The 142421-nt window shown below is 43.8% G+C and overlaps 7 protein-coding genes and 1 non-coding gene across 19 annotated transcripts in view; 1 reads left to right on the top strand and 7 right to left on the bottom strand.

Annotated features, from left to right (window-relative positions):
* Positions 1-10932: 10932 nt before the first annotated feature.
* irf2bp2a (interferon regulatory factor 2 binding protein 2a) lies at positions 10933-13540 on the bottom strand. The gene is made up of 2 exons (XM_069145034.1): positions 12385-13540; positions 10933-12052 (listed from the first exon to the last, which is right to left on the bottom strand). Exons 1-2 carry the CDS (start codon positions 13217-13219, stop codon positions 11334-11336), a joined length of 1554 nt encoding a protein of 517 aa, XP_069001135.1. The 5' UTR covers positions 13220-13540; the 3' UTR covers positions 10933-11333.
* A 26254-nt stretch (positions 13541-39794) lies between these two features.
* Positions 39795-41794, bottom strand: tomm20a (translocase of outer mitochondrial membrane 20). The gene is made up of 5 exons (XM_069145035.1): positions 41610-41794; positions 41225-41271; positions 41045-41126; positions 40687-40829; positions 39795-40367 (listed from the first exon to the last, which is right to left on the bottom strand). The coding sequence occupies exons 1-5, from the start codon at positions 41731-41733 to the stop codon at positions 40323-40325; spliced, it is 441 nt and encodes a 146-aa protein (XP_069001136.1). The 5' UTR covers positions 41734-41794; the 3' UTR covers positions 39795-40322.
* LOC138195654 (small nucleolar RNA SNORA14) lies at positions 40509-40643 on the bottom strand. The gene has a single exon (XR_011178025.1). It is a non-coding gene; the product is annotated as a small nucleolar RNA SNORA14 (small nucleolar RNA).
* A 1052-nt stretch (positions 41795-42846) lies between the features above and the next one.
* Positions 42847-83430, bottom strand: arid4b (AT-rich interaction domain 4B). Of its 4 annotated transcripts, none has more exons than XM_069145037.1 (24): positions 83234-83430; positions 80870-80918; positions 70994-71104; positions 67284-67349; positions 66796-66886; positions 65165-65244; positions 64751-64842; positions 61922-62063; positions 60618-60697; positions 56282-56358; positions 55341-55489; positions 55180-55252; positions 53736-53830; positions 53537-53634; positions 53118-53274; positions 52760-52962; positions 49750-49932; positions 48652-48736; positions 48356-48563; positions 46991-48223; positions 46727-46837; positions 46362-46586; positions 45987-46133; positions 42847-45096 (listed from the first exon to the last, which is right to left on the bottom strand). In XM_069145037.1, exons 2-24 carry the CDS (start codon positions 80873-80875, stop codon positions 44942-44944), a joined length of 3867 nt encoding a protein of 1288 aa, XP_069001138.1. In that variant the 5' UTR covers positions 80876-80918; positions 83234-83430; the 3' UTR covers positions 42847-44941. The 4 variants fall into 4 exon arrangements, with proteins under 4 accessions (XP_069001138.1, XP_069001139.1, XP_069001137.1 ...); XM_069145038.1 differs by having other exon boundaries at positions 48428-48563; positions 53076-53274; XM_069145036.1 differs by having other exon boundaries at positions 53076-53274.
* Positions 83431-83654: 224 nt separating this feature from the next.
* Positions 83655-97074, top strand: ggps1 (geranylgeranyl diphosphate synthase 1). Of its 2 annotated transcripts, XM_069145040.1 has the most exons (4): positions 83655-84246; positions 85629-85721; positions 88628-88698; positions 95497-97074. In XM_069145040.1, exons 2-4 carry the CDS (start codon positions 85649-85651, stop codon positions 96298-96300), a joined length of 948 nt encoding a protein of 315 aa, XP_069001141.1. In that variant the 5' UTR covers positions 83655-84246; positions 85629-85648; the 3' UTR covers positions 96301-97074. The 2 variants fall into 2 exon arrangements, with proteins under 2 accessions (XP_069001141.1, XP_069001142.1); XM_069145041.1 differs by lacking the exons at positions 83655-84246; positions 85629-85721 and adding an exon at positions 88471-88554.
* Positions 97075-103856: 6782 nt separating this feature from the next.
* On the bottom strand, positions 103857-112543 carry b3galnt2 (beta-1,3-N-acetylgalactosaminyltransferase 2). Of its 2 annotated transcripts, none has more exons than XM_069145043.1 (12): positions 112307-112543; positions 111422-111548; positions 110971-111071; positions 108782-108981; positions 108447-108542; positions 107370-107480; positions 107180-107258; positions 106490-106673; positions 106013-106138; positions 105670-105829; positions 105531-105587; positions 103857-104790 (listed from the first exon to the last, which is right to left on the bottom strand). In XM_069145043.1, exons 1-12 carry the CDS (start codon positions 112413-112415, stop codon positions 104653-104655), a joined length of 1488 nt encoding a protein of 495 aa, XP_069001144.1. In that variant the 5' UTR covers positions 112416-112543; the 3' UTR covers positions 103857-104652. The 2 variants fall into 2 exon arrangements, with proteins under 2 accessions (XP_069001144.1, XP_069001145.1); XM_069145044.1 differs by lacking the exon at positions 112307-112543 and adding an exon at positions 111836-112232.
* Positions 112544-115510: 2967 nt separating this feature from the next.
* LOC138195540 (guanine nucleotide-binding protein G(I)/G(S)/G(O) subunit gamma-4) lies at positions 115511-131444 on the bottom strand. The gene is made up of 3 exons (XM_069145045.1): positions 131019-131444; positions 129605-129710; positions 115511-117669 (listed from the first exon to the last, which is right to left on the bottom strand). The coding sequence occupies exons 2-3, from the start codon at positions 129701-129703 to the stop codon at positions 117541-117543; spliced, it is 228 nt and encodes a 75-aa protein (XP_069001146.1). The 5' UTR covers positions 129704-129710; positions 131019-131444; the 3' UTR covers positions 115511-117540.
* Positions 131445-131810: 366 nt separating this feature from the next.
* Positions 131811-142421, bottom strand: part of lyst (lysosomal trafficking regulator) — a 66042-nt gene continuing 55431 nt past the window's right edge. For all 7 annotated transcript variants that reach the window (XM_069145046.1, XM_069145051.1, XM_069145050.1 and 4 more), the window contains 19 exons: positions 140488-140633; positions 140309-140405; positions 140065-140126; positions 139801-139856; positions 139561-139713; positions 138038-138282; positions 137634-137700; positions 137389-137545; positions 136763-136903; positions 136457-136674; positions 136146-136376; positions 135832-136021; positions 135590-135726; positions 135319-135417; positions 134759-134898; positions 134580-134677; positions 134333-134489; positions 134170-134241; positions 131811-134059 (listed from right to left, as the gene is read on the bottom strand). In XM_069145046.1, the coding sequence (XP_069001147.1) occupies positions 133921-134059; positions 134170-134241; positions 134333-134489; positions 134580-134677; positions 134759-134898; positions 135319-135417; positions 135590-135726; positions 135832-136021; positions 136146-136376; positions 136457-136674; positions 136763-136903; positions 137389-137545; positions 137634-137700; positions 138038-138282; positions 139561-139713; positions 139801-139856; positions 140065-140126; positions 140309-140405; positions 140488-140633 (2605 nt within the window). In that variant the 3' untranslated portion in view covers positions 131811-133920. The remainder of the gene's footprint in view (positions 134060-134169; positions 134242-134332; positions 134490-134579; positions 134678-134758; positions 134899-135318; positions 135418-135589; positions 135727-135831; positions 136022-136145; positions 136377-136456; positions 136675-136762; positions 136904-137388; positions 137546-137633; positions 137701-138037; positions 138283-139560; positions 139714-139800; positions 139857-140064; positions 140127-140308; positions 140406-140487; positions 140634-142421) is intronic.

The following is a 142421-nucleotide window of genomic DNA, read 5'->3' on the forward strand; positions in this document are numbered from 1 at the left end:
CGTTATTGTTCTTTTTATTGTGTATTTTTTTGCACCTGAATATTATTATGAATGACTCCGCACCTGATTCAAAATGGAACTGCAGTTTAATTATCAGGTGTTATAGAGTAAATAAATATAGAGTATTTTAGCATAATTAGATGACTAATATGAGTTTCAAAGATAAACTGTAGTTGACGAAACAATCTCATCTCTATGTCCACTTTGTAGCTGTCTAGGAGCGATCTGGAGCTTTCAACAAACTCGGTTTCAAAGTTCAAACTCGATCTGCCGATGAAGATAATGTGTTAAATGGACAACCAGACGGGTTTTTAGGTCAGAAAGATTTGTTTTCAGAGTCAGGCGTGAGCTTTGAAACTCCAGATAAGTGGAGAGAGTGGAGTTTCGATCAAACATTGTAAAACTTGGAGCGTGACAGGCCATCAACGGCCCCTCCCTTCGCATACAAAAGGCAGCCAGAAATACCGCCAATCATCAGAGACAGAGAGCACGTCCAGCCTTTGTGCTCCTGTCTGTGCCCATCGTTCAGCCCGGTACTGTCAGCAGTTCCACTCCCCCTCAGGATTCCCGCAGCGCCATGTGGCAATGAGGGTCACATTGCATTCTGGGAGAAACTCTGCTAAAATCCCCCTCTGGGCACACAATCCCCCCCCCCCACCCCCCACACCACCACCACCACCACCACCACCACTCTACCCCCACCCGCCATTCCACCCTCCAACAATCTTGCCTGGTCTCCTCCAAACATTTCTTGGCCCCCAGGGCACCGCACAACCCAAAATAACAGGACACATCAGCACTTTCATCTGCATCCCCAAGCAAGCTCAGACACTGCAGCAGCAGCAGCAGCTGTTAGACCACTCGCAAGCACAGATAGAGTTCGGAAAAGTGCTCAGGCACTATAGTTGGCACACCCCCTTTTTCCCCCTCCAGTGATACGAGCGCAGACGGAGCCAGACTTGGATAAGAGTGCCAAGCTAGGTGTGGCTGACAGAGTTGCCCTTTAGCTGTCCTTCAGTGCCACAGAAAAATCCCCGCCAATGAAAAAGACACTGTAATATATACGCATGAAAACAATTTGCCATCGTTGTAGCATCAGACTGTTAGCGTGTGAGTTAATCTGTCACATTTAAGGGCTTACGGTCAAACATAGTCTCATTTTTACAATGTACGCCTACGACGTACACAGTTAAACTCATTGTACATTCCTTTGTAAATCATAGCATTATCATATGATAATAAAAAAGCGACAAAACAGACAGAGCTGAGAACAAGCACAGAGATAAAGAGGAGGCGATTTCTTGCTGTGGTCACTTTAGACAGCTTGTGTTACAAAGTATATGAGTTAAGCAGAGGACAATACAGGCTGTTCCAGAGCAGCGTGTTGAAAGCACACCAAAAAAAAACAAAAAACAAAAAAACAACACAAAGAGAAAAATAGATTTTTACTTCATCACTTGTAGATGAAAAAAAAAAAAAGGCGTTCTGGCGTCTGCGAAGAGACAGAGAAGGGAGCTTTGATCAAGGTCACAGCTTGAGACGGGCTGATTAGGTTGCTGTGGCACTTCGTGGCTCAACAACACAAGACTTATGTTGCAAGTTGTGACTTTGCAACAGAACCACTGCGCTGCCTGATATATTTGAGGTCATTCTTTCACAATGCCTGATGGAGGAGTATAGGACTGCCAGCAATAACTCACAGCCGCGCTGCTCGCTGCAGGGTACAATCACCCACCTCATGGCATGTGCAAGGAGGACACGGAGAATCGCACCCTACCAAGTCTGCTTGTTTTGAATCATAAAAAGACTACGTTTAAATTTGAAAATGACATTTACTTAATGTATATAATTTTCTATGAATATATGAACTTATCACCGTGCCAACACTTCTCGTATTTCCTCCTGTAAGCCGTATTTATTTCTTTTTAAGTATTTCTCATGCAGGTGGCTAAAAATACCGCGTGTACCAAGCAGCGACCAACAGTGACGTCATCCACTCGTTTGTGAACTGCCAGTTATGAGTTCGGATTTTGGCCGTTGCTATCTTGCTATTTTGAAACCAGAAGTGACCATATTTGGCCATAATAACCCGAGGACACTATGCCCCGCCCACCAACAGCAGAAACTTGACTACACTACAGGCCTGTCAATCAAAACAGATACACCCCCCAAAGAGATGGCTTTTCGACCTAATATCTAATTAATAACGAGATTATTTTCAGATGGACCGCCAGAAAACGAATAAGGAGGGACTTTAGCTGGCAAAACCCAAATAACAAGAGGAAATCAATTATTGGTTTCGTATTTGGTGAGTGACGTTGAATGGCAGTCTACGGACTCGTTTTTGGAGACAACCCCTGGCGCCGCGCTCTGGTATTGCAGTTCCATATCGGCCTCCTTTTTCCGACCCTGAAGCTGCCTGCAGAGGACGGTTGTTTCATCACGCCCTCCTGGCGACGCCCTTCGCTGGACAGAGAAGGAGAGTAGTTCAGTTTTATTGAGCATTTTAAATTTAAAAAAAAAAAAAAAAAAAGGGAGGGGGAAGCGTAGCTGTGTTGCTGTGTGTGCTCTCCCTGTTTCCCTGGCAACGGACATATTGACATGCTGCAGTGCTGCTGCTGCTGCTGGATGTTGGCAGGCAGCCAGGAAGCACCCTGCCTTCTCACAATCTCACATTTTTGCCAGCACCATCACTCCAGCTTCTGCAATTCCCCATCTCACTTTTTTGTCCCCCCCCCCTCCTCCAATTTTGGTTGGTTTCTGAGACCAGCTGAACGCCAGACTAATGACCAGGGTGGGTGGACGGTGTCAGTGTGTGTGTTCATTGGGCAGAGGGAGGAAAAGAAAGACAGTGCGATGGGGAGGGACAGCGAGTAAGAGCCAGAGGAAAACATGGAGGAGGGAGGGGTGAAGTCTGTGCCATGCAGTGCTTGCATGTTAAGATGAATAGAGGGAAAGGCGAGCCTCGTGTTATATTACAAGAACATAGTAGTGGCTTGGGGGGGGGGTGTTGGGCTCTACATCAACAGATGGATAAACCCGGGAGAAGAATGCGTGCCAAGTGCCAAATGTATCACCGGCTTGCTGGGGCATGAAAATGTCAGGTGTCAGCGGCGAGCCACGAGGTCGCTGCTATTTATACAATCCACCATGTGCTGAATGTACACATAAGGCCTTGTGAGCGAGGATGACGGGGGTTAAGGGTAGGAGTAGTGCCAGGCAGAGGAGGAGGAGAGCGGATAGATGAGTGGCTGACTCACCTCTTTATCAGCCATGGATACAGACAGCCTCGGAGGAGCCTCCGTGGCCTACGTGTTCACATGGGCTGGGCAGGGAAATGTCAGCACCTGACAGGGTTGTGCATGGCTTGAGTCTGCAGAGCAGCACTCACACACACCGGTGGTGATGAGGCCGCCCCGCTTAAATCTGGGACAAGTGTCGACTGGCCCTGTTAGAAAAATGGCTACCGGCTCCTACGCGCCTCTTTCGGGTGCCGGCTTTGTTTTGCTGCTACCATCTTCAAACTGCATAAATGACACAAGCAGGCTGGAGAGTAAATTTGCAAAAAAAAAAAACTCCATGCTGACTCTGAGCAATATAGTGGGTTCCTACTCTCCAATTAGTGACTGGCTGGTGAACAAGTAACCCCATCAAAACACATCAGTTGGCATTTTGTTGCACGGCCTTTTGCAAAGCCCTCAGGGTCTGTGTCAACTGCGTCCTTGTCCAGACAAAGCCTTCTAAACCCGGGATTTCATTTCCACATTGTGCCCCGGTGTCCCCTTCATTGTTGATTTTTCCACTATGTGCAAGGCCAGGGCATTTGTACCAGTCTGTTAGGCCCACGTCAAAAGAAAAAGTATCCGCTGTTGATGGCCAGGCCATTCTTGTTATTCATGTCATGCCTGGTGGTTTAGTAGGTTCAGGGTGCAGAATTTTCCAGAAGCAGCTGTGTGCTAGTGGAGCTGACAGTGCGCCAGCCCAAAAGGGTTTCTATCTCTCTCCTTTCTTTTTTCCAAAACCCTCCCGCCCCTCCCTTCCCCTCCCTCGGCATGCTTGGCTCCGTGCCCGGACTTACTCAAACTCACACTCAACCAGAAATATCCGATCCCCCCCCCCTCTCTCTCCTGAACATATCCCTCTGGCTCAACAGAGAAGCTTCCATCACTCCGGATGACATTGGATCATTTCCCCCCCCCCTGCACATTCCAGCCAAAGAGGAGGACAAGGGAGGGGCTGTTTCTACTCTGTGATTATATCATTACAGAGCAGCAGACATGTATACAGTATATCAAGCACAACCTGTCATTAGCATACTTTATTTCATGATGGCTATATACAAGTGCACTTTTGTTGGATCCAAATAGCTGGATTGCCTTTGTGCCAGTACCGCAGAATTAAAATCGGGAATGCTTTCTGCAAGCGCTCCGAATTTCGATCTATCAACCTTGAGCTATAAAAACCCTCCTCTTATTTACTGTACCATTATCCCCCCCCCCTCCCGACACCTGTTGTGACATACTCTGCCCAAGTTATCAGATACTCCGAGGGCTCTGCCAGCGGTCTAAATAAACCTGTCCGAGCGACACAGTTGTGTAACACACTCGAAGTCACCGGCTCCAATAATAGAAAACACCTGTCAAACACAGGCCCTGCTTGTTCTCTCAGCTGACCTGACCTCCTCTCCAGCTCCTTAACTCCAACTCAAATGTTCCATGGCTGCGAGACAACATAAACAATTCTGCAGCAAATTATTTCCAACAAACACAGAAAACAAAGAGAGGTGGAGGTGAAAGCGAGAGAATAGAATATGTTTGAGTGGCAAGGGAGACTGAACAAAGGCCATAAAAGCTTTATTCTGCCGCTGTAGAGATTGTACAGTGGCTGCCACTATAAGCCTTGATTGACAACAACATTAGCACTCAGAGGAGAAATAGCTCCCACTCACAGTTATGTAACATATAAAGAAACTACATTGAGTTTGTGGACGGGTATTAGTGTGCGTATGTGTGTGTGTGGGGGAGGGAGGGGGGGCGCCTCGTGACGTATTCCCAGATAAAAACAAAACTGACAGGATATCTAAGTGTGTTGCTCTTATCTTCTGACAACTGTATGCCTAAAGGAAATGAAAGGTGATGTACGAAGCACTGAGGATCTCAGGGATCCTGGATTTTATGCAGCGCATAAAAAGTCGTGTCTGACATTTTTTGTGGCGCTTTGTTGTTTGGCAACGCGATGGTGAAAGTTTAATTGTGCGGTTGTGGTGGAGGCAGCTGATGTTATTGCGTGCAGACACTGAGCTCTGTGTCCCAGCTTGAACTGGCGATAATTGTCCACGGCCATAGCCCTAGAGAGAGAGGAACAGAAAGGGACAGCAGGAAATGAGCACCCCGTAATACATCACGGCAGATCTGCTGACACCCCAGAAACCGAGTAATTCATCAGACCACCAGCCCGTCCTCTCGTCAGGATGTTCGGCTGCAGACCAGCAAAGCAAAGACAGTTTACATTCAGATGGTCAGCCGAAACATTTCTACTGTATCATATCATATCATATCATATCATATCATATCATATCATATCATATCATATCATATCATATCATATCATATAACTGTAGCTGTTGTGTTTCCTTTATATCTACACCAGTCTGTTTAACCTCTTCACCGTGACCGCAGGCCCAATCTACCTCGTTATTCAGCTCTGCACAGATGGCCCTCACAAGCCATTACATCCATTCAAATCCAGGCTCTCAGCTGACTAAACAAGCATCTCTGTGGTGCAGAGACACAGACAGTCACATGCTACCCCTCCCCATGCCTTTACACAAACACACACACTATAACCACCCCGAAGCTGACAGCACCACCGAATACTCAGTCACCAGCCGCACAGCAGAAGACAGCACACTTTTGAGCAACACACCTACAGACAGTCAATCACTGTGATTGCATCAGTGTTTTTGAAAAGGTCTGGTTGCTTGTCTTTCAGAGTACGCTCCGCATGTTGATGAACTCCGAAGCACTTCAAGTCTGCAGCAGGGCAGCTGGTTGAGGGTCCTTTGAGACCAAAGCTGTGCTATAGCTGCTCACATGTTTACTTTTAGCACTGATATTGACAGCTACATCTAACTTTAGCTCGGCATGTCAAAGGTGGCAACAAGCATCTTACTACTGTGACTGGCATGAGCCTCTGAGAGGCCCAAAATATATGCCTGGAAGGTAGAGTTCAGCTAGCTGGAGAAAAATGGAAGTTATGGCTTCATCAGGTTATTTTTACATAACAAATTCTACAAATGGAGCAGATTTACAGACCGTGTGGGCTCTACTCTACAGCCATATTGTCAGGGACCGAATATTCTCGATTGCAGAAGATAACACCCCTCACTCGCCTCCTATTTTTCATTTGGCATAGTAGCAGCACGCCATGTTATCAGCTGATCCGGAGCCAGAAGCTAGGAGTAGTTGCTCAGCAGAAAAAGGAGGAATTGTGCTGGGCTCGGCTATAATACGAGAAAAAGCCCAAATGCTCTTGGATCAGTCCCATGCTTTGTCCTCATCTCTCACGTTGCCTCTTTCCCTTTTTTCATCCTCTCTCCTCTCATCTTTTTGTCCTACGCCTCCTCTCCTTCCTCTGCATTCTGCTCACTCTCTTCCTCCACCTCTCTCCCTCTCTCTCTGCTCCACTTATAAGATTTGGCAGCACTCCAAGATCTGAGAAAAACATTGGAGGCATAGCCTCGTTCTGATGTCTGGAAAGAGGGGGAGACTGAGAGTGAGAGGGAGAGAGTCCTCATTTCCATTTCACAGACTTGATTCACAGCAGAAAGGAAGAATACAGGAATATGGAGAGGTTGAGTATAAGCACCAGTCAAAGAGAAAAGGAAGGAAGGAAAGATAAGGCAGGCACAGATCTCAGCTTGCAAGAAAAAAAATTGAAAATTAGGTTCACAAAATGCTATGATGGTGTATATAAGAAATGCAGAGACAAACATAAAAGACAGGGAGGGGAAAAGGACAAAAATTGTTCCCAAAATATATTGAAAACAATATAAATGGAAATAAAACATTGTGTTTGTGAGACTGTTTTTGTTTCTATTCAGACTTCTACATAGAAAATAGTTGAACTGTAAAACAGAACGAAAACATCCAAACTGGAAAACACTGAATAGTTCATCTGCCATTTACAGAAACTGGGTCTCATACCAGTCTGAGCAGTAACACATTTGGCCCTCAGCATTGTAATCATCCTAACTTCACAGGCCTTCATGGTAAACAGGCCAGTGAGATGTAAACCCCCCTCTATGGACCGAGCCAAGAATCAGAAGGGAAATTTTACACATCCTGCGGATTCAGCCATGCTCCTCCTAATTGCTGGTTGGAGCTCCAGCTTCTCCCCCGGTGCTGAGAAGAAAAACCGTCATTACTAGTCTCAGTGGAGCCCGAGCCCAGCTCCAAAGGGAAACTTTGATTGATGAAAAGAAAAAGAGGCAGATCTGAGCGTGTCCTCGATACAACATTTGCTGTGACCTTGTTTTCCCTGACAGGTCTAAAATTAACTGAGCGGATCAGTTATACTGGGACTGGAGAAATGTAGACCAGATTCTCCTTTTGGCTCGTCCCTGTCTCTGCTCGCTTTCAGGGGGATTACAGCAGCACGAGCATGCCTTTTGATTTATTGTGCTAAACATAGATTCATTAGTGAAACAGCTGGCTACACTGAGCGCTTTGCTGTCTCCCACAAAGGCCTTCCCTCCCCTCCACCCACCCACTGGACCAAATTCAACTTCTGAATGTAAAGGAAGTGCCCAAGGACTAGAATTTATAGTGTTTTTCATCGAACAGGCTGTCAGCATTCGTGTTATGGTTGGCTTCTCTCTGTGGCAAAAAAATTAATGTGATTATTGTCTACACGTGTTTTGGTGTTCTTTTGGAGTATTTCTTTAAATATTAAGATGGTGCGATTGAAGGAGAAACACACATACACATCTATTTGAGAAAAAAACAACACCCTTCGTGCTCTAAAGACAACAAATATGAAGTTATGGCTTTACCACGTCAACATATTTGCGTAACGCTGCATACCAGCCTACTGTTGAGTTAACCATTACAAGGGGAGGCAGCGAGGCAGCAGACTTTCCCTATTTGTTATTGCCTTTCACTTAGCTTGATTACCACAACCGTGTCAAGCAAATCAATCAAACAGTCAATGAAGGATTTTATGACCATTGATTAGGCTATGTTTTGCAGCAGCCTGATAAAGAAAAAAAAAAAAAAAAAGGTTGCGGGGCTATTTCAGACGACTTTAATCCTGCAAACTACACGACTGGCGGTTTAGCTGCACTTTAGACAAAAGCTACTATCATCAAGCAGCGGAAGGAGTCGAAATTAATCTTTGCCCAATGTTTCACCTGGCACAGCCTCAAACAAAATGTCTTACCAGGTTTTCTATGAAATAGTTTGAGGCTGGGACGACATCAAAGTCAAACAATGTTTGTCTCATAAGCGGGAGCTTAAACACTGAAAATCCCTGAAGGCTCTTGTAAGTAAACAAAATGAAAACCTGTGAGTCATTAACCACAAATGGCTCCGGCATGATTATACTGAAAACAGAGGAGATGATTCACTTCAGTAGTAGTATAAACAAAAAAATATATTATCATAAAAATGCTAGCTGGATTTCGTTGCCATTAACTCTGCGTGACCTTGTCCTCAACACGCAGGTTGTTTACTGAAATCTCCCCACAATGTTCCCTCCTGCATATGAATCGACAGGCTGCACCGGAGCATTTGCTGTGCACTGGCTCCACCGGTAGCTACGCAACGCCAGAGCACTGTTATGACAGCCCCACTTCCAGGGACACATTATCACTGTATTAAGATACGGTACAGGCTATTTTAGTCACCACTGAACAAACAGGTATCGGCTCTGCTGCCATAACTCTTTACTGGAAGAGAGAGGGTAAAAGGAAAAAAAGTTATTTTATGTCTCATTGCGTCATACTGCAAGGCAGATTATGGAAACCTGGCTCTGGTATTTGATATTCCCAGAAGGGTCTATTTGAATTTGGCTGCCAGTCCACTGTGATAAGGAACAAGTGGGTCAAAGCGACTACCAATAATTAAAAAAAAAAAAAAAAAAAATTATCTCAGGGAACAGTAGCCTATGTGAGATGGAGTGGGTGTGTTGTTGATGAGCACAGTAAAGTGTGAGCCTTTATCAAAGTGGGTTGCCGCTCTGGCTTTAAAGTCCAACTGATAACTTTCCAAAGAACGGAAAAGGACACATAAACAAACAGAAATGCACACTCAGGAAAAACAGGTTTCTGCCGGGCGAAAGATATCCTGCTTCAGATCGCATTATAAACGCTGCTGTTTGCTTTAAATGTTTTGTTAGGAGTTATTTATGTCCATGGCCCTCCCTTTAAGTCGTCTCAGTTCGGGGACAATAATTATCCCTGCCCTTCTTAGTTGGCGAAATAGTCGAGTGCAAAAGCTGTGTTTTCATTCAACATCATGAATCAATCAGTTAAGTAGGACATCATGCACCTTAATAAGGAGAGGTGAGTCACTGCTGAAGTTACCAAGGTGCCTTAGATAATACATTTAAAGCACGTCTGAGGTCACAAAACCGATTCAGAGGCACCAAGTGAACTAAACCAGCAAAGCAACAATGGAGGAGCTGTTTATGGGCCTTTAATTAAAAAACAAAAAACAATCTGCTTTTGGACGCGTGCTCTTGCTGAAGCTCAGGGGCTGCTCGATAAAACATTAGCTAGAAGCAGATTATGTCTCAAATAATTACGCAACTGCCTACTACAGCACGTCCTCCTCCTGCTCGGCATTATCCTCCATGTCAGGGTCCGTTTGGTGCAGTGTCAGCTACACGCACGGAGACTTCTTTGTCTGAGAGCCCAACAAAAAAAAAAAAATAAGTCTCAAGATTGTGTCTCTTGTGCAGACAGTCGGTGCAGCTCGTCACCAAACGGCTCCATAAGCCACTCATTGCAAGTGGAGATGACTCTGGGTGCTTTACTCTCCATTACGGAGACAGGATTGCTGTTTTTTTTTTTTTTTTTTATGGCTGCCACGAACTTGCAACAGTTAAATTTGCATTTGAAGACATAGAGAGCGAAGTTGTGCGGCAACGTTTCCTCTGAAAGGACTGAGGCATGTGGAAGAATGTTGGAGGATCAGCGATAGAGAGGCACAACGTAGCACACCATGTGCTCTGATTGAAAGTAAATGGGTCGTTGCTGATGTGCTAATGTACCTCATCCACGCTTGGGAGATAGTTTGGATGCTAATTTTATTCATAATCTGTGATTTGTCAGCTGCTGATTGAATCCAGCGATTTGCTGATTTGACAGGTTTGCCTAAAATAATGAAAACCAAACACCATCTTTTAACGTCAGACACAATGTGCATACAAGCTTGAAAATATCCGGCGCCACTATAAAACCCAACAACGTTATTCAGAGTGGGTCATTTCAGCAAAACGTCAAAATTTGTGGTTCCACAACGCGGCTGCACTCTGGTATCCTGTTGACATTCATGCACTTTCTCATTACTGACTCAACAGATTCCAGCTGACTGAACATGACTTGGCACCTATTTCCGTACGCTGCAATCAGTTACAGTGATGCACAAACTGGAGCAAAATTGGGACAATATGTCTTGTTGTTTTTTTTTGTTGTTGTTTTTTTTACCCCTCCCCTCAGCCCCTCAAGTCTTTTCCGTGAATCACAGAAAAGGCATGTGTGCAGAGACGCTGCTGCCGTCGTCCTGAAGCTTGAAACAGTAGCCTACTTGTGTTGTGCAGCGTAAATCAAGTCTCCTGAGCCGTCACAACAAGCCTGCGTATCAGAGCCCTGCATCTGTCCACAGCCCTGTGCAGCTTATTCACTCAAATGAAGCAAGCTCAGACAATCAGTTCATACAAGATCAGAAATTGTATTTGGCAATTTTTAAACAAGTGCATACAAGTACAGCTAAAAGCATTTTAGTTTTGCCAAGTGCTCGTAGAGTAGCATTAGTCACATTCTACGTTAAACAGGAACTGCCACCAGACCTAGAAGTACATCAAGAATTTTGTTAAACATCAACAAAGAGGAACGTAGTTCATTATAATGAGTACATACCTTTATCTTCAAAAATATAGAAACACAATGTATTCAAAAATCAAAAATTATACAACCATGTTTACGAAGTATACTCTTCCCTTGGGTCCAATATGTACAAGTCCGTTAGTTTGTTTGAATGGTATGTATGTGATATTTATATATTTATACTCATATTTTTGCTTCCCCTCCCCAAAGAAGTGTTCAAACAAAATCAAGGGTCCCTCTCCTTTTTTACTTTGACATCTCCTGCAAGGATGGTGGCGATTTCTCCTTGCATGAAAGCCCACGGTACGTTCGAGCCAACCAGGGGACATTTCTCTCCGCTCGGACAGTACACTTCACCCGTGGCACCTTGCTGCTTTATGCTTTCCCTCGAGCACGGGAAGCAGAACTTGTGAGAGGGCACGGACGGGCACTGAACAAAGTGCGTGTCCTCCAAACGCTCGTGGCACAGCGTGCAGCACAGGGGTATGCTGCCGGGTACCGAGGAGTCCGGAATGCTCTGGGGGTGCACTTGGTCCATGCCTGGCACGTGGGGGGTGCCCGCACCAGACGCCTCTCTCTGCGCCAGCCGCCTCTGGTTCATGGAGGACGGCGACAGGGGGCTGCTGCTGTTCCTCCGGGTGGTGGAGTGGACCTGGTTGGCGTCCTTGGGGGAGCTGTTCCCACCTGCATTGTCTGCCGCCATGATGAGCGCCGCCATGGGGGACTGGCCGTTCTGGGCCGCCTCAGGTGGGGTGGTGCGGGAGTGGGGGGATATTGTGGAGGGGGGAGAGGCGAAGCTTGGCGGGGGAACTGGAGGCATTTTCAGTCCGTCAGTAGGCGGTGGTAACCACTGCTGTCCTTCTCCATTGAGCTTGGCTGCTGTCCCCTCTCCCTCTGGTTCAGGTGACGCTTTTCTCTTCATGCTGCGGGGATGTTTTCCTCTGTCTGGAGGTGGGAAAGGGTTAAACAGAAGAGTTGAGTTTCACAGCTCATATGAGGCTCAACAATTACACTGGAAGGGAAACGTGCATTTTTTTTTTTTTTTTCCCCTGCTCCCTGCTGCACCACAGGCTACAAAACAATAACAAACACGAGAAACGCGCAAAATATGCATTTACACAACTTTATATTTTTAAACATTGTGCTTTATTTATCTCTTGGTCATTATTAACCCGTTCCTTCCTAAGCTCGAATGTGTTGGTGAAAGGAAGTATAAAAATGAAAAATGCACAATATAGACATAATATGCTCGGTTTTAAACGCTGCCTGGTGCTTACCTGACTTTGAAGCCGTGGCGCTGGCCTCGTAGCCCATAACCCTTTGTTGCATGGCCGCATGGTCCTTCTTGAACCTGTTGTCGAAAGTGTGCAGAGCCATCAGGTCCCTCACCGTTTTGCCCTTTCCCATCCACTCCGGGTCTGCCCTGTTTTTGTGGCTGTCCGAGATCTCCGGCGTGAGGCTGTCCGGTCTGTGTTTCTCCTTCACCTCTCTGTCGTGCTCGGTGCTGGAGACCGAGGCGGGTCTCTTGCCCAGGTCGGCGGGACTACCGGCCGCCAGCGCGGAGGGAAGCCCCATCTGGCCCGGTCTGCCGTTGACGGCGTGCACCGAGGGCATGTTCCCGTTAACCAAAGGCACTAGATTCGGGGGCACCGTGCTATTCCTGCGCGGGTTGGGGCTCTGGCGGTTCAACTCAGGCGGCTCGTCGGGTTTAGGAAATCCATTAGGGACCGGAATGCCGTTCGCCTGCCGGCCGGGCTGGTACTCTGGACCCAGCCGGGGCGGGCGGTCGGAGGAGAGCGGGTAGCGGTCCAGAGGCTGCGGCGGCCGGGAGCCGGGGTCTCCCGGCGCAGCGTGGTTGATCGCCTGGATCTCCTTACCGGAGAGCTGCGACTTCCCCGGCCCGGGAGACCTGCCCTCCTGAAACCCGTGAGCCCTCTTGAGCTGCCGGGCCGTCTCGATGACAAACTCAATGCGGTCTGCTCCTTCGTAGTTGACACATCCCCTGCAGACGGGCTCGGTAAAATCCCAGATCATGGCCCAGGGCATGCGGGGCAAGTCGCATAAATAACACGACTGCCTCCTGGAAGAAGCAGCTACCGCCGCGGACGACATAGCGCTCGTCGTCGACCCCCCGAAAAGAAAACCCAAAATGCGTCTTCTTCTCCCGCTTTTCCTCCGAGCTCCGTTCAAAAGCGAATAAAGAGCAAGTTCCGTTCGTCGAAAAAAAAAAGCTGGAAACTCGTCCTCTCCCGACTTTTAGAGCAACAAGGTTGAAGTTTTAGAGGGAGAAGTTCATGTCGGTGTGTACTTTACTACGGCGCTCCTCTATCTATCTCCACTGACTCTCTACTACTGGCTCAATGTGGAGCAGTGACGTCACCACGGAGCTCTAAACGCCTGCTTCCACTTCAGTTTCTATTGACTTGATTTCTTCGACAGACCCCCCACCACCACCACCACCACCACCTCCTCCTCCTCCTCCCCACCTCTCCCCCACTTTACTGCAGCCTCTGTCGCTCACCGTTTTTTTTTTTTTTTTTTTTTTGGTGTTGTTTTTTTTAAAATTTTAATTTAATCACTTGCCAAAAAAAACACTGCACCCAGTCCAGCCTCGCCGCCGCGTCCGAGCGAAGGGAATAACCCGCTTTATCATCATAAAAAAAAAATAATAATAATAATACGACTGCGAGTCCGCCTGGGTGCGACGAGAATAGATTTTGATATTTTTAAAATAAAAATAAAAAAAATAAAAAAAAATGTGGCTGTAGGTTAGCCGTAGACCTCCAGTGGGAGAGGGAGGAGGGGGGGGGGGGGGGGCAATAAAAAGCGACTTTCAAGCTCCTCCGGTTGTCCTAAATTCCGAGCATGATCCGGTGGAGGATGAAAAACGCTCCCTTTCTGCAGCTTGTTTTTCTCAATGCACAGCGCCGCGACGCAACGATCTGCTACTACTACTGCTGTGCAATGAATGAGGTGGGTCGACCCGAAGAAAAACAACTACTGCAATCCAATGGCAATTCTAAGAAATAGATTTATAGAATAAAATAAAATGTGCAGCAACATCATTTTTTGTTGTTGTTTGTTTTGTTTTGTTTTCTTGTTGCAGCACAGGGGCAAAATGTGTAGGTCCTATTTTAGGATTATGAGAGGGATTTATTTTGTTTTTTTTTACTCTATGTGCTCATTTTTATGTCAGATCACTTGAATTTAGGCATTTTGTCATGGTTAGAGAATATTTTCCTGGCTTGTTAACACACAAAGAACCTTAAAAAAAAAAAAAAAAAGAAAGAAAAGGCGCCTCCATTAGCCAGTAACCAGGAAGCTCTGTCATGAGGTGGGGATTTCCAGCCTGTTGTAAACTTGAATGGATTGGGGTTAGAGCCTAATGTACTGTAGCTCAGCCCACATTTTCTTCTCGTGCAACTGAGCGGTCCAAAAACTGCCACCACTAAGTGAAATGACACTGGAGTGAATCAGCTATCCAAGGTAACAATCAAACAGCTCAGTCTGACAGGTTTTATGAGATTGATGACTGTTGTGTTGTACACGAAGGGGGAGGGAAAAAAAAGGGGAAAAAAAGCATGTTACTAGTAACAGGTCATATACCAGAAACCCAGCCAAAATCCCCTGAAGTAAAAGTGTAGGTTTGAACTACTGGAGGAGTGTCCCAGTAGTTCAGATTCCTCCCTCTCATCTGGGCTCATTCCAACTCACTGCAGCTTAGCCTTGGGCTGTGGGTGAGGCAATGCGTCTGAAACCTGCAGACACAAAGCAGGATATGTTTGTGCAAGTCCATGTGACGTTGGAAAGAGGAAGCAAGATGTTTAGTCACTTACCCTCATCCGCCTCACCCATGGACTGAATATCAGGCCATTTTGGCTCCCTGCCTTGAGGCCATGATCATGCACTGTGGTATGAAGCTTTTTTTTTTTTTTTTTTTTTTTTTTTTTTTTTTCTTCAGACGCTCCCCATAAACAAAACAAGGCACTTGTGCTGCTGATCTGTTATGCACGTACAGTATAATTACAGAGCAGTTTCCTTATGATTTATTTTTTTTATTTTTTATGATGGTTCTTGGTGTAAAGCTGCCAGCAGATGAATGAGCACACTTAGCAGAGCTACACAATATTTCCTTCAGAACATGGTCAAGGCTTTAGTGCTACTCTGACTGTAAACTACTGTATTACCAGGCCGTTTCCCATCACTGCTTTCTCTCAAATCTCTCTCCTTGTTAGGTGAACAACACTAGGAAGTGTTTTTGGGCTTTAGGACACGGTGAGGAAATGACTGTTGTGAGTGGAAAAGTTTTTTTTTCCCTGAGATTGGTGGGAAATCGTTGCCTAATGCTTTGATCCTTTGGTTTCCACTCAGTCCATGTTTGTGTAACGCAAGTAGCCACACGGCCAAATAGCTATTATGCAAGACGGAGGCATGCTGAGATTCAATTGAATACTAAATGACTTGATTCTATAATAAGAAAATGCACTGATTTAAAAAAAAGGGTAAAAAAAAAAAAATAAATAAAAAAAATCTGTAGTGGCCACAAAGCAAAAAGGCAGAGTTGTTCTGAACAGAGGCAACAAAGTTCTGAGAGGAAGCCAGACATGCACAGATGGCTCTGATTGGCAATATTAACCATGTATACAGTAAAATCACTACACTGTGACCTGAATGGGGGCCTTCTCATTTAAGACAGGACACTAAACCAGATGGAGTTGCAGTTTCGAACTTCTTTTTTTTTTAGCAGTATGTAAATTGAGTCATGAGGTAGCTAAATAAAGAGTGAGAGGTAGGTGATGGCCAGGGGAATACCCAACATGTGGCAGCCTCGCAGGCCCGATGAGATGACGTTATTTTTGTTTTATGGCTTTCTGAGCCCGTTACATTTTATATCAGGCATCTTTTATTCATGGAGGCGAATCATTACAAATTCTCTCTGAAGTTTTCTGCCTAAGCGGAGCACTGCGCTGGATGTTTCCTTTTCTTTTTTTTTTTCCTGTTTCTCCCCACCAATATTTAGGTTGTATAACCTTTTTAGAACAACTGCTGAGGCGACATAAGGTGTTGCACAGACTCAAAAGGAGGTTACAACAGGACAGTGGGAGGACTTAAGCTAAGCAGCTGGTGACTTTATCTTGGAAATGAATAGCTACCAGAGTGGCTGGAAAATATAAGGAGAGTAAATGTAATTACCAGTGTGCAGGCTTTACAGAGTTCCTGTATGGGTAACCATGAGTGGAAACCATGGAGAATATCACAGTACCCTGACCAGCATAAATATCCTGTTTACGGTGCTATTTTTAGCCACGGTGTAGCAGCAAGGATTAGAGTGCTGATAAAAATTTGGGTAATGAGCATCCATCTGCCACATTAGCTACTTCCTATTTTCAACAGTGTTAGTTTGATTTGGTTTAATTGATTTTTATGAAAAGATTCATCTTTAAACCTGGCTGCATGTGCAAATTCACAATAATAATAATGTATTTTTATTTTTTTTATTTTTTTAAATAAAATTAGGCCCTTAAAGGAGCCGTCTTTGATATAGGTATAAAATGGTGGAGTTCAAATAAAATGGAGGGTCGACGGCGAAAGGGAAAAATGTGCTGGGCGGCTGGAATCTGGGGGCTGGAGGCTGCAGAGGTGATGTCATTGGGCCAGAGCAAGAGGCGAGTGAAAAACAAGTCTCTCTCTTTATTCTGATCCTCTTTGCAGTCCCAGCAGGGGAAGGGGGGGGAGGTGGGGGAGGAGAGGGGAGGAAGGGGGAGGGGGGCTGGCAGTCGGCCAAGGCAAGGGCTGCTGGGAAATGGCAAAGGATGCCAAGCAGGCCCCACCGCCAACATTAGAAGCTCACATCTTTGTTCTCAGAAACCTGGTGTGCTGCCAAAGGCCTCATTTCAGCTCCATGGCATGATTACACTGGATGTAGGCCAACTACTGAGAGCTCACCCTCCCTCCCTCCCTCGCTCTCCCTTTAGGCTCCCTCCCTGGGCTCTCTCTCTCTTTTTCCACTGCCTTCAAAAGCTTTCTGCCAAACATGCAGCAGTTGCCATGGCTGCAGAGAATGGAACATAAAAAAGTGAGTAATGAGTCAGGCTTGAACCCAGATGTGCCACATGTGTATCCATTTAGAAAAAAAACAAGATGGTAACATATCCCCTTAATCTGCCGGGCTTTTCAGGGGACAGACGACTTAGTAACTATTGAAGGCCGAAGGGGGAAAGTAGAAGGAAAAAAAAACTTAAAATCCCCGGAGCAAAATGTAAATGAACATCATTGTTTTCACATCCATTTTTAAACCAGAGGGTAGTTTCAGTGGCTCGTGGTGCAGATTCAATTTTGGCAACCAGGAACAGCAAGGCCTGAACTTTGCTTCTGTAAGCTTGCATGCATCTTTAGCTGACGACATCATTTCCTGTCCAGTGGAAACCCCCGTGTATTTTCAGCCCCAACCAGAAGTTGATGTAAACAACCTCTCCCTGGCCTTTGATTGAGCAAGATCCACACATACTTTGAACTCATTAAACCGTTATTCATCTCTAGCACTTGTATATTTGAGGATAGATGATCCAACTGAGAGTAGTTTCCTATTGATTGCCCTTAAAAGGAAGTTTCAAGCCTGACTCACGTTGTTTAATAACTATGACAGTACAGTCATCAGTGTTATGACTTACTCTGACAAAATGTTCGTACAATATCTCAGACACTCAACACACACACACACACACACACACACACACACACACACACACACACACACACATTTATAATTTCCAGAAGAACAACATCAGTCACGGTCAGTCCAACAGCAGCACGGCAGTAGTTTCTGTGCACCTGGTTTGTTCGTACACCTTCGTGGATGATCATGCAAACTCCAGAGGGACTTGACACATCATAAGGATCTTTGTAGTACATTGTGTGCGTGTACAGCAAGCGTCTGTGTGTATCTACGTTAGATGGGTGTTTATATTTGGACTTTTTTGTTTTTACTCGACAAAGGTGCTATTTCTTTCCTTTTCTCCAGTTGAACCGAGAAGAATGAAGAGTATTTCACGTGTTATGTAACCTCGCCCTCTGAGCCAAAATAAAACTTTCCCAAAGTAGGCTTATTAATCACAGTAGCTCCTGTCTATTTTTGAACTGCCTTGAGAGAAAATGGACTCTGACAATCCCAGTGCAGCAGTTAAGGCATTGCTCAGGCTCAGCTGGCACATGGCAGAGGATGTCATATAGTGGAGTCGAGTGCGGGCATCATTTCCACATTTCTGCCATCCTTTTTGTTGTTGTTGTTGTTGTTGTTGTTATTAGGTAGGGCACACAACTGATCTGCATGTGCTTCTTTGCATATATTCAGTCTTTCAGCTAAAGTTGCATAAAACATTAGTGAATAATCCTTAAAAGAATGTGTGCACATGCATATTTATAACCCCTTTATTTAGAAGATATTTCGGTGTTGCTGTTGGAAAGAGATCAAAGCTGTTCCTCTTCTAGTAACATTTGCCTTGAAAGCAAAAGGATATACGCAGTCATTTCTGTGATGTATAGAATACAAATAACTGTGAGAATAAGGCAAACCAAGAATAGTAAAGGCTGACCCATTTGGAAACCCTCAAGTCTCTTAATTTTGGAGGAAATAGATAGCACGTGGGGAAGATCAGGGACAATGCAAATGCAACGCACCGTTTACAGATGTTGTGGTTAAAATTTTGAAAGCAACATTTCTTCAGCTTTTTTCTGCAATTTATCTCGAAACACGTCCACTTGGAAAGAGGCCTTCTTTTTCAGTTTTGGTCGTAAATCAGCCGAGTTTCCCGCTACAGATTCCTCCGATGCCTCGCTGCCCTCTCTTTGATTGTCTGGTTTATGGAGGATGCTTCGCCGTACACAGCGAGAGTCCGTGCCAGAAGTGTCCTTCCTCCCCTTTCCATAAAAGTGCAAGTTGTCATGATGGTGTGGCATTCATTATCCGCCTGTGGTTTTGTTGGCCGGTCCCTGAGCAGCTGGGGAGCACTGGCTGTCACATTCAGCCTCCCTCCGCAGTGGAAGATAGAAGGGCAGGAGATGAGTAAAGTCCCACTGTCTGTGTGATAAAGACCCCTCAGCCACAGTGTCTGGGCATCTGGGCACACCATACCTCTCCTCCTTCATCCACTTCAAAGCCTTGTCTCAGAAAACAGCTCGCTGTGAGGAGCCGAAATAGAAAATAGAGTTCTGACGACAAGTACAAGCGCATGTATGAATTCAAGGACGGTTAAAGCAACAACAACTGAGCAACAGCAACAGCTGCCTCTGTAGATATAACACAAAAATCAGATTTTCAATACAAACCAGCAGCTGAGCTGTTCACTAATGTCAGGTCGTAATACACGCAATGCTAACGGAGAAAGAACAGCTTTAAAAAAATTTAAAAAAAACATACAAATCCTGGATTCACAAGACAAAAAGTGACGCAAACTTGAGTGCCGAGCTAGCCAACATAGTTGGCAAGTAACCGACACAAGAGCCCTTTTTTTATTGGTGCCAATGTCCGAATGTGTTATTTAGCAAGTTTGCTCAATCACCTCGAGAAGTCTAGGAAGTTGCTAAGCCCGTGTCAAAACCACTGACTGTCTCTAAAAGTGAACATAGCGTCTGGGTCTGAAAAGTGAGGCTAAGGCAGAAGTGCCTTAAATTCCCAATACCACCGAGGGCCTCGAGGAGTTGGCTCCAAAAAGCCTCTTGCTCCATAGACTCTCATTGAACTTCTCGTGAAATATGAGGTCCATGAAAACATTTCACAAGTCATTACGGTGTTGTTACCCTCTTATTAGTTTTCTGCCGGTCCATCTGAAAATAACCCCATTATTAAAAAGATATTAGGTAAGCGGTATGTTTGGGGGCGTTTCAGTTTGATTGACAGGCCTGTGGAGTCAAGTCAAGTTTCTGCTGTAGGTGGGTGGGCGTAATGAGATCAAGTCAAATTGCTCCTCTCCAGCTTTGCCAAATATGATCACTTCTGGCTCGAAAATAGCAAGATGGCGGCGGCCAAAAGAGCAAGCTCGAGGCTTCAAAAAGTCGGTTCACAAACAAATGGGTAACGTCACAGTTGGTTGCCGCTCGGTCAAAACCAGCTAACTACTAACTCACAGCAAACAAGTGAAACTCTACGAGTCAGACTGATAGTAGACTGGACCGTACCATGAGTCTTTATTACCTCTTAATTTACAAATTGGTATTACAAGACTGGACTAAAATCTCATATATTGCACCTTTAATTTGTCTGAAGAGGATATTATTACAGTTTGGGGCCTATTTTCATAGTTTTAAACATTAATTCTGTTTAGTCTAATAATATTGTCCTCATAAATGGAGTTGCTTAAATCTGGAGCAATGACATTGCGAGAATTTTTTCTTTTTCAGATCATGTGATTTTATTTGAAGGTCAAAAAGGAAGTGCGAGTAGTTGAAATGTCAGAGATAATCTGTTATTGTCATCACACAGGACAACAGTTTGTAATCACAAGTATAGCGAGTACAAAAGATCTTACTTTACGAACTCCAGCAACCGCACAATCTGCCTGACCTGTTGTATGACCTGCCCTATAAATATCTCGGATATTGTTGTCCTTGCAAAAGCAAAAGTCCTGCTGAACATATAATTATGACGACAAACCAGCTGAGAAAATATGTAAAAAAGCAACTTGGATTCAATACCCTATATGGACAAATCCCAGAAACACAAGTAAGGCTGTTGTCTGACGTTGTACTTAATAATATTAGCTTGTCATTCAAGAGGACAGCATTTAATCTGCAACACTTTTATAAGTATGTTGCATTTGAATCCATTAAAAAGCAAATTATCAGTGCAATTTGTTCAACCTATATTTTTCTTTGAAAAAGTGAGAGCTCTGGTTGAGTAACATTTTATTATCACTAATAGGAAAGACAGTCCAAACTACATTAATGAGACTAAAGTCAATATATACTAGAAGTAACCATAAAGACATTCATTAAAAATATTTGTCATTGAAATGAAAGGTGACAGCCTTTGTTTGGGTAACTTAAGATCACATCACACTAACTGTGAACTTCTATGACAAACTAGTTTTGCAGCAGACAGCGACTCCAGATGTTGTCATACAGCCAATCATTATTTCTCACGGGCACATAGTGGAGAGTTTAGTCATAGTCACCACAGCGGGCTCAGCTGAGGAGCTACAGTAATACGCTGGGAAGCACATGGGATGACTGTAAGAGCCTTGACGCAACAGTAAAGTCCCAAAGGAACACAAGAGGACAGAGCAGGCAGAGAGCTGTGGGAAAGTTCACTGCCCTTGAAGGAGCCTGATAGGCCCAAGGTGATATGAAGCCTGTGTGTGTTTGTGTTGTGCAAATTTGTAACGACTACAAGCGCGCTGCTGATAGAGAGACAGTCTTGCACCATGTGTTTGCAGAAAACTTGCCTGTCCAAAGGGCATGTGGAGCTGGGTGTGGTGAATGTTATCTGTGTGAATTCAGTTTGTGATGGTAGTGTAGCGCTGTGTGTTTGTTTGTGTGTTTGTGTGTGTGTGTGTGTGTGTGTGTGTGTGTGTGTGTGTGGCAGTTGTGCAGGTTCAGGCAGAGGCTGTTTTCAAACTGTTTTAACATCTGAAAGGTTGTGATTACTTCCCTCCACCTCCTGTTGAGTGATGAGATCCACATTGTTCAGCAGGCACACAGACGTGTAACCTGATCTCGCTCTATGCAAATCATTTCAAAGCTCTTTCTCTCACCAAACAGGGATAAAGTTCACCTACGCTGCCTTGGTTGCCACACAATGTGAGGGAGGAGTCAGACAGCCTTGAAGAGGAAACGGTCTCACACTCGACTGACAAGTCTAGCTACACCCAGGGTTGCCCTCAAGGACAACACCCCCCTTCCTCCACTTTTATTTTCACATGTACATATTGTTCATCCAGAAACATCTTTGCAGAGCGCTCTGTTCTGTCTTCCTTCCCGAGGCGCTGTGATATGCTCTTGCCTCGCTTTCTCCTCTATTAAAAATCGCTGATCAAAAATGCTATTGCCTAACAAAGTGAGCAAAGTTCGCCTCCTGTGTACGCAAAAACAGCTTTCAAGCTCTTTCAGGATCCTCCGCCAAGTTAACCATTTACAGCAGGGAGGAAGAAGAGTGAGAGACTCAGCCTATTCTGGGTAAACAAGGCGCTGTGTTTGCAGTCTGAACTGGTTAACCTGGCTTTCTACTACCTCACCTCACTTGCTCATTAACGCCCAACATGCAGGCACATGAAACTTGTCACGCTCCGAGTCATTCCTCAACGAGACAAAGCTCAGTCTTCCTAACAGCAAACAATGCATGCGGGCAGTGAGAGCAGCGCTCCCATTATGAAACCGTTCTGTCACAAGACAAGGCCTCACAGGAATGCTGTTGTGACACATACAGGCTGTTGACACAAGGGTTAAACATTGAACCGCTCGCTCACACACACACACACACACACACACAAACACACACACACACACATACACACACTTCAGCTGCCAGAAGGGCGGGAGCTTTAACTGCTGCAGCACCGGTTTGTATTTATCTTTCGACTTTGGCTGGCCGTGTCCTCCGCCACCTCCCAACCGTTGTCAGGTTTATCAAAGGAGAAGTCGTCCTGTCTAACTGCAGCCATGTGTACTACAGTGCAATGATTCACACAGCAGACGAGGTACTCCGCAGCAGACTGCCTCCTATGTTGGGAGCTTTACAGAGGTCACCGGGTGCTTGTGTGTGTGTATGTGTGTGTGTGTGTGTGTGCTGGATGTCATGTGGTGTGGATCTCTGGCTTGGTGCTGGTGCAGAGGGTTCAGCAGGAGTTCAGCACAGATTCATTATTCATGCATTTGTGTCTACCAAACGATGGCACACCATGGAGCTTTTTCTCTTTGAAAATAGGCCCAAGCACTTGCATTTCCTTTCCCCTTATTTTCACTTGGTTGTATTTTTCCCTTTTTCAAATATAGTGTACCATCATTGGAGAGGAGCTTCATTTATTGATGCATTCAGTGAGGCTGTACATTAACAAGTGTTTGGTGTTTGTTTCTTGGATTTAGACGTCAGCATGTGAAAGCGCAAGAAACGTATCAGTGTAATTCTTTACAGAAGAGTATCCTCAGTGTAATGTGTGTTGGCAACGCTTTGAAAAATCCCCGCTTAACAATTCTAGGAAAGCTGAGCCACCTGGAAATCTCATGACTTCCTGAATCTAATTCCAGGCCGAGCTATCAGACTGTCTGACTAGCAGCTTTCATAGAGGGGTGTAAACACTGAATGTCAGGCATGTTTGCCAGAGCCAGTGTTGAATCAGGCATTAGTACTCATGTAATGCCTGCAGTGAACTCAACTGCCCCAGCAAAGCCCTGATTATATTTTCTCTCTGTCTAACAGATTTATAGTACACTGTGAACTCCAAGAGAAAGCTGGCACAGTACTGGGCTCAGGGACAGGTCCCTGCACACTCTACAAAGTCTATTCTTGTTGTTTTCAAATGCAGTCTGCACTTTACTCCAACCATATAATAACAGCCGGTTGCCAGGGCTGGCAGTTTTGATAACCTGCAATTGCAATCTGAATCTGCACAGAGCAAACAAGGCAACAGAAAGACGGAGCAAAGGTATGACACCACCGAGGGAGAATCCAGAACAAAATCCCCTCTCATGTCACGGCGTGCTGTGTTGGCGGACCGTGACCTCATCCAAAGTTTACACGCAGCCGCCTCGTGCTGCTTTGTTATCTTCAAACCAGCACATTCCAGCCCTCAGCAGCGACAAAATATAATGTCAGCATGCAGATCCTGCTGTGCTGTGAGAAACACAAGCAAATAACTGAACAGTTCACCGAGTGATCGCGAAGCACATTTCATATAGGAAAAATACTATAGCTGGGATACACGCACTTTCAAAAAGCAGAAAGGCTGACATGTATATAGGTCAGTTGTGGACTGATTGGAGCTTTGCGTGTCTGCTTACTCAGCAGCCTGCACCGAGCTCAGCTTGCGTTCAGTCTTTTTTTAAACAGACCACAGGGTAGTAAATAGCTACGAGGAGGATCACAGCCTTCACAGCTGATTGGCTTGATGCTCGCCTGACATAAACAGGAAGCTGGTCGTGCGAGTCAGAGAGGGGAGCGAACAAAGACGGAAGGACGAGAGACGAGCAGAACGTGGTGGCAAAACAAAGAGACAATGTGTAAAAGCCTGAGGGAATTAGATTTGAGAGCGGAAAAAAAACAGTCTCTCTGTTTGCAACCATGTGATTCACGGTGGAATTCAGCCCGTGATTCAGTTCTCTGCAATGTCAGCAGGATGTGTGCAATGATAATGGTGATGATGTGTAGAGTATGGTGTGTTTGTATTGGTAATAGGAAGGCAGCAGACCGCGAAATGATGCAATTCACACTATAACCATGTGACAGCAATCATTCTGGGGCTGTATTGGTTTTACACCTTTAAATGTTTACATCATATAATTTCATAAAACATTAACTCTAATTTTATTTATCTTTGCATCCAACATGTTTAACTTTAAAAATGTAGATCTGAAATATTAGACTGCTGCTGTGACTTTATAGCTCCTGAATAAATTCACACTTTTCTTTTTTTTTTTAGAAAAGGATTGCACCTCTTATTGTACGCTTCTTTTTCTGGCGTTTGTGCTATACTTCAGTTAAAGTGATTTAAATTCATTCCTGTTTTTATTTTTATCAGGTTGCACAACTTACGAATTACGTAAGTGAAGCACACAGTGACTAACATGATTTCCTATCCTTGTAAATTCACCCCTCTGGGTCAACACTACACTAAGTTCCCTTTTTACATCTGTTTGTGTATTTAAAGTATTTTCTGACATAGTTGTGAAGAGATACAAATATAAGAGAATCAATACCAGCTGATGGTTAATAATCACACAGCCATGAGTTAATAGTAAAAGCAGATGGTGACAGATTGTGTTCGATTAGGTTATCTAGAGTTTGGTATCTTCTTGTGTTGCCTCTGCTCGCTCTGCGTGGGAGCCGTTGGGTTGTCGCATGTGACAGAGCAAAAGCACTGAGTGGAAATAATGAGTGACATATCAGCCCTGCTACCCAAAGAGCTGCCTCCTCCCTCCCACCCCTGTCAACCTACTGTCCCCATGCCTGGCTCTGAAGGTCAGAAGAGAAACAAGAGAAAGAGAAAGCACCACCTCCTACTGACTGGTTCAAACAGGCCTGAGAGGAAGTGTGGGGGAGGGGGGGGGATGTGTGTGTGTGTGTGTGTGTGTGTGTGTGTGGTGGGGGGTGGTGGTGGTACGTGGGGCGTGGCCCTCTGAGCATGCCCAGTGAGCAGGAATGCGGTGTGATGGCAACACAGTGGGCTCTCCCATCTGCTGATGCAGTGTGCACTTCTCGCCCGGGGCCCTTTTCCATCCAGTCTAGTGAGCAGCCAGATCAATTTACTGTGGAATGAACACAAAGTCAGCGGCTGACGCACTCACACACACATATTCACACATTCCGTATGCACGACAGCAGCGGCGACGCAGAGCCCTGCGCTGAACTGCACGGCACGGCACGGCACGGCACGGCACGGCACGGCACTGCAGCATGTCACCGCTAAAACAAGAAGGGCACGCAGAGGAATTTACTCATGCATGCAAAAAAAAAATAGTAAGGTTGAATCAAAAGGGCCGATATATTATTCAGGGAAATTCCCTCTCTACTCCAAGTGAAGTTTGCCATGCTTCATCCTCCGACCTCGCTGCGCGCAACACCGAAAAACAAGAGGGACCCCACACACGGGCTCCTTCCCTACTTCCACATCCCTGTAAAATAGTGCTGACTCATCAGATCCCCACACGCTGAGGGGGCCTTCATTTATCATGATGGCTGCTGCGAGCAGTTTGGGGATGAAGGGCATTGACTGACATTTTCATTGTTATTTCACCACCTCGGTTTGGCGAGGATGCAAGAACAAGAAGGATCATTTCTGGTGAATGCTATTATCTTTCTGCAGACGCACACATGCACAGTGAGAATACGCGTGCGTGTTCCTTCTTGTGAATAATTGCGGCGCCCCGCCTCGTGCAGTTGAGCAGCTGCTGACGAGGCACCTGGAGCGGCACTCTTAACTACCGTGACAAAATGGCGTAGCTTGAAAAGTGACATTTAAGCCACATTGATGCCCAAGTGTATTGTCAGGCCACTTATCTGACTGCGTGCGTGTCAGAGCCAGCACAAAACACACACCACCGGCTCAAGTGCAACTTCCAAAGTGCGAGCCGGTGAGCTCCAAAAAAAAAAGTCCTAATTTCTTCAGCTGAATGCAAATCAAAAGTGTGACTCGGTTCTATCCGCTCGCTCTTACATGATATGAATAATTGAAACATATTGTTGGGGGATCTAATGTGTTCTGTTATTTGCAGAGTCATGCCTGGACTTTCTGATATATTAATGAGTCTCCCCTTAAGTAATTGAGCTGTGCTTTAGCAAATCAGCCCAGGCCTAATGGCGCATTGTCTGGAGGAGAATCAAAGCAGCAGCAGGGATGAGGAAGCGATGTTCTCCGATGATCCGCGGATGACACCAATAAAGAGGCACTCGGGACGAGTTTTCAGGCGTTACGGACACTACGGCCGTTTTAGTCACGAACCTGCCAATCGAAAATTAATTTCTTTTCTTCTTTTTTTTTTTTTTTTCGAGTGAGATGTCCTTCACAGTCTCGTCCTTCATCTCTCTCCCTTCTCTTTGACCCTCAAACCCCAAAGCACTAGAGCCCACTCCAGACACGGCAGCCTCTCTGCCACCCCGCCTCAACTCTGCTGCTTGCTCGAGGGTTTCTAAATCAGGAACATCTGACATACAGTACTCGCCACCTCACTCTCTATGCAGCTCCCCGTGATCTCTTTCCACCCTCTACCATTTGAATATCGTACGCACTAATCTTCCTCTAACACTTTATAGCTGCCCCATGTTCAAACACAACCAGTAACCGCATGTACACGCAAATAATGCCAAAAACAGGCCGACAGCTGCAGTTCAAAGCCTTGCGACAGCTGTCTTCCATTGTCTAACCGGGAATCGACTGACATTTGAAGTCAGCAATGGTTGCCTTTAAAAGCTTCTATTCTTTCTCTCGCCTTCCTTCTTATTTGCTCCCTCGATCCCGTCCCCTCTTTGTCCTCCGCTGCCAAACACTTCTCATTCCTGTGATGTTTTGGGTGTTGCTGAGGTCTGCCTAGATACCGCAGTGACTCGGATTCTCACACAGTAACCGGGGAAGCGCCGAATTTGCTCCTTATTTGCCTCCCACAGAAGGCAGACACTCAATCCAGCCTCTTCACTGTCAAAAAGGCGACTGAGATATACTTGGCAAGCTGTGTTTTGAACCCCGCTCCCTCCACTCTTTCCCTTTCCCAGTGTGTGTATGTATGTATGTATCTTTCAAGCCCTTCATTTCCCAGAAAGGAGCCCGGGATTTATGAGTGCATGAGCCGCCGCGAGCGACATCTCCAGAGAAGGATGAGTGTTTCCTGCAAACAGTTGGGAGGGGAGGGGGGGGCAGTGATGTGTGTGTGTGTGTGTGTGTGTGTGTGTGTGTGTGTGTGTGTGTGTGTGTGTGTGTGTGTGTGTCTGTGTGTGTGTGCGCGTGGGTGGACAGCTCCCATAGAAACATTATCCAGTAACACTTGAAGAGCGTCATCAAGGGGAGGTGTGCTGTGTGTGAGCACGGAGGAGGCGTCGTTCTGAGAAAAAGCCCATGAGGCCCGCGGACCTGTGATAGACAGTTAACTTTGCTGATTACTGCCCCTCAGGGACACACTCCTGACAACAGCTGCTGCTGCCTCAACCTCCCCCTGAACTATTGCTAACTTCAGGTTCACTAAATATGTCCAGTCCTGAGTTGTCACCTTAAGCATAGTATCTAAATCCTCTTCTCTGTGCCTTTGTCTCCGGGGGGAGCCTTGCAAAAATCTGACACGCGAGAACTGCACATTGCCTCACGACCCTGGTGCACCGGCAGGTATTTGCAAAGTAACCGAGCCCTTCATCACCGCTCGCTCCTTATTCTGCGCCACCGGGTGCGGACGTGAGGAGTAAGAGTGACTTCATGGTGAGTTGTGTAAGAGCGTGGGGGTAAGGCTTGAAAACCGAGCCATGCGAGACAAACGAAAGTGCTGATGCGCCCAAAAGAGAGCCAGTGTTTCTGAAGGCATGCAGATACAGAATCCCCCCCCACCGGCAGAAGTCAGATGTCAAAGTCAGAGAGGACATACAGGGTCTGGACTCATCAGGGGCCATGTGGACAGTGTGTGGTAAAGGGCCAGATATGGGGAGAGGAGAGGGCGAGGGCGGGAGGTGGGTGGGTGGGGGGGTGAATCTATTCCAGTAGAGAGAGAAAGGTCGCAGTGTAAGCTGATAAAGGCAGGAGGCAGAGCTTGGGGCTGCTTCCAGGCCAGCGAGTCAGCTGACGCTTGCAGCTGTGTTTGGAACATCAATATGAGCCTTGTTCAGCCTCTCCCTCCCCCCCACCTTCCCTCTAAAACTCTCTTTCTCCCTCCCTCGCCTGCTCACTCGGCATCCCCTCTCACCCCTCCCTTCCCCATCAGGCTGTTTCCTTTTTTCTTTTTCAGCTCTGATTTATGAAAGTAGGGCATGTGCCCATAACTGCTGCATCAAGGCACATGGCTGAGCCTCCAGAGGCACTAAGGCTCTGTTTACATCAGCCCAGACAACTGCACCGCATTGCACAATCGCCACAGGCAAGCACTGTTATATAAAGTGTGGGGCCACGTTGGCTCCATTGTTTTTGTTTCTCTGCTTCTCCCCCTTTTCCCACCTGACAATTCCTCAACCGCACAAATCCGCTGTCTGATCTTTGACATGTAACGCGTCCTTTAGCCGGGGACCGAGTGTGTCAGTCAAAGCACCAGGCATCAAATGTGGAAAACTCATCAGGAATATTTGGATCAAGCGGCCGGGGAGCGGTTCCAGGAACTTCAATAGCTGTTTTGTTTTGCAGAGGTTGTTTTTTTTTTTTTTTCCAGCTATTTCACTCACTCTTGCGCAGGATTTCGGGGGCCTTGTGTCGGAGGTTTATTGTTGCGAAGTACTGGAGCATGAGAATGTCGCAACAAAGAGAGCGACGAATGCTGTGATTTCAGCGACGAGCGCGAGTCTGAGAGCATGCGTGTTTGTTTGGGGGATGACAATTAGTCCCAAATGAAGCACCAAGGCACTACAGGATCAGTTTCCATGACAACAAATCAGACTGCTCAACCAGTGAAGGACAGAAAAATGTGTTCTTAATGAGCACGAACAAAAGCTTTTCAGCCAGAAGCCTGAGACTGATATGACAGCGAAAGTGCATAATCATGTTGCGATACCGGGGACGGAGTCCGAGGCAGATTTAAGGTCAGATGAAGATGATTCATGAGAATATCTGTGTGACCGGGCAGGTCAGAGGAGGAGGGTTCGAAAAACATACCTTCGTCCTTTGTTTTTAATCATCCGACACACAGATGGGGTTTAAATGGCGTCTGAAGCTGAAAAACACGACCAGCTGCTGTTTGCACAAACCATTAACCATTCATGTAATTTACTGGCCACGTCTTCGCCGTGCAGCCGTCAAGCTGAGCTCAGGAGTGAGTTCAGTGTAACCTTCTCTGTCTGCATGTACGCTGAAACCAGTGCTGACTCGACGACGGGCCGTTCCCTGCAGCTCCTGGACTACAGGGACACGCCATGGTTTTCAGCTGAAGCCGAACTGTTTCTGATATCTGCTTGTAAATCGCTACAGACCGGAGGCCCCGTGCGCAGTTAGAGAGGAAGGGGCAGGGCAGCCGGGGCTCTCGATTTTCTGTACGTGATAGGACTTATTAGAGAAGCCGTGCTGCTGTTTAGCATGGAGCGTAACACTTTGTTTGTGTGCCTTTTCCCAGAGACTGTAGCTGCTTTGACATGCACCCAAATATTAATATTCTCTGGCAGGAAGGCGCAAAGAGAGAGAGAGAGAGAGAGAGAGAGAGAGAGAGAGAGAGATGAAAACCACCTTATATTTCAATCCAGAGCCCCAACCTAAATACATGCTCTCTCTTTCTTTTAACCCTCAGAGATATCTCCCCCCCCCCCTCCGCCTCCCCCCCCCCTTCATGCTTCCAGTTTTTGTTGCTTGCTGCTGTCTTTGTAGAAGTCCTCGTATCCGCTGCTTTCCCTCCACCCACTCCCCCCCCCTCCCCCCCTCCTCCCCCTTCCCAACGCCCACGCTCCTCTCTCCTCCACTCTCATAACTCAGCTGTTACTTGGCAACGTGGTCCCAGCTGGACCCAGCATCAGCCGCGTTGCCACGGCAACAGAACGCACACATGCAGACACGGTAAACAGTTTTTTTTTTTTTTTTGGCTGTTTTCTTGTTTTTTTAAAAGAAGCCAGCGCTACATGCACAATAAAACCCACATGTGTATTCAGCTCTGACTCGGTGATAAAAAAAAAAAAAATCCACCAATGGAGTAACGCCCAGATTAATCAGAGCGGGAATGATTGCCAGTGTAATCTCATGCACCTGCAACGTCTTTACATCTGTGTGTTTGGTAAAAATAGAGAAAAACAGATTTGCGGTTGTACAGTGTGATGTGAAGGAGTGCTGAAACTGCGCAGTAATTCCTCTTTGGAAAATATCCCTCTGGCTGCATTAATGTACTACTTAATATTTTCTGTTTTCACCTCCTTTAATCACGTCCTGCGTCACCGTACATTCAAAGCCAAGATCCACTCTCGGGCTCTGGGAAACAAACCTCTCCTCCACGCTCTGGGTAACACTGCATCTGTCGTCATAGCAACCCAATCCATCATCTGCAGGGGGATCAATTGATTCATTATTGAGTGAGGCGCAGCCCCCTTCTCTGCTTCCAGTTCACGTCTACTTACTCTGCCTTCAAGCATCCATTATTGACGTCTGAGCCTGCCCACTCACTGGGCTGAAAGAATAAGGGGCTGTCAAGTTTGCCTCAGAAATATAATTCAGGTTCTTTATTTTCTCAGAAGCAGCGTGTTTGTTTGTTGACCAGCGGGAGCGCCACGGGGCCGCGGCATGAGGCGGGTAGAAAATACAATTTGCATGAGACGTTCTCTTCATTCTGTCACAAGTCCACAACATGAAATCCACATCAGACTTTTTAAAGGAGGATAAACTCAGATAGGAAACCTGAAATCATCCGGAGGTCACTCCCACATGTGTTAGGGATTAAAGAAGAGCAAACGAGGTGGAGGAAAGCGCGTTGTAGGGCGTGAGGGTCTTTGTTGTACAGACAAGATGAGTTAGCGTCACAGAAGCTTAGAAAAAAAAAAAAAAAAAAAGCAGGGATAAATGAAACGTGACAAACATAGGCTGTTCAAAACACTGCTTTCTGGAGCAGCGCATTTATAGCTGCAGGGGAAGACACACTTTGATTCCAGTCTGTCCTCCACAGTGTGGCTGCACACCTAAGAAGAGCCTGGAGGCGCTGGGATGGGTGGGAAGCTCCAGTTTCTAGGAAGGAAAGCTGAGGGGAGGCAAAAAAAAACAAAAAAAAAGGGAAGACAAATGTATGTTATAGGAAAATTTGTGCTAAATGGATGATGTCAGCTGCGGCACTTTGACATTTTAATGTCATCTCTCAGGGAATTACATCATTAGCTCTCTTTCCTGGCCCGGCTCAATGCTGGGAAACCTCCTAATGGATGTCAACAAGCCATCTCTCTGGAAGAATGGAGCGGCGGGGGTTGGGAGGGTAGACAGGGTGTGGATGGTGTGGTGGTGGTGGTGGTGGTGGTGGTGGTGCTGGGAGTGCTTCAGCTAAGCTCTTCGCTGAGCTCTGTGAGAGAGACGCCTCACACTGAGCGTCATCGGGACTAAAAGCCTTCAGTGCATTTTTCCGCTACAAGATTAACTCAATCTGCGTTACCGTCCCTATCACACAAAGTGCAATCAGCTGCACGCTCCGCTTTCCACCAGTCTCTTCCTGCTGACCCTAAATGACCTGCCATGTAACAACCTCGCGGTGGAGTTGTTTGTTAATTATTTCTTGCATTTATGATCACAGGAGCAACATTGAGTTGGCAGCCGGCGAATCTCCACAGCGACTGCGCTCCTTTCAATTTGAAAAGCTGTCAGTGTCGCCTCTGCAGCCACCCGGAGCTCAGATGCCGCATCCAATAATTGATTCATTAATCATCTACAAGTCCATTAAAATCAAATCAAGTCCAGGAATGTGGTCTTTCGGGGTGAAACTAAATAGTAAAGAACTTATCTGTCTGAGACTCCTCTTGGCTTTGGAAATAATTTATGGAGAGAAACACCTCAAACGAGACAAGGATATCAAACAAAGCTTTTTATATGTTAATGAAAGAAGTACTCTGGTTGGAAAACCAGCCTTACAAACTGCTCATACTTCACGCAACAATGTCAAATTATCAGAGTGGCTGCAAATAGACTGGAAATAAACACAGAGGGAGCTCAAGATTTTAGTTCAAATAGGTCACATGGAGGATATTCATGTAGCTCAGTTGACTCTGTTGCTGTGAGCTCACATGACACGAAGCCGAAATAAATCAAGTGTGGAGAAGACGGCAAAAAGAAAAAAATTGAGGAAAAAGTTTGCTAAGGGCCGACTGAAGAAGACTGTGAGAGATGTCCAGTCAGATACATGTCAGGTGATCAGACAGAGAGGACAGAATAACAACTGCTTTCTTCATATCTTACATTGAGATGTGAATGCAGCTGCGTGGTGGATCGGCTCAGCCTTGAGAAGGATTTGCTGGCGAGTGCACTGCGGGGCTGAAGGATAGGAAAGAGTGGCGTGGCTCTGCGGCTTAGGTTCACCGAACAATTGCAGGGCTGACCGGTATTTCAAAATGGATTGGGGACAGAGAGAAATAATATTTCCAGATGGGGGCACAAAAAAAATAAAAAATAAAAAGAGCCTCAGTGGCATCGTGAGAATGAAACATTGCGTGCGACGCGGCTCTATTCTCCACATCATCCTCTTGAGGACTTTCATTTTGAGAGTCAAAGCCTGACTCGCCGTTATTATCTCACTGACGATGAGCCTGTAATCTCCCTCCACAGTTCATTGAGAAAAGCAGATTGGATGCGACAAATCCAGGAACCCAGATGACAAATAAGTCAGGAATTTGCCGCGATAAATACCACTCACTTTATGGAGCGGCTCCGTCATAGACTGCGAATGTTGGGGATATCTGTTTCGCTCTATCCCGCTGCGCCTCGTGTCGAGGCGTGAACCGACATCAAAGAGTGACCCAGAAGAACCCGGGACTGGCCTTATTCTATATTCCTCTGCGAGAGCGTTTAACTCTCATGCAGAACATAAACAAACTTTGCCTTTAATGTGCGAAGGCGCCTCACTTTTGATGCAACCAGTGCTTTCTGTCCCTCATCAAATTAAGACGCCACTGTACTGCCATCTCGCAGCGTGCACACACATCGACGTACAAACCGAAGGTGGTTACATAAACAACAGATAATGTAAAATAGTTCGGCGTGCACGGCCTGTCACAAAAATAGCGTGCGTGAATGAATGACATTAAACGAGTGGGGCAGATAAGCTACCCCCTTATGCGCTCGCCTCAGATTCAAATTTAGCTCTGCGTAGGGAATTGATGAGACACAGAGCTCAAAGTCAAAGTCTTCAAAGACCGCGGTTACACAAGATGCAAGGCGTCAAACCCACTTTGTAGTTTTCGGGTGAATGAGTGGGTTGTAGCTGCCGAGCTGCACGGGGTGATACAGCAACAGAGTTGCCCAAAGAAAAGACGATAAAATACTAAAGTTACACCAAGGTTACATCGCGTGTGAAGGAGAGCAGGTGGGATTTTTTTTTTTTTTTTACTACCTTTCTTATACGAGAGAAGTTGGGGTTCCTCTATCATCTTTCAAGGTTGAGGTCCCTTTCATTGTTGCCATAAAACAGAGCAGGTGTGGGAGAAAGAAGAGAGAGGGAACGCCGAGGGAGAGTGAGAGGAGCACAACACAGAGATGAGGAGGAGGAGGAGGAGGAGGAGAGAAATAATGGGGTGATGGGATAATAGTGCAAGTGAGCAGTTTCATCACACACACACACACACACACACACACACACACACACACACACCGAGGCAGGAAGGGGAATTCAACTTTTCGGGAACTACGCTTATTTGCTTTTATGTAGAGAGCAAGACGAACGCAGCTCTTATGTCTGGACCACATTCATAAAGTTACAGCCAACAGCTGTTAGCTTAGCTTAGCATTTAGACCAGAAGCAGCATGACTGGCGCTGTGCAAAGGTGACAAAATCCACCGATCAGCAGCAGGAGTTGGAGGTTTGGGTTCAATGGACAAAAAAAAAAAAAAAAATAAATAAATAAATCAATAAATCGTCCGTAATGCAACACCATAAAAAAACAAAAACGTAGTTTGTCATTTTCATGTTTGTTTTTGTAAACAAGATTAAAATCTCCGTTTTCTTCTCTTCTCTCTCACCTGTGGCGAAAAGCGGAAATTGCAGCTCGGCCCGGGACGAGATATCATCTCTGACTTTGGATATCTTAATGTGTTTCCCGATTTTAAAAGTAAAGTGACGTCATCGGCATTTTCTGAAGCTTAACAGACTGTTCTAGCTTTTCTATTATTTGCCTTTACTGATCGTTATTCATTCAAAATCTACATAAATACTTTTGTCAAGAGTCCCAGTGGTCATCACCACAATTATCTTTTCGATATCGATATTGAGGTACTCGGTCAAAAACACAGTGATGTTTGATTTAGTCCAAGGCCGCCCAGCCTTAATTGCAGCTGGACTTCACTCCCAGAGATCTTAGCAGTGTCACCAGTTGGCTGTTGAAGAGCTGCTGCTGTAGGTCCGCCTCTCCTCTCCGGTGGAAAACCCACCGGTGTGTGGTGGAAAACACGTCACTCGCTGCACACCGCGAGTGATTTATTTAGAGACGTGGAGTGCTTTCACTTCATTATGCTGCAAATGTAAAGACTTCCATCAATGAGGCACAAGATCAGTTACCACTGTGTAACCTTGATGAATAGATAGTGACTTAAATTGTATTTACAAGAAAATCACCAACATTATTACCTTCATTTGTGAGCTTAACTGCGCGCTCAGGCAGGATGAACACACAATTAATCTTAGCTGCAGCGCGCACAAGTCAAGTAAAGACAACTTGATGAGGCATGAATTGGCCCCTTGATGCAACGTTAGTGAAAAATGTGTGAATACAAACAGTCTGTGCCTGCGCCGCTAGCTGGCTCACAGCTAACGCCTGTAGAGTTGTTACGGTGGCTTTTTAAATAAACATGAATGATGCAAAGTGAAAGTTTGCTTCCCTTTCTGTCTGAACACACATTTAAAGGCGATGTCAGCTCACGACAGAGCCAGCAGGACTTTCTGCACATCTCCAGGCTTTGTGCTAAGTTATCCCACTGCTGGGTGAAGCTACAGAACTTAGTCATGTCAATTCTATCCTCTTAATTTATAGCACGAAAGTCAAATGTAAATATTAATACAACATTTTTTATTTTTTTTTAAACTTCTACATGAATCCAGTCTTGTAACTGGAGGTCAGGTTTCCAGTTTCCAGGGTATATAAATAAATTCTTATCAGCTGCGGGCTTGTTGTGAAAAAGCATGTCACTTTACTACCATTATTATCAACACTGCATTATTAATGGAAGTCTGCTGCGGCGAACTATTTGTCTCAGTGAAACTGAGAGAGCAGAGCGGAAGTGGAGGATTGCCACATTCTTACAGGGCCCCACATTCCCCAGAGCACCACAACAGTATTGTTGTAGCTCATACAGTCCTCCCCCCCCCCCCCCTGCACCATCCCAACCCCCTACCCTCCTCCACCCTCCAGCTTCCTGTGCAGCAGCATGGCCGCTCAACGGTTCCCTTCCCTTCCCTGAGCTCGGTCAAGCACCATCTCCCTCTACCGCTCCAAATACATTATTTACACTCTCCTCCCCTCCCCTTCAGCTCAGCTCCAAAGAATCAGGGCAGAGGGAAATAACACCACTGTATAACCCCCACCCACACACACAAGTTGGACCCCCCCCACCCCCCACCTCCATCACCACCACCACCACCACCACCACCCCACCTGCTCGCTCTTTTCTCACTCTGCGGGCTGGAAACACAGTGCAGGGCTGGGCTGCGACAATGGGAAACTCTGTGAGGCCCCCCGGCCCTCCCCACTAATCCCCTCTGACGTGCCTCCCGAGGGCAAGGATTTGTTACAAGTCAATGCAGGAGACCTACAGTATGCAAAACAAGCCTGTTCGCCTCTCTCATGATGTTCAAAGCCTCTGCAACTGCACTGCTTGTGAGACAGGAAGACAGATCAGACAGAGGAGGGAGGGGCAGGCGGTGGGGGGGGGGAGGGTAACTGCACAGTCTGCTTAGTTAACCCTTTCTTCACCCTGGCGCTGCTGCTGCTCACAGTACGTGTCACTTCCCCTCTTCTAGTTTCACCCCCTTGCCTCAGCTACACAGATAATGCTGATGACAGATGACAGGATGCGAGCTGATGCTGAGCGATACATATTCTTTCTCCCATGATGCTCCGCTGCTGTTTGTTTGTCCCTCCTTTTCATAACAAATCCAGCTCCACGCCGGGCTTTGTTTGTTTTGGGACCCAAATATGAAAACCACTGACAGGAATTCGCAGGTCATGTGATGCACTTACTTCTCTCAGTGCACAGTAAAGTGCTATTGAATTTCAGCCTTATCAGGGGGATCCGGTGATGAGGAGATAGGTGGAGGCTGCAGGCCGGGTGGGGGTGGAGGAAGGGTGGGGTGGAACTGACATTAGAGAGAGGCAGCCAGGGTGGTTGGTTCCTTGTGGGGGAGCGGGCGGCTGTCCACACCCTTCAGCTCACACTCACAGGGAATGTAAACAACCGGGCTAAATAAGGAGGAGGAAAGCTGCGGCATGGAGGAAGGGCAGGCAGGCGAAGTGAAATTACCACGGGGAGAGAGCAGCAGCAGAGAAATGGAAAAACAGATGACAGTAAGGCATTACCCCACAGAGGAAGAGAAATCCGCCAGGATTTGTAGCCTGCTTTAGATTCACGTGATTGGCTCCACTGTTGCCCCCCCCCCCCTCCCGCCCCGCCCCTCCCCTCCCCTCTTTTTTCCACCCATCCACAGACCCTTTGAGATGGAAAAATGGGTCATCTGTGTGGAAGTTAATACTCTGAGCACGTACAGTGTTGCTTTATTTTTAGGACGTGCCTCGGAAATTTTTTTTCTTCTTCTTTCCCCTCACTGGTGAATGACACAAAAAAAACAAAAAAAAACGGCGCCTGGTAATTATTAATATACCATGTTGCTGCTGCGTGCACACAAGCTGCAGTGCAGGAGAGTCTTTACAGCAGCCTGCCTCACATGTTCTGCCCTCTCCATGACAAGTACAGTAGTGCTGCGGACAGCAGCACAGCCGTGACATCAGCAGGACACAGACTCTTGAGCATCGTGAGGAAAACATGTTCCAAAACACAGACGCTGCAGGACTCCGGGCCTCAGAGGACGCCTCCACCAACAGTCACTGATCGGCAAGCCACGGGCTGCAAACACCTCCCAGATCTCGAGTGTAGACTGAGTCTGCTGCTCTTGCAGGGCTACGTGGAGCTGCCATAGCAACCGCATACAACCGGGTTATTTCTGGCTGCCTTTAAACTCCCAAACACAGCTGCTCCTACATAACCAGACATCTTCGCCGGTCAGGTGGCAAGCAGGAGTCGAGCTTTGACATTCAAACTCGCACTCCGCAATAACACAGCAAAGGTCATTAGTGATGTGGATAATTTGTTGACAGGATTTCCAGTAATGAGTTGCGGAGCTCAAATTATTATAGCGATTACAATATTCCCAATACAACACTTGACAAGCGATCAGAATCCATACAAACAAATTACAGTGGCAGTCCCACTGCTGTAGTGCCTCTCTCACCCTTCATACTGGGAATTTAATGTTTTAAAGATAAGGTTAGCTCCTGTACCCTGTAATGAAGGTGTAACTGGGTGCATCTGTCACCATGTGCACACTAGAAAAAAAAAAAAAAAAGGATGAAAAACTGTTAAAAATGTCTTCTCCTGAGCACACTGTCTCTGTGCTGCAGGCACAGCCATTGTTATTGCTGTCAACTGGAACTGTTTGATGCTCTGAGCTTTCTCCATTCAGTTGTCCTTCAGTGGAGCAGCACCGAGGTCTGCACACAGAACCTGGAGCAACAGCGCCCCCTACTGCAAGACCAGAAGCTTCTCCGCCCCCCTCATCCTCCCCCCCCCCTCCTCCCCGCCGCTTTTCTCTTCCTTCCTCTGACTTGCTTCATCAGATGCAAAGAGCTGACTCATTCACAGACTGAAATAGAGCAGGAATGCAATTAAAAGAATGACGTTCACTTTAAAGAATTACAACACGCACCTCCTCGGTTACATTAACTTCCTAATCGGGGCTGAACACATGGCGCGTGCTTCGTCTTGCAAGGAGGAAAGATTTGCTGTGTCATCCTGAAATCAAACAGCATCTGTTGAAATGACTGGGTTTGCTTTACGTGCCGGTCTGGGATCCTTCAGCGACCCTTCAGCTCGCTGCAGTCTGCAGGGGACAGAGTACGTGGTCAGCAGCTGAGTGTTTATTTACAGGAGAAACGCTGTGCAGAGATGTCTGAACCCGTTTCTACCCCCAGCGCCAGCAGCAGACCACAGCTCCGGCTTGACCTCCAAAACAGTCGGTTACTTTTCTCCTGTGCCTCCCCAGAGGATGGATTAACAACGAGTCACTTCTTCTGCGCAAACACACACACACACACACACACACACACACACACACACTCGGTGCCAGACGACTCTGCACGAGGCCCCCCGACAGGCTTCTCCTTTTCCACCAAAGTAGCAGGAGCGCTGAAGACGAGGCTGCATGAGTTCATGGAAAATGGAACAGTGTCCACCATTTAGTCTCCACTCGACATTTCTGGGCCGCCGTTCATTTTTCATTGCTAATGTAGAAAAACTATTTTTCCCTGCTCTCGTTTCCTGGCAACCCCGGAGGCACCGGCAGCTCCGGCCAGAGTCCTTAGAAAAACAGCTACAGACAGGGATAAAAAATAATTATGGCTCTATTTGTCTTCCAAGAGACACACTTCCAACCAGACCTTACTCCCCTTCCCCGACGAGCTGCTCCACTTCTGCTCGCCTGCATACACAATACAGCCATTCACAATAAAGTCATTGTGGCCCGGTGGACTCGGCTCGTGTTTCACCGTGCTGCTTGGAAACAGAAATACTGTACTCTCATGGTGCCAAGTCAGCCTTCTGTCTGTATTTCACATTACATGCTGAAATTCAAGATTCAAGCATATTATCAGCACTTAACATACCAAGAAGAAGAGGTCCCGTGAGAGGGACTTAAATTACCTTCCTTGCTCGTTAACAGTTTTTTTTTTCTGGTATTTATTTCTAGGACATATTTTAAATATTTATTTCTGATTTATGCACGCAACACCTTCGATTAGGCACAATAATTCCTCAGCTTTCCAAAGAGACACAAACAACCCACCCTCCATATTTCAAAACTGTAAATGCTTCAAATTTTCCTGTGCATTGCTACTGCCATCTACTGGCAGAGGAAAACTCAAGAGACTCAAAAGTGTGTTTTCATATTTTATTGTAGGATTTTACACAGAAAAATAGGTTCCAATGCGAAAGACTGGAATATAAAAATAATATTTAACCAGACACTTTCAGAAACTTCATGACAATATTCCACACAAGAGTTAAGTGTAGACTTTCACACGAGTATCAACTGCGCACCAATATGTAACAAATCATCTACATACCTGTTTTCTTTAATCTGATATATTACATTCCAGCAACCCCCTCCACAAAAAACACAACACACGGTAATCTGGGGGAAATAAATACAAACAGACGGCTAGAAAACACAAGATGTGGTGGGAACAAGGTTAGGAAAAACAAAAAAAAGAGGAATGTGCTCGAGAGGACGTTTCTAACCTCGAACTGCCGTGATGGAGGGGAATTACTAACCGTCTGATGTCCCCTGATCTCACATTCAGGCTCACAACTCACACACAAACACAGTCAGACGTACCAAACTCCACTGATATCAGGGCCTGAAATCCCTTCACACAATAGCGACAGCAGATTATCCATCACATTCATTCGACGTCATCTTCTGATAAAGACTGAGAGCTGATGATCCTCTGTAAAGACAAAAAAAAAATAAAAAAAATAAAAATAAAAAATCTTTCAGAGGTTGTGCCTTAAAGTTTACAGCGCCAGGTACAGAACAGCTGCACTCACATGAACTCAAATCAATCAGTGGCTCTTGATAACGTTGGTATTTATGTCTTAGAGGTGAAATAGCCAAGAGCTACTGACACATGGCTCTCAGCTTTGGATGTTTCTAAGATTGATCTTGCACCCTTTCTTGTCCCAGAGACCACAAATAGCAACTGGGGGGTTTATTAAGGATGCTCCGGCCACCAAACTAACAAATGGGAAATGCAGGGGAATCCTCACCTGGCTGATGCTGGGGAGTTTAGTGAGCAGCATTTGGAAGACCGGAGGAGGTAAGGTCTGCTGGAGAACCTGAAGCAGCTGCTGAGGTTGACCGCATACTGCAATCGCATTGGTCAGGTGGTCAACACCTTTCTCAAATTCACCTGCGGTGGAGTTCAGAGAAAGATTAGGGTCAGCAATGCATGAAAAGTAGTGCAGGTTAGTTATAGACGGATAAAAGTATATAAAAGTATCTCGGAGCTTCACGATCATTTCTATCCGAGATCGTCTGTGTGTTTTTTTTTTTTTTTTTTTTTTTAATCTTACACGTCATTATCACGTTGTGAGCAGACAAGACAACACACATGGGGGGGCCAACCTTGTGCCAGGAGCTCTTCTCCGAGCTGAATCTCCTCCAGGAAGAATTTCTGAACAGCTTCCGCGTCCTTCAAGTCAGGCAGCTTCAGAGTCAACAAGCAAAAGTGTCACAAATGCAACATTTAGGCCGCAACGAGAAAACAAAACTGAGCTGAAAACGGCGGGTTTCCACATGTCCTACCCGTTCAAGTCCAGACCTCTCACTAGAAGTCGTTTGCTTTCTTCTACCTGCGAGAAAGAAGCGGCTTAAGATGTGCTGCGGAGTTGTTGTTTTATTTTATTTTTAGCTTTTGCAAAATGCCCGACGAGGAAAACACGTGGCCGGTTCACAGGTGAGTCGGGCTGGCACGCGGCGGACGCTTTCTACCGCGAGATATCCACCCCGGAACGAGACTACGTTTAAGTAAACGTTAATACAGTTCACCACTTACTTACGACAACAACATGTTGGTGTTAACAGTTTCATTTGAGGACTTTCTGGAGCCGCATGGAGGCCAACGTGTTGCCGATGCTACGTTGCTAAGCTAACTTCCCCCTCCCGCTCCGTCCGTCCAACCGACACTTACGTTCACGGAGCTTTTCCTTGAAGCGAGGGTCACTCCGTCGTTTTCTGTCAAAGTAAACGCAGTAGGCGACGAAGAGGGCTCCGCTCAGCCCCACAAGGATCGCGCTCGTCCTGCCGCTCAACATTTCTCAAACTGGTCACGCGAAGAGGACGCGGCGCGCAGCGGACTAGCTGGCTGGCAGCTAGCACGCTACTGCGCAAGCGCGGACAGGAAGTACGCAACTCTTGCGTCACGCGAGGCGCTCTGTTGACGGAAGAAGGTCGCGTCCACGAGAATAAAAGTGTGGGTTTTTTTTTTTGATGGCAAAATATGACAGATATGATCCACTCATTACAAAACGAACACGAACACCCTTTTTAGATTCAGCTGAAGAGATAAAGAACAGAAAGACTGCTTTAAAAAAACAAAACAAAGAACACTGAAAACTATCTAAACATATTATATAGAGCAGTAAAAAGGGCTGTACATTTATGAAACACATTAGTAAACACAGATTTGCTGAGATAAAGTGGTAAAAGATCCTTTACTTCAAGACTGGAAACTGCCCCCCCCAAAAAAACAAAAAACCTTTGTAACTCCTAATATTGTGTTTAGAGTACATTATCACTAAATTAATTCATCTTTAATTAAACAGCCATTGCAAACCAATTAACAGCCTGTAATAGCCATGTGGGCCCAGAGAGGGGACAGACATGATAATTAACACCCCAGTTTTAACAGCCCATAACATCTTTACCAGACCACGCTTTGAATAAAAACCAAAAGGACAAAGAATAAAATGCTCGGCTGAAAGTTAAGTACTGCCATCAACAATGCACGGTGGGCATCAGAAAAAGTTTGTTAAAATGCAGAATGCTTTAATGTGTTTGTATTTGACAATTGTGTTTGATCACGATGAATCTAACTTTAATGTGTAGAAACCTTTTGTAAATTAACCACTTCATTTCTATTTGATGTAAATATATTTGTCAAATAAAAGTAGTACAGTAAAGCACAATATTTTGCTCGAGTAAGAATATAAAGTACAATTTTTTCCAGTGAAATTAAGTAAAGTTAACCTATTTATCTATTGGTGGTGTTTTTAAACCATTATTACCACTGACTTTTACTTGTATGTTTTTTTTTTAATGTCTTTTAAAGGTATCAATCTATCTATGAATGTTTAAGCACACAGTAGCTCAAAGTTGTACTTCAGTACAGCAACGTTTCCACCACTGATGACAAGAGACACAACGACTACTTCACAAACTATGGCATTTATTTCAAACAGAGGCTTCTGCTTTGCTTACATTTTTACAATAAATTACACAATGACCATCATCAGATGAGCCTAATAAATACTATTGAGCATTTTTCAATAAGCTCCATTACGTTCTCTTAATCTATGCTGCCGACTGTTTTCCATATACAGGTTCATACAGCTTTAGCTTCAGGCCATGTACAGGTTGGAAAATAGTTCCGCCGCATCCAAAACCACCATTCATCTCTTACAAGCACAAGCTACAGAAAAAACAAAACAGGAATACAAACTAAGGCAAAACATGAAATAAAAAATAAAAAAAAAACAAAGCAGGAAAAAAAAAAAACTATCAAAACTAATGAAAGAAGCAGAACAGAACAACAAATGAATTCAAATAAATCAGAAGGACAAGAGAGGGGCCAAAGGGAGAGAACAAACATGCTGTAACCTTCAGTATTTACACTCTAACTACAGTTAAAACCTTAAAACTGTCTGTACAGAAAAGTACATGTTATTAACAGTGCAAGATATTAAATAGCTTGACTCAAAACACTTCTCAATATACAAATGTATAACAAAAGCATACAATTACATACAAGTGCCAAACAAAACGTAACTTCAGGTTATTATCATACAGTAGGGGCTCTATACAAAGGAAACACTGGAGATGTCTTCAGAAATGTATACACATACGTCACTTTATGATATAAATGCACATTTACAATATCTCTACCTTTATTCTGGTCATAGTACAGGAAACAGAACCAAACAGGTTTTGTTAGGGATGATGGGTATGTGGATCATGAGTAAAATCAGACCGAGGTGCCAAAAAACGTTTAATGTATGAAGCAAAAATATACTTAATTAAATAACTTCATGATGTTTGAAAGACTGCAAATGTGGGATTGAGCTCGTGTGTTCTGCAGTACTGAGTACATGCTCTAAATATCTCCTACGGCTGCCTTCAAGTCAACTTGATCCAGTAGCAGATGTGCATGACCAGATCTTCAGAGAAGATGATAGGACGGGGAGGGTGTGAACGGGTGACGAAAACATAATTCTATAAAGCAGATGGGCTTTTAAAAAGGCAGATGAACTGAAGTAATGTGACCTTTGCATTCACCACCTCCATCATTGCACATATTACAACAGTAATACCCAAAGCTGGATGAGTATTCAGTAGTAGATTATCCAGTACAGAAAGTTCTGCTTGTACTTTTCTTTCAAATATCCAATACGCTGATAACGTCCATCATTATCTGTCAGACGTAGACGTTTTGTAAGGGACACATTTTTCCAGCCGACCCTCTGATTTGAGAAGAGGGTCAGGAAAAAAAACCCAAAGTGCTGTCCTTTCTCAAAGTGCCCCGTAGAGAAGAACAAAAAGGCACTACAGTATCATTCCATATTCATCCACTGAGGCTGTCAGTGGACCAATAACGCTCTGAAACCCTAATTCATCACCACTTACAGGACTCGTACAGGACCGCGGGCCAGTACGCCAGAGGAGCGTCGTCAACCACTTCAGGTTTAACCACCACATGAAGGCCTTTGTAATGACGGAGGACAGAGAAACTTGGCAAAGTTACCTTTTCGTATGCCCTTTATGCCAATGTGGCAGTTGTTCCTCCGAGTTCCCCGTGATAACGTGGCAAGCACAGGCTGTGTGCACCGTGGAGCAGTGAGGACAGATCACAGGGGGGGGGGGGGGGTCTTCACTGGAAATAGTCCCTTACCGAGACAACTTTATCAAATGGAAACAATTATTGCTTGCTAAAACAATTCTTGTAAATGTTTAATTAAGGAGAGCGCAAAAGACAATTCTGAATATTTTTTTTTGACAAATTTCATCCCCCGACAGTCTTCATAAAAGTGCACTTAAGTGCCGTTAGCTTGCCAAGGAAACAGTTGTCAGTAAAAAATAGTGCTTGTTTTTTTTGTCTCTGGTCTGGTTTTTGTGCCCCAGTAGTTACAGTATGTGGGTTGACTTGCCCGTCCTGTTGCGAGGGGAATGAGGGAAGGGAGGGGGGGGGCCCGGTCACCCCAGGGTGCTGGTTAAGTGCTTAGTGCGGTGGCTCCTTGGTTCGTCCTGTCACCTGCACTCCACTGATACCCCAGAGTTCTGAGATGAGGAGGATGAGGATGATACCGGAGGGTCGGCCAGCGTCAGCATGACCGCCGCAGTCAGCGAGCTGGAGGACGGTGAGGAGGAGGAGGAGGAAGAGGAGGAGGAAGCAGCCACTGCGCCTGTAGAGCAGAAACATTGTTTGGTTGTGGTCACTTTTACTTCATGTAAAGTTGGTCATGTTTGAAAGATATGCTCCAGTGACTTCCTGTTTATGTTCTAGTTTGTCACAGATATCTACAATCCATGAATGCACTTCTTTACTGGACATTTCTTAAAATTTTCAGGGTTCCCGCTCAAGTCAAATGTCAAGTTCCCTGACTTTCCCTGACTAAAAATGAATTTCAATGACCTATAATGAACAGGAAAAACTGTCTACCTTTGTGCTGATCAGATGAAATATAGCGTCATCATTTTATTCCCAGCAATTTTTTTAAGCTCTATTTACTATTTTACAGGCATTCAATGCTTAAACAATAAACTAAGCAAAATATTTCTTCTTAAATGGGATCAAAGTTGATCCCTCGACTAAAGATTCTCACCCAGCGGGCTGCAGCAGAGCAGTGATGGAGGCAGCACGCTGCTTACTGTTGTCATGGCTCTGACATATTTTAACAGATCAATAGAAGTATTGCAAACTTTACATCTGACTTTTCGGTCATCTACTCGACCCAGAACCATCATTTTGTAGCCAGAGCTTTTGAAAAGTTGATTTTCCTGGCATGTTTGACTAAATCAGCAGCTACAGGAAAAAACACATCTTGACTGAAGTGATTGTTGACAAGCAGGAAGGAGAAAAAAAAAACTACTCAGGAAACAAGTTAAATACCTCTATACAGAAAAATGCCCCTGATTTCACACGTCTGGAAAAGACTTTTTATAATTCCCAGAAATTGAATGACCATTGATATTCATTGGTGGATCCAGATTCAGTAAATCATTATTTAGACTTTAGTGAGTAGTTCGTCAGAATTGTTAATCCTGGTAATGCGTGAGTGAAGAGCTGACTCACTTTCCCGTTCCTTCTTCTTCATGCGTTTCCGTCGCCTGTCGATGGAGGCCACCTCAGACTTGAGGGAGAGGTAGTGGTTCCTGATGTCCTGCAGTTTATCCTGAAGAAACGAAATTCTCTCCAGGCTGCTCATCTTCTCCAGATCAGCTAAGTGAAACGGACAGAAATGTATTTCAGGCTTCAGTCAGGCACGTACGGGTCGACATAAACATACATAAAACTCCATTTATTTTGTTACTTGATTAAAATCACAAAGGACAAGAAAAGTTGATAAAAAAAAAAAGAAGAAAAGAAGAGGAAGACTTTGACAACTTAATACCTTCAGCTGTAATGAATGACTTTCCAGCTGCAGTAGGAAATGAGTTGGACACTTACACATCTGGAAACTCCACTTGTACACACGAGGCGATCGTCCATGGTTGTCTCGGTGCTGGGTGTGATCTGCGTCACTTTGCTTGTGGTACTTATGGCTCGAGGGGGGAGATCGTCCGTGACACTTGGGCGAAGTGGCAGCCTTCAGGTCTGATGCGTTGTTCTTCGAGGCAGTTGATTTGGCAGTGCCCTCGACAACAGACTGGTCCTCGCTGTCACTGCTGTTGGCTGGAGGGAAAAGGACAGCAGAGGTGGAAAAAAAATGTGACACATCTTGCATCTGTAATATGATATCAGGAAACCAGTAAATGGGAACTAGAAATTCTCTGGCGGATAAAAGTGTCAGTAGTTCTGTCTACCTGTCATACCTGTTTTCCTGTTCTTTTTGGGAGGCACACCGAGGCTCTTGCGGTTTGGCTTGTGTTTCTTTGAGGCTCCACCTGTCTGTGATTCTTTTTGCCGCTTCTGACTCGCAGACGCTACAAAGACATTGCAAGAAGACGGAGAGGGAATAGTCAGACAGTGAAATGACTTGTCAGCTCCTGTTTCTTCAGGATTCCTTCCTGGAGGAAAATAATGAATTGTGTCATTGAAAAAGAAACCTGATGAAGCAGAACTGCTCGTATTTGTACCTTTGGACTTCTGCTCACTCTCCTGCTGGCTGCTGCTGCTCAGCTCGAGGCTGCAGCTGCTGCTGCTGTTGCAGGAGAGGCTGACGTCAAACACCTTCGATGGGGAACCCGCCCCTTCGTCCTGCGGGAGTTCTTGCAGCTCCCCACCCAGACTCTCCACCTCCACCGTGCTGCTGTCTGTCTCGCTGCGCCCGCCTGCCACTTCCTCCTGAATGGGTCCTGGGGGAAGAGTGTCAGAAACCGGCTCTGAAGGCAAGGCGGGGGCTATAGACGGTGGCGGGGAGGAAGGCTGCGCTTGACCAGAGTCTTCTACAGCACTGCCTCCTCCTGAGGGCGACTCGGGCGTTGTCGGTGGCGTGTTGAGTACGGAGTTACTGCCACTGCTCGGAAACTCCGGCAGCTTGTCGTTCTCCATCTGCTCCTCTGAGGCTTCGTCCTCGGGTCCGGCGTCCTGTTCGACCGTCGGCTCCTCCAGACACGAGGGCACCGGTGGGGGAGGAGAATTGGCGGCTTCTGTGTCCGAGTCGGAGAACAATTCTTTGAGAGTCTTCTTGGGCCACTGGGCCTGGATGCTGGACCACACGTCCTTTTGTCCTTTGGGGCGAACGGCAGCTCTGTCCTCTGCATTCCCCGACACTTTGGCCCTCTTCTCAGGAATCTCCCAGAAGCCGGCTTGTCTGGCAGTTTTGGTCTTCTCCTTCATCCCGTTGTACTTCTTGGAAGGTGAACCTTTGGTTTTCGGCCGGCTTCGCTCACTTTCCTCAGCCTGAGACTCGGCCAGTGCTGCGCTCTCGTCATCTGAACTGCTGCTGGACGAGGCCCCCCTCTCCTCTCCAGGACCGGCTGCTCTCTCCTCCACCTTCCTGGGGGAGCCTCCAGGTAACCAGTCAGCACTCCTGGTGTTCCTCGTCTTAGCTTTGGATTGGCCTTTTGGGGTCCTCTCCGCTGCACCGTCAGACTTCCTCTTCCTGGTGCTCGCTTCTCCCTCTAACTCCGGTTGGCTTCTGCGCTTCCCGGCGTCCGCGCTCTCTGCATTGCCGACTTCCTGGTTCTTTCCTGAGACCGGAGAAGGTTTGGATCCTTCAGAGGGGGCGCCGCTCTCCCAGCGCTCCGATATCTGCGGCGGCTCTGGTGGACCTTTTCTGAGGGTGCCGCGGCAACCTGGCCGCTCCTCTTCAGTATGCTCTCCCTCCTCATCCTCATGCTCGCTTTCGTCTGTGGACATCTCAGAGGCTGAGGCAAACAAAGCAGAATATCTGTTAGTTTCAGCAGGACGGTGAGAGACATAATAAACCACTTTAGAGTGAAACAGTCCTAATCTGCTATGAGTGTGCATGAGGACTACGAGCTAATGAGTGGTGCTACCTTGCAGGCCATTGAGGATAGAAGTAATTTCTATAGACTTGACTGGAGACTGCTGAGTCCCTTTGTCCTCACCCTCGTCCATCTTGGAAAAGACATCCTGACTCAGGCCACATTTGGAGCGCGGGAGACGGTTAGTGTTGGACGAAGGGCCGAGGACGTCTCTGTCGTTGAGCCTCTCCAACCTGTCGCGCTCCCTCTCAGCTTTGTTCTGTCAGAATTCAGCACAGTCAGCGATTCACTCTCACGACATCAAACCACGTTCAAGTTCAAGAAATGACCACCCTCCACAGCCGTACCTTTATTTTTTTGCGATGCTTTATTTTCTGTACGTTCTTATTGGCGGGGCGCACGATCTTGTCTGCTTTGACCCATTCATCATATCTAAAATAAAGAAAAAAAATCAAGTACAGAAAGACAGGAGAGAATTTCATCATTCAGGTCTTTGAAGGGAGCCAAGAAATATTCTCTCACACCACCCACCACACGGACACCTCTACTGTCTGAGCCCAACATGGTGCTGTGACACAATAAAGCCTCGACAGCACAAGAAGAAAATCCCACGGTGTTAATGTGGGAACAGACAAACCTTTTACAATGAGGAAACAATATTAACAGCGACCACCACACAAATCAAGTTCCAACGGTACCAAAGAGGGGGTGACGGGGAGTGGGGGGCTACTTGGGTCGTATGAGGGGAAATGAAAAGTTTCACAACATCACACACAACAGACACAATGCAGAGAACATCCCACTGTCTTTTATAGAGTGCTAGAGGACCACACAACAACATTGAGACAATGAAATGCTGATTGCACTAGTTGACCTCTGTGTCATGGTACCCTAACACTCTACTTAACACTGCGGTAACCCTGACCCACTGGGGAGGGGGGAGAGGGTTGAGAGGTAGAGGTGAGTGTAGCAGCACTTTGGTTGGCCATTCACAGATCCAAAGGGGCTCACATTCAAATAGCACATTGTAGCATCTAAAAAAAACCAAAATGGTTTAACCAAAAACCACCGGTTGATTATTCCCAGAGTTCAATTGGTTAAAAAAAAAATCCAGCCTGTCTGCAGATTTGGCTGAGAGACAGACAGCTGGGGGACAGACAGACAGACAGGGGGTTCGGTCAAAACTGAGTGAGGGAGCTGAGGATACTCAGTTCTGTTTCTGCCACTAGATGGCCCAGTGTTCTCCATAATCAGAGTACTGACCATGGGACTGGATCAGATGAAGCAGAATTGTGAGGAAGGGATGTATCTGTTACTGCTGCTGGGGGACACCCATGTAGCGGTGATCCCATGAGCTGAATTGCAAGTTAATAAATGTTTGGGGTTTTTTTGTTTGGTTTTTTTAAGGGTGAATATAGGTGATTTCTCCCCAGGTCCTGTCTTACCTGACGTTCCAGCCACAGTAGTGCACCAGGTAGAGCACCTCTCCCCCCTCCACGTCTGCCTCTTTCACAGTGGCCTCGTACGTCTTCAGATTGCGGCCTCGCCCATACCTCACCTGCACCTTCATCCCCGGGGGGTAACACTCAAACTCCTCCCCTTCCTCCCCCTCCTGACTGCTGTCATCCCTGCAAGAAAAACAGTTCAGCACTTCCTGGCCCTAGGCTGCCCCGATGAACACCACAGTGAACACCCACCCACACCCAACCACCCAACTCGCTGCCTGCTGCTAGGAAGCCTGTTTTCTAAATAATTTGCTCCACCCTCGCCTGCCCTGTCCCATTACAACACTAGGCCCTTATCAATAAACAAACATACACTTGCCATTTTTCTGCCTTAGCTCTAGCCCAGTGTGACCTACAGCAAACTGCAGGATAAACAGCTGCATCATTAACAGTAAGCCAGTCAGAGAACAGTACATGGAGAGTGTCAGCAAATAAAACATCATTCTGTCATGGCAAAAGTCAATGATCATGGGGAATAGCACTACTGTTAGGCTATCTAACCCTAGATCCACACACGAAAACACTTGGGATTCTCACTCACACTCACACAACACGTACACTGCAAGAAACAAAGCAGCCACAAGAAGGAGCTAGTGGGAAACAGTCAGGAGATGTCGAAAGCTGGAGGGTGAACGGGCGGTGCAGGAGTGCCAGTAAGTGTTTTAGGCTGCAGGGGGCAGGTTAGCGCGGCGAAGCACAACTGGGCAGGCAGCGCAGCAACTTAAAAGTGAGACTACAGCGCTGAGAGGAAGCACGACTGCTTGCGAGATCCAATCTGGTCTGCTGCCACAGAGAGCAGCCACAACACGGTCCTCCTTCACGCAGGCTGTCACCAGGCCAACCGCTCAGAGCCGGTACGGTCTGCTGACAGACAGACGTTCAACAAGCCGCAGTGATGACGATGTGAAGTGTGACAGCGGAAGGAACCGTTACAAAACTGCACAGAAATTTCTTTTTCCACTTCTGATAAAAAAAAATTTAAAAAAAAAAATCCAAAAAAACCAATGTCTCACTCCAACAAGAACCCAATAGACAGAAAAATATATTAATAACAGATTAATAGTTCAAGGGCTTTTTATAGAAAAAAAAAATAAAAATGCAGAATGACCATTGATTCCAGACTCTTTAATGTGAAAACGTTCTTTTTTTCTTGGTCAGAAATTACAGTAAATGTAATATTGTGTTGGTTTGGACGATTGGTTGGACATTTGATGACATCGCTTCGGGCTTTGGGAACGTTTGATGAGCATTTTTCATTGTTTTCTTTTGTTTTATACACAATACATTCAAAATAATGATCAAAAATCAGTCGCAGATTGATTCACAATACAAATAATAATTAAATGCACCCGTTAACAAATTATCCAAAATGTCAAGACTTATAATTTCCTCAAAATATGCACAATTCAACTTCAGTCTCTGCACATTACTATAAAAAAAAAGACACAAATAAAGGCGGGAGAGTCCATCCAGGTGAACAGTACACTTTTCAATAGAGCAGGCTTCATCACAAAGAGAAACAGCACTCAGGCAGTAGTTTAACAATTCCTGCGGTTTCCCTCTCCATAATTATTTACCGTCATTAAAATAAATCAATACATAACTTTCCCTTTACGCTGGCTGAGAGAGCCTCCACTGGCTACACACAGCCTCTGCTGCTGGAACGAAAGTGTGCTCCTCGCGCAACACACGTCCCGTCCAGATTACAGGCCGTAAACATCAAACAGGTTTGACATCATGAGGAGAGCTCAGATCAGATCAGATCAGCCGGTGGGTCGTCCGCTGAGTGCATCTGTAAACCCTCGCACTGCCGCATAATCTGTGAGGAGGACCGCTGATCCTGACAAAGTCGAAGGATCAGGGAGCCTTCTGATTGTCAGAAAGTCCACCTGTGATGTCAATCAGCATGATCACACTGCAGTGTGCCCGTTGGCCACAGGTGATATAAACTCCAAGGCGAGGGATACCGAGAGCTTATGATCCAAACATCCTCAAGTTGGGGAGTTTTGCAGTCCTTCAATCAGACATAAAAACTGCGATAAACTACTTTGAGTGCAGCCCAAACAACCGTAACACAACTGGAGGATGAACACACACAGGCCTAGAGCGCACAGAGAGCGCCGATCTAAACAATGTGGACAGGAAACAATAAGGGGAAATGCACCTACTGAGACCAAACCATACAACCAGCCACAGCAAAACGCTCCAAGTTCCTCTTTCCTCTAAAAGCAACTGCCTCTAATGCAACTGGAGGGTTAATGCATCAGTGACAACACTCACACACATGGAACATTTAATAAAGCTGAACATCAAAAGCCATAAAATGAGAGAAGAGACAGGAAGAAAGGGGCAGAGAGACAGAGATCAGGACAGTGCAGAAATCAAGAAGAGCACAGCCATGTTGTGTGCACTGAGGGACGGAGGTTCGCCACGTCCAAACAATCCCAGCGAGGAACAGAGAGAGAGAGAGACAGAAACAGAGAGAGAAGGAGAGCACAGCGTGACATGCCAGGTGAAAGGTAGCAGTCAGGCTTTGGTGCTCTAAGATCTCTCTGCCAGCTGATGCTGACTAAGCCACGAGAAATAATAATAGCACACAGGGCAGTGGGTAAGAGCTTAGTTAGAGGAGAGAGAGAGAGAGAGAGAGAGAGGAGAGCTCTCCTCCCTCTGGTTAGCAGGTAGAGGTGGATTGTGGGTATACTGGATATTAGTGTCATTATGATCAGAAGGATCACTGCTTTTCATCTGCTAATGTATTTTAGCTATTTTACTGCCACCAAGAAAAGTGAAAGCATCGGGTACTTTTGTATGGCGAAACTTCTAAATGATGAAATATTAAATAATAGTTTCACCATGTAGGAGCCATGTGTGATGTTTTGTGTTTGGGCCATGAGGATATGTGCATATATTTTACCATGTGGTGGAGGGATCGGCCAGTCAGACCACCTACCCAGAGTTGTCCTTGCTCTCCTGCTCCTCGTCACGCTCCTGCTTCAGGCCGTCGGCTCCGAGGCGAGACGTCGATGACCCCTCGTCTGCGTCCCCCTTGTGGGGACCGTCTTCTTCGTCATCGACATCGTTTATGCTGTCCTTTCCCTCCGTTTTTGATGGTTCCGACTCCATTTGGTTTCGCGTCAAGTCGGGTTTCTCGTCCTGTGGGAGAGGAAAGCTTATATTATAAGAAACATGGGAGGAGTGGAGGCATTAATCTAGAAGGAAACGATCTGTTTATATATTTTAATCAAACAGTATTCAGGAGAAGGCACCTTGCAGACTACGGACTGTACACTGCAAGGCTCTCCATCCACCTGGGCTTTCTGCTCCTCTGAGCTGGACGATGTGGGAGCTTTTCCTTCTGCCTCCAACTCAGACTTCACCTCCCCCTTGGGACCCTGCTTCAACGGGAGGTCCATCCTGAATGTGATGGCACAGGAGGTGCAGTACTCCTCGAATCCATACAAGTATCTGCATCAGAAGACGTTCTTTGTCAACATATCCAACAAAATTCCCAGTGTTTAATTTCACTGCTCCTCTCATGCAAAGATTAAAATTCATGTTTTTCTTAAAGAAGTTGCTTAAAAAAGAGGCAAAGGTGTATAAAATGGAAATTAAAAACTAAATCTGACTGTCAGTGTAGGTGAAACACTACAGCACACATACATAAACTGAAGAAACAAAAGCTGCATTTTAAAAGCTTCAGAGCTGTGGAGGCAGCGCTTTTACGTACTTTCGATAAGCACATTTGACATTGTAGCCAGCGGCGGAGTTGAGCACAGGGATTCCCAGATCCTGATAGACCAGCTTCCAAACGGCTCCGCTTTCAATCTGTTATAAAAATGGACACAGATGAGGGTAGATTTCAGATCAGTCAACATCAAACAAAACAGGTAAGACCAAAGTCAGACTGCTCTAAAAGGGGCTCTCACCTTGTCAAAGCCTCCCAGTTTGTGCACCAGCCTGTAGAGCTTGAACAGGTTCAGGTTCCTGTAGCCCAGAACAGGCCGCTTGTTGATGGGAGTTCCTGCAGAGGAGAAACATGGCACAGGTTGATATACAGGTGGTAAAGGTAGTAAGGTGAAGGTAAGGAAAAGGTAAAGGTGGTAGTAAAGTTTGCCTCCCATATTTACACCTGCTCTATCATCTGAGCCACAGCCGCCCAGCTTTAACCAGCTGTCAGCTGTGTTGTCAGGAGTTTTGTGATCTTTCACTTCAAGGTCCCATATTGTATAAATTCAGGTTTCCATTTCTGTTTCGAGTCTACAGCAGGTGTAGGTGCTACATAAATAATGTGAAAGTGTCATAACCCTCAGTCTACAAAGAAATTCCACCAGACCCCACTGAGCAACTGTGTTGTTTGGATGTTTGTGACATCACAAACTCACTCATGTCACATTCCCACCTGAGCACAACCCACTGTCCATCTTTTTAGATAGAAAAGAAAAGAACAAGAAAGGAACAAGCAGTCATTCGGTCAGAGCCAGGAAGCTACAAGACCAAAGAAAACCTGTGATTGGCCCGGGCATGTGTCACTCAGCCAATCAGAAGAGAGGGTCATTGATATCAACGTGCCTTAAAGACACAGACACAAAACAGCCTGGTTTTGGTCGGGCTCCAGAGAGAAGCTCCAGAGAGGAGATGGAAAACTATACTGAGAAGATTTTTGGCACAACAATATTTTCTTATAGAAACCAACACTGCAAATATAAGTTGTGACATTTAAGGAAAAGAACAATTCCACAAAATACAAATAAGATTCCTTTTATAAAATTTGTGAAAAGTGAAATATTGCAAATATTTTTTGCATAATGTAACAACAATAAAAGTACAAGTATCCATAATGCCGAAAATGCTTGCTGTGAGTTGTGCTATTACATTGTATTAAATGTTTAATACTAACGCATAAATGTTGGTATACAGTAGAGTCAGGTGATTGCAACTATTTTTTTTACTTTGGAATTCTTTAATCAATATTCACATTTTTAAGGTAATCAAATATTTTTGTGCAAAATCGTAATTCTGAAGTAACCAGTAACTGAAACTGTCAAGCAATTGTAGTAGAGTAAAAAGCAATATATTTTCTTCTAAATGTAGTGGATACACGCATGCAGTAACAAGAAAAGACCAGGGATTGTAAGAGGGAGATGACATAAAAACACTCTATTAATAGGTATACAATACAGACAAAATATAGATATATAGACATTTCTAACCCTGATTTGATCTGACATTACAAAGGAAACAGTCTCAACCCGTACTTTGTTAAAGATGTAAAATTTAACCTGAAAATGAAAAAAAAAAAAAATCTAAAATAACTACAGTGTTTTGTAGAAACTCTGTAAACATCAGGTCTATTTGCACCCTCAGACTCACCTCTGTCTTCCATGAACTTGTAGAGCTGCTGCAGAAAGTTCTCTCTCTCCTCTGGGAACGGCTCCACCTCCTCCTGCAGTCAGGAAACAAGACAGTTGTTGAGATTCTTTTTTTACTCGGAGGTTGTGAGGGTAAGAGCATGAGAACGACTCTGCCTCTACCTCCTCCTCTTCACCGCTGGCATCTTCTTCCTGCTCTTCTTCTTCGTCCTCATCATCCTCCTCGCTGCTAGAGCTTTCCTCTTTGACTTCTGTCTTCCAGGTGCCGGGCACGACCAGCTGCTGCTGGAACTCCAAGGCTGCGTCCAGCGCTGTAACACACACACACACACACACACACACACACACACACACACACACACACACACACACACACACACACACACACATCAACCACACCCAGTGAGGACTGCTTATCAATCCATGCTGCTGTAATCTAGCAGACTGCTATGCAACAATACAGAAGCTAAAATGAAGCTGGAGCATCTTAAATACTTCTAATCAGAACTGCTTTATAAACACATGCTGCTTAAAAGTGTTTTAAACTACAGCTAATCTCTAAAATTATAATATTGTGATAATAATAGACCCATATTAAAACTAGGACAGTATAAAAAGACTCGAAGGACTCGGAAGACCATGAAAATCTGTCAGTATTTGCAGAGCTGCAAAGCAGTAGAAACATTCAGCCACAATGTCACAGGTGTCTCCAAGTAGCATCTAACCACCTTGGCAGATGCTTGCTTTTACGCTTTTGTGATGCGGGGAAATATCACAGTTGTGAGTCAACCACCTGTGAATACCAAGACGGGGATAATACAAAGCTCTTCCCTGACTGTAATTATGAGAGTAAGAGCTCTGCAGCAGAAAAACAGGGGCACTATATAAAGAGCCTAGTGAGGACTTCAAATAAAAATAGAGTCAACAGTGACAGGAGCTCTCCAACCACTGCGTTCCGCAGAACAAAAACAAAAACTTCTCTTTCTTCAGTCTGCCTGGCTGCAAACCCACTCCGTGCTGACAGACCAACTAGCAGATGTCTCGGTATGCGCTATGCACCAGTTCTGTAAGATTTACCTCTTAAAGTTCGACTCTAAACTCACCTGGTTTGAGCCCTGCGTCGGCTTTCGGAGGACAATCGCTGTTCATCTCGCGGACGTCCTTCCGCAGCACCATGTTACTGCAAAACACAGCGAGTCTGATTAAAACGTGCACAGAGAAGACATCATGTGGACGGCACTGAGTGTGGATACACCAAGATTCAGCTCTAGGAAGACAAACCCAAGTCAGCAAAGAAGTCTGCTAAAATCTAAGCAGATTCCTGAAACGGTTCTGACAACAAAGTGTGAAGATGCTAAAAGTAAGGAACCCCCCACCCCTGTAATCGTGGTGATAAAAATACTGTCATGTGGAAAACTGCACTTGAAGTATCTAACCTTACAGCCAAGCACCAATCACAGCCTCAAAACCCGAGCAGACATTACAGTCATAACTGCAGCTGGGCAAAGTGATGGTGATTTGGCAGCTAGATGGATCAGTGGAGCCCGTAAGCTGAAAGCAGTCGGAGGCTTGGCTGTTGTGCAAGAGACACGATTTGATGGGGTGTCTGCCGGCAGCTGAGCTGATCCAATAACTAGATTTGTCATGTAGTGAAATAATAAAGAAGCAAGTATATAAAGCTAAAAGAGCTCATACTGCAGAAAGTGAGCAGCTTGGTTTCCTGACATTTCATGCCATCACGTATAACATTTTACTGGGTAAGTGATTAGAGTGACACTGTAAGACGCCAACATTTGTTAATAAGCAGTAAACAAAACCTCCAACTGAGGCTGAGGGGAATGACATTAGTTTTGCAGGTATTTGCTGTTAAACCACAGCATTGTACGAAGGAGAAGTTTTGACCTGAAGATGGCGCTTTACGGAAAAGTCAGAGGATCACCGAAGGAGCCTAATGTCAGCTGACACTGGGCAACATGCGGGGCACACCACGGGTACAGACAACCACTCACTGTCACACCAACGTCATCTACCCAATCCGTTCACAAATGAACCTCACATGGATATCTTTGGTCTGCGGGAAGAGCCCAGAGCATCCGGAGAAAATCTAGGCACTGGAAGAACATGGGAAGAACATGCAAACTCCACACGGAGGCCCCATCTGGCCGGCAGCTTCACGCTTTCTTACTGTGAAAGAACGGAGCAGCAGTTCTTGCCTCTGCAGACTGCAGCACCATGCTGCCCGCTTTTAGTCACTAGACTGATACAGAAGTGCAGCTGTAGGACCCCCATTATGGATCAAAATAACCCTTTAGTTTATGATTTATTCTAAATCAAGTGTTCTTGCATCACTTAAAGCTGAAGCTGTTTGACATCAGTGCTTACTGGCTACTGTGAAGCAGATTATTACCTCGTTTAATTTCAGCAACATATTGAATTTGCTTTACTAAATCTTTTTATGAAATCAGGGAAGTCCCACAGTTGAGGGAGATTAAGATAAAAAAAAATGTATACACCTAATTTTAAAAATGATTGGATGGATGATGGAAGAGTGATATGGTATAAACTATAGTAAAAATATAGCTGATATTATTTCAGCTGAGTTGCTGGAAATATAATAAGAATATCCAGGATCTGATTCAATTCTGCAGCACAGTTATTCTTTTTTAGTCGGGCTTAAAAGCCTACTCACAATGATTAAGCTGTCTTCTTCAATGTACATCAGCGGCACAGACATGTCGGCAGGCTGGCCAAGCAAGAAAAAAATAGAAACAGCTTCTGTTTCCATTGTTACTATGGTAACCAAATCTGACTAAATAAGAATAACCACTTCCTGAAAACTCCTGTCTCCCCTCTGGAAGTGACCTTACTGTCCCTAAAAATGTTTTCCACAGCCATTGTTTTTGAAAGGCGCGTTGAATGGTTATCAGTAACAATACCACACTCTCCTCTGGAGAGCGAACACACTGACCCCGGCGCTGTGCCGGAGAGCTCGCATGGCTTGTGGATGTGACCCTTTTTTCTTCTTCAAATAAAAACCCCACACAGGAAGCAGCGAGTTAGAATATCTCGATATAATAACTGATAACACAGTTTGATAAATGATAAAAAGTAGAATAACAAACAATGACAAGTGGCGTGTGTGTTGTAAAAGAATGATGGAGAAGCACTTTAAAGCAGTATGAACCCCAAAAGAGCCAAAGAAAATGATGCAGCACTGAAGCAAATGTAGCATTAAAAGGATGCATTCTCAGTAATAACTATATGTGGTTGACTCTGTTAAAAGCTTTTGTTTATTCTCTGAAATCATCATCTCTCATTCATAGGTTCCACTTGGGCATTCTGCCCAGGTAGATATAATCACTCAATTTCAAACTAGGTAAACCTTGCAATAGGACGCCTTATTTCACAATTTCAAACTAATTTTAGGCCACACACCTGTTTGAATTGTGTGCACTGCAGTAACTGGAGGCTTCATTATGCCAAGCCAGCTGACTGGAGTCTGCAGATAGACACATTTGAGACCCTCAGGAGGCATCTAGAATTGTTGCGTCAACTGATAGTTTGCATACGAGGTGTTTAAAGGCCATTTGTAAAGTGTAGTGTCCACCAAAAGCCTGCATATGAGGCATTTTGTGAACATCTGTAAAATGTAGCTTCTGCTGACAGCCTGCACAAGCGGAGTACAGAAAACATCTGAAAAATATCACTGTAATGATCGTCTGCATGTGAGGCATTTAGGAGACATCTGTAAACGGCAGTGTCAAGCGATATTTGCATGTGTGGTGTTCAAGCAACATCTGTAAACCGTAGCTACAGAAAACAAGCCTGGCTACACTCTCCCCCTCCAAGTCTACATTGACATCTGTCACATGAAGCGCTGCCCACCACCACAACTACATCCTCTACGTGTAGGAGACTATGCAAAAACACACAGAACACTCCCACTAAAAAAAACCTGTGATAGATCAAACATTGCATGAAGACACAACTCACATCAGACTTTAGAAACAATAATGATGTACAACTTCAACTTTGTTATTCCACCCACATGACAGCAAAATGAGTGGAGGGAAACAAACCTGAAAATCTCATTAACAATAATATTGATTTTCCCACATCTTACATTGCTTTTTGTTGCACTCACCCCTGAACATGCTGCCGATTTTAATGAGTGAAATCAAGCAGCTGCAGAACAAAAAGGAAAACTGCTGCAATGTGATTATATTTTCAGGAGAAGCCATCACAGGGTGCCCTGGTCAGAGAGGAAACACTTCAGGCTCATCTCTGATTAATCCTTCTTTATCTTTTCCCTCTCATCATCTCCGCCTTTCACCTGACTACTATCCCAAATACATGTGATGAGACTTCGTGTGCTGCAAATTTTGTATGTCTTCAGCTGCAGATTAAGAGTCATGCCGGTGACTTAACAAATGATATCTATTCAAGGGTGCATCGAGGCTGTTCTGTCGTAGAGGCGGGATCAGACGGAGAGGTAGTCTTCGGAACAGCGGACAAACACCGGATTAATGTACGTGGAGTGTCGGCTGTGTTTCTACCAAACACACAGAGAGACTGCAGTAACAAACTGCCAGCTGAGTGCACATTCAAGACTACCACAGACAAACAATCTGGCGGTGTGGTTCCATGCCGAGGGCAGGCTGCAGGGAAGCTACGATACCTTACCTCACCAGGAAGCTACAGCCTTAGGACAAAAAAAAAAAAACACAAACCAGCACAGCGAGGGAAAGCGCACACTCTCTTTTTGGGAAGATCTTAAAAGCTTGAGCTGATATTCATTCTATCACAGACCTCTAAACACTCATAATGAATTAGTCAAGACGTACAAATGTTAACTGAGCCACATTAAAATGGATATAAATATATAAAAGGCAAGAAAAGACAATACAAGTACAAGAAAGTACAATTTTCTGAAACATTGGCAAATATTATACTTCCATTATACAGTCATTCTGGCAACAGACATCACACATGCACACTCTATCATTTTGTCAATACACAAAACAGTGCATGTGCTTCTTTTTGAAAAGGCTCCCTGCAGCACATGAAAAAAACAGTTCAAGACTTCTAATGGTGATGCTTTACACTCCTACTAAATGACTAATTGACTGACTTGCTTGCAGAAAATTAATCAAGAGTGAACAGAGAACAACTGAGATAATTAATCAAAAGATGAAAATGCCAATAGTTTGCCAAGATTGCTTGTTCTTCCTTTATATGAAACACCTCATTTTGTGGCCAACAACCACTAGAATCCATGGCCTGACTGAGCTACACTCACTTCTGCTTGACTTTTTATTCAACACATAATAACAGAATTAATCAATAAGCATGTTGGATAATCTACAGATAATTATGGTGTAAACCAGTTTGATGTAACTTGTTGTAAATGTGGTTTTGTGCACTTTATTGGTGACTCACAATTTTCCATCCTTGAAAGAGCGGACGAAGATGTTGTCCTTCTTCACAGTCACGTCTTCGTGGCAGTCCGGGGAGATGACCTTGTTACACAGAAACAAGAGACAGGCAAAAGGTCAGAAGAGGGCGGGTGCGTGTCTGTGACAGTAAAGAGAAGAGGAGGAAGTGGGGTGGCAATTAGTACATTACTTTCAGCAAAAGGCCACACTGATTGATTGCAGAATATGCTGTCTATGAATCGAAAACAAACAAAGCCGGAGGGATGAAGAGTGATGTGTGAGGGGTGTGTGCACCCTCGAGCAGCGTGTGCTGCTGATGTTTACTGGGGTTGAGAAGCACAACAGTGAGAGCTGCTCCACTTCCAGGGTCTAACCCAGAGGAGGCAGCACTGCCATTACCTGATATTCACCAGGGCCCTGCCTGCTCTTTCTACAGGCTTTCAGGGTGGTTGCTTTTACTTGAACATTATGACCCCAATTTGCACTGTGATCCCATTTATTCGTCTGACACCCAGTTCACACATGCAGAACTGCTTCGTCTGACTTTTATTTAACTAGCACTTAAACGGCTCCTTGCAGGCTGCATCATTTGTTGCATGAGGCATCCACCAGCGTACATGCTCCACCCCTCTGCCATAAGGTCACAGTGTAAACACTTGACAGCCTGCTGTGTAATGTACTTGTCTGAGCTGTCACAAGGGGGCAGCACAGAGCTCAGTCAACAGCAAGCCAAGAACAACAAATCCTGGAGGTGGGGCTGTGCTGACTACACAGTTAAAGGGACCGCTCCCCCCCCCCCCCCCCCCTCAGCCTCTCATTCTCCCAGTTCTACTTGTAACACTTACACAAACAAATAAGGCCTGTTACCATGTCATTGTGTGCTAACAGTGACTGAGAGTTAAGGGCAGGTGGAAAGAATTGGATTGGAAAAGACTGAAAACACTGATCTGATGCTTAAGCTGTTCTGCTGTACACATCAGGAAAAACAAATCACATTTCATTTCCTTCAAAATAAGAGTTGTGCTGTTTAGCTTTCAGAAACGCTTCAACCGCTAATGCAAAAAGTTGTTCTTATTTATATAAATCAGCTATTTGACTGCAACAACATGCACATTACAACATTTCATGGTAGGTGAATTCTAAGGCAAGAACATAATCCTGCTGAGTTCTGAGGTTACATAAACAGGCGTTTTGATGAAATGGCAAAATGCTGTGACTGGAGCGGAAGCTCAGCGGCAGTGGTTGTGCCTGTTTCTTCACAGTGATGCAGCAGAGAGAAGCAGAGGAGGGGAGAGACTGTGAGCTCACCAGAGCAGGATACCACGTTGTCTTCTTCTTGTCCCCGGCGGTGACCCCCTCCACACACACCACTTTACCAAACAGGTCTTCATTCTGCCGCTGATCGCTCTCCTCTTCTTCACTGGAGGATGAAGACAGCTCCTCCTCTTGACTGTGGGAGGAAAAGGACAGTTCGCTCAATGGACTGCCCCCAAGGAAAGGTGTGTATTATATTTATATAATTCAGCTAAATGTATATGCAACTTTGTGCAGGAATCTATGTGAAAGTTGTCCAAAAAATGACTCAATTTTGATAACCATGTTATCATTGGCAGAAATGCAAAATGGGATTTCTCTGTCCCGACAGTAAACTTGCCATTTCAATAATTAATGCAACTTTGCAAAATTCTTGCAATTTCTCTGCAATGAAGGTCTTCAATAAAAGCCCTACTGAAGATGTTACGGCACAAACAAAACTTGCTTCATCACCAAAAATAACTCCTTGTTTACAGTCAGCGAGGCTCCTCAACCTTTTATTATTAAAACAAACCACATGCTGGCAAAAGAGGAAGTGACAGGGTTTATGGGAAATGTGATTTTATCATAAGAATTGGGCTACCAATCCTCTCATTTCCATTTATCAGTCTAATTTTGCAGCATGTCTTAAAATACACAAGTTTCATCCTCTCCTACAGTTGTAGGTGATTTCAAAAAAATCCATAACTTTCAAGTTTTGCCAAGTTGACCAATTTTACTGCAACAACAAAAATCACAAAGTTCCGTAAACTGTCACAATTCTTGAGAAAATGCAGAGTGAAAGCAAACATTTTGATTGCAACAATTACAAAAAACCCTCAGTGAAATGCTGGAAGTGACTGATTTAAAATTGAACACCTCTAAAACTGCTGTATAAAAGAAGGAAAATATCCTGTTTGCTCACAAAGCGACAAAGTAAACGGCATTTCATATCAAACCAAAGCTTCATACTGTATATAAACATTTACTGGCAGGCAGAGGACTTCTTGCTAACCAATCATCTTTTCATTTAGCTGCTGTTCAGCTACAAAAATATCTCTAACAGACTCCAGCTAACAACCCAGCAGCTCTCAACAAGCCCTCCACGCTCTTTCTAGTCTTATCGTTACGTAGCCCAGTGAAACGCACAGGAAGGCTCGCTCCACTGATGAGCTCACTCATTAGGATCAGTGTATTGACGAGGCGGCTCCTTCTCTGCTGTTTGACAGTCATCCTGATGCTCAGGCAGAGCGGCCGGCAGACACACAGACAGCCGTGTCTCTGAGTGATCATGCAAGCAGCACCGGCAGGCAAACAGATCCTCTGTCCTCTTTTCATGCCTCACTAGGCCAGCTATGAGCACAACTCTATGTACACGTACACGTGTGTACACACATACACACACACACACACACACACACACACACACACATAGCGTCTGGCACGACTCACGAGCAGTAAATCAGCCAGACTGCTCCTACAACAACAACAACTACAACTAAGCTGTGAATCAAAGTCATAAACAAAGCACTCCAACTCCTCGATGAAGGAGAGACATCCATTCATTTAGAAAAGCATATAATGACTGTTGTTGCTGGGCATGTTTGACACTGCTAACACAGTGATTTAAAGGAATGGAAACATGTTTATTTGCTTTTATGTAGCAGGTTGGGATGTGAGTGCTGACACCAGCAGCAGGGTTAGCTCAGCTTTGCACAAAGATGGGAAATGGGGAAAACAGCTGGCATTACTCTGTCCAAAAGGTTAAAACAAATCTGCAGAGAACAACCGCAAAAACTGACTAATGAACAAATTAAATGTTGTTTCTTTATTATGTGCAAAAACTGAAATGTAAAAAGATACGTGGCTTTTTTAAGGGGTTATCTGCAGAACTATTTCTTGTCCAGGAGCAATGACTACTTACAGTCTCTACTACTCGTCTGGCAAACTCACAGTTAAACAAACAAGTTATAATTTGATACAGGACAGCAGGACCAGGCAAGATGTTTCCCCCGTTTCCTTTCTTAACGCTAAGCTAACTGGCTGTAACTGCATAATTAAGGTACAGATGTGAGAGTTGTGTCTCTCAAACTCTCAGCAAAAACAAAACTAATTAGCATACTCCCCAAAATGTCAAACTATTCCTTTAACCAAAAAAATAAAGAAACAACAAATATAGCTGCACTCTTTTTTTAGTATTTGTGATTTATTCCCACCAACGGAGACAGCAGGTCCAAGTTGCTAATGTGCAGCTGAGAGCATCCTAAGTCAATATTGCATCAATGTTTGGAGTAATATTGACTTTTCTCTGGGTACCATTAGCAGGCGGTGTCAGACAATATGATTATGTGTCCTTTTAAGTGTCCTCTTTATGACAGAGAGGAGCCACAATTATATCCAACACCCCCCAAAAAAACCTTCAGCAGTTCCTATTCCCTGATGAAAACTCTGCCGTCTCCCAGGAGGAGGCACATCAGAGCAGATAACACCGACTGGAACAGTTGAGTCAAAGGAGGAGGGATAACATTCAGCAGGACCACGGCGTGATCACACCGCCTCTCCAGCACACAGGCGAACACACACACAGGAGCCCGGCATGATTAAGGAGCTGGAGGAGGCGAGTAGGCTTCTCCTCTTCCAGGCCTCAGGGCCCTTTATGAGGGGATGGAGATGAGAGTAAATCTTTCATTTCAACTGCTGTCAGCATACTTAGAATAGAGGAGCCGGTTACTGATGACTTTAGATCGGTATAGAAAATCCCTCCCCACCAGCATCGCCGACCTCTGATATATTAGGTTTGATACGAGCCCTGCAGGACGCGCCCAGACGGAGGATGATACTCACATTGGGTTTGATCGTCGGCCGCGGTTGCCCTTCTTACCGATGACAGGTGTGCCGAAGTGCTCGGGGTTGGTGAGAGGGAGTCTGTCGAGTGTCTGCGGAGGAGACAAACAACACCAAAGAGCCTCAGTGGCACCTTGTCAGGTGCCGAATTGGAAGACAAAAGATTCACCCAGTATTCTACCCTGAGCCTTGAATACTCTTTCATAGGCTTTCATTAGATACGAATGGATTTACTCAGCAACAGAGACACAGTATTTTTTTTTTTTCAATGACTCTGCTGTGATGTAACTTTACATTTCTGGGAAATATTTCCCAGCCTGAGCTTCTTGATGCCAGTCTATAATGAGCAGTGTCTCCCTAGAAAGCTTCAGAGAGGAGGCTGTTACAAAAACTGCAGGACAGCACAATACTTGCCTCGCTCTCTGCAAAGTGACGCGCTCCTTTCAGGCAGAGAGAGGAACGCCTCAGGGTCTTCTCATCGCCATCGTCGAACACTGCAGAGATGAGAGACCCACTATTAGGCTGCTGTATGTAGGCCAGGAGTCCACCAACACACACACACACACACACACACACACACACACACACACACACACACACACACACACACACACACACACACACACACACACAAATATACTCCCATCTGAAGTTACAAAATGTCTTCTTGCTTTATATGTTAAAACAAATTATGCTCATCTTTTAAGGCTGCAATATATTCTGTAGCAGGCGGTGACAGAGTCGCTTTCTCAGCTTCAGTAGAGCTTCAAAGATACTCCGATAGACACACAGCAAAATAAAAGAGATGTGAAGTGTTTGAGCGTTTACTGATTTTATATTGACCCAATTAACCCATATCAAATAACATTAAATATAGTAATAATTACCATAATAATGACCTACAGAAACCTTCCATTGACCTCAACAGCCTCAGCTCCCAAAGACAAACCCCCAGATTGTTCATTTGCTCAAACGTACTCGGTGACAAACACTCGAGGTAACTGCAACATGTTTTTGTTTTCCCATCAGTGAATGAAAAGAACAAAACTATGTCAAGATGAGTGTTTTCAAGACAAATGAAAACCCCACGGGTGCTCTTAAGTGACGAGCAGCTGCTGTGAGACGACAAATCTGAGCAGCAGTCTATGTACTCTGTGTACTCTGGATTACCCGACTCTGGAGCTGTGGACTGGATGTGGCAATTTGCTGCCTTTCACAGCTAATTGGTAGATAAACTGTGGAGTTTTTGGGCTGTTTGATGTTATCACTTTGTCCTCTGGGAAACTGGGATTGGCATTTCTCACTTTTCAGACCATGCACCACAATGAACAAACCAAATTCCCAATGTACCTCTGTTCCACAGCAGATATGAAAAGTTTTGTCCAAAAATTTAATTCACTAATTTAACCATACAATAACCTCAGAAATGCAAAATAATAACAACATATGACTACAGTTTAAAATTCAAACGATGCACGAAGAGTCCGAATCTGAATGTGCCAAACCAATATGAACATTATGCGATGGATTTAGGCGTTAAAGTCCAATTGTTGACCTTTCAGCAAGGCTCTGGCGTACCACTGGTGGTATGTGTATCACAATTTGGGAATCACTGAATTAAACAACTGACCCATTATGTTAAATAATGATATAAAGGTTGCTTTAGTTGCACTCCTACATGTAGCATCTTCCAGCTCTGCTTACTTGTTTCTTCATGTGGTATAAGGTAGTGCGATAGCCTCGCTCAATCAGCTTCTCAGAAAAACCAAGCCAAATATTTTTTTAAATAATAATAATAATTCATTGGTACTGTACACTTTAAATATCACAAAAACAGCAGCCATTGTCTGGAGATGTGATTCACTGCAGCATGTTTTAAGAATCTGTTGGAGATGTTTCTTGCAACATCCGTCAGTATAACGCTGAGGCAAACAAAAACGCAAACCACATCGTTGAGCACAAACATATTTCTCTACAAGCTCACTGTAGGCAGAGTACAAGTGTTTGAGAGAAGAGGAGAAGCAGGCAGTTTGTTATTGACTTACCAACAGTATATATACTAGCATCGGTCAGCTTATTGATTGTGGCTTCCTGGTAAACTCCATCCTGATTCTTCACCTCTACGACAGCACCCACCTGTCGGACGAATATGCTGCTGTTATTCGGCATGTCTAATTACAATTCTTTTCTAGTGCTAAATCTAATGATGTGTTGTCTCGTAATGAGACGACCATATTGCTGCTACAAGAGTCTTAATTGACTGAAATGAAATTGCAAAGCTAATGCTTCACTTCACTACATTCACTGAATAAGTGTGTGTGTGTGTGTGTGTGGGGGGGGGGGGGGTCGGTGTCGCTTGGATACAAAAGAAAGGGAAGCTAAAAACTGTTATTTGAACTTCAAACAAAAGGGATTCATTACAAATAATCTGAGTCAAATAAAAAAAAACTATGAATAACAACATTATTAAGGGTTATTAATGGCCATACGCAAGTAAATGACAATGCACCAGTCTCCGTCTTTCCTGCCTTACCTTTAGAGGTCCTTTGATGTTTTCATCGTGAACCACAGCCGTGGACAGATCTGGTTTAAAGGTCACCTGAGGAAGTGGGGGAGGCAACGGCAAAGGACAGCAGCAATGAGAATAAATAAACAAACATTTCCCTAAAGACCCTGACCGGCCCACATCAATCATCCTCTTCATAAACGACACAGGGCCCTTTTAACACCGCTGGGTTTTACATATATGAATACTGTGGTTCATTTCTGGCTTTGTGTAGTGACTGACCCCCAAGTTGGCAACTGTGGTGGATTTCTGTTGTGAAAATTAGGGCTTCACTAACTGCCTCCCCCCTCTCTCTCTCACAAACACACACACACACACACACACACACACACACACACACACACACACACACACGCACGCACAACTATTTACCCTCACATCTTTCCCAGGCAGCACGAGTGAAAAGTTTCAAAGCAGCCAGAAGCACAGACTCTGTATTAAAAATGCCCCTCCCTACTATATAAATATATATATATACACACACACACACACACACACACACACACACAAAATCAAAATCTTGCTGTGAAGGCAGAATCAAGACAATGAATGAAAGAAATACAACTGTAAGATGCTGTTGAATTGTCAGGTCATAAAATAAGAGCGAAGAGAAATGGGAGAAAAAAAAAGCTTCCTGAGGCCATGTTTCATCAGTTTTGGAGAGAATAACATTCCTGCCTGGTGGAAGACAGAAATCTCTTTCTTCACAGGGATGAGCGGGAGGCTCCGCTCTCCCCAGACAGAGGGAGGGTGACTCTCGCTGTCCTAAGCCTCGGCTAGGGAGCGGCGATTACACCTGACCATCCTGACAACCTGCGAGCTGTGAGCCTGGCTCCTGCAGAGGACGTCTGGAGGTCTGCACACAAACTGTGCAGCCACTTAGACTTGACAACAAACACTGCAATAAGATAAGAAACTATATTTGTGATAAAGCAGAACCTCAGTGCAGCACATTTATATGATGTGAACAGGTTCATCAGGAGCTCAAAGCCTCGGTGTATTTTTTCCAATAAGCAATAAAACAGCTGCGAGAAGTTTAACTACAATAAATTCAAAATGGCTACTGAGCATTTTTCTACCCGACACACTGACGAAATGTCACGTTTGACTGCAGTTATGTATTCTGTGATTTTGGGCCATAAACATCCAAAAGACATGATTTCCTTCTACCAACAGCGACGGCTCAGATTAAACTTTTTGATTCTGTATTCACTGCTCCCGTCTCTTCACATTAGTGAAGCCTTCTACTGTTATGATTTTACATTTGGTTCACTTGTTTAAATTAAGTAATGTGGTTAAAGGACGTCCGTTGAAAATTAGTTAGTTGGCAGTGACACATTTAGTCAACGTTCATTGTCCTTATGAAAAATGTAAAATAATTTGGAGTAAGTACATATTTTAGTTTAAACTGAAATATTTCTAATTCCAGTGTATGTACCTTCATAATTTGTCCCTCTGTGAATCTGTTGTTCTTCACCTCTGTACACATATTGACTTTGTTTGCATCAATACTGTCTCCAAGTAGCACTTTGTCTGTCACACAACATACTGCAACTAAATGACAACATTCACTACATTTGTTTTAAAGTATATCAGTTTATAATTTAAAAAAAAAAAAAAAAAATTCAAACATCTGTGTAAATATGGTAAACAAATAAATATTGGATTACAGTCTATGACTGTGACATGTCTTGTCATCCTCTGGGGTCACGTGTATAAATCACGGTTGTGATCAGCTATGTTGCCCTCTCAGTAAACTCACATGTAATTGTTTACACAATGAAGGAGACAAGAATGCTGCACCAAAGACAATTTTGGGGTAAAAGTGCAGCTTTTTGCTGCCTGAGAGACCACGACAGCACATGGTAATGTTACCACAACAGCACGTCTGAAGGTACATGGTGTGGCAGTAAAAGACGCACAAACAAACACAACTTCAATTTAAAAAAAAAAAAAGAAAGAAAGAGTTTTAGTTCAGAGTTTGGTGACATGCTTTGAATTCAAATGACGACGTTAGTCATCACTTTTTTTACACTTTTCTGAATAAGTGTATTCCTAAAAAAAATAAAAAAGATCTCTTGTCTCATGCTACTATAATATTGACATACTGCTGCGCCCTACATCACAGTACTGGTAGACGTTTTGAGAGAGAACTGGTGCCGATCTGTTCTCCACAAGTACTTCGAGAATGTGAAGCATCCAAGCTTGTTTGCTCTTTAATTTAACCATCCAATTTTTAGAGACATTACATAATTCCTTGAATTTTGTGAATATAAAAAAAGCATGTCTTTTTTTTTCCCATTAAAGAGATTTTTTTTCATTCTGTATTGACATTTATAGTAGAAAACAATTTACTATGAATATGTGGCAATTTCACGCAGCACAATTTTTTTTGACAGTGCTTGTTACTGTGCTGTCATAGTTAGTCCTGACTGATCTTATGTGTACTGGACCTTTCACAGTGAGTAATACTGACATGGTACTAATTGACTTCTTGCAGGTCCTCTCGTGCGGATCATCATCATAAATAGAAATGTCACAGATCTTTGCCCTCGGTCTTAAAATCACTCAAAAGACGCCAGCGCCAGACGCTGCAACCATCGACTTTGTTAAACAAGCTGACAGAGATTAATGAAGCAAAGCGCTAAAGAGGAATTCATTACAGTGGAATATTCAGACTCACAACAACCACTGAATAATTGCCATGTTTCAACGTTTGCGTAACAGAGCTCCTGCTCACGTTACAGCTACCGCAAAACAAACCCCACACAGACTCAGCCAATTAGTATGGTAATTCATTTATGAGCTGAGAATGTCCCATTAGCTTCACTTAAGCCCTCATTATTAAACTAAGAACATCACATGGTGGACTGTGTCATGTTGGTTGTTGCTGTCCGTGAAATAAAAAAAAGCATGTCATTTGATGATTTCAGCTGGTGTGCCAGAATAGCAGCACATTACTGCTCTTTTGTCTCTACAGGAGGAACTACGGTGCATTGACACAGTGTAAAAGCCAGCATCCAATCTTTGTTCCTCCCACACACTCCAGCAGAACGAGAGACAAGCGATCTGTCTCTATTGTATTATCCAGATGCTCCAGCCCCACTGGGAAATGAGATACTGTACTACGTGTATCGTGCGATGCCTTCATCAGCGAGGCATAAAAAAGAAGAAAAAACACCAATGGGGAAACGCGCCGTCCCCACCACAAAGCCGTGGGTGAGAGGGACGCCTGAGGATGTGATGGGCTCCTGGTGGGTGAGGCCAGACCCTGCATCTGTCACAGCTGGGGCCCCTGATCAGTGTTTCAACTATATGAGCAGCACTAATAATGCAAACCAGGTGGTAGAGCTTCGCCGTGTGAGCAACACGGCTGGGTTTTCGGCAACATTGGAAATAAGAAAACAAACTGAATGCACATCGAAACCGGTTTTAACTGTGGGAGACTCCAATATCTAATCACCTCAACAATCCCGTCTCTAAAGGAACATTTTGGATGTAGTCACATCCAAAACAACTGCTCTGGATGTACAATAAAAGCCGAGTTGTGTGATCTTGATTGCATCCCCTTCACACAAAGACAAGACCCCCCCTTCGCCCTGCTGCACTCTGCTTCACACACCTCAAGACAATTAATTTTTAATTTTGTCTCAAAAGCACTTTGAAATATGACTTACCTTGGCCTTGACTAGCCTCTTGGCAGTCTTAATCTTGGCTTCACAGAAAGCCCCTCGGTACTTGGCACTCACATCCGTCCCCACTGTCAGGTAGGGGGGCTCCTCCAGAGTCTGAGGAAATAAGAAAAAAAAAATTACAAACATAAAAAAATCCCCAAAGTCTCTTGACATATAGAGCTCACTGACACAGGTGTATTGTCACAGCTACGGCGGGAGGACCCGCATGCACGCATAACATAGACGAGGCCGGCAACGCAAAACCAACCCGGCTCACTGATTCATCCACGGAAAACACATACCATCTGCTCTGGGTATTGGAAAACAAGCCTCTGAGGGAGCAAACAAAAAGGCCACTTCACTACAGCTTTGATGACTACAAAGAAGAAGCTATCCGAAACACATAGCACCATCTTGTGTCATCACTGGATGTTTATCAAGCCTTCCCCTTCACCAACAGATTTGCGGAGGGTAGGCTACACAGAGGAAACAAACTGTCTGTTTGTGGGGCCCACGGATGATGTTTGCAGTTCATGTAGTGTGGAGATGGATTTACAGAGGGTGTTTCGTTAAGACTTAAGAAACAGGCCTAACCTACCGGAGGTATATTTAGACATCTTTCTAGAATAAGACCTAAAGTGGGACACACTTCCTGCTACTTCTGACAGCAGGTCTCAACTCAAGCGCTACTTTAGGAAAAACAAGAGCTCCTCCTCTGATGCACAAACCTAAAAACGTAGCTGCTTCTTCCTTTCTTTTTTTTGTGTGTTTTTTTTTGCAGTGCACTGCACAAGAAAACACATCCTCTTTTCTGAATGAATGAAGTGTATTAATGCCCAGTGGGACGAACAAGCAACAAGTAATTTAACATCAAGTTATCCACAAAATTCATAACAGAGAGATGGTTCAGTTCATTACAGTAAAAAACATTTCTCCAAACAAATTGTGCCTGTTAAATATTACACTACAAGCTGATTACTTGTAACACTCGGTGAGAAAAATAACTCTCCGACTGTGGGGGGCGGCGTTCATAATAGTTCTTCATTGATCCCAGGAGGAGTCGCAAAGAGTGCACAGGTTGCTGTTGCAGCTAAAACCCACACCAGCGGTTAGCAGTACTTGGAGCAGTGAAGAGGAACTAATCGCTGACACCAGCTGCCGTAGGCCTCCTCCGACGGCACATACTTGTGTCATGACCCGAGCACTATTAAAACCGACATGGTAAAAGTCTGAAAACTTCATTTGCCAACACCGATCTGCTCCTATCAACTGTACAAATCTCAACCCAAGTCAGATTCTTTGTTTATTGCAACCCGTTGGTCTTTGTGGAAACACCTGAACCTTTTTCTTACATATTGCATGTGAACTAACCCTGGGGTGATATAAATAAATAAAGAGCAGCCAACAGATTTATAGAAGAGTTTCACATTGACAGAGTGCATCAGAAGAAGCGAGCACAGCAGCTTTGGGGGGAAAACACAGGAAAACAGCTGCTTTGCAACATTTTGCAGATGCACAATGCCTCTTCAACACTACTGGTTGAATACTGCTCTCGAACGTGTCATTTTCTTGAGCTGTACGGACAGACGCTGTTCAAATACTGCCCAAACCTTCCAGCTGGGCACATTAAGGACATTAGAAAACACAACAGGAAGCAATTTAGGAAAAGCTGTGGCAATAATGAGCTATAAGAGGTCAGGTGTATTATATTATATTATATTATATAGACATTTTTAAGTGGGGAAAATAGCTGTCGAGCTGTATCATGGAGTCGAATATCAACGGGCAGATAACTGAACATAAAAACACTCCCACCAGAATTGGGTTCACATAAAAATGATAAGAACATCTCACATCCGTGTCATCACTGACATGCTAATAATTCTGCAATGAGCCAAATGCTGATAAATTGAAACAGCAGTATGATTAAAAGTCCACTGCACAGTTCTTCACATAAGGTTTCATAACCCTCATTCATTTCTTTGTTATCTGTAGCTTAATTCTCAATTCTGAGTCATAGAGCCAAACACCTCTCTAATAATATTAAGTTATAAGATATAAACAGTGAGGAGTGCTATCTATATATGGAGACTGGTGATCTGACTAGGAAGCACTCCCTTTCTAATATTCAAACAGGTGTTACAGTAACTGTCAGCCAAATCATCATGTAGGAAAACCACAATTTGGCTGCCAAGCAAAAAGGATGCACCGCTTGATATCAAAGTAGGTACACCACTGTGCACCAGGCCTCTAACAACAATTACATAATCTTCTCATCATGATTATTTGAGCTAAAAGCCATCATTTTTTGTTTTATAATCATTCAAATCTTTTCCATGTATTCATATAAAAACAACTGCATGAAACTAACAGAAATGTATAAATATTTATTGTTTGAGGTGTGACTGGCGCTCTTTTATTTATGTCATCTAGTTGTTATTGGTATCTGTCATTGTCAACAATTTCTCTTTATATTTCAGTAATAGTTTTTGAATATTTAAGTAGTCAAAATTTTGTTTAAAAAGATCTAATTGTTATTTATATGTTCCAATATTCAATTAGCCTGGTGCTACCAGTCCCCCTGGTCACACTCCATTGGGAACTGTTCCCAGTCGTTGGATCCTAATGGGCTTAGACTTCAGGTTAATATTAAAGTCACTGGAGCACCCTTTAACCAATCAGCATTGACCACCATGTGACACGTGTTGTGCACCAAAACTCACCAACCTCTAAGCAACAGAGCCCCCCCCCCCCCCCCCCGACAATATGCGAGTGCAATGCCATAACAGTGTTGCTACACATGCTTGTACAGCTTCATCTAACTCTTCCACTGTCACCTTTGTTGGATTTACATTTTAGAACAATCACTTGACTTCAATATCATCGCACTGAGGCACCCCTACTGGTCCCTGATTGATCCGCCCTCCAGTGGATGATTGAACCTTCATACCAACAGACAAACATAACTGAAAAACTGAGCTGTGAGGATGGAAATGGAGCTAGACTAATATTAAATTATTATTATTATTATTATTATTATTATATAACACCAATATGTCTCTTCATATTTATAAGATGTCCAGTGTGTGTGTTATTAAACAATGATTAGGCTTATACTGAAAAAGTGGCATGAAATGAACAAAAAACCCTCAAATGTTATCGTGGTGACAACCTTACTGACGACTATAAATAAGAACAGTTGGTTAACTGTGAAACAATAATTGTGATGATGGCGAGAATAGTGTCTCACAATTTTTTTCATCTCGTACCATGAAAACACTTTGTACACGTAATTCTTAGGAATGACTGTCTCATCCGTGATTCTTACTGATCAGTAATTCTTACTGATGGAACAATCATCAGTAATTCTTAGTGAAGATGTACTTCTTGGACGGAGAAGTGCAATAAAGAAGACAAATCGTTTGTAGATGTAACTGCCTCGTATCAATGTCTCGCCCCAAAGAACAATTCTACTAAATCAAATCCTCCTTCAAAAAGAAAAAAAAAGAACTAATATTTGCTGCATATATAAAAGAAGTACAGGAACATGTTTGTTTCCAGACTGACAAACTGCATCTTCTGTGTTAAGAAGGCCACGAGCTGGTGAAACCAGGACAGGGTGCATCATCACCGGTGTCTCTGGGATTCTGACAGATGGTATTCGGGGGCAGAGTCCAGTGCACTTCAGCCTCCCCACCTCTCAGATAAACACCTCATTAGTCTTCAGTGCAGTCTGGCCTGAGCACCAGCTGCCCTGGCCTACACCAGGTTTACATGACGCAGCAGCCATTTCCAGCGGCTGACCAGCTCTCCTGTCAGTCATGGCTGCAACACAAAGCTGGACTGCTGCTGCGTACAGACCACTGTTCCTGCTCCTCTTTCATACTAATACTTGTCTCCCTTTGCTCCCTCTACTCCCTCTGCTCCCTCTGCTCCAAGCCGGCTCCTTCCTCCTTTTAAAAATAAGACCCGTGCTTGGTAGTCAGAGAGGGCAGCTTGGGTTATCTTGGCAGCCGTGGCAGCCAAACATTCACAACCTAACAAGGCAGGGGCAATAACACACTCCTAAGGCCTGAATTACATTTGTCATGCTCACATGCCAACACAAATAGAGGACAGTTTGTTTTTGCCCTGCATGGAGCTACAACTATGAAAGAAAATGCCATTCCTTGGATTCCATTGCCATTAAGCCCACAGCTGTCTGGAGAAAAACACTGACTACTTCTTTTTTCATTATTTTGCTTGATTCTGCCAGAGCCGAATGACAGACAGTGCGCTCAGAAGACCAACCAACCAAGATGACTCGGCTCAGAGGCTGAATACCAGCGCCTTCGGGATGTGTAACGTCCTCTCGCCAATGATAGCTGCTCTCACATGAGATGCTGTCATAATAAAAACCAGCAGAACAGTGTTTATCATAAGCTTCAAGCACCACTTCAGCTACTACATGCAAAAAGTAAACGCGATAGTAACGGCGGTAGTACAATCAAGAACCAGCTCTCGGGCTATTCACCTCGTGCTACTGATGTGGAAAATATTATATGTGCTTGATTGAACTCGTACAACTGTGACTTGGCATGGGCTGACAAAACACTGGTGGCTAGCATGGACTTGAACAAACTTCAGCTTTTCAAAACATTTTATTGTAATTTATCCCGTCAAAGAAATTAAAAGTCAACTTGATAAAACACATAAGAATTACAAATTTTTATAACTAAATCTCTGACAGGAAAATAAGTGCTGATAGTGGTGCCATAATGATAATAATAGTAGAGCGGCAAAGAAAAGGAACTGGTTTCATTTTTGTCCATTCAAACACAAAAGGCTACCGGCTGGATTCACAACACTGATGTCAGACGCACGCTCACCTACAAACCAATCCATGTGAAGTATAGAGAGAGATGCAGCTCACTTAGGTGATGACGACGAGGAATTCTTTAGTGCCCTCGCAAAACTGCAGCGTGAAATCTAAACTAACCAGATCAAATTCATACGACACAAAAAAAAAAAACAATGAACCTTGTTTCTGACCTTGGTCCCTACTTTCAGGAGCATCGGTGCTGCTACACAAAGTACTCGTGTCCTGGCTGTGGAATCGCACACACATTTAAACAAAGCACCAACAACTCACTGACAACTGGTGATCCAAAACCCAGTCTGTGTTTAAGCCGTTCTAGTCAGGGAGCAAATCAGGCGACGCTGCTACATTAAGTCTGAGCTTTGAAATCATTCCAGCTTTACTAAAAACAAAAACATAGCGGAGTGACAGTGGCAGAATGAGATCGGTTTCTGCTCAATAAAGACTCTTCGGTCATGAAAAACGTAACAGCCGACTCCATGGTTGGAAATAAGCTGCTGTAGTGCGTTTCTTGGACAACCTGAGTGACGACAGCATTTTCATTCAACGACTCAGGGGGAAAAAAAAAAGGAGCTTCCTGGCTGCTATCAAAAGGTTAAAGCTGCAATGCACAGTAGTGGGATGACACATGTAAACAGTACACTATAATTCACAATGGTGTGTGGCCTCACTTTATATCATTCAACAGGGAGAGCCTCCAGGGACTTCTTAAAAGCTCACGGGCTGCCTCTGATGTTGTCCCGTGGATGCACGCAGAAACCCATTGTTAACACATTAAGACAAACTTGCACCCGTCTCTTCAGATGTTCACTCATCCTCTCATTCACTACCATTAAAGCCAATGTGACAGTCCTCAGATTCACAAGTCAAAGTTCATCTTTGCTGAACTCTAACCTTTGTATTTGCACAGTCAGCCAACACTAACCATGATGTGACAATGAGTCTTGTGTTAGGAGATGTGTTTGTGGAGGGATCATGTATTACAGCTCAGTTTTGTTCACCATCGTACACTATTTACAGCCTCTGATTCCTCACATCATCATTATATCCACAAAATCTACTATATATCAGACCCATTACCCCCCCCCCCCCCGCCCCACCCTCCTATTTTCTTTTTGTTGGACCAACTCCAAGTCTGACAGAACCAGATTTTTTGCAGCAAACCTTCTGGGAAAGTCATGGTGATGGCAGCTATTTCTACTTTTACATCTCAGGGGAAAACATGGTGCATTTTTACTCAACTTTATTTATTTCACAGCTACAGTTCATGGTGACATTGCAAATGAAACACTTCCCACAGGCACACAGGTGTCTCCAGTTAGAGGCACTTTGGGATGTTAAATACATACGACCTCTGTATAAAATATGATAGATTACTACTGATTACACTGATATAAAAACACTCTGCATAATAAATACTTTTACTTTTGATACTTTAAGTAAATTTCCTCTAATAGTACTTCTGCACTTTTTTAGTACATGATGTTTACTTGGAACCGTATCTTTACACTGCTCTTCTCACTGACATAAAGCATCGGACTATTTCTTCCACCACAACTAATCAGAAGCGCTCAGACACAATGCACAGATAAAGTTTTAAACAGAAGTTTTTAGGCCATTAATGTTGGCATTACACGTGTAATCAAGACAACACACCTCTGAAACCTAAAATGACACACATACTGTAAGTAGGATGTATGTTGGTTTAAGTTAAACTACAATACAAAACAATGTTAAGAACCCAAACTGGTTTTCATTCAGCTAATGTACCCAATGAAGGTCGTGGAAACACTTATATGTCTCAGTCGAATCAAGAGTAACAAATAACTAGTCAATTATATTATTTAAGAGAATTATAGTGTATATCTGCATCTGCATGCAAAAATGCAACTTTTCAAAAACAACATTTAGTCACAAACAATAGTTTTTGACCCATTAAGTTGGGCTATAATGAATAAGCTTGTAAGTCGAACAAAGGAACATGCAAAAGGCATGCAGGAAAGAATTAAGCTCCTTCCCAGCCTGGCGTACACGTTCAATAATCCTGCTGTGAATCACCTCTTTGTCCAAACCACAGTCACCACAATTCCAGTGACTGGTTCTTCAGCAGGAGTTGCCGTGGCAATGCCATGGCCACTTTAAACTCCAAATAATAACTACTTAATGCCTTTTGTTTATGTAATTATTCCTCCAAGTTTGGGGCAGTCAACATCAACTCTTCCTGCTGGATCACCAACAATTAGTTACTTTCAACTTCAAAAATTTAAATCAAATTCTGCATTTGAATTTGGAGTGATTACAACCACATTTAGACAAGTCATTATCAATCACAGATACCCATGTCCTAACCAAACAAACAAATACACCTTTTTTTTTTTTTTTAAACATATGACTTCTGAGTGAGTTGCAGCATTTTCTCATTCACCTGAAGTGATGCCAAATAAAATGTAATAAAATTAAATGTCAAATCAAATGCACCAGACCTGCTGAGGCCCCTCACCAAAATGCATGAATATTTACCATATTACCACAGCACCACATGCTCAGCCATCACCATGGCAGCTGAAACTGGTCTAAATGTAGGAATAACTTGACTGAATACATGTCACTAACAAAGCTATTTTTAACAAAGCTATTTTATAAAAACAGCTTTAATCAAAAGCTGTTTGGACAATTAGTGTTCTGAAAAACAGAAAAACTCTCGACTAGCAATGGTAGTTAAAGGACTATTTCTTTATGTATTTTTTTTAAGTTTCCAAGAGATCGGATTAAAACAGATTGGTGCAAATTGAAACGGCAGGGACAGCAGAGATATCCTAAATCCCACATTTCCCATGGTGCAACACCAAAGCATCTTTGATTTCACTTCCCCTGCCTCCGATTGAAAAGCCCCACACTTCTAAGCGTTTTGTTAAAATGTACAGTTTTAAGATCAAGTCACAGTTATTTAATAAATAAATAAATATGGAAAGCTTATCCAACTGCTTTTACAGGCTGAGATAAGCTTCTTGTTATTAAAATAAATTGTTTGTGAAACCTGTGGAATGCCACTTTAACTATGCTATTACATAGTCATACAGTGTATATGGTGAATCGATGTTTTGGATTAGATTTGGATTTAATTACCAATGTTATGGAGAAAAAGACAGTTGAGAACATCTATCAGCATTACTTCAGCTAAAGTGAGGACTTCATTCCAGTTTCAGCGCAGGCATTAGCGTAAGAACAAAGTTATTAGCTGAACAACTCTCAAGAATTCAAACGGATATCCACTACACGAGTCTTCTTGTAGAAGGTCTAACATTTAGAGTAGTTTATCCAGCATACTGTACTAGCTCAGTGTGTGCAACTGATGAAGAAAGGTGGTGGATCGTAAGTCTGAGTGACATGAAATGCTAAGTGAACATAATGAAAAGTTGTCCTAGTTACGGAGCAATTTACAGTTGAGGGAAGGCATTGAGCAGATGCTCCTACACACAGCGGTAAAGTAAGCGAGTACTCTCCCGGCATCAACAGAGCCACACAACTCAGAGCACTATGAAAATAATGAATACAACAAGGCTAAACAGAAAACATCAATGCGAAAACACAATTCCTTTCAGCAGTTATGTGAATAAGCAACTGTGAACATAATAATCATGTAAGAGACAGAAATCCACCTGGTGACAACAATAACTGTGAAAGGCTCACAGCCTCTAATAGCAACATGTTTAATGAATGTTGACATATGAAGACATGCAGCAGCAAAGTTCATTTAAGATGTGAATTAGTTTGTGTCTGCTAAACCCATGTTTCTCTGTATTGTCTGTGCCTCAGTTCATTGAAGGCGATTTCTGCTGGTGACAATCAGAATTCTGCTGTCTTCCAGTGACACAAACACTTCATTATATAACCACAACAAACCATCCTGTAGTTCAGAGCCAGCATGACTCGTAGGACGAGTATGAATGCAGGGCTACACAAAGCAAAAGCCACGTACGAGATCAAAATCATTTCCTCATCTTACATGGAAGGTAAAGCAACATCTCGTGGTACTTTTGGTTGCTTTAATTAGATACTTTGGTAAGCTGTTGACATGCCTATTAGCGGGTGGTGGTATAGTTTGATTAACCACAAGTAGCAGATCACCATTAGGGGCCAAGTGACGGACTACAAATTGTTACCAGAGCAGACTTAATGGGTCCACCACTAACTCTCCAAGATTGTCCAAGTGCTCACATCTCCTACTTGTTAATTTTTTTCCCACGGTACCGTTATGCTTAATAATATCATAAAACTGCAACTAAAAATATTGACTGTGGTAAATGCTCCTGGATGTCACAGAAATGAGTTTAAAAGACAAACAACTCTGCAGATTATGACACTAAAAGTAGCAACAAATGACAAGTTTAGATAAAAAAAAAAAAGCCTGAAGGCATAACAACAATCGCAACTGTGATCCACTGGAACTATAAGAAAAGAAATAAATAGCTCTCAACACAGTATATCCTCCCAGACGGTGACAGTTGTGACTTTTTGAAATCAAGTAAGGCTGAACAAAACAACACCTGAATATTCCACAGTCTATTTATTTGCTTATTTATGTATGCGCCACACCTATAATGTGAATTCACATTCACGTACATCAACCCCTATCTCGGCATATAATTCAATAAGATTGCATAGCAAAGCATAACATGAAAAATTACAGTTCCCAATTTGTGTTTGCAAATAAAGCTGAAGCCACTGAAAGCTCAATATCACGCATATCAAACAAACCTATTACTTTGGCCCACGTCCAACACACTTGCCTCTCTGTGTTTGAACAAGACTAAAATTTACATTTAGCAAAAGCTCAACAAAAGGATGAAGCCATGCATATGAAATACATTTCACAGTTTGTGTTGAATTCACCTGGTTAAGATATGTTTACATAAGCGCTGAGTGAGCTGCTGCAGGAGTAGTAGTGAGCTAATGAGAGTTTCTGGTGGCAGTGAACACATGCAAGGAGGGGATGAAAAAAAAAATATGAATGAACATACCTTCATCTCTCAATGAGTCCTCTAGGTGACCAGTGTAACGAATCCGAGGCTGAAAACAGAGGGTGAAGAAGCTGTTAGGCATTACAGAGACTGTCAACTTCAGCCAGTCTGCCACAACAAGACACAATTATGTTAGGATGACATCACTTCTTCTGCCATGGATGCCATGAAAAAGCTGGGCGGCAGACGCACACTTTGACATGGATTTGGCACAAAAAAAAAAAAAGAGACCCACATCGTCTGCACATGTAACATCCTTCTTGGGATTGTTTCTACGATTCCACTGAATTAAGACAGGGAGTGATTTGTTAAAGATACTGACATGGGTGTGTGTGTGTGTGTGTGAGCGCTTCAGAGCCCCATTTCCAAATATATCCGTGTTGCAAAGTAAACCGTGGCAGGCCGAGCACTCTCATTCGCAGGGCTCTTTAAAGCCGTTTATGTAATGCCCAGTGTACTGTTGTCAGTCAGCCACCAGTCAGAAACATGGAGTAACTAGTCGCTGGCCAACGAGACGACTTCCTCTGTCGGTGTGCACAAATACATGGAAAATGTACCCGTTAAAGATGAAGTGCTCGACGGTGTAAAAAAAAAAAAGAAAGAAAAGAAAAGCCGCACGGTGCTCGGGCAGCGTGGTGTGTGTGTGTGTGTGTGTGTGTGAGCCAGCCGTCTGCACCGCACCGACCGTACCAACACTACAGCAGAGGATGACGCCATTTCTGTGGCTGACAGTCGGCTAAAACTGGAGAACACTTCAAGCGCACAAACACTGGAAATTGCGGGGACGGTAGTCGCAATTCACCTGCCAATGTCAGAGCCATTTCTCTCCCGGAGACGGGTGTCTTAGCTTTATTTTTATTTATTTTTTTTTAAACAGGGAAACTGCTCCGACGCCGTTCATTTTCGCTTCTCTCCCTTGTCTCGGCGCGCTGCTCCGCAGAGAGCCAGCAGGAACAGGAGCGCTAATAACGCCGCTTCACGGGCAGGCACGGCAGACCTTCACGGGCAGGCACGGCAGACCTTCACGGGCATGTCGTAGCAAAGCCGTGCCGCGATAACAACGTTAAGTTTCAACAAAGTGAGAATCAGCGGCGCGGCCCGGTTAAAAGTCACTTTTCTGCCTTCACCTACATGTTGTCTGTGTCGACTGGTCTGGCGTTTCGCTGACTGCTCACAGATGAGTGAGGTCGCTTCTGACAAAGAAACAAGTCGACGGAGCGGTTCGCAACAAGGTCAAGCTTTAAAACATCGCGTTAATCCCCCCACACACAACATTTTATTGTCGTAAGAGAGGCCAAGGTCGCAGCCCTCATTTGTGGCTCTCGGTCGCGTTGGATGATCGCGGAGGATAACACAATGTCACATCCGCCCCAGATCGCTTCGACCAGCCGCTGCAAACGAGTGACTGACCACCAGCAGTAGTCTCGACCGTCTCTCTCCCTCCTCCTCCCCCCGGTCCCTAAGCCTGGTACCGGGGTTAACTAAACACGTCGAGACCCTCTTCACTAACGATTCCTGCCCAGTCAGTTTGACATATCGGCAGTTACGGAAATGTACAAAAACACTGTTCACTCGCTCACTCACACACGGAGGATAGATAACACAAGTCCTCTCGAGCAGAGGAAAAATAGTCCACCTCGGATCTGGATTTACGGCCACGAACTGCTCCAAACGGGTGAGTTCCTCCATACACGGTAACCCATCCGGACCCAGCCGACACCGGACCAAGTCAATCGTGAGAATCTAACGATCCCGGTGGCACCAAAAAAAAAAAAAAAAAGCCTGACGATGCAATAATGTACCTGTTAAACTACACGGTTCAGGGTCGCCGGTCGACGTCCTGCAGCTCGTCCCAACTGTTCTGGTGTAATCTCACTTCTGACGGGTGTTCGGCGGCACCACGACGGCGCTGCTCGACGACAACCTCCCGGAGGATTCCTCCGCTTCAACAACACTGAAACTATCCAACCTTTCACTCGGTTCATCAGTTTTAATCGGATGGCTGCAGCATAACTTTGTTATCGAGCTGACCCAAGTTTTTTTTTTTTTTTTTTCCCCTCTCTCTTATTTATTTCTCTATTCTCGACCGTCAGCTTTTTTTTTTTTCTTTTTTTTTTATATACCGTGCAGTCGCCCCAATTTCATTCATTCCCCCCCCACCACCACCACCACCACCTCCTGAAACCCGCCTCGACACACCGCAGCTTTTTAGTTCACAAGTCGGCTCGTTAACGTCAAGGTTGGCTCGGTAGCAGCAGGAGGGAAGCGAGCGAGCTGGTGGAAAAAAAAAAAAAAAAAAAAAAAAAAAAAAAAAAAAATGTTCCCAAATAAACGACGGCTTCTGCCGAACAAAAGCAGGCTTACCTATGCTGTCAAGTTCAGAAACACTTCGGTTTTTCGACGAAAGTGTATTAGTAATCCATAGGGACATTTATGTGGGAATAAATCTGACAGGCTTTAACCGTCGTCCGTTGGAGGATGTTGGATGGAGGAAAAGTCGTTTTCGCAGAGCTGCTGTTTCGCCTTGTTGACTAGCTCCTCCGTAGCCTAGCTCTTTCTGTGCTCCTTCGCCCCGCCTCCCGCGGATGATCGACGTGGGGGCTTCGTTTAACCCCGCCTCTCCCGCAGATACGGTCCGCCCCCATTGGACGACGACAGTCACCGGGGAAACGCTTTTAGTCTCACGCGATTGGCTGATGCGGGAGGAAGGAAGGAAATAAATAAATAAATAATCGACGGTAAAGTAGACGAAGTAATCCTACCGGGTGGTTTTCACAATACAACCACAAAAAAAAAAAAAATGGCTGGGAAAAACTACAACCCCCAAGTTTGGGAACACGTGTGTGTGTTCGATATATGTTACAAGGTGTCCCGGTGGCTGCGTTAAGGGTTTATTCTCGTATCCTTTAAGGTCGGAGAAGCTCGATGGTGAAATATATCCGCAACACAAACAAACGTAACGAGGCGCCCATGTTCCGTTGCCCAGATACCCCGCGCATGCGCCGTAACGTATCCGAAGCATATATAGGCAGCTGGTAAAAAAAAAAAAGCAGTTGGACTCGAGAAGTGTCTGTTCAACGGCGTTAGCTTAGCATAGCATAGCGGCAGCAGCAGCAGCATCTGGTGAATTATGAAAACGTGAATGAGACAAGTCACACTGTGTGCCTTTACTCGACCCGGCGTGGAAGTGGAGGATTTTATTTTGAAAAAGAAAGATATAAAAATATATATATATATATATATATATAGAGAGAGAGTAATCGGCGGTATACCGGCGCGTTTATGTTAGCATAACGGTAGCTAACTTAGCCGTCTGGCTAACCGGAACACCGGACCGGGAAGTCGGTAGACGGACAGACAGACAGACAGCAGCCCAGGTGGGTGGAGTGGACACAACTTGTCTCTACGAAGTTTAAACAACAGTGTTCACTGTCGACAGTCTCAGCCAGGGATGGAGCAGCATGAGGAAACGTGGTGCCAAATGTTTCATGGCGGTTTATTGGATGTAGTTTCATCATGTGGGTTTTGTGTTTTGTTTTGATGATGATGATGATGATGATGATCACAGACAGGCAGACTTGAATTTAGTTGCTAAGTCACTCCTCACCAGTTTAGTGATTTTTACCGATGAAGTAATTTGTTTTTGTTTACCGGTCATATGATCTGTGTGTCAACATGCGTGTGACGTCAGAGTTTAAGATGTTTTTCACGCCTTACAAACAACACACGTAGTTTATTTTTTTTATTTTTTTAATTCAAGCCTAAGCCTGAGATTGGTGAGAGTAAGTGGTGATAAAGTGTCATCTGACAACCACACTGTTCCTGTGTTGGAGCATTTTTCAGTTTTGTGTCTAAAATCAACCACAAGATGGTCTGACTTTGTTCTTGTCACGTCAACACAATCCTCTCTGCAGTTTCTTGTGCTGAGATTACGTCTACACAACACGGCTGTCTGTCAGTTAAGAGCCTGCTTTATGTTTTGGTGCTGAGAAAAAAGCACACGCGGGTAAACCCAAGACGAACACACCAGGCATCATTATACAGATGTGTACACGTCTTCACTCCTTTTGTCTACTCTAGTGTGACCGTAGCAGATGACCAATCTTGTTGTTTTTTTTTTTTTTTTTTTTTTTTTATCATTCAGAAGTCAGTACAGCATTATTTCTGTAAGATAGCGCATAATCACAAACACACTAGAGGGTGACAGCTTGTGGCTTGAAACTGCTGCTACATCAGATCAGAAAGTCAACTGTAATCTCGTTACGTTATCTGATCTCTAAAATTTGTAATCTCCTATTTTAAGGACTGGGGGGTCATCAGCTGTTGGATGGCTCATATTTGTGAAAAGTAACTGTTTTCTGTTATAAGACAATAAACAAGCACAGGTTAAAGTTTTAATGGGCAGTCCCAACTTTATTCTATTCAAAACTTTTCATCTCTCTTGCTCTTTTTAGTTTATGCATTTCAGACTTTTTACACCAGACCATATGTGATTTTACATTATATTTTCGCTATATTGTTTTGAAACCATTTCTTCAATTCAAAATTCACTTTCTACGTCAACTCTTAAAAACTATGAAAACTACTGTTTCATGGTGCCAGATGAGTGAATCTCAAATACCAAAATAACCTTCTCAACTAGTCGGCGGTCGTCTCACGTGAATCAATTAATTAAATAATCACTAATTAAAACATTCGTCTTCAGCAGCAGTCTGTTTGTTAGTTCTTACTTTTTTGTGTCCTTTTCCCTCCAATATAGATCCGTGTAAACTTGAAGCAATGGACGGTCACTCGGAAGCCGCCTCTGACCGAATTTTGCTGGAACCGTACCAGTACTTGTTGCAACTGCCGGGTGAGTCTTTTCCTCCGTCAGTGGCTGCAGGGTCGGGTTAACAGACATGCAGCTGAAATGTCATCAGATGTCACATGCGCTGCTGATGAGTCCTATAACTACGCTCTGAGCTGTGACCTGCTCACTTCCTGTTAGTCACCCTGGAACATGACGGTAGAAAGACAGGATACCGTTTGATTTCATGAAACTGTATCTTAATGCAATGGCACAGTAAGATTTGCTTTATTGGTTCAAATAGAAGACAGTATTTTTTTTTCTTCTTCTGGAAATCAGGTTTGAAAAAGGGGGTTTCTTGTTCCGTTATGGGTTATGGGGGTGTTGCATTATGATTGCTAGGCTAGCCAGTGTGCTCGGCTGATTTATAGTGCGACTTTCAGAGTTGGTCAGCCCCTTTCTTTCGCTTGGTGTAACAGAAAATTCTGAAGGCCTCTTTAAAATGTTTTGCAGCGGACAAAATAAATTCACGAGGGCTGAAAATGAGTTCGTAGCCCGTCCTGATGTCTTCACTTCAGAAAATAAACCAGGGACAAAGTCTGTCTGACAGACAAGAATTATGGCTTTCACGGATGATGAGCTCAAAAAGACAGTCTGAAAAATGCTGAGAAAATGATTCTGAGTTTGACTGACAGACCACATGAACAAATGTGGGTTTCATATATTACCGAATTTCACGTTCAGTCTTTTTGTGAGCGAAAAGGTTTCAGTGAAGAGGACTCTCTTCTCCTTGGATTAATTGTATTTCAGGGAAATCTTCCCAAAAGGATGAATGTTTCTGAAGAATTTTGCTTCTGAAAAACAAAAAGGGGATTGTCTTATAATAAGTACAGTATAATCCTAATAAGGTGCAATTAGTTTAGTTCTGCTTCTAACAAAATATATGTTTTTGTTTTAGCACATTGTGAATTTGAAACTAAACTATGACAAGTGACTGGTTTTGTGTTTAACAACTGGATACCGTATACTGCTGCAAAAGAACACATTAAAAGTTTAAAGATGTAACTTTTAGTACGCAGCATCTGGAGACAATGATTTGAGAAACTGATTTGTCATGTTGGTGATGTCTTTTACTTTAATGTGAGGATATGACACACTTTGATGACTTTAAGTATTAACAAAATAAAACTGTTTGATAAATTGGGTGTTTATTATCCAGAAATGAACACAGTTCAACATCCCACTTTTGTCTCGCCTAATTCCTCTTGGCCTCGCGCTGACTCACTCACTGCTGTTGTGGAGACCGTCTTTATTTGTTTGCACTGTTTTATATGGTCACTTTTTGTCAGTAGAGAAGAGACTGACCTAACATCAGAATGTAATTTGGGTAAATAGGACATGTGCTTTGGAGTCTCAGTTAAGTGGGATGTTTCCTCTACTGCAGTGTCACTGTGTCATTGTGGCTCATGAGATGTATTTATTACAACGGACCATTTCTAGAAGGTTCCTGTAGTTCAACTTTGGGTGTGACTGTCATAGTTTGGGACACTATACAATCAACAACTTTAGTATTTTTACAGTTCCTTTTTTTTGTGCTCTTTAGGCTCTGTGATCAGCAGATTAAATTAGAAATAAAATACTGGATGCTACATTTACGTGCTGAGTTTCAGCAAGAAATAAAAAGCAATGAAAATAAAAGACTTAAAGAACTTAAACTTAGTCTTTGCGTCAACAGAAACTGTCCTTCCTTGAGCAACTGTCTTTCATGTAGACCAGCTACGGGACTGCTCATGCTTTCAACTCGTTAGTGTTCCAAGACGGTCGTAGCTTTGTAAGAGCTGACGGACTAACGTCAATAGACATAGACCTTCATCTAACTGTTTTTGGTAATTGGGGTTAACATGATATTAATTTAATATAATAAATCTGTCTGAGGCTATGTTTTATTGGCCTCACTGGACACTAAACACTAAAGTTGTTTCTTCCAGAGTGTTCTGTATAACAGTGAGGGTGAGTATGGCGTGCTTACCTGTAGTTATGTTGACTGAAACTATGACAACAAGACACAAGGGTTAGTTTTTCTGGGAATATGTAGCTACCATCCACCAGCTGTATTAACCCTCGTGTTGTCCTTGGATCAAAATGACCCGCAGCTGTGTTCAACCAAGTTCTATTTTATTTTCATATTTTTTGGGATCATTGGTGACAAGGAGGCTGTGAGGGTTTCTTTAAAGAATGATGACCAATGATCCCAAAAAAATATAAAAATATAGAAATAAAATAGAACTTGGTTGAACACAGCTGCGGGTCATTTTGACCCGAGGACAACACGAGGGTTAAGATTCATCTGTTCATCAACATCATGTATTTTGACATTTTTCCCAACCACAAATCTTATAATACCTTAACACTTGAAAGCATTTAGGTGCAACTCTACACCTTTGCCTTCATTCAGGATGCACGGATTTGTGAATTTGCAAATAGTTTCCGCTCCGTCCGCTGGTTGCCTGCAATTCAATGATATAGAAAGCCCCATTCAGCAAATTGAATGGATTGGTTTCTTCTCTATGTGACATGTGAAACTGGCTGTCTGAATCCATGTTTTTGAGACCGACTGTCAATCAAGTGGAAATGCTCAGCCATGGTGTTAAAGGCTTAGTTGACTAATTATGTCCTCAAACATATATATAAAAAACAACTCCTCCATGTACATGTTAACAAAGCTAAAAGCTGGATTTTTACTGGAGGGCGACTTTAACAAACTGCATTCTCAAAGATCAGCGACACAAGGACTGAAAAACATTTGAATTCCAGCAACGCCTTTGCAGTAAGACTACATTTCCTAATGCAGCACGTACTGATGATTTTCAACAAGCCATTGTGGAGGACACAATTAAAGGTTAGCTTTTTCCTTTGCATACCACAGTATGAATATTAAAACAATTTAATTCTGTTTTGTATTCTCTCTGCAGGAAAGCAGGTGAGGACAAAACTGGCCCAAGCGTTTAACCACTGGCTCAACGTTCCTGACGACAAACTACAGGTGAGAAACGTCCATTTCGAGCGTCTTAACACACCAAGTCTTCCGTTGTTTGTTGTTACAGACGGCTCGAGGAAGGTGAAATGATGCTGTGCTAACTCGGAACAGGCATTTTATTTTGCAAAGTAGCCAGAGTGTTTTGTTAGTCGAGTTGTCGCTCATCAAACGTAGAGCAGCCATGATTTGTTAATGTAACTGAGGTTCAAGTGGGATGGTATGAAAAAGGAGCAATGCTTTCAAAAACAGCTACTCTTCTGTATTTGTTTGATTTGTAGATATATAAAACACTCCCTTAGTTCCCTTATTGCTGATTGAATGCTTATGGTGCTGATGCTCATTTGTTCTTGGTTTGTTGCTGGGGACGTTGTAAACAGCGGGTTTATCCTTCATACAGTAAAACTGAAACCAAAACGAGAGGCTAAAAGAGGCCAAAAAGTTCTGTAGACCTGCAGAGTTGGGTGACCCAGTAATATGCTGTGTGTTTGGCTTCCGTAATGACCCCCATTTACTTTTAATGTAGTCAGTTGATACACCGTAAGTGTATTAAGAGATGATTGTGAGGTTTGACTCCTAGAAGGCTTGATCATAATAAGCTCATTTCCAGACCTCTGATGTGACATCACACATTTTGTTAAAGTGATTCCAAAAGTTCTGCTGTTGCTCTGGTGAAGGCTGTTGAGCCAGTTTGAGGAACAAAGGAATTCATGAGGCTTTGTGGGTTCAGACTAAAGTTGATGTGAATAACAATACCAAGCTGTGTCAGATCAGTGCATGTTACGCTGGGTACACATTTCTTTGACCATTTTTATGACGCACTCCCTCCACCCCCAGAACAGCACACAGGAGCTCCTGTTAAACTTGAGCACGAGTAATTAACATAAAAATGTAGCCTAGATTTCATGAAATATATGAAACTATGACAATGTGGGCTACAATGCCAGCAAAATGAAGTGCAATAGAGCAGACAGTTAATAGACTTTCAAAATAAGTTGTCGTGAATCCAAAAGGATGGTAGATCTGCACACTAAAACTGTGTACCTGTTGCCAGATGAAAGGTTTCCACACTCTCCCACGACTGCTTTTAACCGTACGATGGTTATGCCAAGAATCTGCAAACAGATTGTTGTGTTTTGACACTTTATTATATCCCTACTTAAAATAATTCCTTTAGTTTTGGGTTGTGAATGTGCCTGTGGCAATCAGTCAGTGTAGATAAAAGCCTTACTGCCAAAATGTGTTTGGCTTTATCCACTGAATCCACTTCACTGTATTTTCATTCATTTCCATTTCTATTTCCTGCTCTGCGTTGTGGACACGTATTTGTCTTTTGTGTTTGAGTGCATGCTGGTCACGTGGCACCCAACCCACACCCCTCCTACTACTGCGACTCAGAGGACTGGATGAGCAAGTTCAATACTCACTCATGCCAAGTCAGATTTTTGTGTCATCTGCCGATGCATTCTCCTCTTCCTCCAAGTCATCTGAACAGGACAAACATTGTGTTAAAGTGGATCAGTGCAGGGAAACAAGATGGTGAAAGACATTTCTAACTGAGAAGAGAGAGGTGTTTCTAGAGGGAGGAAAGCTAAACTTTCGTGTGAGTGGAGGTGGTTTTTATATTAGATTTCCGAAGCAGTTTAACTTGTTACATGTGAGCTGTTGTTGAGCTACCTGCTGGGAAATCAGTTTGACTGCAAGACTCTGAAGCATTGTGTGTTTGTTATCCCCCACCCCCCCACCCCACCCCCCCGAGTTGCATCAGATTTGTCATTAACATTGGATGGAAAAAGGAAAAAGACAAGAAATTGTTGGTAGTCACTCTGTAGGGAATTATGTTAGTAGAAGTAGCTGTTGTTTGTATTGCAGGGAGTCTAATGGGGCAAGTCACCAGGATATTCTTTTTTTTTTGTATGCTAATTGTATAATAAAATTCATGTCACACTTAAGTTTGAAAGGGCTCTGGGATGATTGCAGGCTTTTCTTTGTTTTTTTTGACTGAACGTGTGCAGGTCCTGGTCGCGATTTGTTCTTCTCTACAGTATATTTAAAGGAGATGTGTGGCAGCTTTTAGAGATTGTTAATGTATTTCCGACATACTGTACCCGCATGAATCTCCAGTGAGACTCTCCTGCTTTTTCAGCATCTTGTGCTCCCGACCACTTTTAATGAGAAAAGGATTAGAGCGATTCAAGTCTGAGATAAAAAGCTCCATCTCCGCTCATCCATTACAGTTTCGTTACATGTTGTTGGATGCTGCCCGATTGGACTGCAACAGAAAAATTGAAGCATTTCTACAGATCGCAGGCTGATTGACATTCCTGCTTCTCCTCAGTTCAATTAATTTCAGATTAGCCATTCAGGATTTATTGGGTTCATTGAGCAGCTGCCTCGCCACTGTCCCCTCTGGGAGTTCAGCCTATTGACCTTATTATACTGATAGCATTAGCATTGTAGTGACTCAGTATAGGTCTTGTGTGTAGTGACAAAGATATGGACACGTTATCTAATCTGTGTTTTCTGGATGTATATGCTTCTCATGGTGCAGAATGCTAAATGCTGATACTGTCAGGCCTCATTATGCTGCTACTCAACAGGTCTCCTTTTGTCCTGAATCTTTTATAAACCCTGTCCAAACAAAGGAGTCATAGTTTTGCAGCAAAGCTCAGAGGTCAGTCTGTTGTCTCCTGTGGTCATTTCACCATCCAGTCTACAAAGAAAACTCTCCCCAGTTGTCACATCTGTTTTCACGCCTCAGAATAAGAGGGTGCATACATATGAAAGAGTAATAAAGTTGTCGGTCTCTGCTGAGGAATTACTGGATATTATAGATTCATCCTGTCGTGTCTGCCCTTCCCCTCCTACAACATCCATCTCACACTCTGCAACCGCAGAGAGCTATTTAATCACTCTGCTGCTATTACACCATCTTGTATGACTTCAAATGAATGAATTCAGGTTGCAAAAATAATCAGAGGAGCGATTTAACATTCAAAGTGACGTTTTTGATTATATTCACATTAGATGCAGCTCTGGCTCTTGAATGAAGTGCTGGCATTTTCACTTCGAGAGCTCATGTTCCCCTCCAAGCTAAAACGACGCGTTACTTAAATCTCCCTTTGACTGATCAGCTGTTGATGCAGATCTGTCGGCTGCTCGTGTGACCTACATCCATACGCAGACTGTATCCAGATCTGCTTATGGTCCCCTCGATGATTCTTCACGATTATGGTGCAGCGGGGAGTTGAGGTCTAAATCGACCTCCCGTGTTAAAGACCTGTCTCCCTCCATGGCTCCCTCTGTTTCTGTGTCTCTGTGTCTCTGTGCAGCAGCTCTGTAAACTCCTGCTGAACCCATCATGCAGACTGAGAGCACTCCTCCCGGCATCATTAGCACACTGCTGCCAAGAAGTCGCCGCCATGGAAACAACCGTGCCCTCAGATAGATGGAGGCAGTGACAGTGGCACTCTGTCTCATTCATTTGCCAGTGCTTTTATTTTTTTCTTGTTTTAATCAACGCCCACATGTGCTTCTGTGCCTTGCAGTACCGCACAGGTTGTAACTGTTTGGGGAAATTCCCCCTGTTCATCATTGCCTTGCGACCTTTCGCTTACTGCTTTCCTTTTGTTCTGCCTGACATTGTGGAAAGGTTAGTTTTTATATACCGTCTTTTATTTTGAATACATGTGTTAATGTCTGCCTCGGGCTTGGAGTTTCCTGGTGTTATAATGGCACTGAGTCTATAACAGCTGCCTCTGTGAGTAGATAACCAGGAACTGAGTGTCAGATTCACATTTAAGATTGGATGTTGAGCAACCTTTAACGGCTGGACAGTGCAATAACAAAGTTGCCTATATTTTAAATCAGGGTTTACCATTATCTGGCTTAGGTCCTGCACTCGAGCCATTTCAAACACCACCTAGAATCATTGTGGAGAACATCAAATAAACAAAATGACTTTTCCCTCATGTTTTTGGGTGTTTTTATTTATATACAGCTGTAGCTTTTTTAAATTTGTGGAACATTTTTGCACAGATTTGGTACTTGTAATGGCCAAAAGTAGCAAAATTCAAATGAAAAAACATACAATTTGCCTCAAGAAGGAGCCCCAAAAAGTCTTTCACCAACTTAAGGAAAACACTGCAAATGCCTGAATACTACCTGTAGTGCATTGGAGGGTTATCATTACAGGGAGGTGATAAGGAGGTGCAGATTGTATCACAGTGCAGCCTGACTCAGGCTAGATAATGCGTTTGTAATTTACAGTTTTCACAGGAAATAGTGTAGCCGCAGCTGGTATCAGTTGAATCAGTAGATGACAACATAAACAATAACCACACTCATTAAATATGACATTTGCTGTGTGAGATTGCTCCTCTGCTCTTTGGCTTAAATGTTAATGTTTTATTTAATTACAAGTGTATTAAATCTTGATGTTGACAGATATACACATAGTGGAAATTTGTCTTTGGCTTCACTGCACAGCATCAAACCAATACACGGCCTGGCCTCAGCAATACGGCAATCGATGAAGCAGGAAGAGAACGGCCACATGATTTAAACGCATATAAATCCCAGGTTAGGATTATACTGTGGTTTCATTAAAAATTGATAGGACGTCTGCAATATGTTGTTTATTTGTTCACTGGACCCGATAAGTTGTGTCATCACGGGACGATCGTGTTAAATCCTCCTTCAGCATTGCTGTCTGTGCAATGCAGCATTGAGTCTTAACTCCGGTGTACTTGCACCTCCTGTATTCCCTCTAAGTGAGACGGGTTAATGCCAGCACATTTGTTAGAGAAATTACTCAAGAGGCTTGGTTCAAAATCAAACACATCGGACATTTATTCTTGCAAGAAGGAACACGTACATGCACCCTCCAAGAGAGGTGTCCAGCAAAGAAGAGAGCCTTCCCTCCCCCGTAGGTCAGCTTTTAGACAGTGGGACAAACAGTAGACCGTCACCCCCGTTCCCTTTGTACCTGCTTTTGTATGGTAGTACAGTGTTGGTTGTAGGTCACAAGATAGTCGTCAATTAGATGCGGAAAGAATCACTTGCAAATAAGACCGAAAGCAAAGGAAACTTTTCGGGGCCTGAGACTTTCCGGAGCCACAATGCAAACAAGAGGAAGAGACAAATCTTTCCTTTCCATCATATCCCTCCTGTTTATACAAAGTATAACATAACATGTACATAAAAAGGAACAAAAAAACAAGAGAATCTTTCCATCATATAAAAGAATCTTTCCATCAACATTACTGACTTGTCTTTTTTCAATTATTTCTACTCGATACATCGAACTCTGCACACTTGTTGGTTGTGAAGGATTCTCTGCGTTTTGAAGGGGTCACTGATTGTAGCTTTGACAAACACGGTGCGTTTCTGCTTCAGAAACGTCTGGTGATAATCAATGAAGTCTCGGCGGAGCAGTGATGGCACTCTGCACTTAAAGAGCAGCGTTATACACCGACAGCCCGACTAATTAGATTCCTCTGGGAACTCAGACACTTAAAGTCCAGAACGTGAAAATGGCCTGAGCTTGTGTTTGGGTTTGATAGCTGCTGCTGCTCTCTGAAGCTGTGATTTTCAAACCTTGCCTTGTTCCTTCACAGGGAATTGTAATTCACAAAGACGCCAGTGTGTTTGCACTGAACCTTTGAATCCTGGATTACGTTTTTTTTTACTAATCCTGTTCCGTTTTCATGTTCATGTGTGCATTCATTGTTGCCGCGCCCACAACCGCCCCGTCTCGTAAGTGGCTCGCTGAGGTTGCAGGGTGAGCGAGTGTCGGGACCCTGCCGAGGGAAAGGTTGTGTTTGGCGGATAGACTGCTCAACTGGCCCAACCTTGGCCATCTGCCCGACCCACTGAGTCTCTCTTTGTGCTCGCGGGCGGCGTACAAACAGCTTTCATTACCAGGCCACACCACTTGTCGTTTAAATCAGCAGAGCACTCCAGCAGGCGGCACGGTCAGCTCAGGACACCTGATGGCAACCCTGACTGTTCGGTGTCAGACACGGACATGAAACCAAGCCGGTTCTGCGTCGGGGCTCCTCCTGGTGCACAGAAGGTGGTGCACTGTGGCTGTAAATAAATGAGATCTAACATTATTTATCATTTCTCTAGCAAACAAGAGTATTATGTAGCGGGTCGTGTGCTGCCTCGCACCGGTGGAAAAGCCTCGACTAGAATTTGTCCTCTGTCCTCACCAGAGCAGTACATTGGTGTTACAGTTGACAGAGGGTCATACTGTGTTGACGCTGCTGGAGCTTGTCCATAAACTTGTCGTAACGGTTAAGGTAAAGCACGCAGCCTTTGTCATTTTCTCTTCAGAGGAGGTGAAAGTGCACCAAGCCCTGCAGTGACCTCTCTAATTGCTAAACCATGTGACTACACTTCATAAATTCATCAAGTCACCGTCGCCCTCTCTCGGGCACAACATCTGCGTCGAAGCAGACAAGGAATCAGAATCGGAGTCCGCTCCAGGCTGCAGTGTCTTCATGCTCTCTCTCTGATTGCCTGGTTTGTTTCAGCTCCAACTATTTTCTCTGCTGATAAAGACTTTGACGAGAGTGGAGTCGTGCTGGCAGGAGTGTAGACATGGCACCCTCTGCTGTACACAAATTGAAATGCATTATTTACAGCGAGCTCCAGTGAACCTTTTACTGCCTGTTAGTACTTTAAGAAGTGAGAAGAGGAGATTCTTTCGTTTAAAATATTTCTCACAATCACCAAAAAATGTGCCGGGTCATTTCTGCGTTATTATATGTTACTGAGCAGACGTGTTTGTGTCCCGTTCAGGTCATCATCGAGGTGACTGAGATGCTGCACAATGCCAGCCTGCTCATAGACGACATTGAGGACAGCTCCAAGCTGCGTCGAGGCTTCCCCGTGGCACACAGCATCTACGGGATTCCCTCCGTGATCAACTCGGCCAACTACGTCTACTTCCTGGGCCTGGAGAAGGTCCTGATCCTGGAGCACCCCGAGGCCGTACGAGTGTTTACCCGTCAGCTGCTGGAGCTGCACCGCGGTCAGGGCCTGGACATCCACTGGAGGGACACGTACACCTGTCCCACCGAGCAGGAGTACCGCAACATGGTGCTGCAGAAAACTGGAGGGCTCTTCGGCCTGGCCGTCGGACTCATGCAGCTCTTCTCAGACTGGAAACAGGACCTGAAACCGCTCCTGGACACGCTGGGCCTCTTTTTCCAGATCCGCGATGACTACGCCAACTTGAGCTCCCGCGAGTACAGCGAGAACAAGAGCTTCTGCGAGGACCTGACCGAAGGCAAGTTCTCTTTCCCCACCATTCACGCCATCTGGTCGCGTCCGGAGAGCACGCAGGTGCAGAACATCCTGAGGCAGCGCACGGAGAACATGGACATCAAACGGTACTGTGTGGACTACCTGGAGAAGGTAGGCTCATTTGCCTACACCCGTCACACTCTGCGGGATCTGGAGGTGGAGGCGTACCGGCTCATTAAGGAGTTTGGGGGGAACCCGCAACTGGAGAGCCTGGTCAAACACCTCAGCAAAATGCACCATGAGGCTGAAGCCACAGCAGAGTCCAGCAGTGAGGCTAACTCCAGCCAAAACTACTAGCCTCTTTTACCTTTCACACACGAGCCCGACACGCACAGAGGCTGCACTGATACAAACAAACACATTCCTGAAAAGTTCAACAAACAACGGGATGTTACAATCACAACAAACGCACCGATCATGAGCACCTGAATTCTGCTGGACTGCAGTGAGCAGCTGTGAGACCGCAGAGCACCCCCAACTGTTGCCTTTCTATTTTTTAATGTTGACAATATCCTTCAACAATATTCATGTCTAACTTTTTGTATGTAAGTGTAGCTGTGCAGCCAGTGAAAAGAATGACTTAAAAAGGAAAACTTCTGGTTTACTTTGCTTTTCTGAAAATGAAAAATAATCAGTACAGCACAAAAAGCTTTGAGAGCCTTCCTTCTGATGTGTACTACAATGCATATAAATGTCTGTTTTCCCTGTTTTGCCACCAAATGAAAATAGTTTATTCAGGGCCGGGTGAATTGCTGGATGTTTTTTCTCGAGTCGGTGTTTAAATAAGACGTGGATGTCTCCAGCGTTTGATGCGTGTTTTCAGGATCCTTAATCATTAAGCCGCCAGAGTGCCAATCCAATGGAAATGACCTCTGCAACGCAGTAGTCTGATTATTATACAACACGCAGGCGTTATATGCAAAGTAGTGCTCACGCTCAGCTGTGTGTTTTGATGTGTCTGGTTCAAATTCAACACAGGTCTTCACATTTCTATTAGCGTGATTCTGTTATTTGTTGGCTGACACGAAGCTGCACTGAAAAATGAGTTTGCATTTATTAAATAAAAGAAACTTCAAAGATAGCGTGTGGGCTCCCGTCACTTCTAAAAGCACATTTTCAAATCTCCGTGCGGCATCGAGGTTGCTTTGATTTTCATCATGGCGAAGATAACAGCACCACCTACTGAGGGCACAGGTGTAACTGAACACAAGTTGTTTGTGATACTTTCTGCCTTTTTCAGTAGTTACAGATTTCTTCTCCTCTGGATCTGATGCCTTATAGAAGCACGTTCCCTGTTACTTTACATCTCTTTAACAGTATTTACCCGACACAGATGTCCCCATCGTGACTAAAGAGGGAGCCTTCATTATTCATAGTACACGTGACCCTGTTGCACCACATCTGTGTTGACATTCAGAGGTGAGCAATATTTTTACAGCTACATGCTGAGCAGCACAGGCAGCGAGTCCAGCCAGCTGGTGCAACTTATAACAGAATTGCCAGCCGTGTGATTTGTTTTGAGGAGCTCTCACTGGTTACTTTCACTGGCTGTGGTTTACTCTCGGTTTGATCTGAAACGCTGGCTGCCAGTCATCTAAGCCTCCTACTTTGTGCTGCTTCTGTTAATACTGTTGTGAGTTTTTCCCTCCGCTGATGAGATGAAAGCGCTCCCAGTGTGGACAAAGGCTATCTGTCCCAGACAGCTCTGTTGACTCACTGAAGCTCTTGCTCTTGACAGCTGCAATTCAATTAATTATGTGTCTTTTGGATTGAATTGTGGCTCCTCTCAAAAATACATCCATTCGTCAAAATGTCAAATTCTTGAGAATCTCGGGGAGCGGCTCCTCCGCTAATTTTCCTTCCAGGCAGCCACAAGTGCGGGGAAATGCAATGCAAATGCATTTCTGATTTGATAAACAGTACGAGACGTATGAAGTGGCTTACGCGGCGCTGACTTGAGTCCATCACAATAATCAAAGCCTCACGGTTCTCATTTCTCCTCTCTCTGGCTTGACTAGATTGATTTTCTTCCCCAACAGTGTCTCGTGTTTGGGAGCAAAACAGAATAGCTTTTGTGCGAGGAGCGACATAGCTCACTCACTGTCTGCCCGATCCCCTGCAATCTTTGGATTATTTATCACTGGGATACGCTTTACACATTTGTGTTGCTTGGTAGCACTCCAATGGATATTTCATAAATATTCTCGTGGCAACAACAAAACTTTGAGAAGGCTTGTTAATGAGAATGTAAACGGATGCTGCTGAATTGAAACCTTGAAGTTTTGCTTTTGTTAGTTTTTTTTATCAGATTGCCTTTTTCTTCAGGCGCTCCTTTGGCACGTGTACCTCTCCCAGCTGGCAGCACCACCACAGTCCTTCAGTGTAGAGCTGCTGAGCTGCTTCACTGGGGTACCTGACAGGACATTTTATTTCTCCACAACAACCTCTGAGGGAAACCACCCACACCGCTGCTCAGTGTTTTCTTAAAGCAGTCTGCGCACGTGTTCCGTGACGGTAACCATGAAAGATGTCTGAGGCACATAATCATTTGTTCTTTATAGGGCTGGAAACATTCAACACTTTTACTGTCATCGAATCCCACGAAACGACAAAAACCATCAGCGTTTGTTCTCCTAACCCTTTCTGACTTCTCCTGCCCGGTTGTTGCTCACATCCCAAAGCCACTCTTCCAATTACTGCACTTGTTTTTCTTTTTTAAATGTTTTTTTCATTGTTGTTGTTCAGAAAAGGGTGCGTGACTTCTACACCAGCTGGCTACTTGATGCCGGGGACGATATTCAGCTGCAGGTTTGGTGAACTACAGAGAGTCAATAACAGCAGGCAGGACTGAGTGTTGATGGTAATGAAAAAAACATGTCACCTAGTGCAACAGAGTGGCACGCTCATGTTTTGTCAATAACTCTTTGGACAACAGTGGAGATCATAAAAATAAGTCGGGCTCCAGATACACAGACAATTCTTGTTGTTGCGATCAGTTTGCTGTAGGTTTGCTCTTTTATTGGCATTTGTTCAAAATAAGAAAAACAGACTTCTACTTTAATGTCACTCGATGCATAGGCTTCATAAAAAGCTTCCTTCACTTTATGATATTCATGTCAGCGTAGTTATCATCATATTCATGTCACTGTTCCCAGAACAACACGTGTTCTCATGCATAATTCTGCCAGCACTCAGTTGTTTTTAAAACCCTCACTGCGTCTCTGTGTCCCGTTGGGGATAAACAACAACAAAATAGGCACTTGTTTCCAAGTATATATATATATATATGAATGAATATATATATTTATGAATGAATATATATGAATGAATATATATTAATATATATGAATGAATATATATTAATATATATATGAATATATATTAATATATATATGAATATATAGATAAATATATATATGAATATATATATATATATGAATGAATATATATGAATGAATATATATATATATTCATAGTAGTCATTCATATAGTTGTGTCTTATTGCCTGGGACTCTGAAGGGAGCTTGATGATGCCATCATTTACAACAGAAGTTCTGTCTTACAAACCGGGGCACACAGTCTAGGAGATGTGGCTGTTTGCCAGGTGGGAGAAGTCCAACAAAAGATTATTTTGAGTTGCATTATGGGAAATGTCATTTTTTTTTTTTTTTTTTTTTTTGTTGTTTTTTTTTTTTTTTTTTTAAGGACTAAAAGTCAGGATATCTCAGCCTCTCTTCTTCAATAAATTGGGCTCTTCCAATCTGCAGCACTAAATAAGTGGAGCACCACTTTAATGCTGAGCTGAGAGCAGCTCTATTCACTCAGCTAACATCATGACATATCATACATGGTGTCGTATCAATATTACATCAAATCAAAGTGGTTTCCAAGAATCCCATCACCAGCCCGATGAGCTAATTCATGATCCTCTTAAGACGGAATGACTGTCAGTAATGGTTCGGTAATGACTGAGCTCATGATCAATGCCATGTTACTGCAGCAGGGGTCAAGTGGGCTTATGAAACTCGGTGATTCACTCCTCATTTTTCATCACTTTTATCAAAGACGTGCGTAATTACGTGTACAGTCTAAGAGCCGACCTTCCTCCGAATGTGTCATCTAACCAATTGACAGTCGCACATTTCACAGCTGTGTTCTGCAAATGTTTGCAAAAAGTGACAGCCGTAACCTCACCATGCTGAGACACTGGCTGCCATGGAAATGAGGGAGAGCGAGTTGTGGGTGCAATCTCAAATCAGGGATGAAAATGTTGCCCCATTAGAGTATAGTTGTGTGTGTCTAATAATATCTCCTCATTCCTGTGAATCAGAATCAGTCAGAAATGCTAGTTTTGGATGCCAGGTGTCATGAATAAATGATTTCCTCCTCGTTTTAGGGCACACAGAGGAGGCAGAAGAGGGGGCTGCTGGGGAAGAGGAGGCTGATTGACAGCGATGTGTAATGTTCAGCGAGGAGAGTCTAAGATTCTGGAGTTGTTTGAATGGGTATGCAGATGTACAGCACTCAGCAGACTGAAAGCTCCTCTTCCTAAGATCCGGGACACCTGTGCCTGATCTCAATCATGTCCTTCACTCTCACACCACAGGTAAGTTTTCATTTCATCCATAATGTACTGTGTGTTTGCACAGCGCGGTAAAAATAAAACACAGGCGTTCACTGATGCATAAAATCTGCAAAGTGTCATTGTATTGAAATGATCATTCTGAATGGAGTAAGACTGAATGTCTACCAGGAGCAGGCACACTCCAGGGGATACTACCAACCTCAATATCTCCGCAGTTACAACGCGGCACTTCACTGATAGAAACTAATTTGACAAAAGAAATTCTACATATATTTAAAATCAAGATGAATAGCCAAACAGGATCACAAACCAGTGTAACGCTGATCTTTACGTATCTGCAGGTATCTCTGGCTTCGTAGTTGCATAATTCTGATCGGTGGTTCCTGGCCCCGCCAACCAACCCGATGTCTAATGTTCGTCGTCTCTCTTTGCTTTTCTTTTCTCTCTCTGCTCTCCTCTCCTCTCACCCCAACCGGTCAAGGCAGATGAACGCCGACTCCCTTGATTAGGCACGAAGTAGATCAAATGAACTGAATTGAATACCGCTTCACAATAACCGCCGCCGGCCCGAGTCCGTTTTCACCGAGTTTCAATTGCAAGTACAAGCAAACTGGAAAGTTGAAAATAGTTAGACAACTTAAAATGAACATATAAACAACTGAGCTGGTTGTTGCCTAAATTGTTAGGCATCAACAGATAAAAGTAAGAAAGAGTTTACGTATGGCTAAACATTTAAGAAACAGTTAAAATAGTGCACGATGAACTGCTGAAACAGTTAACCGATGGCAAAGGAAATTAATATACTGTTCGACAGTTTAAAAACACATTTATCTACACGTAATGGATTTACAGTTTACAGTCAACTTCGCTAAAAGTAGCAAATAAACTGTTGGAATAGCTAATTCAAATTCTAAAATTAATTAATAATGACAAAAAAATTATTTTAAAAAAATTGCTGAAATAGTTAGATAAAAGTACCAGACAAAAAGTTGAAATAGCTAGTTAGCTTAACATAAATAGTTAGCTAAAAGTAATGTATAAATAGCTGACATAGTTAAGCTATAGCTAAAAAAAATATATATTTTTTTAAATGTTAAAATAGCTAGTCACCTAAAGATAAAAAAAAAAAAAGAAGTAACAAGTAGCTTAACATATTCAATATACACTTTAAATACTTTAAAAGTAAAAAGTAAACAGTTGAAATATTGAACTTATTAGAACTACAAAGGTTCTTCTCGCCAAAACGACCAAATAAGCGTGAATAGTTAGTTAAAAGACACGAGCTAAGCAGTGAACCACCCACCTTTATGCCCCTTCAGTGGTAGTGTGAATGCAAAAATGCCAAAAGCACCAAAATGAACAACGAGCACGTATGAAAAATTCTAAAATAAATACTGAAGTAAAATGAAGTGTCTGCCAAACTTCTCAAAACAATAGGAGTCACATTATAATGTCAACACTTTCTTGTGTTCAATCCCGAGAAGATGAGTTTTGGGACGAGGTGAGACTTAACACGAAAAGGATTTTATAAATACAATTAACTCCAGCGCCCAAGTTCTCTCCATTTTCTCACAGCAGTGCTTGTCACGACTAAACGGGTGACTGCACTTTCATGGCAAAATATTAATAGAGTGAAAATAAGTCAGTGGTTCAGGGAATTGTACTCTTGTCGTCACTTAGAAAAGACCACACACGCCTAAAAGCATAGACTATTCAAGACGTGTGGGGTCTATTAATATCAAACATGTGGATGAATCGGATATTCCGGGTCAGTAAGATGAGCTGAGATCTGTAATTACGTCCTGCTTCATTGTTGTAATGCTTTTCCAGTTCTGCTTCTTTAGTCTTCATGCATCGAGCTTTGGAAACTACTTTATGTTCACAAGTATTGATCTCTCAGAGAACAAAGGAATTCTTGAGTACTGTTCATCCTCCCCACAACATTATTTCACCCCATCTAACTCTTGCTTTTGCCAATACCTGCGCCTTCTCTGCTCTATGGAGTTCCCATTATATAAGCACATTGAATGATACGTTATTTAATGAATAAATACTTAATGGTGGCAGGAATGAGGCAAGAAATTCTTATAAGAGAGAAACCTGAAGAGATTGAGAAAACATAACAGCACTTTGTAGGTTAACATGGTGCAATTTTGTTCTAGTTATCATGGCAGAGGTAGATGCGCCTGATTTGATCTCCTAGTTGGGTGGGTATGTATGAGGGAGCGGGACTGGAATAAAGGATTCAGAGGATTTGGAGCGTATCTCAGGAAATACAAATTATAATTTAAACATTTTACATCAGTGAGTGGCAATATCCCTTCAGCCCTCATCAAAATTTTGGCAAATTCAATAACTCTAATCTTCTAAAGAAGCACTAGCACAGAAAGTACAAGTGAGGGTTTCTTTTTCTTTGTTTGTATCTGTGTGTCATTTTCACGCTTCCCTCGGTTTACAATGAAGGGCTTCGAGACAAATCGGTGGGAAAGGCTGATGGGGAGAAAAACGGCGTGCTTATCTATGTAGGAGAGTGGAACAGATGCGGATATGACTTTGTTATCATGCAGCTCACTGAAACAGAGGAGGTGAAAAGGAGAGGAAGGAGCGGGAGAGGGAGGGGGGCCAGAAGGAGAGGCATGTCTGCTCCCATGTCAGGTTAATTGCAGGAACAGATTTCTTGGCAAGTGGGGCGGGCCTAAATAAAACAAACGACTTGCATCATCCTCCATTAGTAAAATATTCAGCATCATCTTTCATTATTTACAAAAAAATAATGCGAGGCAATCTAATTTAGGTGACTCAGCATCAATCACATGGCTATACTTCAATAAACAAACAAATCACTGCAGCACCTAAGAGCATGTGTTCAAAGAAGCATACATTTTTTTTTAAAAAACGTACAACATTTGGCTGGATGCGTTCGGTCCTATTGATTAACATGAAAACACTGATCAGTCTGGGCTCAAAAACACAGGTTTTTCTGATCAAAATTCCAGCGGTGTCCAGCTCACCGTCTCAGGAAAACAATCACTGACAGAGACCAACGTGATCTCGCATTCCCTTTTAAGTAAAAAAAAAAAAATGGGCTTCTGTAACAGCCTGAACAAAGTCTGTTTGCCGACTGCGTGTGTCTGGGGCTGACTGAGCAGCACTAACAACTAAAACACAGCTTCACACTCAACACAAGAATCAGCAGCACCGGGACGTTTACTGTGTGCATCGTCCCCAAAACAAACAAACAAACAAACAAACAAGCCATTAATCTCTCTTAAGTGTTCTTTATTACCTTTGAGGGTTTCATAAAACCGTGTTAAACGAGTGAGTCTATTTCACAGTCAATCCGACTGCTGCGTCGGGTTCCAAAAGTCTGTGTTGATATCACAAGTGTTAACATACGTACAGTATGACGCCTAACAAATACAGTGAGGCCACATCACTATTTGCACAAGAACGGTTACAGTACAAACTGTGTGTGTGTTTGTGAGAAAGCTCGTCGTAAATCTACAAATATTGAAGGGGATGAAAAGCTTTAGACAATAATTTACAAAATATAGCAATGTGGAGTAATCATCTTTAAAATGCCATCAAATATATTGGTTTTAAACCAAAAAGTTTACATCTGTACCAATACCATGAGTGGAGTAAGTCTTACAGCGATGACTGATGACATCACATACTGGTATTGCACATGGGTCTCGTCCATCCCCGACAGTTACATCAATAAAGCATCTTTTAATCCACAGTCTTTACCACATTTTCTCTGTTCCACTTTTTCAAATCGAATAACTGAGTTCATGATACAAATACTGACAGGATGCTACAGCAAAACTGCGAGTTTGAACGTATTCTGAAGCTGCAAATGGTTTATTATGTTTGTACCTGCAAAGTTTTGAAGATTATTTTCCAACAGAAAGTCCCACATTTAAAAAAAATCTTAACAATTGTATCATATAATAAGAACTGATAATGGCTCAGTTAGGTGTTTTTAAGGAAATCACAGAAACTGAATGGACAGCCGGTGTTGAGTGCATTTTACCCACAGCGCCGTGTGGCGAGAACCACATTTAGGGGTCCCAGGGACAGCCGCAGGGGTCTCCGCAGACCCTCTTTCTGTCCCAGAGGACATGCAGCTCCTCGGCCGTGTGCTGGGGAGACGACAACATGTCCAGGTAGCACTCTTTTTCACAGAGCCAGCCGGGGTCCTGGCAACAGAAAAGGAGCAGGACAGTAGCTGTGTTGATGTGTATAGACTGGTTGGATTATTAGCCACACACTGGTGCAGGTATTGCTCAGGTTAAATTGTTAATATCCACCTTTGATGCACTGTAAATGAACTCAGAGTTGCAAAAATGAAACCCAGCCGGTCAAACTGCTTTCACAGACTCCACTAGTACATTTTTTAGAGCTTATCTTTGCCACATGCTCATAAAATATGTGCAGTGAAAATGTGTTCGTGCTGTGCAATCGTTTGTGCATAAGGCTGCACAAATGAGTGCCAGACAGATTTTTTTTCACGCTATGTTAGTCTCCCAAAGTTTTGCTTTGTTTATCTGCATTAAGTTGTACAAATGGTGCTTTATAAATAAAGCTTGTGAGCAAAACTGAGCCTGAGACTTCATCTTCATCACTCACAACATCAGCAGGTTATCAAGCCGAGATGGATGTTTTGTCACTTGGACAAATTATAAATTGTAAACATGATTCATTTCTCTACTTTCTGGATCCTCTTTCCAATACTTCTTCACATCAGACACTGATTACCCATCTGATTTTCTACTGTGACAACACTGGGGACAATGATGGGACATGGAGGACTAAATCATTCCTGACTGCAGTGTGATAAGTTGTATTTTATAGCAGTATTAGAATGATAGCAACAAACCAAACCAAATTATTTGCCTCATTGAATTTGGCAGTTCAAGTCGTTCAAGCAATTTCCTACCTGATATTTCTGTGGTCCAACAGCTGCCATCCATATCCCCATGCTCACATCCTCTCCCTGTTAACGAGACATCCAAGAGAGACTGCTCACATTATCATCACCATTAACTGTCACAGGAGCTGAGTGCTTGGTACTCTACCTGGTAGGCCTTCAGTTTCTCTGCGTTGCTGGCGAGCCACTGGACCAGGTCACGGGAGACCACGTAGCCCGAGCCGCAGGCGAACGCCGGGTAGGCCGGACTCGCGTACTCCAGCTCCTGCCACTTCCCAATGCGATCCACTGCCCAACTCTGCCTGAAACTAGTGAGAGACGGCAGGAAGATTATCACAACATCCTGTCTGCCTTTCACCATGACTACTCTGCAGAGCGGTCCCGTTCCTTTCATCTAAAGTTCAGCTGACGGTGCACTGAAGTTTATCTCCAAACACGAGTGGACTCGAAATATTCATTGTCAACAGGATCGGACACTGAACTGTACTTACTTCCCCCACCAGAAATTGCTGCGCTTGAGACCCTTGTGGTCAATCTTCATTAATACTGAGTCCACGTCGATGTAACAATCATCATCCGTCTTCAGCAGTAGATTAAAGTCAGCGTTTCCCACAGACCTGCCAGAGAGGGAATACGCAACCTTAATTAAAGCCCACCCTCTGATTTTTTTCTTTCTTTCTTTTTTTGCAATATCCCGGAGGATTTACTTTCAAATACCACAGAGAGTGCAGGGCAAGAGGTGCAAATAAGTAAAATACTTCAAGTCAAAGCTTACGACCACTCTATATTTTGGTATCTGATGACTCATGATAGTGCTTTCCTTTTCCCTGACTGGGTGATTGCAATTGTGATTCTAACAGCAAGACGTTTTGAGGCGGCGACACACTTTCATTTCAGGTTGCTGATTTCCTCAGAGGGCCCAGGCAATTTGGAGACACACAGAATCGAGTCATTAGCACTTGGCATACCATTTATAGAACTGAAGCAGTTTGGAAGGCACATTCCTGTAGGTGTCTACCACGTCGACGAACACCATGTCGCCATGCCTAAGGCTCTCCTCCTGCAAGGTGGCGTCCTCCCGCCTCAGCCGGGAGGCATGGTGCTCCATCCTGGCCGGGCGGCCTCGCAGGAGCCCCGATAGACCGTCTCCATCTGACACACAGGAGGGGTGAGGGAGGAGTAACAGAGAGGGACAAAGGCAGGAGACACGATAAATTCGGGAAAATAGTGGGAGAGAATGAGGTTTAAAAAAAATAACAACAAAAAAAAGCCACTTTCACTTTTTATTCATCCAAATTTCGATTAAATTAAAGCAATTTTCAGGGATTATAAATGTAATCACTGGCTGGCAAAACAATGAGAAAATGATAACATTTCACAGAATGGGTCATTGGTTCCGTTTTCAGAGATGTAAAATGATGAATTTAATTTTGTTTTCTACATAATGGCTCCAAATCCATTCTCACAGACTCAAATCCAAACACATGCAGATAAATCAATGATGTCAAACAGCAGGATGGAGAGCGACAAACATTTCCATTTGGCACAAAGGCAAGAACCCTGAGGTGAAAAGGAGTTTATCTCAAAACCTGCCAGAGTGACCAATGTTTTCAGAGTTTTCACAACAAGCTCAAAGTTAATTCTGTTGCTGGACCGACCGTAGATAGAAAAAGTGAAGCCTCCAGCCAAACCAGGGAATCCAAGTGCACTTCTATGAGGCAATATGCCCTCTGCAATCTGCAATTCCAAGAAAAAAAAGTTTTTAACTTCCCAAACTTTTCCTTCACTTTAAAACATGAGAGGATTTTCCTCATACATTTATTTTTAACACCATCTGGGAACACGTACAGAGGAGATCTTGAGAACACCTCCTCCATCGTTGAGCTCCACGGAGGAGGAGTTGACTGTGGTCAAAGCAGCGGAGTCCAGACTCTCCCAAACCAGCGTCCCCTCAAAACCCTGGATAAAAGACAGACAGGTCACCTGTGGTGTTGTTCTGTCCAACTGTTTAAACTGAACCGCAGTATTTGCACCCACTGAGGACACCGACATCATGTCCTCAATACTGCTTCTCAGAATGGTTTGCGTTTAGCAGGTTTACATTTTACAGTTAAAAACACACGTTTTATTTCATCTGATTCTGGTATTTCTCCACCACAATTTCGACAAATGAAACAATTAGACGTCAGAAAAGACTTTAACTTTGCAGGATGCACAGACATTTTACACAGAGTCATTGTAGCAAATAACATCATTATGACTTGTGGAAAAAAATGTATTGACTTTGTAATTCATGAGAGAACTTGAATGGGAGTATAAAAACATGTCCCCTTGGGGATTAATAAAGTAACTATCTATCTATCTATCTATATGGAGCCAGAGCCTTTTTGGAGTCAACCCCTAGTGGCCTTTGGTGGTATTGCAGTACAAGGCACTTTCACATTTGCCTCACCTTTCAGACCTGGACTCTACGTCCACTTTTACAAACAGTGTGATGGTAAAATAACCTTTCAACCAGAGAGAGACGCAAAGCACTGCTTTTTAAACTGGTTTTACGTGATTCTTTAAAGGCACACTTGAAATCACATTTAGCATTTAATTTTCTGTTTGGGTATTAATTAATTACACATTTTCCTGAAATGCCTAGAATGAACTGTGTGCTATAGTCTGGTACTAATTATCAGAACAACTTCTATAAAAAATATTTTGATTATACCTTCGTTAGTTTTGTTTCATTTTTATCCTTCACAGGAAATTGCTTTGAAAGAATCGCTCAACTCAGATAAAACTTGCAGAAAATATAATAACACAGCTACAGTATCAAAATAATTGAAACACATTCGAGACTGGGAGACTTCTACTGAGTCAGGACCTCAGCATTTGTACTAGCATGGCGACAACTCTTAGTATAGTTAAGACACTGACCTTAGGCAAGATGAACTGCTCCACCGGTTTGTACCACACCCAGTTCACCATGGTCCCTGTGCTGATGGAACTGAAGCGAGCAGTAACTACAGCCTCCTGCAACAAAAACATCACAAGTTTTCACCCATAAAGAATTCACAAACAAACTCTAGTAACCATCATCGACGCTGAATCCTACACTACACTGTTATCTCTCTGGCAGGGGTCCAAAATGAGTTTGTGTTTGTAACTGAGGCAGTAAACAGCAGCAGCACGGAGTCCTCCAGTGTATCTACCTGCTCCACAGAAAAACAGCATACGGGGTACATTATACTCGCGGGTCCAGGCTCTGTTACCTCCTGGTCCAGCTGGAGAAGCTTCACTGTCACATTGGTCTGAAGCTCGGCCCGGGTCCCGCTGGGAAACACCCCCAGCCTGGTTATCACCACCGGGTGGAGGACCTTGAAGTCCAGGGCGACGGTGGACACGTCGGACGGGGCGAGCACGGAGGGGTCGGACACTGTCACAATCTCGATCTCTGCATCCTGCCCTGTCACTGGGACACAGGGAGAGTCGGGAGTTACTGCACGAGAAATTTATTGGAGCCCCAACATGCTGACCGTCTCTCTTTCAGAGAAAAGGGAAGACGGAGAGAGGGAGCGCACTCAGAGAAGGAGGCAGACTCAAGTAAAGCTATACCATCAGCACTTTGAGGAGCTGCTTCTTGGGACTGCGGTCTTCAAAGCGAGCTTCTGCTCGTGAGCTGCTCTCTTAATTACAAAAGAGCAGTTTATTACCCCGGGGATCAATGAAAAGATCAAGGCTGTTAAAAAGAAGCAGGGTTTTGACTTTATATATGTTCTACACGAGTTCTGCTGCTTCCCCCAAAATAAAGACAATCAGCGGCGAAGAATCAAAAACAAAGAGAGCAGCAGTTCATCAAACTAAAATGTTTTTTACATTGACAGAACAGCATTGAGCTGCAGGATATATTTTATATTCCTATGCTGACTAAATATAAAAGCTTAGCCTGTGCACACTTGTCTAAACAGATAACAGCAGTGCTTCTCTCTGCACTGGCCATCTCAACACTGCTAGTTTATTCAGTGGAAACATGAATAAACCTTGGCATGAATAAAAAATTATTAACATCCGGTTTTCTGTTCTTTAGTTTTTAGTGAGGATTATTTTAAATACTATGCAACAAATAATGTTCAATATTGTTTACGGTTCAATAGAAAATGAAATGGGGCAAAAATAAAATCTTTACTGGTTGATTTAAACGTGATTTTCTTGATCAGAGGGAGAAGATTTGATCTATAAAATGTCATAAAATACTAATGAAAAGGCATCACATTTTCCCACGGCTCAAAATATCCTTTTCAAATAGTTTGTTTTTTCCAATATCAGTCAAAAAGATGTTCAATTTGGAAAGAGAAACAGCAAATATTCACACAGGAGAAGCTGTAAATAGTGAATTTTGTGTCATTGTTTGCTAAATGAACAAAAGAACAAATATCGATTTACCAAAATCATGTCCTTAGTTAATTGTTTTGACTCTAGTTACATGTCAACAAACCGATTAATCAAACAGTGTAATACGTTGTTTATATGGGCTCTCATGTCTCTGCGTATCAGTCAGAATCGGACTTTTCCAGCACAAGCACTTTGAATTGGGAGCAGGATTACTTCAACAAAGTGAGAAGCTAATTAGCATTCACGTTATTGTTTCCCCAAAGAAAAATCCCTGTGATGAATGCAGCACAAACAAACATATTTCAGCCACAATTAATCATTCGCTTAACATGTGCTTTGACCTGAATCCTGAGTCAGGTACCCAACTGTGTTTGAAAGCAGCCAGTGTGTCTCTCTCTTCCAATCACGCTGAGCATCTCGCATCGGCGGCCGCCTGCCTCCGATTCTGAAGCAAATCACGTCAACACTTACGGCAATTAACACGGTGGAGAGCAGAGAATGGGCTGGAAAAATAAAACATTGCCGTGACCCTGAAGGCCGCCGTCTGAAAAAGGCTGTTCTGATGAGCAGTAATTATGTTTCCATGAAGGCAGCTCGCACCGAAACGGCCGGGAAAAAGTAGTGAAACGGCTGAATTGGAATGGCTTTGTGAAGGTGAGAGACATAACAATTACTGCAGACGTTCTATCTGTCGGTGAGCGTGTTCAATTATTTCATATACGATGCGTCTGTGCTTCGTATGGCTCTCCTTTTCAAGTGTCAGGAAGCACTTGTTGTTACCCAAGCAGCAGCTACGTTGACTGAGAGACATTTCTGCTGTGGCCGTGGCTATAGAAAGGGAAAGAAAGTTGTCCTTGAGCTGTGGGTGAACATGAATAAAGGCGTTTTACTTTTCTCCTGAACATGCATTCTTTTCATTCTTCCAACGCCTCTGCTGTTATTCTACCTCGGCTTTGCCACTGACAATTACACATGCAAGCAACAGATTGTAGAGAGCATTTCTCAGTATTAATGCTGCAGATAGATACCACAAATTCTTTCTTCTTCTTTTTTTTTTTTTTTAAATTACCTGGCTTGGTGAAGTTCAGGAGGGAGCAGGAGTAAGGATCCTCTCTGTCCTCCTCTGGAAGGGGACACCCATGTTCACCTACAATAAACTTCACCCCCACTCTGAAAAAAAAAAAAGAAGCACAAACAATTGCATCCATCTTTCTTTTTCCCTTTTGTGCAATATTCGGCTGCAAAATTTCTAAAGCTTGTCCATCTCGGCACCCTCCGTTGCCATGGTTACAGAGGGTTGCTTAAAGGCCATCACACCTTATCTGTGTCGAGATCGCTGAATGAGAAGGAAATGGACAAAAAGGAAGCGTGAAAGAGAGAACAATATTGGCCGCTGGTGGGATAAAGATAAAAGGCTTGGTGGGTCAGTCCGTGATTGGCTGCCGGCTGCAGGCTTTATTGCCACTATATAAATTTGGGCTGAAAAACAAGCGGTGAAGTTGCAGCTCCAGCCTACAGACCTGTGCTGGAAGTGGGGGTGATCTCGGAGGTAGCCCAACCAGGTGTCTCTTATTGCTTGTCGCAGTTCGTAATGGTGTCTCGCTGACAGCACTCCCACCAAAACTTCATAGAAAGGTAACGGTTCATCTGTATGGGAAACAGAAAGCAGGGCAGAGGCATGAGACAGACAAGCTCTCACAACAACAACAACAGGTGACAACAGACAGTCCTTTCCAACAATAACACCCACAGATGAGGCAGTGCATGTCAGGATAGAGATCAAATATGACCCACAGTTGGGGACAGTGATAAGCCAACAAGCAGATCAAAAAATAAAAATAAAACCCACACTTTGAGGCTCACTTGATTTAATGCTTCCCATTCCTGTGATCCTAAATCCAGTTTCCTCCAACATTTAGTTTGCAGTGACTTACTGTGATGCATCCTGTAAATCACCTCATGGTAATGTACGTCTTCGTGCACGAAAAGGTGGTTAAACTGATCAAATAAAGCGGGTTCACTCTGCAGCACAGCCCTGATAGTCAGTGATAATCCGTCTGAAGGCGGCACAGTAGTTGCGCTGTAACACGGCAGAGATGCACGGCTGACTTCAGTCCGTTTTCAGACGCCAGACTATCCCAGCAACGCCCAACACTACTGAGCTGTCACACTCACGTTGTTCCCCCGTGAAGAACAAACACTCTGCAGCGCCCGACGCACACTTCAAATCGTTAACTACCTGTTCACACAAACTAACCACCCGCAGCCGAGGACCACAACGGGGCGGTCAAAGCAAAGTTAGCGAGCCGCTCGGATGGAAAAAGAAAAAAAAGTTAGCGAGGCTTTGTTGGAGGTGAAGCCCGGTAGGGGGGGGGGGGGGTGGTTGTGGCTAAAAAAAAAAGTACCCGAGTGAGTGTTGTTGTCCAGCGGGGTGGAGGAGGGTCGTTGTGCCAACCACAAGTGCACCAGGACGGCGACAGCACAGGGCAGCAGAATGAGCGCTAGCCTCCGCATGGACGGAGCCCTTCATTCAGCCGGAGCAGCCTTCAGCTTTAGCGGCGCGGAGCCTCTTCCTGAGCCGCACGGCGCTGCACGGTGTGAGCCGCTCCGTGTGTGCGCTTCATTTCAGCTCCGCAGCTCTCCGCCGGGCTCTCACTGCTGCTGCCTCGCGTCTGCCTCCGCCGCTCGGAGAGCCGGACCAATGGGAGACGAGGAGCCCTGCCGCGATGCACTCTGGGAGGTGGAGTTCGACCTGGTAGCCAATTGAGTACAGTCGCATAAACCTGAAAACTAGATATGATTGTGCTTGTAGTATGGTCGGGATGAAAAAGAAACATACTTATACAATTGTTATTACGATGATTAGGTTGTAATCGAGATAGATGCATAATGTACACTCAAAGGGGTTTGATAAAATCAAATAAAAGTAAAATTGATTGTACACATCTAAATAAAATACAGTTAGCCTAATAAAAGTATATCTGTCTCTCTATGTACTCTAACTTTACTCGATATTCTTTGTAGATTTATATAGGCTTATAACACAAATAAACGTAAGCACCACAGCGGGTTCAGACCACATATTTTAGGGTTGAACATGTCTCCATTAAAAATAACGCAACCCAGTGCAGTTTCAGATTCCACCACATTAAAGTAAACAGAATGGTAAGCACAATAAATAGTTTATCAGATGTCCATAGAGGAAAATTGAAACACTAAAACACTGAGGTGGACCTTCCTGTATTTATCACGTTAGGAAGTACCAGGTTTTGGGGTTTTTTTGTACTCCACAATGTGAATTTCTAATGAAGCGAGGAAAACATTCTCAGCAGAATAGAAAATTAACATCTGAATCACTTTATCTCTTTAAAACCCAGGTGACAGGTTTTTGCTTTAAGATTAGAACATAACTTTATTAACCCATGACGCAGTGCTGCACACGAATCATTGAAATGGAATCTATTGTGCATGGAGACGGATGCTTGAGACGGATGCTTTGACTCTGAGAGCACCCGTGTCTCTCCTAGAAAGGAGGAAGCGGGCTGTGCCTCCAAGAACACCTACTGCCATGCTTGTAAACATTTCATTTGTATTGATTTTTATGGGATTCCAGTGTTGCATAAATGTCATTTTAGAGACTTTACCACCCCTTTTAGTGGAAAATAATATTGTAATGGAAAACAGTGGCATGCAACATACTGTGTGACAGTGTTATGAGTAGAAATCATTGAGAAACTGCTACAGAACACCCTGCTGTGCTTCCAGATAAATAATCTTCTCAGAAATTATTGCTATTCTTGTGTGCATTTTTCATACTATATGGGGTGTCACTGCTCAATTTGCAAATTTGCTCCTGCAGCACAGATTCTTGGTATTAGATAACCTACTACCCCAAGGATAATTTCTTTCCTCTGCATTATATAAGTCTTTTTGGACTCATATTCATAGATATACTTAACACAATGATGTAGTTCTCTCCCTGCAACACCACATTCATTTGAAAGGAAAAGGCTGTTCACACCATGTTCAGGGTTTCTTGAAACACATCCGAACATGCTGCTCTACTGTGGTTGTCCAAACCTCGTCTATCTGAGTTTGTTGTTAATGCCTCTGATTCCACTTTTTATTTATATGTTGCAGCCTACTATTTATATTCCAACGTGTATTTTTTTTCTTCTTTTGCTTTGTAGCATCCAAAACACTCAGGACTCACTGCACTTTTCTCTAGATCTATATAGATTTCTTTTTATCCAGTGAGGTCCCAGCTGAGAACCATGCTCCTGCAACATAATACCAAGACCTATTTCTTGTATTCCTAATTTTAGATTTTAGTTCATAAAACATATTTTTTCTCTGTAGTACTTAAAGTTTCCTTCCACAAAAGGTTTATTCTTATCCAAACTGAAGGTCTGGGGAAAGAGTGCTGCAGACTGCAATGCACGGTGGGATACAGTTTTAATTTTGGGTTATATAAATTACATTATATTGTAAAAAGTATTTCTCTATAACCCAAATCAACAAAATTTTAAGTTAGGAGAATTGCATTATTAATACAAAAATAACCATCAAAAATGTACGTAATCTGCTTCATAAAAATGTGTGGATGTGGATTGATCAGATTTTATTGACAGTGACCAAACAAATCCTGATTGGACATTTGTGACATCACAATTTCTTGCCCACTTTAAACCAGTGAACATTCAACAGAAAAACAGAAATCTGTGAAAAAACAAAACTGTTCTAACTTTTGAAGACATTAGTTTATTCACGTAGGACCTCATCATTCATTGTAAGAAGTTAATTGAGAAAATCTGTTTCTTACTAGGCCTTTAATTTCAGATAAATGTAGATAATAATTCACTGCACAGCTGCTCCTGAGGTTTAGGAAATCCTCCTTTATAACTTTGCTTGTTTTTAATTACATCCTTCCCCTTTGGAATCGGTTTAGAAAAATCAAAGCGAGATACCTGGATTAACTTTATCAATGTCATTCATCAAAACTGCCTTTCACTTTGTACATTCATTACAGCTCACTGTGACCTGTGATAGGAACCCACAAAGTTAATTTCCCTGTTTTTCTGACTTGTTTGGCCGAAGAAAAAAGCAATTGTGCCTCTGACATGATCATCAGACCTTTAAGTGCAGTGAAATAACGGCTGAAAAGTGGTTAAAAATAAATGACCGCTATCAGCCAAATTTGGCGGAAAGTGGTAATTTCAGTCTTTTCCCAGTTGAGGCTGTAATTGGATGGACACATGAAAGAGCCACAACAGACAATATGAATGCTGATGTCAGTGGATGATACCTGGAATTATTATTGGGGCCATTCTTCTTGCAAAGTGCAGTGTCGGCACGTGCATTGCTCTTATTCTATCTGCACTGTAGAAGGCAAACAACGCTGAATTGAATTATAATCAGTTTTTTGTTTTTTTTTAAGTCCCAACACATGAACAGTGCATCCAGATGGCCTGTGGTTCAGCTCAGCCACAGGAGGTCTCCACAACACACCAGAATATCACGTTCCTCTGTGAGACCCAGGATGATTTGCAGTGGCCTTTTGTGTTATCAGCATGAGAGGCATGGAGCAGAAACATTAAAGACACGGCACATTTGGGTTACCGTTTTCCTTTAATTCATTTGATCCGTCAAAGGATTTACAAAGCCTGCTATTTAAATGCTATTTTTTTTTTTTCCTAAAACGATAATACCATTCATGAATACAGCTGCACATTATTGACATATCCGGCCTCCAATGAGATCATTATGTGCAGAGTAGCACCCAGAAAGTCAATGAAGAGGCAATATTTCATATCATAATAGTTCTCTCTGTTATAGATAGAAATAAATCCATGCAATATTCATCTCTGGCCGGTGTATTTCTTGTTTCAGATTTGGCACCATCCTTCAGATGAGGTCAGTGAAAGCGCCCTGAGGTCAGCCTCAGGTTTTCAGATAGGAAATAAAGACAAGAATTATCCTGAAAACAATTTGAGTAGTTTGTGACAGTCCACTATCAGAGTTTGATTCCTAATGCGATGGCTATTCAAGTACCAAGAGGAAATTTCTCTCAATTTCTACAGAAACGATGACGCAAAAAGCCTGAACCACCAAAAGGATCATAATATGTAAACGACCCTTACCATTGTTTTTAAAAAATACTTAGATAGTACCAATAATTGCATGATTTATAAATGTTTTTTTTCTAAGTATCATACAAGCTTAGTAGCACTACACGTCATGTAGCTGTCAGTGCTGTGCAACAAATATTCAATAATACTACTGATAATAACAATATTAATAATGATCATAACAATTCATCGTAAAAATTAGCAAATGCTGTTCAACTACCATTTAAAGGAAATGTTTTTGACAGTGTGCTTTTTCTTTCCCAAACAAAACAAAACGGAAAAAAAAGAAAAGTCTGTGGTATCACAGTGTGAAGATCACACTGCTCTCACAGAAGTTGGCACTGTAACATACTGTACACTCAAAAAGACTGACAGTCCCTCGGAAACAGAGGAGACAGTCGAAAAGGAGCAGAGAAACATGCAGGCCTTTTGGTTTGGCATTAATGTCAAAGGCCTTGCCATTCACTCCAGGACAGGCAAAAAGAATCAGGCTCAGGAAACATGCCCAAAAAATGAATGAGACGGTTAAGGAAGGAAGAGGAGAAGAAGTACTGCAAAAAATATTCCAGTTAAGGGGGGGGGGGCTGCAGGATGAACTGATAGTCTGTCTGATTCAAAGAGGATGAAGTACATGAAGAGTAAATCAAACAGAGCAGCAAAGGTAGAATGCATTAGAGCGGGTCTGGATGGGATGTGGCAGATTCATAAATAATTTTAGACTTAAGGGTTGTTTGCACGGTGACAACCCTGAAGAAGTCATCTCACTGCTGAAACATTAGCTCTGCATCTTTCAATAAACACAGTCTATTTATTTATTTGTAGCAGAACTGAAGTGCAGTCGCCTCCTTCTTATTACGGGAGCAGATTGTGACTGAAATTATTTACTGTGAGAAAAGGTTTCCGTTTCTGCGCTCTCATCTGCATCCGGCTATACTGCAGCACTAAAATGAGCAGGTTAATTGTTGGCGACTGTGGAAGCAAATTGAAACAGAAACCACTACTGAGGGAAGTGTCCAATTTCAGCGGTGCTTTCAGTGAGTGTTGCCACAAATAGTCAAACGGGCGCAGTGACAGCAAAGAGAAACTAACTCAAATTATGTTGGAGATAATACAACCATTTTGGCTTTCTTTATTCGGATAAACTGGATGGGAATAAATGCTTTAAAAAGTCACAGACACTGGGCAAACTTCTGTTTCCTGAGGCAAGTTAAGATCTAGCACAATAAAAGAAAGAAAAACATCTCTCATCTCATTAAGCACTTAGCAAGGTTGTTCTCTAATAACAAAGCAATAACAAACCTATTTAACAAGACATGATACTCTCACTGGGTTGCCAGTTTGGAAGCTGACTCCCCCAAAACCTTCAGCCACCAGGACAGAGCTGACCAACAACAGAGTGTCCACCTGGCAAAACTCAACTCAATGCCTACGGCCGGTAGCTTCAGGTGTGGTGAAGACAGAGAAGGCAGGCGACGCCATGCCTGCGCCTGTACAGCTCTACCAGCAGGTCATCAGAGGATGGTGCAGAAGAACTTCTTCTCCCGGAAAGGGTTCTCGGAGGCGGGGACGGGCACGATGAGGGGGTCCTCGCGTATGTGGGCGTCGCAGTACGCCATCAGGTCTGCAGCTGCTTTGGAGACCTGGAAGGTTGAGACAAAGGAAAAAAGACGGGTACATGTGATTAGATGTTTATCAATAAAATCCCAGCAATTCAGGATGTATGATTGAACATCAAATCACAGACTGTTTATCTTTTTAAATGATGTGCAGGATGTTTTTGAAGCTACTAAAGCTTCTCCACTACTCCATGCTTTCTTTATAATGTAATCTTGCCTTCATTGCAGTGCTGTCTGAGCTGGTTTCCAGTTCTCTTATACGTACTTCATCAGTCATGTGACCTATAGGTTCAACTTCAGCCTGAAGCCACTGTTACATTTCTCTTTATTATTTTCTAATCCCTCTACTTTAATAATCAGAATAGAAATAATAATAATAATTCCATAAAATGTAAACCAGAGGATTCATTTTATGGCATAAATCATATGGTTGCTTCCTTAAACAAAGTATCTTGTGTAAAGTGTTAAAGTCGTGGGTTAAATATCATTTTAACTGATTTCTAGTTATGTTTGATGAAGTAGATTTAAATATACTGTGTATATTCTGTTTTGTATTGAACAGGTTGGCATGCCCTGTTCACACCTGTCATTAAAATGTGTTTGAGGGGATCCGATCACATGTTGACAGCTCTAAGAACAGGTGTGAAAGCACTCAAGACCAATTGGGGACGCATCCGATCCGATCTGCTCAGACCACATCTGGAGGTGTGGGACGCATATGGCCTCATACTCTAAACATGTGAGTATGTGAGTGCATCCCAAATTGAAGGACAGTCTCTTCAATTGACATCCTCTGTGTAAGTTGAAGTGCGTACTCATCCGTGCACCAACGGTGCAATTTTAAAGTGCGATGCAACAACAAGAAGCCACTCGTTTTGATTTCTTCCACTTCTTTTGATTTTCTTTCGATTAATAAAAACAACAATGCATTTGCTCATTGCAAACAAAAATGTACAGTACGTATTCATTTGCTTGTAGAGTGGGGAAGGGAAATCCGATCCCAGCGTCACGTCAATGTTAATGCCAGGCGTGAACGGGGCCAGAGACTACGAGCCTGGTGGTACCAGACCCATCACTGGTTGAATATGTTGGTCTGCCACCCTCCATACAGAATCATTTCCAGTTGTTGCATCCTACTCGGTGTACCTCAGGTGAATTTTGAAACTATTGGAGTAGCCTTTAACCAATCAGCATCGTAGAGTTTTGGCACACGTGGTGGCCAACCACATGTGCCAAAACTCTACGACCACTGCAACTACAATTAGAAAAAAAACATTTGACTTCAACCTCATTACACTTAAGCACCCAGAATTACAGTCGCTTATGTTAAAGATAAAAAGTTGTTTGTATAGTTGTATTACATTTATGGTCATTTATATTTCTCTTGTACATTTGTCTATTTGTCAAGAGTAAATAATAATTTTGGAAAAACTTGAAAAAAATGATGGTAATGATTTGTTTATTTGATGATATTATTATGATGATAACAGTGAAGGCAGCTGAAAACAAACACATGGAGAGGAGTCGTGAGACACATGTTCATTTTGTAAGCTCTGCACTGAAGCATCACGCTTGTCTACAACTCGTCGTGTTGGCCTGTGGCTGCTGCACTGATGTTACCTCAGCCTCAGGCAGGAGGACGACACAGCTCGTTGCGGTGACTGAGCGGCGTTAAGGCGAGAACTTAACCAACTCAAATAAATGTGTGGGACTTACAACACACGTCTTCCCGTCAAGGTAAAAAGCTGCACATTGTATTCTTCAAAGTCAAACAGTGCATTTTACAGTAGAGCCGGACTGCATGTGAATGCAGGTTTCCACTCGGGAGCTGAGTGGGAGGTTACAGTATGGGAGGCAGGAGATGAAGACCAGAGCAGCAGCTGCATCAGAGGGACGGCGAGGACTCGGGGATCTACGTGGAGGACAGAACCATCTGACCTCCTGCCTGCCACTTCACCTCACTCACTGACGCTCTCACGGGAAAATACAGCGCAAAGAATCCGCCATGCTGCCCGTCAGCTTTGGTCTTAAACGTGGGACCATTACATTATTATTTCAACCATCTCATAGCGTAAAATGAAAATATGCAGAAAGGATTGTGGATCAATATCAGTTGCTGAGATTTGTGTACTTTAAAAGGAACAATAAGGCTGGTGCTATTCAATATTTCTCTTAACATCACCAAATACCGTGAAAAGACATTAAGGCCACAACTTCATTCATTCCTTCTAAATATGTAAAACTATTGAAAACAGCTCACAATTATATATTTCCACCTTTTAAAAAAAGAGTCAGAAATTTCCCCAAACAAACGGAGACAGTATATTTGAACAAATGCCACTCAAAAAGGAGCATGTGGTGCATTTGTTGGGAACTATTTTCTGTCGTGGATTATTCCACATTTGGTAACATGGAGGAATAAACTACATCAGGTTTTAACTATCCAGTTGGTTTTGATCTTTTAATGGGATTTCCTGACAAGAACAGACATATAGAATATCAGCAGCTTTACTTAGTTTCACATTCGGACACTTTTCATACAAAATATGCAATAATTTGACAGAACACTCACCGAGTGCAGGGCACAAAGTTTGGGAACTCATTCTTCACCAGGAGTCACTTCTATGTTCCCCAGACTTATATGGCACATAATGAGAACCTGAACCCAACTCTGTATTCACTTAAAATAAGATGGGTTTCAGTGTCAAACTGGGGAAGGGTTTGGGTTTGAGTTAGGACTTGTTGTTACAATTAATTGGGGAAGATAGGACCCCAGGAACACAAATACTTCCCTCTGTTCCAGTTAGTATGAAACAAGTCCAAGGACTTTATTTTAACAACCTAAGCACCTCAAATCCACTTTTGCTAATCTATCAACAGATAATCTGACCGCAAAGTGGGGTGGTATTAATTAATTGTCGGTGTGTTTTGGGTGTAACATGAAATAAATCAATCAGAAAGTCATCTTTCATCCTCTTTACAGTCAGGTGAGCTTGCACCTCAGGGGATTTCTGTTATAAAGGCGGATTTTCCAAGTAGTAGAAAAGAACACTTCTCTGCAGAGGAAACAGATCTGCTCATGAGAAGATTGACGAACACAATAATAATCCTTCACAGAGTAACTTTTTGCATGTTTGTGTGTTGCTGCACATCTCTGTGAAGAGAGTGTTCAAACACTGAACACCCACCTATGTAGGCACATGTTAATAATATACCTTTAATAAAATCCTGCAGCACTGATTTCAGGCTGGATTTTTCTTGGACAATCACTTCCTGATGCCTCAAGACACCACCACCAGTGCACCTGACCACAAAGCAGCAAAGACACATACGCTGGTTATAAGATGGAGCCCTAAAAGTCTACAGCCGTTCCCACAACTCTGAGCTAATGTTAAGAGGGTATGTTTACCATATTAAATGGTCTGCTCTTATGAATCACTTTTTCACCTTAAAGACCCTGTAAAGCAAATTCCAAAATTTGCTTCTCAAAACATTATATACGTGTGAAATGAGTTGCTGAAAGCATGTGCAAAGTTTGAAAACGTTGTCGCACTGAAATGTGGAGTTAGACCGTTAAACAGTTTCTCATCTGTCTTCAGCTCAGGTTTTTTTTAGGCGGGGCTAAAATCTAGCTTCAGTATGTCACCGAGCTACCGCACAGACGGTTTATATAACCTTCTGCATGGCTCCTCCTCTCACGTGGTGAAACGCTATAAAAGCCTGGAGCTCATTTGCATAAGAAGTCATCCCACTCGACTTCAGTTCTATTCCTGCCGTAGTCAGATTGTTATTTTACATCAGCTAGCTGCTGCAGGACGTCTCCCTCCACCCGCAAGTTCATCTTTCCTGGAAGCAAGATCCTCCAAGAACACTCTCGGTTACATGTACCAGTACCAGTCCGGATAAACGAGCCCAACTACATGTGCAGGAGGCTGCAGAGAGCAGGTGGAGGTGGAGGAGGAGGAGGTGGAGGGACATCAGTGGAAGAGAAAGACTTTTAGCTCGACCTGAGCAGGTTCAATGTGACATAATGAGTTGACATGTGATATACTGCAGCGTTGTGCATGTTGCAGTCGTTACAGAACTAAATCAACTCCTCCGCTCTTATTGTCTCCACTATTGTAATGCAGGTGGTTAGAAGTAGTTGGAGACTCACTGTCTGCTGTCTCTGGTGTCCAGTTTGACTCCTGTGTTACAGCTCAGGGGGACAAGCTGGATTTATATGCATCTGTATGTTTCACTCATTGGACAAATAAATTCTAATTCTATTGTGTTTTCCCAAAGCAGGCTGCTCCATCCAGCAGAGAGACAGAGGACCAGTGGGACATCATGCATAAAGTCACAGAGAGGTTGGATGTCAGACAGACCGCTTAGTGGGGAAAAGAACTGCAGCCACAAGACTGTCATACTGAACACTGAACACCTTCCAGCGAGTGGGCGGAGCTTCAGCTCCTTCAGGACACGCCCCCCCAGTCTCAGAGCAGAAGAGACTGCTGATTTTCTCACGATTTCAAACCCTAATTTAACATACTTGTCTGTGTATTTTTTTCATTCAAATTTGGATGGGTAGTTAACAACCCATACTTCTGTGGTGTGATGAACTCAAAACTTATTTTCATTTCTACTTACAGCATCTTTAACAGACTCAAAACACTTTACAACGTGCCTCCCATTCTCACACACACACACACACACACACACACACACACTATTAAAATGAAATTATTATTATTATTATTTCTATTTCATCTGCTCCACATCCGCCTCATTATTAACCACCTTAGTTTATCGTAATAACATGTCAACATTCACCAAAACAAATTTACAGCTGAGGCTGATGGAAAAGCCCTAGTTGGTCATAAAAAATATTTTTGGCCAAATTAAAACTGTGAAATGATAAAAAGTCAGGGATAACACGAGGTCGTCAAAATTCATCCTGAGGGGGACATTGATGTCTTCATTATGTGTCTTGGCGATCCGAATAATAATCCAATATTTAATGAGACATTTGACTCGAAACCACAAATGTCAACCTCATGCAGGAAAAGTCAAAATCATTATGATTCACTTTTTGATTGTTTTGTACAAATTTGACAAATAATAGTTGTTGAGATATTTCAATATGCACCAGAGATGCGGGCCGATCGATTCACAGACCGACATCGACATTCAGAGTCACAACTGCTTGTCAGACCAAAACCAGCTCACAGTCTTTTTACCAATCATACACAGCCAGTCAAGTCAATCTGCCTCTCTGTCTCTGATACGCACTGCTTTTAAAATACTTTAGAATGATCCTGTCCAAACACAATATACAGTTTAAACCAGGAATACATCCCACTGTCCTCTCCTGCTTCAGTCTGATTACCTCCTTTACACAAAACAAAAGTGGAAACCAGAAGTTTAGTTCGGTTATAAGTGAACATCCAGCAGTGCAGCGCATTAAGTTCCCAAACTAAAGAAAGACAAAAAAGCGGTGTTATCCCGCATGGCTTCTTCTCTGCATGATTTCGGCTCGAGCTGCTGTACCGTCGCCACCTTCTCCCAGCTAATGCGTCTCCATTACGTATGTCTGCTGCACATCACTGGAACCGTGGATCTGTTTTGCAATTGATCTGTCGCTGATAAGTCACTGATTATTCACAATACACCTCACAATGATATTTCAGAGAACACAAGTGTTATTATGTTGTTGTCGCTTGTACTAAAACTGACAAGACCTGACTTTCAATAACACATCGATGGTTCGCAGCATTGTAACACCGTCTGGAAGGATGGTTTTGCATTTCCTGAGACACAGCTGAGAGGAAACTCAGCGTAGCAATGAAATGTCAAATTATGAATGACTGTTTACAGGCAAACCATTGATCTGTATATCTGGATGCTGATTAAGGTCATACAAAGAGCACTTTTATATTAATGGCACTATAAATTACCCCCCAAAAAGACACAATATTTGCAGAAAATAATAAGTAAGCCTATTTAAGCACTTTCGAAAAAACTCGGGCACTAATCACAGCATCCAAACCGGCACAAAGTGGGAACATGAACAAAACCTTCTCTTGCATTACAAATAAACAGCTTAATTACTTTCATAATCAAAGTAAATGCAGTAATTATATTATCATGCGACTGCAGCCGGGGTGTGTGCAGAGAACTGGAGCCCCACAGGACGAAGAGTGGTACTGCACAGTGTGTGTCATTAGTCCCAGACTGATTGTAATTACACTGCAGCCCCAAGATGGAAGGAGAGTCCTTCTAATTAGCGCAGATCACATTCCTTTGGCTGATTGAGCAATTAATGAGAACGTGGTGATCCCTCAATCAGAGCGCAGAGACCGCTCTTGTCACGGACACACTCTCCCTCGTCAGATCCCTTAATTAAATTTAAGGGATCGCCTGACGAGGCCAACTGTCTGTTGCCTCTCTGCCTTTATTTCCAGCCACGTTCTTCTTCAGTGCTTTTTTTTTTTTTTTTGTAGGGGGGATTTTAATGAAAACTTATTTGGATCGTCACATCTGATGTGCCAAGTGTTTATTAAAAACTATTGACCATCCAGAGAAAATAATAAAGCTGCTGCCAATGTTGTTTTTAGAACCTATTGTTTTTTCACTTTTGAATTTGCAAAAATGTACAGATATTTATATTTATATGCCGAATTCATAATATAACTGAAAACATTTCCCTCTTTGAAGCATTAATTTAGTAATTCTCTGAACATTATTTGAGCTAATAATGAGAAGTTGAGCACTGATATAAAGAGTATTTTTTTTACAGGTGAACCCAGTGCCTCTTTTAACAAATACTTAACATAGATCTATGAAAACCAAACTTTACTCACAGCAACATAAAAAAAACATCCTGGTCAAAAACAGCTCGATGGGTTTGGTGCTTAAAGGTTTTCACTGAGGAGAAACGTTTCCCCCAAGTGACACCACAGACATCAGTTACTCACAAAAGCGTAGACTTTTGTCAGAGCCGCTGTGGAGCTGAGTGAAAGCCCCTCCGATATGGATCCGCTGTGACATTTAAGATCCATTTCCATTCGGGTCTGACACGCTGTTTTCCATAAAATGATGAAGTGACAGTAAAACTGACAAGTCACATCTATTCAGACACGATGTGATCTAAACTCTTCTCACTTCATTCAAGAAAACAATTTCATATAGTTTTACTTCTCTTAATATTTACCTTTCGCCTTCAGCAGGCACTATAAATTTGTTTATGTCCCACACTATTATACTTTGAGCATGTCAGATAGATGTTATTCAGACTCTCTTTTTACATTCGAGCAACAGACAGTTCACAGCGTAACGTGCGGTTCAACCTGTGCTCGATGCCGGTGCCGTGTTCCCTGCTTGGCGATCCGTGCAGTGACACGGATCGCCAAGCAGGACAACCACAAAACACATCGTTTTCTGGTTCACAGAAACTAGTATTTTGGTTGTGTTGCTGTCATTTTCGCACCATCATGTGAGACTCCACTCGAGCGCTGGCTGTGGGCCCGAACATAATGTGCAACCACAACAAACAGAACAAGGACACAGCACATAAAACACAGGAAAAAAAGGAGAGGTTGAAACAAATGTCTATTCAGTATTTAAAATGGAAAGTCTGTTCAGACTGACATCCAGAGTTTCTGACACTTTTGATGCAGGCTGCATATCAGCAAGAAAACCTGGTGTTATTTTGACTTTGGAGCATTAATGCTTTAATATGCCAAGATAGTTTCCCAGATTATAGTCGCAGCACATAAAAGTACTTGTATTTACAAGCCAAAAATCTAATTATTAAAAATCAACTCATGGAATTAAACATATAAGTGTTAATATTGGATTTGAATTGTGTGTAATTTTCAGTGATAAAACATCACATCACAGTCACAGCTGAGAGGAAAGAACTGTTCATGCCAGATATGATCAAGAAGAAAGTTGAGGCAAAATGGAAGCCGATTCTATTTTGCCTCAACTTTCTTCACAGTGTGATGTGACTTGAGGGTTAAAGCACAAACTATGTTTCAGTCACCAACCAAGAATCACCAACAGCACACAGATAAACGACATCACTTCCATTATAGGGACACAGCCGAGGTGAAAACTCAAAGAGCTGGAAGCTACTCTTCAAAGGCCTCCAGTATGGCCGCCAGACGTTGCTGTTGTTTCTAATCGCCCAAAAGTACTTTAGTGGTTAAACCTTCACATATAGAAATTATATTATTATTATGAAAACTGTAACCCAGGGTCACACTTTGGTACCCACTACAGCATACTGTGTCAGTGTCACATTGTGCTTTGCCTTAGCGTGAAAAAAAAACAACACGTGGTTAGGTTTAGGAAAACACTCCTTAAACGATATTCATGTGGCTTCTTCACAGACTCAAATCCTGGTTTCCAGGGTTAAAAGTCACAGGTTTGATCCATCCCCATAAAAAAACCTACATACCTGGACTTTTGTACTTTGTAAAATGACCTCTATCACATGACTTTCTACGCCTAGGCTAGGCAAAACACGACACTGACACGGTATCGTCCAGTAGACTGACAGATGAATTATACTCTTTAACGTGATGCTGGACTGAAAATACACCAAAGCTTCAAAATTCATTTTTAGATTTGCTCTTTGCGCTCTCTTAGCAATTTTGACATAGTTTGAACTTAGTTTGGTGGTCTGTATTGAAAACTATTAACTTAACCATTTCGGTCATTGACTGGTTTGGATTAATTTACTTTTTTTGTTTTTTAGGTATATCATAAAACGTTGGTTGTATGTTTTGTATTTTGTCTTAAAAAAAAATTGTGCAGCTACTTTTATTTTGAAATAAACACTTACATTGTTCTGAACATGTATCCATAAGTTGCATTAGTGTTTATTTTGATGAACAACGCGACTCATCAATAACTGAAACATTTCAATGCGACATCGGGCTACAAAAGACAACTTGTAGGTGAAACACATCTTCCAAAGCCTGATTACAAGTCGGGGATAATCACTTTGTTGTTTTTTTTTTGTGTTTTTTTTTTAAAGAAGAGGATTTTTTTTCCTTGTAAGCAGCCTTTGTTGTGCTGAGTAGGGATGATGGTGTATGGCCGGCTTCCAAGCGCGGCTATAATGCTGAACGAACAGCCTCGGGGCTGCAGGGCAATCATTCCCGGAGCACACGAGGAGCCTGCCGAATGAGATGATGACACGGCCCTTTAGGTTGCACGAGCGTTGAAGAAGCTTCCCCTTCAAATACCGCAAACATATGAATGGAAGAAAAGGCCTTTTGATGGGGCGAACAGATCGTGCAGTAAAAAACAACGATGAGTTCTGGCCAATGTAGAAGTCTCTGTTTACAGTAGCAGTATTATGATGTTTTAATACACTGCGACTGACCTCGAATATAAACAGTGTGAAGTTATCAAAAGTCAATATTTAGCCAGGTGCTGTTTGATGAGGACACACGCTCTTTATGAGGCCTTTATGATGTACTGCTTCATAATAAAAGTGTGGTGGAGCAGCAAGAGTGTTTTATAGAAGAAGCGAACAACGAGTTTAAACCAGAGATCTTCATCTCACAGGTCGACGAGGAGGAGCTCTGCACCCAAACTGACCCACATTGGTAGAAAGCTGATGTCAGAAGTGGTCAGAAATCACCGCGGCCCACAATTCCCCTGGGTTCATCCCTCACGGCTACCACAGCGGTGCTGCTCGGGAGTCCCAGCTGTGCACAGTAGATCCACTCTGACATAGAGGTGGTGACTCCTTCAAAGCAGAGCTGAGGCTTCATGTGACGCCTGTCAAAATAGGTTCCTCTAAACGAAGCTGAAAAACAGTTGGAATCAACGGTGGGTAATCTGATTGTGGTAGTTTATGAGTGTTTATATGTATTTTCTCTGATGGAAGCTGCTCAAAATCTGGCAAATCCTCTCAAGTCACGTCACGCGGGTTAGCGTTGGCTTGAGGCTGACGATCGGGTTGTGGAGTCAGAAAGAAGTGAGTTTCCCAAACTTTTCTAGCCTGCTCCTCATTTCTGCTCGAGACAAGAGGCTACATTAGCACAACCAACTCTTATCCTTCAGGCAGGTGGAGATGAGGAAAGTTCCCACTTTCTACCTGAGAGTGTTCACAAACAGGAAACATGGCAGCCCCGTCAGAATAACAGCCGTGCTCCAGATGACGTACTTCCCGTAGTACACTCGCGTACAGTAAACTTACATGTCAGTACTCTTAGTTGTGTGGTACAGGATAGTGATGTCACAAATGCACACTGCCGTACTGTACTGACCGGATGGCGACCGTTGAGTGTGGAAAGTGTGCAACGTTTCACTCTCAATTTGTGGACCGTTTTGAGTACATCCTCCGGGTAGTCAGTGCACAGCATTTCAATGCTTGTCAGTGTGAATGAACGTACGAGTGTTCGTACATTAGCACGCATTTGGAACACATCGAATGAAAAGTGACAAACAACCTCATCATCATCCATATAAACCAACACGGGGACAAACCGGAGCTCGAGGTCAACATTATTTGTTTTCAGACCAGGTTCATTTCTTCCTTTCACTTCAAACGCTGAATGTCAAGTGACATCAAACCTGCTTCTCTGAGTTCTTAAAAACCTCCCACTTACCCGGTGGGATATTCCCAGTTCCACAGGAGGAATTTTCCCACTTCCCAGTTGCTCATGAACGTACTATTAAACTAAACTGTAGAGCTGCGTTGTGGGTAATGTAGACATCCGGTTTTGACAACCAGAAGCTACCTCTGATAATGTTGTATGGGTGCAATGCTAAAACTGGTGGAGTGCTCCTTTAATTTATCAGAAAGACCGATGGCGATGATTCACTCTTACTGCATCAGTCCATCCAATAAATGGTTGAATGCACCCACAATGGTCTGATTGACGATAAATAGTTTATCGTAATAGTGAATAGCAGACGCAGCATTCGACACAAGAATGGTTTTGAAGTGTAATGTTGATGCACTGTCTGCATCGAAATCAAAAGAACGGCTGAAGCAAAAAAAACCTGACCTGCTCTTTTTTCATGTGGCCCGGATGAAGGTTTAAATGGTCCGACTGGCAACGTGCATGTTTCTGTGCTTGTCGACCAATCCAACGACCCAACAATGCTTCAAACAAAAATACTTTCAGATCTACCTTGCCACACCACTGACTCTCACCTTCAAACCCATTTGAACCTACTGAGGAAGCAACCTTTTAAAAAACACAAACCTCACACAAGAGCTCAATAAATCCCAACAACAGCTCGGCACTGTAGTGATTATCAAACGTCGTTCAAACAGGACTCATTAATGCATTAATAGGGGACTAATTTTTGCTGCGGATTAATACACATCTGGTCATTTACAACAGGAGGACAGTCCATGTTAAAAATAATTAAGGAACATGTCATCCAATGTGGCTTGTGATCATCAGCCGAGCTATTGAGTTTAATAAATTATTATTTTTGTATTTACTTGCATGCAAATTTAAAGTCATTACAGCAAACTAGATAGATAGATAGATAGATAGATAGATAGATAGATACTTTATTAATCCCACAAGGGGAAATGTTTTCGCTACAGCAGCATTATAGTCACAGGTAAAGAAATAAAAATAAAAAATATTAAATATGATATGACTATGATACTGTTGCCTATTCAAAGCAAGCAAAAACATTTTTATGGTTTTATCGGACAAAATGTTTCTGACAAAAAAAAGGGTTGTTGCTGCTCTGAAAACTATCAGCAGAGGTTAGATACACAATTTTATAGCTACATCATCAGGTGAGTTTGAACCTTTCAGTAGAGCAAAACAAAATTTGGACTCACGAATTTTCTTTGTGATCTTTTAGACTAAACCAAACTAAACTGCAGGTGATTTATAAATTCACATGTTGCAGGTTTGGTGACAGAAATGAACGTGCAGCATTAATTCACCCACTCAGACACACACAGGTGAAAGAAGCGGCCCCGTACCTTTATCCTGTCCATGCAGGCCTCCATCTTCAGCTGCTCCACAGATTTCCTGGCTTGGGAGATGCTGGCCGTGCTGTTGTTGACGATGCCGTCCTTCATGGTGATCCTGTGGCGCCAAAGGGAGAGGGAGGGGGGGGGGGGGTGTCAGCACATAGAGTCAGTGAACATCACATTAAAGCCAGAAAGCAGCAACAGCCCCCTGGTGATATCTCTGCCCCCCCCCCTCAGAGCCGCCATTCTCCACCACGACCCTTTCTTCTTTTTTTTTATTTCATTAAAAGGACCCATTTTGTGTGGGGGAATCTGTTTTCCGGCAGCCATGCTCCATTTTATCTGAAGAAAGAGCTTTGAAGGGAGCAGCTGGACTGCAGTTTGTCAATGTTCAGCCACTGCATGATTGTTTTTCTTAGCTATTCTTTAAAGCTTGTGGCTGGGAGGAGTAAAGGGGTTTATGCTTGTGTGGGTGGGTGATTAAACACACACACACAAACAGGACTCAAGTGCACTTCAGAAGACATATAGGAGGGGCATTTTTTTTTTTTTTTTTTTTTTTTTGAATGATCCTTTCCAAACCTGAAACTTTTTCCTTGGTCTGCACCTCCAGACTGGAGCAGGTCTGTCCACTCCTTCATCTCCTCAACTTTTCCCCTCAGTATGCATCAGTGCAGCTGCAGTGGACTTCACCTGCTCTGCTGCCACCAGCCTTTCCTGCAAATCAGTCCATGCAGGGACTAATTTAAGGGCCCCCCTCTCTCTCCTCAAGCCCCTCCCCCCTCCAACAACACCTGACCACAGCTGTATTTTATAATAATGAAGCATTTCACAGAGGTGGGGTCCTGCTGAATCCATTCACTCACTGTGCATTTTTTTCCCCCCACCGATTTCTTGATTTACTTTCCATCAAGTCGAATTAAAACGTGTTTAAAAATGATTGGTTTTTTTTATAAAGCAGACGTTTTGTCTGATCGATGAATCCACCCTTCGTGGTTCTGTAAAGCCAATTTATAGCTCCTAATCACACCCTCGCAGGGAAGCTACCAGGCCTTTTCCATGTAGGCTCCCCCCCCCACCCCACACCTCGATTCGTCCACATCTGGGGGCTTGTGTTCGCCTCTGTGTGGTTTAATCCAAATGCAACGACGCTAATTGTTGATGCAGATCTGTCAAACACGGGCGACTCTTATTTCTAAAGGAGATACAAAAAAAAAAAAAAAAAAAAAAAAAAAAAATGTGGGCTCACAACACAGAGCGAGCTGCGGCCCTGGTTGGAGCAGAAAACAGCACAGCACACATCATGGAAAGAGACAAATGATCCTGCATAGAGGATGCATGATGTTAAAGTCAAAATGTCTTAATGCTCCGCTGCATGCCTCGGCTAGGAGCACATTAATGTAGGCTACAGCCGCCGACCTACCTGAAACGTGCCAATGCTTTTCCAATTTGGAGAATTCCGGGTTGACTCCACCCAACACACACACACACATACACGCACACAAAATGAGGATCTGTCAAATATCAGATGATAGGAGGAAATCCCAGCCTCGCTTCGGTCTGGACTGAACCCGACGAGCTCGATCCTGGCGGTTTTTAATTTCGCCCCGGCGGTTCGCTCAGCGCGAGTCGTGCGTATTCCGTGTGGGAAGATGAGATCCAAGCGGTGAGGTCTTCTCGGTGAGCAACCACGGCTGGACTTGGAGAGATGTTACGCATGCAGCAGGGGGGGAAACCTCTGTATGACGATCAGATAGAGAGGCTGTGGGGTAGGGAGCACTCGATCAGTGGACCAGGAGCTGCAGCAGCAACAAGCCGGGGATGTGTTTCCACTGTACGAACTGACCCTAAACGCACCTGCACTGCCTATCAGTCAAATTAACGAGCTGCTGGTTTTCTATTTTGCTTTATTGCAACAGGAAGCACCAGAGAGATTTGCAGGCTTCCCCATTTCATTTGTATATCAGCTTTGACATCACCGGGTCCCCCCCCCCCCCTTTACCCCCACGGCAACTGATGGACTTCATCCTTAACGACAGCGGTGTTTGGGGGAAATTACGTTCAGATTTTAAACCCATGTATTTTAACCATTATTTCTTTTTTTTTCTTTTTTTCATATTTATGCTTCTGATCTCATGCAGTCATGTGTGCAGCAGGTTTACATGTCCCTAAACGCACCTTTTTCCACACAAAGAAATGGACACAAACGACCAGATGTAGTATTATATACTTTTATTATGCTCCACTTGGGTTTGCGCGCGCACACACACGCGCGCATTCGCACGCACACACGCACACACACACACACACACACACACAAATATACAAACTAAAAGAACCATAAGACATTGAGAACCTGCAAAAAAAAAATAAAAATTAAAATAACCAGAGAGGTAAAAAAAACAAAACAACGATATAAGCAATCTAAGACAAGGATCTTAAATTATGCATAGCTTAATTTATCAACAGAAAAATAAAACTTCCTTCTGTCAGAAAATCCTTTTTTATTTGCCTTTTGTCATTTTTTTCATAAAAACATTCACACAAACCAAGATTTGGATGTAGAAGAGAAGAAGAAGGTTTGCATTCAAGTAAACACATACACACACTTTCATAAATTTCAAAGAGGAAATGCAAGTACACAAGCAACCGTGACAAACGGTAAACAAACACAATAACAACTAGAGTCCAGGTAGGATGAAGAGGAAGAAAAAACAAACAGGAATGATCAGACAATAAGAAATGTTCCCTTTCTCGTAGACAAGTCAAAGTGTGAAGTGTAAGACGTCGTTTTTCATCAGAGGACGCGCTGCAGTCACCATGAAGGCAACACACTCTGTGTTAAAACGGTGTGAACCTACTGCATGTTTAGGTCTGATATTGCTCTCTGGATTTGACTTATTAGCAAAGCAAAGTTCATGTTAAGACTACAGATCTTCTTGAATTAAATGGCAGCTGATAAAAAGTGCTTCTGCCTCCCGTTCGACACAAAATAACAGAGGAAATGTAAGTGCAGGAGGCTGAGAGGGAATGTAAAGAAAAGCTGCATGGACACTCGGCTGGGTTGAGGAAAGAAACGGTTGGTTGTCTGCTTCCTGATGAGCGTAGTAGTGTGTATGATTATAAAATAAACCTCATCAGTGCAGGAAAAGCTCAAACTGAAGTGTGCCGGATGTGATGCGCTTCATCAAACACTCACTCCGACTAAAAACGTTTGCCGATGCTGCACGGGTACGAAGCAGGTGTCTCCGATCAGCGAGGAGTGGGGGGGGCATTCATGAAGGTCCTCTCTGCTTCTTCTTTAGCGGCAGGCATCTAAATGCTGTTTGTTAACTACTTTCTCTGAAAGCCATCTCAGTCAGTAAAAACATGAGGGAAAGAAGGAAGGCAAAGATGAGCCTCCGTGGTGTTTCTAATAAATAAATGAATATCAACATCTCCCAATGCAAAAAGACGGGCGTTAAACGAGGAGCGTCCTGACAGCGAGTGTCATATCCACATTCCCACAGTCAAGGTCAGCATCATCCTAGCATGCAGAAGTACGACAGAACAACAGGCAACACCAGGTACAATTCATCCCGCCGCCTCCCCCCTCCAGTCCCACCCTCCCAGCTCTGGTACAGAGTGAAGCGGGGCCGTGACACCAGTGTTCAGACTTGAGTGGAGCAGACAGCCCAGCAGAGGGGCGTCTCACTCCCGCAGAGCGGGACGTCTCCCGGCGACAGACGCCAGGAGGAGGGCTCCCCGCTCCCCCGCTAACCGCAGCGTCAGCAGGACGCGCTCGCCAAGCTCAGGCGACGATCTGTCAGACGACGCGCTGCAGGAGACCGGAGCGCCGCCGAGGTGAGAGACGGGGGACGTGGGGAGAGGGTCCTTCACACTTTTGGGTCTGGCTTCGGCCAGACGATAGCAGCTTACCAGGAAAACAGCTAAATCAACATCAGGCAGGTTTTTTTTCTTTCCTGCACAACAAAAAAACACCACAGCAGGAATCAAATAAAAGACTCAGAAATAGGATTTGTATAAAGTGTCTGTTGCAGCCTCGGCCAAATATGCATCCATTCCTCTTGATCGTTTATAAATATAGATTTATATACATATAATACTGTGTTCAGAATCATGTTGTAATGCTGGGAGCGGCGGTGGGAGAGTTCTGCTCAGCTGAGGAAGGCGTTATTTAAAAGTCGGAGGGGGTTCAGAGAGGTTGAGGCCATGCTGACATTTCCTCCTCCCTGTCAGTGCGGACGAGAGGAGGAGGAGGAGGAGGAGGAGGAAGGGAGGTCCTCTTGCTGAGAATTGGACATGAGTAAACGTCAGACACGCAGTCAGCCTGCAGCGTAGCTGCTTAAGAAGGAGTAGAACATGGGCAGCTTCATGCGCTGCTGGTCCCGTCGACACCACGCCATCACCGTGCCCTCACTGTTGGCCGTGTAGAGATGGTGGCCGTCACACGAGTACGTCAGGCTGAGGGGACATGATCAGACTCAGGATGAGGAAGAAGTGCGCATGTGGCAGTAAGTGGCATCGTGTAAAAGCACAGAGACAATAGCATGATGGTGGTGCCGTTAAAATACCTGATGATGGGTTTGCTCGACTTGGGAAAGGTGATCTCTCTCATCGGCTTCAGGTCCCAGGTGCTCCACAACCTGAAAACACCGGTGGGAAGGATTCCGTGTCTTTACAAGAAAAAGAGACGCGCGTGAACGCAAACAACAAAAAGACGACGTTCCCGCTCACCTCACGACACCGTTCTCCAGACCACCTGCGATGACGTTGACAGACACGCCCTCAGGCTGGTTGGAGAAAGCCACAGAGCAGATGATCTCTCTGCAGTGCACGTGACCGATCAGGTCGCCGTTCACCGTCCACAGGCGAAGGTCGCTGCCTCCGCCCTCTGGGTACGAAAAACAGGAGTCGGCACTCAAATCAGATGCCTTAATGAGCCGGAGACGTGCCGCACGAGACAGAACGAGACGTCCCTCACCTGAGTCACAGACTGTCGCGATGTCCCCCGTCGTCTCGCTGGCCGACACAGCGGTCACCGGGCTTTTGTGGCCCGTGAGGCTTTGTACATAGCAGAGTCTGCAGAAACACACAGAAGCTCAGAAAACTCGGCACGCAGCGAGCGCTTTCATCCATTTGGACTTTTTCAGTCACACCGACCTGTTGAGGTCCCAGAGGATGCAGGTGCCGTCGGTGCTCACACTGATGAGGATGCTGTACGGTTTGCAGACAAACAGGCCCGTGACTTCCCCCGTGTGTCCGTACAGGTGAACTTGAGATTCCACCTCCATCTCCGACGGCTGTGGAAAGACACGCACCAGAGACCGTGCACACAGAGGACGCACGTCAGCGAGGATCTCAGTTGTACCTTTTCCTAAAAACAATTCCATTAATCAATCTCTGACTGGGCTTTGCAAATCGATTGCTGAAAAACCCATCAGAGACAGAGAAACAGGAAATCTACATGCTAGTGGTGGGGACCGATGAAAGTCTGAAAGCCTCTCTGATGACTGAACTCCCGGACCCCTAATCCCACTTACGGCTCGGTGGAAATGTGTTTCAAGGGCAACTGTGATGTGACTAATGAAGCCGAGCGTTTGAGCACCGTGAGGCTGTCTAAAGAGGTGGGGGGGGGGGGGGGGTGATGGGTGGCGGGTGGGTGGATTGGGTGCTCATGTGGAGGCGGAAGGTTAGAGGGGGACGTCGCCATGGAAACCCACCGTGGTGCTGGTGAAGCGGTTGCTGTAGGCGGTGATGACTCCACAATTGCTACCCGTAAATAGCTGGCAGCCATCGGGCACCCAGGCGCAGCTGGTCACCTGGAGGAGAGCGAGACAGACAGTTGGACGCAGGAAACGAGGAACCAGAGAGCTGATTGGCTGATTCCTCCGTGTAGCGTTGTGTAACAAGGAGAAGAGGCAAATCGGTCCTTTCCCTTCCAGGTGCTGTGGGTTTGTTTTTTTCCCCGAGTGGAGCGAATTCATGTTTTACCTGGTGGAGTTGTGAGCACTGAATGAAGTTGATCGGTGGCTCGCTCTGCTTGCTCTTCAGCCTCAGTATGTTGTCCGCGTAGCCCCAGCTCAATATGGCCGACCACCGGATGTCCGTGCTGTGCATGCTCCGCACACCTGCGGAGCAGAGCCCATAAAATTAATGGAGTCAGCGGGACGCCGTGCGGTGCGTCCCGGCCGCGTGTCCAGGCGGACGTGTGCGTGAGCGGCGGCCTTCCTCACCCTGCTCCTTGCTGTAAATCATCATGAGGCAGAACTTGCGGGAAAGGCCGCAGATGGCTCGCGTCGGCAGAGCCAGCAGGGATCCGAACCTCTCCCCGTGCGGCTGACTGAAACACACCACCGGGTCCGGAGCAGAGGGAGAGCCCACGTACTCACCCCACTTCAGACCTCTGATCCACGGCAGCGGGCTCTGTGGGGGAGGAAGAGGAAATTGCCCGGTGAGCAGTGGATCATTTCACGGATGGCGCATCAAGTCATGTCTCCCTTAGCGCGCAGCAGGCTGCCGGAGTCACCGCCAGCAGAGGGAAGATTACCGGGTAGACGATTTCCTTGGCCTGGTCTCTGGTTTCTCTGAAGGCCAGCTGCACCAGGAGGCCCATGGCTGCCGGGAGCTCGCCCTCCATCATGAGTTTGGGCCCCGTCCTGCTGATATGAGAGGTGTTGAAGAGCTGCCTGGGCGTCTGTCCGTACGTCTTGATCATCGTCTCCAGGGCCCGTCGCTGCACCGGGTCTTCTACAGCCGACACGTCCATGCCAAAGTAGGTCTGTGAGAAGGGAGGTCGCGCTGGTGTGAGCAACAACGACAAACATTTCCACACGACTGTGATCATGAGCAGCGACTTACAGCTGGGTGGAAGACGTTGATGGCCTGGACAGCTGCTTTGCCTTTCTGCTTGTACCCGAACACCAGGTCGATCCACTGACACAGTGTCTGGGAGACCTGGTCGGACTCCAGCGCCTGTCGGTGGATCAGGATGAAGAGACGCGGGTCGTTGCGAGCCCACGGCGGTAGATTCACGTGATTCACCCTCTCGCCGTTCTGACGCACCCCGAAATCAAAACCTGCTCCAGCAAAAAGAAACACAGTGTCAGTTTATGAGAATATGGAAGACGCATGCAGATATAAAAGAGGAAGGAAAACCATAATTACCCTCTCGGTTGACCAGGAACTCTGGGAGGTAGAAAAACTCCGGGATGAGCTCCTTCACATCCGTCATGGACTCGTAGGAGGACAGACGCCACGTGGTGTTCATGGAGTGAAACGTGCGGTCCGGTATATCAAAGCTCTGGTCTGATTAAGGCCAAAGACAATCTAATTACAAACTAGACTCGCTGATTGAAAACATCCCCTTTCATGACCTTAAACACCACGCTCGCTGAATACATTTACAATCACATAAAACGATGCCTCGGAGGATCAGATGAGAGACACAGATGAAGGAAAACTAAATTAACGGGGAAGAAAAAAAAAAAAAAAAAAAAAAAAAAAAAAAAGAAGAGACGGGGCGAGGAGCTGATGAGAGAAGAGTCTAAAGATGAAGTAACCTTTCATGGCTAATACATGTAATGCCGCACGGCGGTGTGGCGCCGACTTAGATCTCAGATGTTGTTTCAGTGTGTCACATACGAGCTTAACCAGTCGAGAATCACATTCTGTATCAGAGAGATATCATTTTAAAGGGCGCAGATTACACCCCAAAACACTTTGATCATCTTTACAGCGTAGATAAGATAATGCAGCTGGACCCCTGCGGCTTTATCTGCTCAATGACTCACCCTGGTAGGCGAGGAACATCTTGGTGAAAGGGGGCATTCGAACCAGGAAGTGCAGCACAGTGCCGCTGTTGGAGTAGTGCGAGCCGTAGTGGTAAGGCTGCACGGGAGGCATGGGGTCGTCCTCCCGGATGCCCTTCTTGTACTCCTCCTCCAGGTACTGCACAAGAAACACGCGCACGTTTAGGAGTTTTTCTCCCCCGACACATTCAAGTAAAGTGATGCTAAACATGTCCACCGGGCCGTACCTTGTAATTATCCACATAGCGATCCTCTTTCTCTTTGGACTGCACTGCGATTGGTTTGCTTAAGTTCCTTCATAAACAAACGTGAACAAAGGGGTCACTGATGTGACAAATGGCAGCAATTGTCCTATTAAATGATAATAAATGATTCCCATGTCAAGAAATTCAACTTGAGGCTTCATTTGTCTTCCAGTTTACCAAATAATTTCCTTTTAATATCATATGATTCACTTTGTAAAACAATAGAACAGCTCCAGTATAAACTTGTGCATTTATAAAAACCTAATAAATTAATGCATTATATGATCCAATTTGAATTAAATCTACTTTTCGCTCATAAAGCATGGACTATCACAACTTGAAATGAATTTCCAGACTCTGTCACAGAGCTGTCATCCGGCGCTGACCTGTAAATGTTCGGGTCCTGCAGGTCGAGCAGCTCGCTGGTGTAGTCGCGCAGGATGAAGGGGAACACCGGGTACTGCATGAGGTCGTTGAAGGAGCGGCCGGCGTGCTTGTTGAGATGCGTGAGGTACTCGAAGTTGGTTATCTGACCCGAGGCCCACAGCTGCGTGAGCGCCGTGATGTTTCCGTGCTCCAGCAGGTTCGGGAGGTCGGAGGTCAAGATGTTGTGGTAGACGTCGTCTCTGAACTGAGGCCAGAGCACAAGAGACCTGGAGATCAGTGTTGCTGAAAACATGAGTCTGCAGCTCAAACAAGGGAATTACTAGATCACCTGAAATAATCCCAATTACTCCTCAGTTTCGGTTTCATTTACTGAAGAGCAAAAACGTTTTCCAGCAAACCAAGCCTGAAATTCAGGGAGAATCCTCATCATGATTATAAAGACACAGTTTAAAACGTTCCACTATTAATAACCCAAAAAAATCCGAACAAATGCTGGTATCAGCCTTTAATAATCAGTGGGTCGCCTTGGTGATAGCTGAACGTAGGAGTGAGTGATATGGCCATGAAATAATATCCTGCAATGTTAGGGTATTTCTGTGATTACAGTATTCTTCAGGATGTAACTAAATATTGAAGAATATTTGATTATTAATTCAAATAACATATATAAAACTATTACACTTATTTTGTTGAAATTATATCAACATAAAAGTAACAGTTTGCCTTCAATTATTAAGTAAAAACCAAACAAAAATGAACTCTCAGTTCTTACGTTTGTAAAAAAAACAACATCGGTTACGCAGAGTGAGATTCAGATTCACTGTTTTAGTCCCAAACAAAAAATCCTCCAGTTCAATCCATCCAACAGTTATTGAAACATTTCACTAAAAACAACACAGAGCACTCTAAACTTGAAATAAGCACACGGGGAAAATGTTTTTGCAGCTTTATCATTAAAAGGTTTTTACAAGCCGGCAGACAATCTGTAATTTGTTTTTTCTGAACTGGAAACATCAGCCATCCATCGTGTGTCCAAACATATTGCAACTTTGTTCCAGTATTTCCTGCAAGAGTTTGATAGCACTGCATCTTATTATCATCACTATCACGACTGATTCCCAACACAGCACAACTACAGAGCTCCAGTTATCAGGAACACAACACACAAAGAAAAAACCCCTCTCTGAAACGTTTTCCTTGTCAAGCTGCATGATTTTGTCTTTTCATTCTTGGAGCATCTTTGAGCTCTTTCATCTCATCAGTTTTATCACAGTCCATCCTGTGTGGCTACATTTTTACATTCAAATAAAACGGACTACATTTCCCTCTTGTGATCTGCAGGATCGTCTATTTATGGAGGATAAATCCACGCAGCTCTCTAGTAATGATGTGAAACAGAAAAAAAGAAAAGAAAAAAGCTACAACATCTACAGTATCATTTGTGAGTACTGTGAGCATCTAACCTTTCACTCTCTCCCCAACTCTTTCATTTTATTCCATGTGACCCGTGTTTGCGCCTCACCTTTGTGGTGTCAAACGCCAACAGCAGGGTCCTGCCGTTGGTGAGGAATATCTCCACAGCATTGTCTCTTAGCTGCCACCATCGCTTGTGCACCTCCTTGATCTCCTCGTAGGTCCAGGAGAAGGAAGGAGCCTCAGTCTCCCCGTGAAGGCTCTGTTCAAACACATTTGGAGTTGGGCGCACGTAACGTGGTGCCATTCGTCTGGCAGAGAATAAGCCCGAACAGTCCTCTGCTTTTACCTGGTTGTCATGAGCATCTGCAGCGTTGTCCTCCACAAAGTACATCCCCGCCTTTCCTGTGAGACGGCGCGGGGTGAGGCAGGTTCAGTGCACGAAGCGCAAGACAAACAAAAGATTCCCCGAGTGAATAAACAACAAAAACCTGTGTGTGAAGGCAGAGCACTGCTCCTCAGTGCCTCAGAGAGAGTAGATTATTCTTTGTGCCTGCTGACAGGTGGAGTGTATTATGCATGGAGCAGCTGTGAGCAGTGGTCAGTGACTTACCCAGAAGTAGCTCCCCTGCTGTCTCTCTGGAAGGGGCGACGCTGATGCACCGTCTGGTGAACCTGAGCACAAAAAGATATTTCTCATGCAAGAGATACGCCATCTGAATAAAACACAGCCACTTCTCAGCGTAGCACAAGTCATTTAGACATTTGTGTCTTCTCCCTGTAGGTCTGCCTGGAGTGCTCCTGGCTTTCTAAGAAGGATTTGTTTATTTAAGGCTTACAGAGAGACAGAGTTGTACCTGATGGACTCGCTGGTGGCTTTGTCTTTGACGGTGGAGGAGAAGAATGAGTGAGTCTTATCCTCAAACAGGAAGGATAGAGGTGCCTTCACTGTGTCTAAACAAGACGCAGAGATTAGATTAAAAGGACACAAAACCACTTGGACTAAACTGAGTTTCACCAAAGAGGGTTTAACCACCTTCAGACTTGCGTCTGTCCGTGAGCAGGTATTTGTTGGGGATGGTCAGGTAGCACCTCTGCAGCCGCCGGCGCTCCCTGTTCGGCCCCTCGGTGGGGTCCAGCTGCCAGGACGTTGGGTAGGATATCTGGTCATACCAAACCGCGCTGGAACAGATCACAACAGCACAGTCACACACTTTGTCGGCTTGTATCCGTACAGAGGAAATATCAGCGCAGGGCCGCAGCTACGACTGAGGACACCAAATACTGTCTCTAAGATATTTGACACGCTAAATATAATACTTTATACACATCAGCATGTTAGTATTGTCAAATGTGAACATTTTAGCATGCTGATGTTAGCATTTAGCTCTAAGCTGTGCCATTCAAGTGGGTCTGTCAGGTTACACTCATGCATTCAACTCATCTCGAACCAGTTTACTCCCAGAATCAAAAACTTGGTAAGGTGAAGCTTTTAGTTTCCGTGCTCACCATCTGTGGAACAAATTCCCTGAATACCTGAGATCTGCTAAAACATTTGACCAGGACTTAAAAACATTAGTTTTAGCAGAGGCTTTCCGGTCAGTTAAATATGCAACTTTATGAAAGATTATGTCTTGTACTTCTCTATGAAGCACTTACAGTGGTGTGAAAAAGTGTTTGCCCTCTTCCTGATTTCCAATTTTTTTGCATGTCTGTCACACTTCAATGTTTCAGATCATCAAACGAATTTAAATATTAGTCAAAGATAACACTAGTAAACATAAAATGCAGTTTTTAAATGAAGGTTTTTATTATTAAGGGAGAAAAAAAATCCAAACCCACATGGCCCTGTGTGAAAAGTGTTTGCCCCCTCCTGTTAAAACATAACTGTGGTTTATCACACCTGAGTTCAATTTCTCCAGCCACACCCAGGCCTGATTACTGCCACACCTGTTCTCAATCAAGAAATCACTTAAATAGGACCTGCCTGACAAAGTGAAGTCGAACAAAAGATCCTCAAAAGCTAGACATCATGCCGAGATCCAAAGAAATTCAGGAACAAATGAGAAAGAAAGTAATTGAGATCCATCAGTCTGGAAAAGGTTATAAAGCCATTTCTAAAGCTTTGGGACTCCAGAGAACCACAGTGAGAGCCATTATCCAAAAATGGAGAAAACATGGAACAGCGGTGAACCTTCCCAGGAGTGGCCAGCCGACCAAAATTACCCCAAGAGAGCAGCGACGACTCATCCGAGGGGTCACAAAAGACCCCACAACAACATCCAAAGAACTGCAGGCCTCACTTGCCTCAGTTAAGGTCAGTGTTCATGACTCCACCATAAGAAAGAGACTCAGGATAAATGGCCCGCATGGCAGAGTTCCAAGACCAAAACCACCGCTGAGCAAAAAGAACATTAAGGCTCGTCTCATTTTTGCCAGAAAACATCTTGATGATCCCCAAGACTTTTGGGAAAATACTCTGTGGACTGACGAGACAAAAGTTGAACTTTTCGGAAGGTGTGTGTCCCGTTACATCTGGCGTAAAAGTAACACCGCATTTCAGAAAAAGAACATCATACCAACAGTAAAATATGGTGGTGGTAGTGTGATGGTCTGGGGCTGTTTTGCTGCTTCAGGACCTGGAAGACTTGCTGTGATAAATGGAACCATGAATTCTACTGTCTACCAAAAAGTCCTGAAGGAGAATGTCCGGCCATCTGTTCGTGATCTCAAGCTGAAGCCAACTTGGGATCTGCAGCAGGACAATGATCCAAAACACACCAGCAAGTCCACCTCTGAATGGCTGAAGAAAAAACAAATGAAGACTTTGGAGTGGCCGAGTCAAAGTCCTGACCTGAATCCTATTGAGATGCTGTGTCATGACCTTAAAAAGGCAGTTGGTGCTGGAAAACCCTCCAATGTGGCTGAATTACAACAACTCTGTAAAGATGAGTGGGACAAAATTCCTCC

This window comes from Embiotoca jacksoni, unplaced genomic scaffold, assembly GCF_022577435.1.
Source record: "Embiotoca jacksoni isolate LCO1_2020_lvr unplaced genomic scaffold, fEmbJac1.0.p SCAF_12, whole genome shotgun sequence".
Classification (NCBI taxonomy): domain Eukaryota; kingdom Metazoa; phylum Chordata; class Actinopteri; family Embiotocidae; genus Embiotoca; species Embiotoca jacksoni.

What these genes read in the sequence shown, in the direction of transcription:
- irf2bp2a (XM_069145034.1), bottom strand. Translation starts at nt 13,219, where the DNA reads ATGTCGTCCGCGGCGGTAGCTGCTTCTTCCAGGAGGCAGTCGTGTTAT. An exon ending in CGCCACGGCTTCAAAGTCAG is followed by an intron (nt 12,053 to 12,384) that starts GTAAGCACCAGG and finishes TCCCACCTCCAG; the next exon opens with ACAGAGGAAAACATCCCCGC.
- tomm20a (XM_069145035.1), bottom strand. Translation starts at nt 41,733, where the DNA reads ATGTTGAGCGGCAGGACGAGCGCGATCCTTGTGGGGCTGAGCGGAGCC. An exon ending in AGAGGTCTGGACTTGAACGG is followed by an intron (nt 41,127 to 41,224) that starts GTAGGACATGTG and finishes TTGACTCTGAAG; the next exon opens with CTGCCTGACTTGAAGGACGC. An exon ending in AGAAGAGCTCCTGGCACAAG is followed by an intron (nt 40,830 to 41,044) that starts GTTGGCCCCCCC and finishes ACTCCACCGCAG; the next exon opens with GTGAATTTGAGAAAGGTGTT.
- arid4b (XM_069145036.1), bottom strand. An exon ending in ACATCAAAGGACCTCTAAAG is followed by an intron (nt 66,887 to 67,283) that starts GTAAGGCAGGAA and finishes TTCGTCCGACAG; the next exon opens with GTGGGTGCTGTCGTAGAGGT. An exon ending in TACAGTCCGTAGTCTGCAAG is followed by an intron (nt 52,963 to 53,075) that starts GTGCCTTCTCCT and finishes CCTCTCCCACAG; the next exon opens with GACGAGAAACCCGACTTGAC.
- ggps1 (XM_069145040.1), top strand. Translation starts at nt 85,649, where the DNA reads ATGGACGGTCACTCGGAAGCCGCCTCTGACCGAATTTTGCTGGAACCG. An exon ending in GTACTTGTTGCAACTGCCGG is followed by an intron (nt 85,722 to 88,627) that starts GTGAGTCTTTTC and finishes TTCTCTCTGCAG; the next exon opens with GAAAGCAGGTGAGGACAAAA. An exon ending in TTCCTGACGACAAACTACAG is followed by an intron (nt 88,699 to 95,496) that starts GTGAGAAACGTC and finishes TGTCCCGTTCAG; the next exon opens with GTCATCATCGAGGTGACTGA.
- b3galnt2 (XM_069145043.1), bottom strand. Translation starts at nt 112,415, where the DNA reads ATGCGGAGGCTAGCGCTCATTCTGCTGCCCTGTGCTGTCGCCGTCCTG. An exon ending in CACCCCCACTTCCAGCACAG is followed by an intron (nt 111,072 to 111,421) that starts GTCTGTAGGCTG and finishes TTTTTTTTTCAG; the next exon opens with AGTGGGGGTGAAGTTTATTG. An exon ending in TTCTCCAGCTGGACCAGGAG is followed by an intron (nt 108,543 to 108,781) that starts GTAACAGAGCCT and finishes TTTTTGTTGCAG; the next exon opens with GAGGCTGTAGTTACTGCTCG.
- LOC138195540 (XM_069145045.1), bottom strand. Translation starts at nt 129,703, where the DNA reads ATGAAGGACGGCATCGTCAACAACAGCACGGCCAGCATCTCCCAAGCC. An exon ending in CCTGCATGGACAGGATAAAG is followed by an intron (nt 117,670 to 129,604) that starts GTACGGGGCCGC and finishes TCAACCTTCCAG; the next exon opens with GTCTCCAAAGCAGCTGCAGA.